Source organism: Leucoraja erinacea, chromosome 28 (genome assembly GCF_028641065.1).
Source record: "Leucoraja erinacea ecotype New England chromosome 28, Leri_hhj_1, whole genome shotgun sequence".
In the NCBI taxonomy this organism is placed as follows: Eukaryota; Metazoa; Chordata; class Chondrichthyes; order Rajiformes; family Rajidae; genus Leucoraja; species Leucoraja erinaceus.
In genome coordinates this window covers 15517178-15644942 of record NC_073404.1, presented here as the reverse complement: position 1 = coordinate 15644942, position 127765 = coordinate 15517178, and the positions used below count along the sequence as shown (strand labels likewise).

At 42.1% G+C, this 127765-nt stretch overlaps 3 protein-coding genes across 5 annotated transcripts; 1 reads left to right on the top strand and 2 right to left on the bottom strand.

Annotated features, from left to right (window-relative positions):
- Positions 1-9284: 9284 nt before the first annotated feature.
- Positions 9285-41678, bottom strand: rffl (ring finger and FYVE-like domain containing E3 ubiquitin protein ligase). 2 transcript variants are annotated; one of them, XM_055657852.1, is made up of 8 exons: positions 41241-41677; positions 37936-37977; positions 24173-24360; positions 16343-16753; positions 15105-15170; positions 12262-12475; positions 12150-12173; positions 9285-10560 (listed from the first exon to the last, which is right to left on the bottom strand). In XM_055657852.1, the coding sequence occupies exons 3-8, from the start codon at positions 24347-24349 to the stop codon at positions 10382-10384; spliced, it is 1071 nt and encodes a 356-aa protein (XP_055513827.1). In that variant the 5' UTR covers positions 24350-24360; positions 37936-37977; positions 41241-41677; the 3' UTR covers positions 9285-10381. The 2 variants fall into 2 exon arrangements, with proteins under 2 accessions (XP_055513827.1, XP_055513828.1); XM_055657853.1 differs by lacking the exon at positions 37936-37977 and having other exon boundaries at positions 41241-41678.
- Positions 41679-41834: 156 nt separating this feature from the next.
- On the top strand, positions 41835-68270 carry rfc2 (replication factor C (activator 1) 2). The gene is made up of 12 exons (XM_055657854.1): positions 41835-42003; positions 43276-43345; positions 51439-51480; positions 52982-53088; positions 56403-56504; positions 56786-56799; positions 57479-57565; positions 59521-59678; positions 62055-62120; positions 63240-63320; positions 64959-65072; positions 66250-68270. Exons 1-12 carry the CDS (start codon positions 41897-41899, stop codon positions 66358-66360), a joined length of 1059 nt encoding a protein of 352 aa, XP_055513829.1. The 5' UTR covers positions 41835-41896; the 3' UTR covers positions 66361-68270.
- Positions 68271-71360: 3090 nt separating this feature from the next.
- LOC129710685 (linker for activation of T-cells family member 2-like) lies at positions 71361-113848 on the bottom strand. 2 transcript variants are annotated; one of them, XM_055657850.1, is made up of 13 exons: positions 113727-113848; positions 97431-97541; positions 88941-88986; positions 87406-87449; positions 85361-85403; positions 85132-85175; positions 82773-82805; positions 81414-81444; positions 79039-79097; positions 74862-74924; positions 74707-74775; positions 73226-73304; positions 71361-72066 (listed from the first exon to the last, which is right to left on the bottom strand). In XM_055657850.1, exons 2-12 carry the CDS (start codon positions 97531-97533, stop codon positions 73228-73230), a joined length of 612 nt encoding a protein of 203 aa, XP_055513825.1. In that variant the 5' UTR covers positions 97534-97541; positions 113727-113848; the 3' UTR covers positions 71361-72066; positions 73226-73227. The 2 variants fall into 2 exon arrangements, with proteins under 2 accessions (XP_055513825.1, XP_055513826.1); XM_055657851.1 differs by lacking the exon at positions 74707-74775 and having other exon boundaries at positions 113727-113780.
- Positions 113849-127765: the final 13917 nt, after the last annotated feature.

Genomic DNA, 127765 nt, shown 5'->3' with positions numbered 1-127765 from the left:
AAGTGCAAACTCCACACAGACAGCATCAGGTCGGAATTGAACCTGGGTTCCTGAAGCTGTGAGGCAGCAGCTCTTCCATCTGTCCCACTTCGTCAGCCACTATGCCATTCTGTAAATACACTGATTCTAGATGCATTGTGGTGATTTTGATTGAAACGTCTCCGAGTTTGTCTGCATTTTTGAAGAGCTGTTTAATATCCGTTTCATATCAGCAATGATTTGATCATTAGCTTTTGTGATGATTTGGGGAATTAATCCCGACTTTCTGGAATCCAGCCTGTCAGATTCTTTGGGTAGTCAAAAGATACAGAGATTCAATAAAGAGAAATAAATAATCTTATTAAATACACATCAGCCCTCTCAATCTTTCCTATCGCAATGTGTAAATCACACAGTACTCGATACTGAGGGTCTGAAGAAAGGTCCCAAGCCAAAATATTGTATGTCCATTTCCCTCCACAGGAAAGGAATGTTTATTGGCAGGTGACAACCTAGAAACCTGCAGGAGGAGGGTGGTCAACTGTACTTGCATTCATGGGATTGGCAGGCCAAACAATAAAGATGTTTGTGGCTCACATACCTGGAAATTGATCAAAATTTAATAACCCAGCATGTCATGAGAAAATTAAGAAGTCCATAAGATGCTGAATGGTATGCTTGCCATCAATCGGGGAAATAAGTACAAGTATCAGGAAATCATTTTATTGCTTCATAACACTTCGGTTAGTTCGTATTTGGAATATTGTGTGTAGCTCTGGTCACCCCATTACAGGAAGGATGTGGAGACTTGAGAGGGTGCATAAGAGGTTTACCAGAATGCTGAGAAAAACATAAATGCTCGAGGATCAGGCAGCATGTGGAGAGGAAATGGACAGGTGACGTTTTGGGTCAGGACCCCAATACAAAAGGAAATTTACATTAGTCAGGAAATGGTTAAGAAAGAACTGCAGATGCTGGAAAAATTGAAAGTAGACAAAAATGCTGGAGAAACTCAGCGGCTGAGGCAGCATCTATGGAGCGATGGAATAGGTGACATTTCGGGTTGAGAACCCTTCTTCAGACTGATGTGGGGGGGGGGGGGGGGGGGGGGGGGGGGGGGGGGGGGGGTGGGGGCGGGGGCGGAAGAAAACCTTCTTCAGTCAGGAAATGGTGTTGGGTATACTGATGGGACTGAAGGTGGATAAATCCCCAGGACCTGATGGTCTGCATCCCAGAGTACTCAAGGAGGTGGATGCAATGGTGATCATTTTTCAATGTCCTATAGATTATGGATCAGTTCCTGTGGATTGGAGGGTAGATAATGTTATCCCACTTTTCAAGGTGGGAGAGACAAAGCAGGGAATTATAGACCAGTTAGCCTGGCGTCGGCAGTGGGGAAGATGCTGGAGTAGATTATCAAAGATGTAATAGCGTCGCATTTTGATAGCAGCAACAGGTTCAGTTCAAGTCAGCATGGATTTACGAAGGGAAATTCATGCTTAACAAATCTTCTGGAATATTTTGAGGATGTAACAAGTAAAATGAGCAAAGGAGAGCCAGTGGATGTAGTGTATCTGGACTTTCTGAAAGCCTTTGATAAGGTCCCACACAGGAGATTAGTGGGCAAAATTAGAGCACATGGTATTCGGTGGAGGGTATTGATATGGTTAGAAAATTGGTTGGTAGACAGGAAACAGAGTAGGGATTAATGGGTCCCTTTCAGACTGGTAGGGAGTGACTCGTGGGGTTCCGGAAGGCTCGGTGCTGGGACCGCAGCTATTTACAATATACATTAATGATTCAGATGAAGGAATTAAAAGTAACATTATCAAATCTGTAGATAACACAAAGCCAGGTGGCAGTGTTAACTGTGAAGAGATGCTATGAGGAATAGAAGAGGAAACTTTATGTAGTAATCACCCGTTTATTAGTAGCAGTATGGGCATGTGATCAGTTCCAGATGCCATTGGATATTAAACATAGAATATCACCCAAATGGCAGCCAATAAATGGCTTTTGCATGCTGTAAAATCCCCTTCCATTTCCATCCACAACGCACATGTGAATGGTCTCCCTTTGCCTTGTCCTATAGTTATTCCACTGTATTCAGGTTTTAGTTTGAAGCAGAGACCTCAAGAGCAAAGTCCTCAGGTCACAAGTGAAGTGTCCTCTGGCACACACATGGCAAAGGATTACCAACAAGAGTTCTCAATCCCCAGTGGTCTAATAAATCTCCTCCTTCCCCTTTTGATCTTTTTATTTATGCTCGGTATGGACTAATTACTTGTTTGAACTAGTCAAATTTATGAAACTTTAACCATGAAGCTCAGGAAGCAATTAATTATTGTTAATCCAAATATGATTCCAATAAATTTGCTGCGTATTTCCCATGGTGTGATGTCCAGAACTATACAGGTATTAATATGGGTATACAGCATTAATAGCTCTAGCACAACCTCTATCATTCCTGTTGCCAAGTTCTCTAGGTATAAAGTTGAATACTTCCCAATCATTATTGCACGCTACTTTATACTTTCTGGTTTGAGCCACACAATGCTGCGTTAGTGCCTCGAAGTTTGGCCAAGAAGTGGCGAGACCAAGCTGAGGCTTGGCGATTGTTTCGCCGAACACCTCCGCTCGGTCCGCAATAACCAACCTGACCTCCCGGTGGCTCAGCACTTCAACTCTCCCTCCCATCCCGTGTCCGACCTCTCTGTCCTGGGTCTCCTCCATGGCCAGAGCGAGCAACACCGGAAATTGGAGGAACAGCACCTCATATTCCGCTTGAGGAGTCTGCATCCTGGGGGGCATGAACATTGAATTCTCCAAATTTTGTTGGCCCTTGCTGTCTCCTCCCCTTCCTCAGCCCTCGGACTGTCTCCTCCCATCCCTCAGGCTCCTCCTCCTCTTTCCTTTCTTCTCCCCTCCCCGAAACGTTGCCTATGTCCTTCGCTCCATAGATGCTGCTGCTGCACCTGCTGAGTTTCTCCAGCATTTTTGTGTTTCTCCAGCATTTCGATTTTCCAGCATCTGCAGTTCCTTCTTAAACAAAAGCCTTGTTTCCTGTTTGACTGCAGATACCACTTATCACCTGTAGAGGTCTCGGCACTGCAAAGTAAACTGGATTAGTGAAAATCTCAACTGAAGCTTCGGTTGCCCTTTCTTCGCTGCAAAGTAATTTTTAGGCGATAATCCTACTCGACAGTTTAGTGGCTCGTCCGGATCATAGCATACATTCGAATGGGACATCTACCATTTGTCATCAGCTTTCCAATTATTGTATATACCAATTTTAAATAACATGCCTAGGATTTATCCCAAGCAGGTCAATAATTTGCTTTCTAATTTATTTTATAACCTCTTATTATGTGGTACCTCAATGCAAACCTTGTCGTAGTCTAGAGATTTCTTAGCCTAATACATTATTATCTCAGAACATTCAATCAAATATGACCAACGTTTTATAAACCAATTCTGGCATTTCAAATTCTGGCATTTCACTGTAATCATATAATTTTCTCCCCTCATATTTCAATAACTGCTCCAAAATAGTTGCTGTACTAAACAAAACGTTTGCTCCTTTCCCTTAAATATTAAAATCACAATGGCCACATTTCAATGTAATTTAACACTTTGAGGCTACATTGATTGCTATGACAGATTATAACTAAAGAATCTCCAATTTACAAACCCAATTTAGATATCTCTGATAAATGCTATCAGGTCCAGGGACCAGATCAGCTTCAGTACTGATTGATTTTCAATTTTTCTTTTTTGCTTGGATTAATTTTAGCGAGTTCTTCACATGATTATTACATTAATACTTTTAATAGAATAAAATGTAAATTTTCCATATGCTCCAGTCTGACAAGTAATTCTTTGTAAAGTCTGCCATCATTTGGCGTGCAAATCAACGCTGCTCTGCAGACCAAATTGCAGTAAAGAAAGGCTAAATCCAACCTGCAAACATTCAACTAACGATCAAAATATGCAGAATTTTATGGCAGATTTATTTTCCTTTGCATTTATTTCTGTTACTTCAATCCACACTATCTTTTGTACTTTGTCATTAGTGATATTTCTCCTCTCTTGCTGACCATTACTGTTTTGTTAAGTAGTTTATAATCTGTGAGAATTAAACATATAAAAATCAGATAATTTATGGTGCTTCACATTCCTGCTTGTTTGCACTCATCTGGCGCTGATGTAAGGCCAATTAACTGATTGTGGACTTCCAGAGGAAGGATGAGGACCCACAATCCTGTTTATATCAACAAGGGTTGTATATATCCACAATGGTGGAGAGAGTCAAAAACTTCAAATTCAAATGCAAAAAGTTGTGAATACTGCCCAGTCCATCACCGGCTCTGACCTCCCCACCTCGAAAGGATTTACCGGATTAGCTGCCTCAAAAAGGCAGTCAGCATAAACAGAGACCCACACCACCCTGGCCACAACTCATTTCATCCCTGCCATCGGGAAAAAGGTACAGGAGCCTGAAAACTGTAATGTCCAGGCTCAGGAACAGCTTCTTCCCTACAGCCATTTGGCTATTAAACACCACACCTCAAATAATCTCTGAACTACATGGACTATTATTGTACTATTTTTGTGTGTGTGTGTGTGTGTGTGTGTGGATTCGGCACACATATATACACACACACACACACATATACACTCCATCAATGTATGCGTGTGTGTGTGTGTGTGTGTGTGTGTGTGTGTGTGTACACATACTTTTTTTCTCGTTTATTATATTGTTTACAGTGTACTAATTTTACATATTCTGTTGTGCAGCTGCAAGTAAGAATGTCATTGTTCTATCAAGGACATATGGCAATATAACACTATTGACTCTCTTGACTAATGTGGGGTCTGATCTCCCTGGCCCTCCACAACCCCTAGTTGGGTGGCAAGAATTTAAGCTATGCCTCTGAAACTTTGAAAATTAATAATCATAATTGATTGATTCTTTATTATCACATGTGACGTCACAGTGAAATTCTTTATTTTGCAAACCGTACAAAAGCACTGAAATGCCGAACATTAAATTAAAGCAAGATAATTTTTTAAATCACTCGCTTTGCCTCATTTCACATGCCCGGAATTAACGTTAAAATGTGTCTGGTCTGTCAGTTTTGGATCAGAAAATTAGATATGTCAGCATAATGCTGGGAAATCCCAGCTGCTGGAAGCCCAATGTGAACTGCTGACACCAAGCCCAGCGAAATTCATCCCATGAATCTAAAATGTCATATGTTGATACACAAGAAAGCTTGGAGTACAGTTCGGTACTGCTTAATAAATCACCCTGTGAATTGCCCAATGGAATTGTCTTTCATTTAATCAATCTTATGGCCCTTGATGCTCTCCAAGGGTCAGCAACAGTGTTCCAATTCCAACCTAAACTCAATTGTGGGGCATGCAGATACAAACAGTAAGAATGCAACACTACTTGCAAATTTAAGCTGCTGTACAATGCTGTCTTGCTGTGGAAAGTGAGTGGAGGAAGTTTATTTGAATGATATCATCCCCTACAGTACAAAGCTGGAGGATTTCTAACACAGACTCCTAACCCCAGTTAAATGAACTGTCTTCGTCATTTATAAAATGATTTTGCATGTTCTTTGCAAGCTCAATACATAAAAATTCCAAATGTATATGTCTTTATTGTTCAAAGAAAATCTAAATCCTGTACATTTTTTCCCCCACGAACTTAAGGTATTATCCACATAATCTATATAAATTTCTAGTTAATAAGAATAAATTATATTGTCCAGTGTAGATAAAATGTCAGATTACTAAAATCCATTAAATCATGTGAATCTTGTCTACTCAGTACTCAGCAGAACTAACCTTCATTTCTCTCCCGCCATGGAAAAACATTAAATGCTCAAAATGAAGATAAATTTGATTACATTGTACTTTTGATAAAGGAAGTTTATTTTTGTCTTACTTTTTTAATTATGCTCATGACTCCGTTATTTCATGAAATAAACAATGCATCCAATGTTATTACATTCAACACCTATTATTGGAAATAATATTTAATAAAAAGAAAAAAAATTTGCTTTAAACATTTTGAAATTATACATTCAATGAGATATGCATTTCACATGTAAATACCTTGATTACCAGTTTAAGGAATGCTACATTTTCTAATTGATTTTTTGAAAATCACATCAGCAATTACATTTTTGTAATAAAACTGCTTTATTGCAAAATTAAGTTGAGTAAAAGTGAACACAAGCACCCAGTTAAAGTTTTGCATTCTTAATCTAGAGAGAAAACTAATCCATATAAGCTTAAGTCTCTTCAGCTTGCATTTTCCCCAATATAACTTTGAAGTTTAAATAGACAGTTTACAGCGGATCCTGAAAACTTTTAAAAGAAAATTGACAGGTAGTCTTTCATGTTTCTGCAATTAGTTTAATTAGACCATTTACAATACGATTTATTCATTCTTAAAAAAAAATGAATTGGAATAAAAAGCGAGCATGAGATATAAACAGGAACGGAGATCTATGCAATGGACAGTACTTAATATTTGTCTATTTTTCCTGAATATATTAGTCAAAATACAAATGGCAATTCAATAAATAATGCCACAAGTATAAAATCACCGCAGGTAACCTGTCAATTTTAAGACCACAAGAGGCAAATATTTCCTTAGACTGCTGAAACAGAATGGTAACATATTTGTGTTGAACGCTGTTACAGCAGAATACCTGGATTCCAGGAAAAACAAAGCTCTGTGGACTGGGATACCAGCTCCACAGCCTAACAGAATGACGCTCAGCATGATTCAAAGATAAAGTCCCTGTTGTTTTTCTAAAAGCCATCGAACTAGTGAAACCACAGGTATGGCCAGATAAATCACGTAAATCAGCTCATATTACATTCTTCTATAAAATGGATAGGGGCTGCAGAATTATACAAATGCAATGTTCCTTTCCCCTATAGTATCTTGGCCTGTGGAATCATCGGGATCTGTTTTACTATAAAAATAGAACTATTCTTCTGCTTCTGCACTATTAGTGAGCACTTGAAAGCAACATCCAAGGCACTTCAGGCAATATGAAATATTCAGAAGTTTAGGAAATGTTGAGAATGAAAAGGGAGAAATGAACATTTCTTCTCTCCTTCAGAAATGTCCTGTCCACTTTCCCCAAGGGTCTGCTTTTGAAAGCAAAGCAGCAGAATCCTTGTCACATCAAAGACACAATTTATTTACAAAAAGGCAGGAGCTGGGGGGAAAAGAAATCTTGACATAATATTTTTTTAAAGATGTGCCAATTTGTAAAAAACAAATCAGAGATAACTAGACTGAAGAACATTGGAGTCGTAGAAAAGGAAGGGGAAAATGACCTGAAAATCCATGGATCAACGAAAAGGATATAATTTTTATCTTCAATTTTCATTTGGAGATTGGTATGATTCAAAAGCCATATTTGTGGAGAAGGCTAAACTGAAAGTACATCTTCAGTAGTCTGTCTATACCCCATGCTTATTTGACAGCTTTTTTTCAACCATAATGCTTTTCCATCTTCTTTTTAAAAAAGCAGATACAATCCAAATGTAAAAAATATAAGCTGATATCAAATAGTATAAAATTAGATAAACCTGCAAATGCAATAATTTGCCCAAATTGTAAAAGGTGACAAAGGCATTCTTCAGTAAGACTGATTTCTATCAAAATAGTTTTTACACAAATCACTTTGCACAAATAAACCAGATGTTAAGTAAAATGGGCCAATCACATTTTGAGATAAATTAACATCCTACTAACATGTCAAATCACAGTTGCCAAATAGGAAAAGCCTTGAGAAAATTCCAACCCTTTTCCAATTATATTAAGAAGCCTTCACTCCAGATATTATACTGCACTCACTTTGGTCCTTTCTCTCAGCAGCATCATGGAGATTTCAACACCATAAAAGGAGAGTGAATTTGATTATTTTGTATATTTGAGAGACTATATTTAGAGAATGATGCTCAGAGCAGCAAACTCTCCACCCCAATGTACCAAGTATATCAAAAATATATGCATTACAGTATTCACTTGATAGGTGGGACAGGCAGAGGAACAGGGTGTGGGGGGGATGCTAGACAGAGAGGTTAGGGATGAAAGAAAATGTAAAGTGGGAAGCCTGAAGATAGATTACAGAATTAATCAGATTAATCACAGAATTATAGGCTAGTTCAAAATAGCACTTATAGCAGAGGAAATGATTATGTTGCACTTCTTCCCAGTAAACAATTTATCATAGAGTATATAATATAAATAGGACATGGCAGAATATCAGTTTCCACCATTTTAGAATAATGGGAGATATTTTGTTACCCAGGTGAAATGCCTCTTGTAGAATATTCTTAATGAGACTAATATACATCTGTTTTTGGTACAGGTGGAATGTGCGGGTGGTATAAATGTCAAATTTTGATACATCTAGGCACTGTGATCATTCAAAAGGTTTGTATAAATGTAAACTCGATAACCAGGACTAACAGCCATGCCTTCATCCAGTTATTGTGTTCAAGATGCAAGTAATACCATCTCAAAACATGAATGGTCAACTTCTGCAGTCAAAAAAACGGTTGAATTAGAGAAAATATTTTAAAGGATGGGATAAATTTAAAGGAAATCGGTCAAAAACACAGCTTTTTCCTGAGAAAGGAGGAAACAGTAGACATATCCATTTAGATGAACAAGAAATTGCACTGCTGCATCACTGGAGAGCACCAGGTACAATGCAATGGTCTAAATATTTAAACAGATTGATTATATTCCAACTATTAATACCTTACATTATTTGCATATTAAAACCCTGACCAGCGAAAAGAAAGTGTATGGATAAGACTACTTGAAGGCACACCATTCTTCAATACAAAGCACAAACATCACATATGATTGTAGAAATGTTCTTTGTGTTATTGGAAGATTTAAAAAGGAAGTTGGTTTAATTTAAATTCAGATGATGATTGTGGTATGAGTGCAAACTGAAGGAAAACAGCATCTGAACAACAAGCTAGAACGAATATGAATATGATTGCAGAATATGACTATGTTCTGAATATGAATATGAGATACGAGTGCTGGCATTGGTCAATCACAATTTCTGTTTTTTGACCTTTAGCCTTCTTAGTAAAGTTAGCTTGTAAACGTTTACCTGCAATATTGCACAGGAGATAAATGCAAATTTAAAGATCAACAGACTGGATTTAAAATGACAAATTGTGTTTACTTTTTAATTTATGCATTTCTACTGATCTTTAGGTATACTACGTGCTTCAAAATAGGAAGATTCTGATTGCACAGAATTGTATAAATGATATGGAACCATGCATCTTTGCGTGGTTTTGTTTTAAAGTTTGAGGTATAATACATTGAAGATGGTGCATCTTATCAACCCAGTATGACATAAATGTATGTGTAATTTAAGCAAAGACTGATTTTGCCTTGCATTTAGGGGTGTGTAGGTTGTAATAGGAATGGTTGCTTGTTACGTAAGTGGCCTTGGATTTAGTCTATGAAATCAGGTAGGTGTGGCACAGCTTAGTTTCAGCTAGAAGCAACAAATCTATCCATATACTTTCATTATAAAATAACATGATGATGTGAACTTTCAATCATCTATCACTTCTTATTCATTTTAAAGCAATTACTTCTTTGCTTTATTATTTTCTCAAGCATAGGCTTCCATTACTTGGAGCTGCACTGCCCCCTTCTACCACCACCCACTCTTACTAACCATTGGCAAAAACTAAACCCACAATTTATAAAGTGTCTTCAGTCTTATGTTAAACTTTGAGTGCTTAGTCCACAGGCACAACATCCTTCAAAAATACTAATTCTCTCCAAAAGAACCTGGTTTAATTTTAATAATCTCTGTTTTTTGTGTCCTGCCTTCAGCAACCTGCACTCATGATCTGTCAACTCACAATTCTTTCATCAAAAGGCACGTAAAACAATGATTACCCGGAGAACTGTCACCTCCCATTTTCAGGATTAGTGACATCCTGAGAGAGCTCAAACAGAATGTCATTCCATGGGGCAGTACAAGCCTCATGGCTTCTAATAACCTTGCTTTACTTTGGGCTTATAATTTTCCTTCCAATCGCATTTCCTTCATTCATTTATACCCTACTTTTTTTTTAAAATAATGCAAGATGTTGAGGCTTAGTAAGTTACCCTTTTAGCAAAGTCAAGGCAAAATGATATTATTATGTAAAACTTTCTGATCAACTAAATGTTGTTTTCAGTGAGTAAAGTAGAAATGTGTTAACTGTCTTACTGGTAGGAAAAGTGAACTGGAAAGTGTTGATCAGTAGGATAGGATCTGGGTTGTGAAAATGCACTTTTCCATTCAATTTGATATGGTTTCATAGTAGCTGTAGTTACTTAAGATCTGAAGACATGCACGGCCCTTATGACAAACTGTCTACAAATTGGGCATTCACTCATGCGCTTTCCACACTTAGTACACGTGACCATATGGCCACACTCAAGTAGCACACAGTCAATTGGAGAGTCCATGCATATTTTACAGAGATTCTCATCAACCGAAGTTCCTGTCCCACCTACACAAAATAAAAGAGCAATCAATAATTATACACCAGAGAGAATACTGGGAAATAAGATTAAAACAAACATAGCTTGTGGGGACAAATAAAAACATATTGATATTGATCAGAGTTCAAAGAATGAGGGGGAAATATTAAAATGTAGTAATTGCTAAAGGGCATAACAGGGTAAAGTTGAAATGTTTCAATGAGTGGAAGGTGTCTTAAACAGGGGTAACTGTGAGATAGGAGCAGATTCCTTGTGAGATAGCAGGGCATTTAAAACTGAGTTACATAAGAATTCATTCTTGCAGAGCTGATGAATCTCTGCTATTTTCTGACCCAGTCAATTGTGATGGCTGAATCAATGCAAGTACTCAAGGAAGAGGTAGTCATTTTTTGAAAGATTAAAGTATTGTGCAATTGGCATGGATGAGTAGAGCTCTGGGGCAGATCACTGAATGGCATGTCAGGCTTGAGGGCCAAGTGACCTATTCGTGTTCCAAAATTTCTAGCGTTCAACAATAAACTGGTTATTGTCCAGAATAAAACATTACAATTTAGTGGTTAAATTCAGAATATCAGTGCGAGGGAATGAAATTCTTATCATTTAAAGGGCCTGTCCCACTTTCACAACCTAATTCACGACCTCTGCCGAGTTTGTCCTTGACTCATACTCGCAGCACGGTCGTCATGAGGTCGCAGGTAGGTTGTAATTCTAGTCGTGGGTATTCGTGGCATCAAGTAGGTCGGGGCGTTTTTTCTAGCATGATGAAAAACGTCCACGAGTAAAAAAAGGTCGTGAATTAGGTCGTGAAAGTGGGACAAGCCCTTTCATATATAGCTCGCAATATTAGCAAACTCAGAACATGCAAAGGGTGACTCATGCTAAGGGTAAAGTCAAATTTTGGACCTCATGAGTTCAGACCCGTACGTTTTGGGTTTTAAATTGGCCAACTTAATGGGATAAAAATCCAATTCTTCCCTACAGTTCCCTGATCCTTAAGTGGAATCGCATGTCTGAATAGAGGGAGAAAGGTCAAGAAGTGAACGGGACAGATGACGTGTTACATCTGCTGCTTTCTGAGGCCCACTAACTCTGCAGCACGTGGTTACACTTTGAATTTTGCTTCAGACTGCTGGCCGTGGTGCAGTAGTTCAGTAATTTAACATCGATTGGTATTCCATATGTACCATCACTCAAATGCCAAAGTGCTTAGAAATGGGAAACTTGCACTGGGACAGCAGTACTATTTTACAAAAGTCAGCCCAAGGACAAATTAGGCAGGTTAGGAGGTTATTTTAGTTAGATTGTGAAATGTTTTAAAATAAACCTGGGTAAAAATACTGAAAATAATCAGTACCAAAGCCCTCATCTGGCTGAATATTGTGCTCCTCGGTAAAATTTGAGCATCAACTGGAAGAAAGTTTTCAAATTGTTACTTCCATTTACCTCCTCCACAATTCTGAGATCTATTTGGACACTTTGGGTTATATTAAAGGGGATGAAGAGTACGCTTTGACAATTTTCTGTGTTCTAAATATGCAATATAATGAATATTTGTATATATTTTTAAAAACTGCAGTGATAATATAAAGAATCTTACCATCTTGTGTTTTAAGTTCAGCAGCTGCAAAAATAAATTAGAATAAAGTTATATCAAACATTGGTATTAAATGCCAATTTTAATTATCTACCTCTGTATAAACCTTTCCTACCATGATTCTGAAGATCTCTTTGTTCATTGTATAATCTTGTCACTCGCTCCATTAACTCCCATTTTTCACAGCACCCTTTGTAATTTACAAAGTTTCGAGCTAGTATTTCTTTTAGCTGGCGTACTGATAGACCTTCAATATCTTCCACACAAGTCAAGTCTGATAAAGATGCTCTATGCCGGCCTGGGGCAATTATCTCCTCTGAATTGACGGACTAGAACAAAGCCAAACCAAGAGAGATTAAAGATAGATGGACATGTAGTATCAATACCTCTAGACACATTTAATCTCATCAGCGTCTCTTCTTCCTGAGGAGACTGAAGAAGGTCCATCTGTCTCCTCAGATCCTGGTGAACTTCTACCGCTGCACCATCGAGAGCATCCTTACCAACTGCATCACAGTATGGTATGGCAACTGCTCTGTCTCCGACCGGAAGGCATTGCAGAGGGTGGGGAAAATTGCCCAACGCATCACCGGTTCCTCCCTCCCCTCCATTGAGTCTGTCCAAAGCAAGCGCTCAGCATCGCCAAGGACTGCTCTCACCCCAACCATGGACTGTTTACCCTCCTACCATCCGGGAGGCGCTACAGGTCTCTCCGTTGCCGAATCAGCAGGTCGAGAAACAGCTTCTTCCCGGCGGCCGCCACTCTACTCAACAACGTACCTCGGTGACTGCCAATCACCACCCCCCCCCCCCCCCCCCCCGGACACTTATTATTATTTATTCAAATCGTTTGCTATGTCGCTCTTCAAGGGAGATGCTAAATGCATTTCGTTGTCTCTGTACTGTACACTGACAATGACAATTAAAATTGAATCTGAATCTGAATCAATTATTCCACGCACTAGTCATAAAAATGTAGCGTGTGTATAATTTTGTACAATAACACACTATAATTTTTACAGCACATTCTCCAAACAAATTTTACACACCTCTCATTTTGGGTAATGAAATTAGTAATAAATGTATTTTTGCCTAAGCTACTTAATCCTTTCCTTCATTACAGAGGGGAACAGACTCAATTTCTGTTAATCTAGTGATTTTGGTCTCAAACATTCATTTAAACAACCACATTCTCATGAAACACCGCATTTGTTTATCCAAATGATACTTTTTGCACAATTTTGTACAGTGGATTGTAAACAACTGGGGAGCAAATAGTACATTTCATAGAGCTGTTGTCTCAGGTGCCGTCTGTGTGGAGTTTGCACGATCTCCCTGTGACTACATGGGTTTACTCCGGGTGCTCCGGATTTCTCCTATATCCCAAAGACCTGCGGGTTTGCAGGTTAATTGAGCTCTGTAAATTGTCCTTGGCAGTATAGTGTGAATTGGTGATCTATGGTTGGCATGGACTCAATACGCCGAAGGGCCTGTGTTTTGCTGTGCATCTCTAAACTAACTGTTCTGGTATTCTCTCCTTTATGAATCCATCATGAAGCAAATGTAAGATGGAGATGAATTTCTTTTGACTTTTGACTCCATACTTAATTATGACCATTATTTTTGTGGTATTGGCCTAGAGCACATGGATATACTGGGGAATTTTGTTGGTTATTGCCAACTGTACATCATAACCGAGTAAGGTAATATCATTGCATGTAGTTGAAACAAAAAAACTGCAATGATGGAGAGTAGACAAAAGAATACAAAGTGTTGGAGTAATTCGGCGGCGGGGTTTGGCAGCATAGCTGGAGAACATGGATGGGTGACGTCGAGACCCTTCTTCAGACTGATTCAGTCTGCTGAATTACTTCAGCACTTTGTGTCTTTTCACCGCAAAACTAGGTGCCGATGCCAGTGGTCTGCCCCAGCGAGCCTTTCATCGGTTCAATTGGCTATTGTTGCAACTAACGTTGCAACCCCTGCTGGCAGTTCTTAGTTCATGATGCTGCCACTGACAACACACACTCGGTCACCGTGGGGCTCCCTCACTTCTCATCTGCTGCCATTTCCTAGCGGCAGCAAGTCGACGACTCCGGGGGAGAAGGAGGAGGCAGCAGCGGTGGAGGGGTTGGAGAGGTCGAATGGACAGAGGGACGGGAGGGGAGCAGCGGAATGGACAAAGCAAAGGAAGAAGCGGCAGCTATAAAGAGGGGAGGAAGCCCCACGGTGACAAGGTGCATCCTGTAGGTGATGGCAGCCAAAAGATAGAGCTGTCCCCAGGGGCTACAACGTGAACCACAACAGCCGTCTGTGTGGTTAGAGAAGACCGGCTCATCCGTTAGAACCAAAGTCCATTGTATAGGGGTCCAATAAATGAGGGTTTACTGTATCATCACCTTTAGAGATAATTTCATCCATGGCAGCACTATGCTCTTTAATATTCAAAAAATGCATTAAAAAATAAAAACCATTCAGTTAAACAGTCAAATTTCAGTGTGCCAATCTGGCAGCTGAAAATTAGATTCAATTAATTTTATTCACCACAGATTTATATCCCAGTGCAATTGGACAGATTTAAAAAAAAATTACATATTCCGCCAAAAAATAAAACATTATGTGAAAGGTAAAAGAGAACTCATAGAACTTGGTACAACATAGCCTTTCACCACTACTCTCTGCCTCCTATAATTTTAACAAAATTATATTAGTTCATCGGAATTGGTACTTTCTGGACTTGCACAAGTATTGTGAAAGCTGTTTAATACTCCCTTATTATGCTCTATGGAATGGAGTTAAATTAATTAAACCACAATAAAAACAAACTAATTTTGTCCAAACATTTATTCAATGAACATTTAATATTACTGATCACATTGGAAAACAAGGTGTTGTTTGTAGAATGCTCGAAATAAAAGAAAACTAAACTATGGAACTAGGGGTAAATATTCAACTCACCTCAGTCTCATCATCATTTTGTGCTGAAGTCTCATTCTGATTTCCTCCACTCACTTCTGTGTTTGCCTGCAAATGCAAACCAGAAAATGGTTCCAGTAATTTAATACTTCACATTCATATTCCAAAACCCAGCAAATAATATTTTTTTTGAATAAAGCTGAAAGGATGTATCATTTAAAAAATAATACAGAAAGGCTGCATAATTTATAATTTGTTCACTACTAACGAGTGATTTTGAATTTCTCTGCAGCTAGTGGCAAAAGCCATTAATAATTCAAAACTAAATTAACCTTGTCCTGTTGTGTCAACTCCCTCATAAGATCTCCTGCTGTAAACATCATATAAACAGTAAATTCTGATTTTCTCCATCAGTCAAAACTCAAATTATGAAAATGTATTTCCTCTTTGCAATTAAAACTGACTTTGGTTTAAGCATGCATTTTCGTTGCTCAGCAAAGTGTTGCATTTAATAGGCAAGTAATGTGATGGTTGTTAGCATCTCAATACTGCTGCGCTTATGAATGCATCAAAAATAACCAAACATCACTAATAGGTTTATTACAAAGGAATTAATGAGGAATCTTTTTACTGTGGACATGTGACCAACAGCATAATTCATTGGAATTTAAATAGGAGCAGGATTAAGCCATGCGCTTCCTTCAAACAGCTCCATCATTCAGTAAGATCGTGGCTAATCTGATCATTAGCCTCAACTCCACATTCCTGTCTGTTCCCCATACTCTTGGACTTGCTCACACAAAAAAAATCTAATGATCATAGCCCTGAATGTAATTAATAATATTCAGCCTAAACAGGAGTGTGTGTGTGTGTGTGTGTGTGTGTGTGTGTGTGTGTGAGTGTGTGTGTGTGTGTGTGGGTGTGTGTGTGTGTGTGTGTGTGTGTGTGTGTGTGTGTGTGTGTGTGGAATGGGGACAGGGAATTCCAAACATTCATGATCCTCTAGAAAAATCCCTCCTTATCTGTCATCAGTGGGCAATCACTTTTCTGAAATTTGCCCCCAGTTTGAGATTCTCCCACTAAGAGAAACAGCTTCTCAGCCTCACCCAGTTTTTTTTTTTTTCAATCAAAAAATTTTAACTTTCTAAAATTATTCAGAAATTCCTATTTCTTGAATCAATATAAAACTAAAGCTCAAAATTGAAGACATCCAAATAAATTTTAATTACATCAACTTGATGTTTCATAGACACTTTTCAGAAATTTATGGAAAAACATACCAGGTTTGGTTCCTGAGAATTTCTTGGGCTATTTGGGTTGGTCGCTCCATACGGTGGGGGAGCATCATGAGAGGTAGATGCTGTTGTCCCTGTGGGTGCATTTGACATAAAGGTCTGTTGTTCAGATATATCCATTCTATAAAGAGGAATATGCACCTGACTAGATGGTGCGGACTGAGGTTGCTGTCCCATTACCAAATCTACCAGATCAGATTTCTCTCGGCACATTTCCATTGAAATTTCATGTAGATGTAGGTAGTCACGCAATTCTTTCACTTTCAGTTTCATCAGTTCTCCCCGGTGGAAGTCGGTGGTGCGAAATCTCTGGCAAGTGTGGCATATTTTAGGGCTATTTTCAGATTGGATTGAACAAGATGTGCAAAAGCTCTTCTTACAATCAACACAGACATGCTGAAAAGAGAGGAAACATTAATGGCAGTGTGCCTCATTTAACACAGTAATTGAATCAATGCAGAGTTCCTTTTTGTGATTATTTTTGTTTTCCTATAAAAAGTATCTATTTTAAAAACACATTTTATTTCCATCACAAATAACAATTGACCTCACATAATTGTTCGCAGTAAGTTAGATCATATTGTGATGTTTTACAAGAATAATTGCGTTTGACATGCAGTTTGCAAGAAATTATTTTGCTTCCTTTTACAGTAGTCTGTATCCGTTTACAGTAACAAAGGTAGGGGAGTGAAATTTAGAGGGCACAGATTCATAGCAAGAGGGGAAAGATTAAAAAAAGCAAGGGCAACTTTTTCTAGTGGGAAGTACAATTACAAAATTTAAAAGACACTTGGACAGGTACATGTATTGGAAAGGCTTTGAGGGATCTGGGCCAGGCACAAATGACTGAGCCAGGCACGGAAAGGAACTAACTCTGTGAGGCGCCTCAGTCGGCCTGGATACCTATTTAGCGCTCCACAGCTTTACGGCTCTATCTACCAGTGCTCCGTCTCTCATAATGGTATATACTTCTATCAAGTCATCGCTGAGCCTGCTTTGCAACAGGGAAATCCTGCCCAGCATCTCTCCCTACAATAGAAGCCCTTCAATCCAGATAATATCCCAGTGAGTCTCAGTTGCATGCTTTCCGGCATATCCACATCCTTCCTTTAGCATGAAGTTAGAAACAAAAAGCTGGTGTAACTTTGGAGGTCAGACAGCATCTCTGGAGAAAAGGAATAGGTGACGTTTTGGGTCGAGACCCTTGTTCATACCAGTTCCTTCCTACATACATCCTTCCTTCAGTGTGATGCCCAAACTCTAATATTCTGTACCTTGAACAATTAAAGCAGGCGTGCTATTTGCATTCTTCATCACCCCATCGATCTGTGTTGCTATTGTTTGAGAACCATGGATTTGCAAACCAGGGTCTTTCTGTTCATTAACATTATTTAGTGTGCTACCGTTTAATGTATATGTACTGCCCCAATTAGACGTCTAAAAATGCACTCTCATTGGGATTAAATTCCATTTGCTAATGCTCTGCCCAATTTCCATCTGATCATTATCACACTGCCGTCTTAGATAATCTTTCTCGTTATTCAGAACATAACCGATTTGTCTCATCTTCAAACTTGTTCATCACACCTGCTACATTCATGCCTAATTCATTCATATATATATATAATATCACGGAGCAAAGATCGCTGTACATCAGTGGCCACAGATATCGAATCAGAAAAGCATCCTTTCACCACTACTCTTTGCCTCCAATCAAGCCAATTTTGAATCCAAAAAGCCAGTTCACCTCTGATCCATGTATCTTAACCTCCGGGTCCAGATTACTGTGTAGGACCTTGTCAAATGTCTTGTTGAAGTCCATTTACGCAACATCTATCACCTTGCCTTCATCAATCTCCATTGTTACCACCTAAAAAACTCACTTTAACGAGACAGGATTTCCCCAGTGATAAGGTTCACTTCTTAATAAACAGACAACTCACAAAAAGGTTAGTTAGACCAACTCAAGCTTTACTGATCATCTGCCGACGGAAGTGACAGGGATGCACCAGTCAAGTAAGCAACAGACACTTGACTTCATTCAATGAACAAAGAATTGCACAATGTTTTATACTGTGTGTTTGTCACTTAGTCACATTCCAAAGATGTTAGTCATGGTCAGAGACACAGTCAATACACATTACCACAGGATGCATCTGAGCTTGAGCTTGTCTCTTGTCAATTAGTAGACACATTTCAAAGGCATCTTATCAGTTGGTACTTTCAAGACAAGACATCTCAAAGGCATAGGTCATTGTCTTAATATACATCACTGATACAAGTCTGGGCTTCTCTCTCTCTCTCTCATCAATTGGTAGACACATTTCAAAGGCATCAGTCATTGTCTCAATACACAGCAACCTGAGGCAAGCCCGGGCTTGTCTCACTCTCTTATCAATCCACTGGAAAAGGCCTGCTTGAGACAAAATATAAGCTATAACCTAGTCCAGGATTCCATTATATATCTTTTATATATTTAAAAGCATTTAACCTTTTCACCAGCACAAAGCTATGTTGACTCACCCTTATCAGTTCCCACCTTTCCAAATGTACATTACTACCTTTCTGAATTTTCTCCATTAATTTCCTTACCAGTGGCAAAAGGCTCACTAGCCTATAGTTCTTATTTATCCCCAACTACTCTTTGAAATAAAATATTGTTAGTTATCCTTTAGTCTTTAGTAGCAAATAAAGATGCAAAAATCTCTGTCAAGTTTCCAGCCCCTTCCATTGTTTTCCTCATACCATTCTTGGATAGATCTGGGGGATTTATCCAATACTTTGTTTCAAGACTTGTACCACCTCACCTTCTTAATACTGACATGCTCTGGCCAATCAATGTGTCCCTGCACTACATATCTTTCTCCTTGGTAAATACAGATGGGAAATACTCATTTAGGACCCCACATCTCTTTGGTCCCCAAAGGGAACTACATACAGAATTACTTTGATCTTATAGATCCTTAGCATGATTTCAGTCTTTTTGATCTTTCCTGGCGATGTTGAAAAGAATGTACCTAAAGATAATTACATGGCATTCTTGATTTATGGTGCCTTTATTTAGATATATAGACAAACTATAGTGTTTTAATGTATATGTACTGGATGCGTAATTCTAACATACCCACCCACAACTATTCCATTGTAAACAATTAGAATTAGCCAGTTAACATTAAAACTCTGCACCAGGTAGCCACCATTCTAATAAGCACGGAGAAATGATTCCTTGCATGAATATCTGGAGTAAATGCTTTAGTTTTGGTTATCCCTTTCCTGTCCTGAGGTACTGAGAATATTGAGCTTGGTTATTTGAATGGAAGCCCATCATTATTATATAAGTATGTACCATAGATGAAGTCAACATGAAAAGTGAAGAAAATGAAAAGGAGAAAGAAAAATCATTGTAGTGAAAAAGAGTTCAGACTTGTATTTATATCGCATCTTTCATAAATTCAACATACTCCAATGCACGTTAAAGCTAATTAATGAGTTCCTGCAATAATGAAATGTGGCAACCAACATACACAAAAGGATCCCTCAACAGCAAAGTGACATTTTTCTCTAGTGGATTGTTTGAGTAATAAATATATGTCAGGAAACCAGGCAGAAATCCTCTATACAATTAGGTCCCTTATGTCCACCTCAGAGGTGCTTGACTTAATGTTGCAACTGAAAGAAGGCACCTTCAAAAATGCAACAGCTCCTCAATACTTCACTAGATTTTGATCAAAGCAAGATATTGGTGGACACATGAATCTGGGAATTTTCTGTTCAGCCTCAGCCTTTTAAGGTAAACGTCTTTCAATCTTTGTCTACAATATAGATTCACAATGTATTCATTAACTTTGGTTATGTCATATTCTCACATTTTTAAACACTGCATACAATATAGCTCATAAATGATCCCAAGCAAACTGACACCATTTTATAAATAGAACTTACAAACGGCATGACGCAAGTAATTTAAAATGGAATTTTTAAAACCGAACTCCAAACTGCAGACTGGAATATCAGGTTTGATCATAAGACACGTTTTACTGAAAGAAGACATGATTCACAGGCGTGTTTGAAAATATTTCATGAGGTATAAATGTTTTCTTAAAGGTCAATAGCTTTGACATTAATCTTAAATGTTTTCAGTGGTTTCACTCAGCATATTAAACAGATACCAGTAACTAGTTTTCACTCAAGATTTAGAAGAATGGAATGCCTCATGTTACTTCTAAGTACAGCTACATGAGTATGGGAAGAAATAATATTTTTTGACAACTAATTGATCAAGCAGATGAAAAGTGTCAGAGATAAAATAATTAATGGATATATGAATAGACCGTATAATTTTAAACAAAGATTGACAACATATTTTTTACACTAGCTAAAGTATTTCCTCAAAAGAATCAAGTTCCTGTTTAAATTATAAAAACGAGTTATTGATATTTTAGTTAGCACTCCAAAGTAAAAATGCTCAGCATTATCCCATTAGTTTAGTAAATGAAAGCATCATGGCAGCCTTTTAGAGAAAAAGCCCCATTGTTCCCCTTTAAATCTTTCATGTCTTACCATAAAAATATACCTTTGTTTATGATATCCTTAGAAGAAACATATTGACTATCTTTTCTATTCCTCTCAATCTTGTATACTTTTCTCAGGTCACCATTCAGTCTTGGCTTCAGCAAGCCCACATGACAGAGAACACTAAACTGCAGGGTAACCAAGCCTGTGTTAGCAGTAGACTCTACTTGCTAATCATCCTATAGCAAGCAAGATAGATCACTCGACAAAAAAGACGTAGTACGGTCATGAGCAGAATCATGGGTAATTTTCGGCCCCATTTCAGTAACCGGCTTCCGTCTCTGCACCAAAGATTCCATAGCGGAGCAAAGATAACTAGTGCGGAGACGGAAGCCGGTTACGGAAACATCTTCTTAAAAATAAAAGTTCTTTGGTAAAATTCTTCACCTCATTTTCAGAATTATAATTTATTAACACAAACTGTTCCCCCGCAACGTTGATTACACTGAGAGTCGGGTCACTGAAATGGATGGAAAAAAGGCCCACGTTCCGCTCCGTTGCGTACTGCACGTCAGCCCATTGCATTTAGTAGTAGTCCATCTTACTCCGCTATAGGATCTTTGTACTCTACAGCAGTACGATCTTGATAAGATGTGCAAATGAGGAGAAAATTTGCAAGTTTTCATCTTTGTTGCCTCATATACAATTTCCTAGTAGGGCAATGTAATCAATTTAGGGGTATTGAAGTCCCTTCATCTGTCAAGGAAGTCGCATATTGGCACAGGACTTTGGTGAGGACGCATTTGGAGTATCATGTGCAGTTCTGGATCAACTTTAAGGAGAGATTTGACAAACTTAGATTGTTTTCTCTTGGATGTCGGAGTCTGAGGGGAAACCCGATAGAAGTATATTAAATGATGAGAGGAAAAGATAGGGTACACAGCGAGAACCTATTTCCCCCAGGGTGAAAATGTCACGGTGCTAGTGGCATTAAGAGGCTTTTGCATATGCACATACAATGCCCTCCATAATGTTTGGGACAAAGACCCATCATTTATTTATTTGGCTCTGTACGCCATAATTTGAGATTGGTAATAGAAAAAAAAAAGAAAAAAAAAAAATCACATGTGGTTAAAGTGCACATTGTCAGATTTTATTAAAGGGTATTCTTATACATTTTGGTTTCACCGTGTAGAAATTACAGAAGTGATTTTATACATAGTCCCCCCGTTTCAGGGCATCATAATGTTTGGGACACATGGCTTCACAGGTGTTTGTAATAGCTCAGGTGTGTTTAAATGCCTCCTTAAGGTAGGTATAAGAGAGGTCTCAGCACATAGTCTTTCCTCAGTCTTTCCATCACCTTTAGAAACTTTTATTGCTGTTTATCAACACGAGGATCAAAGTTGTGCCAATGAAAGTCAAAGAAGCCATTATGAGACTGAGAAACAAGAATAAAACTGTTAGAGACATCAGCCAAACCTTAGGCTTACCAAAATCAACTGTTTGGAACATCATTAAGAAAGAGAGCACTAGTGAGTTTACCAATCACAAAGGGACTGGCAGGCCAAGGAAGACCTCCACAGCTGATGACAGAATTCAAATCAAGTCAACTCGAGTCGTCAACTCTATAATCAAGAAAAATCCCATAAACACCTGTCCGACAGATCAGAAACACTAAAGCGTCAGGTGTGGATTTGTCAATGACCACTGCCCGCAGAAGACTTAATAAACATAAATGCAGAGGATACACTGCAAGATGCAAACCATTGGTTAGCTGCAAAAATAGGATGCCCAGATTACAGTTTGCCAAGAAGTACTTAAAAGAGCAACCACAGTTCTGGAAAAAGGTCTTGTGGACAGATGAGACAAGGATTAACTTATATCAGAGTGATGGCAAGAGCAAAGTATGGAGGAGAGAAGGAACTTCCCAAGATCCAAAGCATACACCAGGGAGATGCAACGAGACCTGGGTGTCATGGTACACCAGTCATTGAAAGTAGGCATGCAGGTGCAGCAGGCAGTGAAGAAAGCGAATGGTATGTTAGCATTCATAGCAAAGGGATTTGAGTATAGGAGCAGGGAGGTTCTACTGCAGTTGTCTTGGTGAGACCACACCTGGAGTATTGCGTACAGTTTTGGTCTCCTAATCTGAGGAAATACATTCTTGCCATAGAGGGAGTACAGAGCAGGTTCACCAGACTGATTCCTGGGATATCAGGACTTTCATATGAAGAAAGACTGGATAGACTTGGCTTGTACTCGTTAGAATTTAGAAGATTGAGGGGGGATCTTATAGAAACTTACAAAATTCTTAAGGGGTTGGACAGGCTAGATGCTGGAAGATTGTTCCCAATGTTGAGGAAGTCTAGAACAAGGGGTCACAGTTTAAGGATAAGGGGGAAATCTTTTATGACTGAGATGAGAAAAACATTTTTCACACAGAGAGTGGTGAATCTCTGGAATTTTCTGCCACAGAAGGTAGTTCAGGCCAGTTCATTGGCTATATTTAAGAGGGAGTTAAATGTGGCCCTTGTGGCTAAAGGGATCAGGGGGTATGGAGAGAAGGCAGGTACAGGGTACGGAGTTGGATGATCAGCCATTATCATATTGAATGACGGTGCAGGCTCGAAGGGCCGAATGGCCTACTCCTGCACCTATTTTCTATGTTTCTATCTGTGAAACACGATGGTGGGGTTGTTATGGCCTGGGCATGTATGACTGCTGAAGGTACTGGCTCACTTATCTTCATTAATGATACAACTGCTGACAGTTGTAGCATAATGAATTCTGATGTGTATAGACGCATCCCATCTGCTAAAGTTCAAACAAATGCCTGAAAACTCATTGGCCGATGGTTCATTCTACAGCAAGACAATGATCCCAAACATACTGCTGAAGCAACAAAGGAGTTTTTCAAAGTTAAAAAATGGTCACTTCTTGCGTGGCCAAGTCAATCACCCTATCTGAACCCAATTTAGCAGCCTTTTATATGCTGAAGAGAAAACTGAAGGGGACTAGCCCCCAAAACAAGCATAAGCTAAAGATGGCTGCAATACAGGCCTATTACAAATCTCAAATTGTGGAATACAGAGGCAAATAAATAAATAATGGGTCTTTATCCCAAACATTATGGAGGGCACAGTAGATATGCAGGGAAAGGAGGGATATGGATCTATATAGACAGAGGAGGTCAGTTTAACTTGGCACCATGTTAGGTGTGGACATTTTGGGCTGGAGGGCCAATTCTTGTGTAATACTGCTCAATGTGATTTTAATCTCCATCTTACAATATGTACTTACCTTCCGTGAGGCATTTTCAAACTGAGAACCGCACGCTCTACATGTGTTTTCCAATCCACATGGAGGTGACTGAGAATTGTAGCCCGCGTTAGTGTACGCCTGCCTTCTAGGAGTGTATTCAGGTTCATCCATCGTCTGGTTGTCCACGCAGAACCAGTTGCAGCAGGAGGCCCACATTGCAGTGCCGTCTGCAGCAATGACAGAAGAGCGTTTACTCCATATACATAATACATTCAACCACACATTCAAAAATCATTTATGTTATTGAGTATCTTCACCAAAGTGAGCATTTATTGCCCATCAAATTTGCCCTCAAGATGGAATTGAGCTGCCTTTGAGTTTCTTGAAGATAGAGCTGATGAACTGAGTATAGGGAGTTCCAACATTTTGATCCAGTGATAGTCACAGAATAGTCAATCTGGTTCCAAGTCAAAGTGGTGCATGACTTGGAGAGAACTTGGAGCAGGATTTCACACCTGTCTGCTGTCTTGTCCTTCTAGGTAATAAGGGCTGAGGGCTTGGCAGGTGCTTGGAGGGTATTGGGAAGTGGAGGGTTTATAAAGACTATTTTGGGCTCCAAGTTATATAGATTTGGCAATTTCAGCACAGCAAAATGTTAGTGGAAAGTGATTGGACACTTCCTTTTCTGACACCCATATGGCATCAATGTTACTTTTCATTTCCTAGCCCAAATCTGATCTTGCTGCAGGAGCCAACTGATTGTTTAATTACATAAGGAGCTCCGAATCCTTCAACACTGTCATGCTAACATTCTCACTCTGATCTTATAATGAAGGGAAGGTCATGAATATAGATGCCTACAATAGTGAGCCGTAGGAAATTCTTGCAGCTTTAGCCAGAGCTGCATGACTGACCTCTGACAATCAACATCTTTCTTGTCAGGGACACCATAAATATTTACCTTTGATTTCAATTCTACTTGGGGTGCTTGATATCAAAGTAACCTTTATGTGATATTTGGAATTCAAATATTTGACCCACATTTGGACATCAGATAAAAAGTCAGACTTGCTTTCTATAAATTGAGTGTCAAATATCCTATGCACAAGTTCAAACGGCTTTTAGGGACACTGACGATCAGTCATCAACAAATCTTTGTGGGATCTTGCTGGGTAAAATTTGCCTGCCTTGTTATTGCAACAGTAACTACATTTCAAAACTATTCTGAAAAACTGTTCAGTCTGAAGGGTCCTGAAACCAAATGTTCTCCAGAGATACTGCCTGACCCACCAACTCCAGCACTGGTATCTTTTTTTTTCAAAATAATTTCACTTGATACAAAGTACTTAAGGATGTCCCGAAAATATGTTTAAGAAGGAACTGCAGATGCTGGAAAATCGAAGGTACACAATAAAGCTGGAGAAACTCAGCGGGTGTAGCAGCATATATGGAGCAAAGGAAAAAGGCAACAGTCTGAAGAGGGTTTCGGCCCGAAACGTTGCCTTTTTTGGATCAAGGTTGTAAATTAGACCAACAAGATTCGTACCGGCCAAACCAAACTGGAACACGAGGAGCTGGTCATCAGGTGCTGTTTGACACGTGATGATACGAGTTCCCTTCACTGCTCATGATGAGTAGGTAATTGGATGGATTGGAGTGTACTGCTTTTTGTCGAAAGGCAAATCTCGATGATTCCCAGATTTGTTAGGTTTGCAAGTGTTGTTGCTGAAATGGAACAGCCTTAGCCAAAAGCATTGTTCTGGGATACAAGTCTTTAGCACTGAAGCCAGGCTGCTGTCTGGCTTATTTGCTCCATCTACTGCACCCAGTCATTTCTTGACAGCACAATGATTAAATTAACTGAACCATCTAGTATCATTTTCAGCCAAAATACCAAATATTTGATCTGCAGAAGGATGCTGGTGTAAATTAAACAGTTAGTATTTCTGGCTGAAAATGGTAGTATATGGTTCAGTCCTTTCTTTTGCACTCATATCGCAGGTTCCTCAATCCGAGGGTGACATATCCATTCACTGAGTGTGGTAGCACTGCTGAGCTTTGATCCAATCCAGTGGAGTGGGATCACTCAGCACTGCCGGAGTGTGCTTTTTCTCCAGCTTAGAATACATTTGCCCTTTGATGTAGCCTCACCAGGTTGGCACATTACCTACACCTGGTATTGTTCGGGATTCGTTCTTTTATTCTTTGTTGAACCGTAAACACAAGAGAAAAATTATACTATATTCCTTCATGTTACAAACTGTAATATAATCCTGCTGCTTATAGCCATGGCCTTTCATTGATTCCCAGTTTTATGCTGTTTAATCAGTTTTCAACCTATCCTAATTTGCATGGAGGTGGTTGCTGCAAATATTATGGATCACCAGGACAGGCAGCATATCTGGATAGAAGGAATGGGTGATGTTTCGGGTCGAGACCCTTCTTCAGACTGGCCTCGACCCCAAACGTCACCCATTCCCTCTATCCAGAGATGCTGCCTGTCCCGTTCAGTTACTCCAGCATTTTGTGTCTATCTTCGGTTTAAACCAGCATCTGCAGTTCCTTCCTACACAGTAGCCTTCTTCTCCACCTCCATTGTCCAATGGTCAGTGACCAGAGAGCTGATCTATGGTAAGTTGATTGGTGAAGGGAAGTAGTTGATTTTCCCTTCATGCTGTGACCCTCGCTATTCATGACCCAGAGATTCTGCAAGACCTGCTGATTTACTACAGCACTTTGGTATTTTTCTTTGTAAACCAGTAACTGCAGTTTCATGCATCTCTCTTGATTGATCAATAGAGAGGACAATCAGCAGATTTATTTGCCCATGTTTAACCCACACCAAGAAGGTATAACAAAAGGGCAGCAATTTTCTTCCCTGCAAGGATTCGGTGAAACAGTTGTGTCATGATAATCAGATAACTCTGAGTTACAACAGTATTTTAATTTTAGGCATAATTAAATAAATTAAGTGATAAAATGAGATTGGAGGTCACTTTTGGATTATTAATATTGTCCACCATAATCACAATAATACTTTATTAGCTAAGTATGTTTTGCAACATGAGGAATTTCATTTGCCAAGTCAGTCATACAAGTAGAATTGTAATGTATTAAATGTAAAAAAGCTGCACTTTATACATTCAACTATTTTGATAGTGTACTTGTCACAAGAACCAGAATCAGATGGGTTTCAACTTCATAACTCTACATGAAATGTCACATTTGATTTTCTAGTTTTTTAATTATTTACTGCTGCATACATTTCTATTATGCAAAAAAAAATCCAACCGTGACATAACGTATTCAAAACAAGTAACAAAGATAAACATCAGGTAATAATTCTAGGGGGAAAACGAGTACTGATTAGTAAACACAGAAGGAAGACTAAAACAGCCATAAAAATGTACCCAAGAGGCATTACATTTCGTATGACTGAATTCAGGAGAATGCATGTGAATCTCTAGACAACATTAAGATGTTATGCCTCCATTTTCATAGAAGTCTGCAATTCTACTTATTCACTCTGCAATTCTACTTATTCAGATGTAAACCTGGAACAATTCATAATTTGTTCCAATGCTAGAACATAATAACTCTAGATGCAACAACTAGGCCATAAAAGACCTGTAAACAAAAAAGATCATGCAAGGTTTCCATTAATACCAAGTGGAATTTATTTTCCATTTCCAGCAGAAATAACAAGCTGATTTTTTATTTAAGACTTGGCATATTTAACAGCCTGGTCTTTTTATATTCAGCTATGGAATATTGAATACATTGCAAATATTGTGGAATATTGTTATTGGCAAAGTATCATACATCCATATTTGTCCACAAGAAGGTGATTTTGGGTGCTACTTTTGAAGAAGCTATGATAAACTACTGCAATTGATCTTGAAGATGATCCTCACACTTTAGCCACAGACAACCAGTGGGAAAAGGAGTGAATATTTAAGGAAGCGAATGGTCTAATTGCTTCAGGGTGATATCAAGTTTTGAAACCGATTGGGATTACACTTATCTAGGCAAGTGAACAATATTCAATTACGCCGCTGCTGTTATCAGGCAACTAAATCGTCCTCTTTACCAGCTCAAGTGCAGTCCTGATCTCCCCACATCCACATCATTGGAAACCTTTGAACTATTTTCCAATCGGTCTTCATCTTACACTAAATGTATGTACCCGTTATACTTTATCTGTAAACTGTGGATGGCTTGATTGTAATCAATCATAATTTTTTCCGTGCAGGGTAGCATACAAGACAAAGCTTTTCACTGTACCTTGGTGACAATAATAAACATTATTATTGCACAGGTGACAATAAAAAAACAAAACTATTTCTGACTTGTACCTTGCAGGTGGTGGAAAGATTGTAGGCAGACTGAAGATGAGTCACTAGCTGCAAGATAACCAGCTTCTAATCTCACACATATACAATATCCATAAAGCAGTTAACTACAAAATTGTTCAAAACCGAATAAAACAAATCTAATTTCCATTTTACTGTTTGATTGAATAAGCCAAGTGATATCACATTTTTGATATCATCTTTCTGATATCAAACAACACCTGACTTACTTTACCAGGCCAAGAAAAATATAATCACACAGAGTAGAAGAATTTATTAATAGATGAAGCTGCTGAAGGAAATAGATCAAGAAGAACTTAAGCAGGCATTAATTACATGACAGATAGAAATAAGATATATAGACAAAATAAGAAAGACAAAGCTCCTGAGGAATAAAACGGACACAAGTTATCTGTGCTTTAATTTGTAGATAATCTGTTATGATTTTTTAATAAACCATTGGAAGGTAACCCTTTATGGTACAATATGTTGAGAAGGGATTCCCAAAATGACTAACTCTCAACTACAGAGATCCTATTTAAGAGGTGTGCTTTTCAGAGTAGCAAAGCAAAGATTTTTTTTAAATCCAGTAAAGTATGATAATTTTGTGAACTGATTAGATACATTATATTTACTTATTATTGTTACATAATGAGATACAGCGCAGTTTTGTTTTACTTGCCGTCCAGGCAAACTATGATAGGTATATCAGGTATTGTGAAAGTGAAAATAAACAGAATTCAGCTACAAAGTGCAGATAAAAACAAGTGCAAGGGGTGCAATAGGCAGATTGGAAGATCAGAATTCATCCTCAGCATATGCAGTCTGTTCAAGTAGGATAACAGTGGGGAAGAAGCTGTTCTTGAATCTGATGACGCATGATTTCAAGCTTTTATATCTTCTGCCCAACAGGAGAGGGTAGAAGTGAAAACACCAAAGGAGTGAACAGTCATTAATTATATTGGCTGCTTTTTCAAGGCAGCATGGAGTTGATGGGGGGGGGGGGGGGGGCAAAGGATGGTAGAGGCTGGTTAGTGTGATGGTCTTGCGTTTATAAATCCCTGCAATTTCTTGCGGCCATGAGCAGAACGGTAGCCATCCAAGCTGCGAAAACAGTCGGATAGGATGCTTTATGTAGGAAGGAACTGAAGATGCTGGTTTAAACTGAAGGTAGACAATGCTGGAGTAACTAAGCGGGACAGGCAGCATCAAGGATAGGAAGTTTTGTCGGGTGCATCTGTAAAAATTGTTGAATCACTGGAGACATGCAACATTTCCTTAGCTTTCTTAGGCAGTAGAAGTGGTGTGCTTTCATAGCCATAGCATCAACTAATGCAAATTACTAGTGATATTTACACCTAGGAAGTTGACTTTAATTACAGAATCTGAAAAAATTGTCTACCTAATTGCTATAATTTAATCTTTATAAGCAGCAATGTGTCAAATTTAAGCCAGTACATCACACCATTGCAATCAAACTGGGATTTCCTTTAGTAATACATCAAGTAATTTCATATTTTTGACATGAACCAACTGTGGGAAAAAAAAAATCACCTGGTATCAATCCCAACATCTGTTAATTGTTTTGCAGTTGTGCACTTATCTCCATTTAACTGTTTAATTTTAATTAGAAACATTTCAGATTAGCTCTTTTCAAATCAATTGCTACCTCGCATACTTCTATAAAGTCACTCTCCAAAAAACTTGCTTTTCATGTTTTCACGTCAATCCCATGCTTTATTTTCACACTGATCACTCGCATGAGATCAGGATTGTAGCTGAATGAACACGTTGTCACGTGACAAATCACAGTGAAATTCCTTGCTTGTATACCCAAGGTATAAGGGTGCTGACAAAGTTACAAAGTATACACAGTATCCGCGCCAGGTCCGCCTTTGTTCTCCCCTTACCCCTTCTCGGCAGTCCCCCCCCACGCCAGGTCCTCCAGTCCATTGTGCTCCCCCTCAATCACGGCAGTTCCCCCACACCAGGTCCTCCATTGCTCTTCCCCCTCCCTCACGGCAGTCCCCACATGCCGGGTCCTCCGTCGTTCCTTCCCTAGGCAGCGGCAGCCTCACTCCACGTTGTCCGTCCTCGTCCGTAAGTCGGCACCATCATCGATCGCCGCACAGAACTCTCCACTATCACTGCCAGGTCCTTTCCGGGTGCCTTCGTAGTGCAGACGCAGCTCCAGAGCATCCAATATTTATGTAACTCATTTCCTAACAACTAACAAGCTGCAGACGTAGAAAGCAGTGTCAAGTTCAAAAAGTACTTGGAAGTTTACTTCAAGAGCTGTAGGGTTACTGAGTCATAATTGAACTATGGCAGTTGATAGTTATTTTTCTGGTGGCAGAGCTCGTAGAACTGTTGTCTCAGTACCAGCGACCTGGGTTCTATTTGTGTGGGGCTTAGACAATGTCTACCGTAGCATCAACTTGTTTTCATGTTCATAAATGCATCACTCTAGTGATCATACATCATTAAGAACAATGCATCATGTTGACAGCATGTATCAAACAAATTGAAAACTAAAAGGGTAAATCTCCAAACTAATTTAGAAGTTCTAAAGCATGTTACACATTTTAATACAATTACAATGCCCAGATATCTCTTCAACAATAGACCTGGATGTGATAACCAAAATTAATATCCAAATAATAATACAACATTTATGGAAACATTTGGATCGTGAGATTTTTTTTTTTTGATCGTTTACCTATTTACAGAATTCTACCTAGCTCCGAATCTTCAACATGCAGTATTTTAGACATCCGTGTTAAGCGTATTAAATACTATGCAAGAGATGTAGGTTAGATTCAGGAGGTGATTCCATCAAAGCTGCATTAAAATTAACCTTAATAAGTGCTTAGCATTTCTTACCCAGATTCCACCACTTCATTATCCAAAAGATCTTTCACGTTAAAGTACATTTAAACAGAGGACTCATCAAATTTCTGAATCTCAAACAAGTATCACAATCCCATATGATTGTATAATACATAAGAAAAAAAAGTGGTTTATTTATTATAATCAATCATTTCGATTTCTGTTTTTTGATACATTAAAAAGATTTAAACAATGTTCTATTTAAACAGCAATAATAGCCGAATAGGATGCTTGTGGAGAATGGGGATTCCAGAAATCAATTCTCAATGCTGAAGGCGCTACAATAGGTAGCTACCCAAAAATGTAATTAAAGGGCAAGACACGGTGTTCACTAACATCATACATACAATTTAACGCAATTTAGGGCGAAAACAAAACAAGTTATCTTAATTGAATATTAAATGGAGATACAAATTGAGATTATAGTCTGCCAATAGCAGGCAACAATTTAAGATTGAATATGCAATCATACTGCACAATGGCAGTTTAAAAACAAGTGAAATTATCAAGGAGCATGCTTATAAAAGAGATTGAGAATGATATGGCATTAGAGACTATTATACCCTGGTTTTGAAAGGAGGGCCAAGGTGAGAATACAACTGAGAGCAGCTGAAAAAAAATGAAGGGACTAATAATGGTTAACTATTTGCAAATTTTCAAAACTTGTTACATACAGAAGCATTAATAACCTTTGTGAAGAAAGGATATTAGAGTCTTGGAAATGACTGGCTCAAATTCATTACGATTACGATTAAATATAAAATATTTAGAAAGTCTTTTTCATCACAAGCTGCACCTCAGCTGAACCAGACTTCACGCTGGAGTGGACAGAAATTAATGGGAAACTGTCCAACGTATGATGTCTATAGTCCAGAAGCAAGGCCAACCACCGGAGTTGAGCAGCTGTAAGAAGACAAGCCAAGAGACACGAGACATTTATTGTCACATGCAATAATTGGTATAGTGAAATTAGTGGTCACCATACAGCCATAAGAATTTAAAAAAAACACAGAACAAGATAGTCTTTAACACAAATATCCCCACACAGCGGAATCAAAGTTTCCCACTGAGGGAAGGCACCAACGTTCAGTCATCCTCCTCTGTTGTTCTGTACGCAGATATGCAGGTATTTTCACAGAGCTTCGAGCTCCAAGTCATCATTGCCTCTTTCACTGAAGCATTCAAGAGGATGGGCCTTACCATCACTACTTGCATGAGAGAAGTCCTCTATCAGCGTGTTCCAACACGGTCCCTCCTTCGTTGATGACGCAAGGCTAGATGGTGGAAAATATGGACCGCACCTTACCTCTCAGCAATGGCAGGAAGATGGATGATGAGATGCACTATCATCTTCAGTGCACCAACACAGCAAAGGGTTACCGAGGAGAAGGCTGTTTAAAATTCAAGAACTTGAATCTGGCACAAAAGTCGTGTTTGAGTAAGTGGGCGAAAAGTTGGCAAATGGAATTTAATGTAGGAAAATGTGAAGTAACCCGTGCCTGCCTTCTCCCCATATCCCTTGATTCCCACTAGCCCCTAGAGCTCTATCTAACTTTTAAATTAATCCAGTGAATTTCCCTCTACTGCCTTCAATGGCAGAGAACTCCACAAATTCACAACTCTCTGGATGAAAAAGTTTTTTCTCATCTCGGTTTTAAATGGCCTACAAATGGCCTTTATTCTTAGACTGTGGCCCCTGGTTCTGGACTCCCCCAACATTGCGAACATTTTTCCTGCATCTAGCTTGTCCAGTCCTTTTATAATTTTATACGTTAGTATAAGTACTTCTCATACTTCTAAAATCTTTTCTCATATGACAGCCCTGCCATCTCGGGGATTAACCTTGTGAACCTACGCTGCACTGCCTCAATAGCAAGGATGTCCTTCCTCAAATTAGGAGACCAAAACTGCACACAATACTCCAGGTGTGGTCTCACCAGGGCCCTGTACAACTGCAGAAGGACCTACACTCAAATCCTCTCGTTATGAAGGCCATCATGCTATTAGGTTTCTTCACTGCCTGCTGTACCTGCATATTTACTTTCAGTGACTGGTGTACAAGGACAGTCAGGTCTCGTTGCATTTCCCCTTTTCCTAATCTGACACCACTGAGATAATAATCTTCCCCCTTGTTCTTTCCTCCAAAGTGGATAACCTCACATTTATCTACATTATACTGCATCTGCCCACTCACTTAACCTGTCCAACTCACCCTGCAACCTCCTAGCATCCTCTTCACAGTTCACACTGCCACCCAGCTTTGTGGCATCTGCAAATCTGGCTAGTGTTACTTATAATTCCATCATCTAAATCATTTATATTGTAAATAGTTGTGGCCCCAACACCGAGCCTTGCGGTACACCGAGCCTTGCAGTACTCCACTCGCCACTGCCTGCCATTCTGACAGGGACCCCTTTATTCATACTCTGTTTCCTATCTGCCAACCAATTCTCCATGTCAATATCCTACCCCCAATACCATGTGCTCTAATTTTGTCCACTAATCTCCTGTGTGGGACCTTATCAAAGGCTTTCCAAAAGACCAGATACACTACATCCACTGGCTCTCCTTCATCCATTTTACTTGTCACATCTCAAAAAATTCCAGAAGATTAGTCAAGCAGGATTTCCCCTTCATGTGCACTTTAACCACATGTGATTTTGTTCTATTACAAATCTTAAATTGTGGCGTACAGAGGCAAATAAACAAATGATGGGTCTTTGTCACAAACATTATGGAGGGCACTTTATGTCTTTGAAGTCCAAAAAGCAACAGCCATCACCATCCTGTGATGCATATTCGCAGTTTCTTATTAACATTACTACTGCTTGTTTGAACAACTGTGTTCCGAACTCCATACACACATAACAGTTGCAGTATTCTCATAATCACTGTTATAGAAACATCGAAAATAGGTGGAGTAGGCCACTCGGCCCTTCGAGCCTACACCGCCATTCAATAGGATCATGTCTGATCTTGTCCAACCCACCCCTGATCAGTCAGTATCCTCGTCCATAGATGCTGCTGCACTTCTGTGTCCATCCATACCCCCTGATTACCTGCTTGTGTTTGAACAAATGTGTTAGCCACAAGGGCAACATCTAACTCGGCCCTTCGAGCCCTCTTAAGGATATAGCCAAATGAACGGGTCCAATAAACATCTCAACTCCCCCTCCCACTCCGACTCCGACCTCTCTGTCCTGGGTCTCCTCCATGGCCACAGCGAGCAGCACCGGAAATTGGAGGAACAGCACCTCATATTCCGTATGGGGCGTCTGCACCCCGGGGGCATGAACATCGACTTCTCCCAATTCTGTTAGTCCGTGATGTCAGCTCCCTGATGTCTCCTCCCACCCTCCAGACTTCCGGCTCTCCTCCTTTTCCCTTTCTTAGTCACCACCCACCCCCACCCCTGATCAGTCTGAAACTACCTTCTGTGGCAGAGAGTTCCAGAGATTCACCACTCTGTGTGTGAAAAATGTTTTTCTCATCTCGGTCCTAAAGGATTTCCCCTCTATCCTCAAACTGTGACCCCTTGTCCTGGACTTTGCCAACATCGGGAACAATCTTCCTGCATCTAGCCTGTCCAACCCCTTAAGAATTTTGTAAGTTTCTATAAAATCCCCCCTCAATCTCCTAAATTCTAGCGAGTACAAGCCGATTTATTGTTACAATAAAAATTCAACACGATTTGTTTTTGAACAAATCCATGGTGGCTTTCTTGTATTATCGCATTCTTGACCAACTGAGGTTTGCCTGGATTTAAGTTTCTTGCAGCAAACCACTAGTCTAAAGCAGATTGGAAAATTATGGTACTGCCCTCATAATTCCCTCCCTCTGCAACCTAGGAAATAGTGATGTTTATTTTATGGCTAGCCTTTCCTAAACTTTTCTTTGATTTTTAGTCCATCCAGTGCCTCGGCTACCTTTTCTTTAAAAGTAAACTTTGGAGGTACTTATTCACTAATCTTTAGTTTGGATATGCCAAGACCACGCAGTTCAATATTTCATCACATCCTTGGTTTAAACATGGACCAAGAAACTGAATTCCAGAAAGGAGGGAGGTGAGGGTAACTAACCCAGATTTTGAGGCAGTATTAACCCTACTATGGTGTTAATGAGCTCTGGAAAAACAAATTTATGGACTAAAAGAGAAAAACATCCAAGTCATAAGTTGTACAAAGGATAATGCATGTGATTGCTAAAGCGAGATCAGCTCAGTCCTAAGGTATCACTGCAGAAGTTCCTCACGGTAATGTTCTGGGCTCAACCTCCTTTCAAAGATCTTCCTTCCATTACAAGGTCAGATGTGGGGATGTTTGCATAACTTTCAATTTCATTTTCACTTCTCAACAAATTAATTTATGGCCACATGCTGCAAGATCTAGACATAATTCCGATACGGTCTAGTATCAGACAATTAACAACTGGGCCACAGAATAAGCAGATAAGGATCAGAAACTTAAATTAACCTGCCAGACAAATACCATGAATACAAGAGGTCCGAAAGAGGGTATCCTGCAGTGATTGATGCCTCAAAGTCTTTCATGTCCTACAAGTCAGCCTACTTCTAACTCATCGGGTACAACATAATATGCTTCCCTTGCAGTCTAACTAACACTCTGAGCATTTATTATCTCCATCAAGCTCCCACTTTAACTGCAGTGTGTACGATATACAAAATGCAACAGTTACTTTCTCAAGCTACTTCAACTGCACCATGGACAATGACTGTAGCAAGTACTCTAGGACATCACCAATTTCCCTTCTGGATCTCAATCCTGGAACCCTACCCAATAGCAATAATGCATTATCTTAATCTTACTTTTTTTCCCTTGTGGACCAGTTGTATGTTTGCAAATACTTGCACTTCGTCTGCTTCATTTTCCTCACCATTTTATCCACAGAACTCTCGCTTTTTGTTGCCTTATTTATCCCAGTCGTGCAAATGCATCCAAATGAAATCTCTACTGATTATTTGATTACAGTTTTGTTTGGCAGTTTTGATTATAATTGACGTTGGTAATATATTTTTAAAGAAACAAGCTTTTCTCCAATGTTTGCTCCATGTCACAGATTTCTCCAACTTGAACTTATTCAGTCCATTCGTTGATCTAGGCTCCTTTGAGAAATATAGAAACAGAGAACTGCAAATGACAGCTTACAAAAAAGCTGGAGGTGCGTGTCCAAGCGGGGCAGAGGGGAGAGAAGGGGCAGTGAAAATAAAGGGGGCAGCTATTAGTTACCTAAAATTGGAGAATTCAATGTTCATATTGTTGGGAATACGAATACTGTTCCTCCGGGTTGTGCGTGGCCTCACTCTGGCAATGGAGGCAGCCCAGGACAGAAAGGTCGGCATGGGAATGGGATTCAGAGCCTCCTTGGTCTCGTTTGGCCTCTTTCTGACATGGGCCTCCCATTCTGTTAAATGTAACTTTAGCTATGGATAAATCCTGAAGGCAATTCAGCTTGGGATACGAGCCATTGGCATGTGTCAGGCCAATGTCCTGAAGTGAAAATGTCGTTTACCAAGAGGCATGACTGAATGGTGATATTTTCACTTCAGGACAACGTCATATGACTGAAAGGCATTGCACAAATCTTCCATAATTAAGCATAGTCAGGGCAGATGGTAGCGCTCTTACTTAAAGAGTTAGAAGGTTGTGGGTTCATACTCTAATCCAAATTCAAACATATAATTCAATTTGAATTTCCAATGCACTAAATCAAGTCAAATCAAGGTATGATCTACCTGTCCGGCCAATTGCTAAGAATTCCATGGCACAGTTTAGAGTAGGGAATTCCTCTTGCGTTCTCCCAAAATGTATTTCTCAACAAACATCACTTAATTCATTAAATCGCATACATGTGCAAATCAGATGCTGCATCGAACTACATGTGATCACTTACAAAGTAAGCACTTTGAGATACAAATAAAGTGTTTATTTTTCAAAAATGTTGCATTAACACATTATGAAATGAACCAACGTGATAGAAAATTGTAAGCAATTTTCTTATCATTAATTTCTGGGTTTGTCCAGATTCAAGCCTGGTTTGCACAAAACAAGCCATTTTATTAGTGGCAAGTCCAAGATTTAATAAACATTCTCAAGTTTATAAAACAACTTGTAGAATGATCAGTTGATTTTTCTAATATAATAATGAAGTATTTCAACACATGGGCATTCAGTGCATATCATTTTTCATACTTGCTTTAACAAGACTTTTATATGTAATGCATAAAAGAGATCCATACCATATGATAGAACCAAACAATGCTTTGTTGTGCATTCATTCAGCCATCCTAATTTGAAACCCTAACCTGGATTTATATTACCCTCAGGAATTTACAGTAGCTACATGTTGACTGCCTTCATAAAATTCTCAAGATTTCTGAAATTGAAGAGGCATTAGTCTTCTAGCTCTGGCTACAGAATACACAAGAGATATTCACATAATTATCTGTATAATCTCAGAAAGTGAAGGCTGCATTGGGCACATTTACCTGCTTCAACAATTAATCTACTTTGATGAGGACCAGAGCAGGCAGCACACACTCACCTGAATTGGCAGCAGTCTTCACCTCACCTTTGGGAGAGTGATCTGTAATTACACACCACAATAACACTACTTAATAATAAAAAATGCTATTACTATCTATTTCAATTTATCTCGATAAGTACAGTCTTACAACCCTGGCTTCTCAACTAAAACAGATGGAAACTACATAAATATCAAACTATATTTGCAAGCAAATTATTGGATTTTCATTTTAAAATGTACACGTCATATTCATTGTAAGCACTGCCATTTGAAATAAAGGTCAGGGGTTGCTGAAATCTGTGAACATTGTCCAACAAAAAGTCAAGAATGGAGACTCCTTAAAAAAACTCTCAAATTGTCACATATTGTTTTCAATCCATCAAGCTCTTTGGCCATATTTAAACCTGTCGTTCCCTGCTCAAATCAATATCTCTTTTGAGCCAGTTTGTGTTTTTATATATAGTTCAAAGCTTTTTAAATGCCCTGCTTTCGGCTTAACCTTAAAATGCTCAGAAATGTTAAGAACAGAATGCTCAATTTCCTAGTTGGCACATAGAATGCAAAATTAATCAAAATTAATATTCAAATTTTCTGAAATATCTGAATGTTAGAAATAGTTTTGGAATTTAAAAGTACACAGTACTTACTGATGCAAATATTCTTCAATTTAATACAAAATAGTTCATGATTATTTTTTCTTTAAGATCAGCAACCACATGGTATAATTAATGAATTAGCAAATTGCAATGGAAATTTTTAAACAGTGCTGGTGTAACCCATTGGGTCAGGCAGCATCTCTGGATAACATAGGTCGGCGAGATTTTGTATCAGGACCCTCTGTTGGCAGTTTAAATGTTAATGAAAATGCATTGGCCAAAAACAAAGAACACTGCAAACAAGGAGGAAGTTTGTAGGGAGGACAAAGTTTGCAAGAATAGCAATTGTATTCACATAGGTGCTATTAGTTCATTGTTAAGCCACAATGTATTCATAGACATGGAAATACAGATGGTTACATATTGATACCTAGAGAAGTAAAGATTTAACATGGAGAACTACAGCAGATACACAGCTGAAAATGATATGGCAAGAGGCTTCGGAAGTCCATTAACTGTCAGAGGAGTGGAAAATTTTGGGTGCATATTCACATGGAAATGGTTAGAGACTAGTAGATGAATAATAGAGATTTTCAAAACCTGACAGAAACTTCAGATTTATTGCAACTGAATGAATCCTTCAAAATCATAGGTGTTTACCATAAATACTGTTATAAAGTTATTCACAACTTGTGTATCTATAAAATTGCACTGGCTGCCAGCATTTTGTTTTAAAAATGGATTACAGTGTATGTGAATACAATTGCTATTCTTGCAAACTTTGTCTTCCCTACAAGCTTCCTCCTTGCTCGCAGTGTTCTTTGTTTTTGGCAAATGCTTCATTAGAAGCAATTGGGAGCAAACCACATCTTTTTGCGGACTTCTGCTACCCATCCCATTTTCAATTGAGTCCCAAGACTTTTCTATCTTCCACGATCTCCCGAACATTTATATTTTTCCTAATGTACATGCCACCCGACATGTGAGTTTACAGGCATTAATTTGAAGGTCAGGAACATCATAATATCCACATGTGTCCAAAAAAAAAAAAAATCAAGAAAACCTCGCCTGGTCACAAGCCAAAATAGTAAGTGGCACTTAAAAATAAACCAATAAATGAAAACTTCCACTGGACACCAATTACAATATTTCTGCCACTGCCTGTCAAAATCAGTAATCAAGATTCAACCGTGTACCATACTACCTGTACTTCAAAGATTAAAGCAAAGATAGCAAGACCCAGAGAAAATGTTGACCTTCACCAGTTGAAAAGGAAACGCTAACAAACGATCACAAAATTAGAGTCATACAGCATGAAATTAGGCCCTTTGGCCCACTTGCACACACCAGCCAACATATCCCAGTTACACTAGTCCCATCTGCCTGCGTTTGGCCCATATACCTCCAAACCGGCCCTATCCATGGACCTGAAATTAACACGGGTATTTTGGAAAAAAAACATTCAGATCTAGAGTATAGAACTATTTGCCATTCATTTATTTCAAAGCAGATATAAAACCGGCAATTCCATACATAGTCTGTTGTTTACAGGCAAAACCACAGACTACCTTGCTATTCCTTATGAACAAAAAGGACAGAGGAAATACTCTTTCCAATCAATTCCAAGAAAGGATGCCAGGTAAGTCAAAGAGGAAGAAACCAACCGTACTTGGGTATTAGCTTAAAAGGGAGCACAAGAGAAGAATGCATTTTGATGTGACCAGTTAGAACGATCAGTGCAATGTTTTTTTTAATGAAAATGAAATAAATATAAGATTTTTAGAATGAAGCAATTTAATTTGTTTCTTGGCCTTATCTTGGAGTAATTCAATGTATCTACCTATGGACTGAAGCATTGATTAAGGCAAATACAAGATCCACAAAATCTTGTTTATGTAACAGGCCATCTCATTGTTACATTCCCCTGGTGATGTTATTGTATTTATAGACATTGAACTGCAAAAATAAACCACCCATTGTAACAACTGTTAGTTGAAATAAACGTGACAAAACATCCAAAACAACTTCAAAATGAAAACTGGTCAAATCAATAAACAAGAACTCTTGCATCAGAAACATTATACAATATTTTCACTAAACCTACTTTATGTTACAAATTTTAAACACACATGCAGAAGGTAAAACTTGTTGTTAAAATCCATTAGTATTCAATATATAGACTACTTTCCTCAGGCTTCAGTGTAGCTAAACCAGACAAAATGAAATCTTTCACATTTGTAGTTTGTAAAACACCCATGGTCAATTAGGATTTACTGCCAACCATTGTTAGAACTATACAGGAGAATATGATTGTTCCAAAAATCCTAAGGGGTTTTGTCCTTCAGCTGTATACCTTTAACTATTCTGGCAGCTACTATCCTTCAGCATTTTTGTAACAATCATATTTTCCTACATACTTCCAGCTACGGTTCACTAGATATTCAAGAAATCAGATATCACTGAACACTACTCTTCTGTACCGGAAGAGTAACAAAAATGTCAACACCAATCATATATGTTTATTTAAACAAAACGCACAACAGGTTAACAAATAATTCAAGTTGTAGTAAGGAGAAGGCGTCGGTGGATTAAGTTGAAATGTGTGTTTAAAAGTATGGTTGGCATTTGGTAAATATGTTTGAGGCAGACCCAGCGCAGTTTCGCTTCCTTGTGTGGTAACGTACACCATTCCCAACATACACACACCGGTGTCAGCAACTTCCTTACCTACGCGACTAGCCCGTGTTCCTTTTCCAAAACTTTTCCTTACTTCGTTTCATCAGCAGCTCCGTACTACGTTGGACATGCGATGGTTGTAAATGGGAAGAGAAGTGGTGGGCTGGCGGATGGCGAAGAGAACACACAGAACAGAAGCAGCACCAAAACAATGGGGGAGGAGGGGAAAGTGACGAGCCCGCACCCAGTGACCCGCTCAACCTTCCGCCTCGGCTTCCAACCGACACCGCGCGCCCCGCCCGCGAGCGAGCGTGACGATCAACGCGGTGCGCGCGCGCGTCGGGCTAGGCTCCCTGCCCTCCCCCTGGCGCTGGAGGACCATCCCGAACACAGTGAACGCGGGGATGCTCTTGGCGCAGTGTTGATGTATCGTTGGCAAAAACCATCCGCGCAAACCGCGCCCCCTTAACGGAGGACTAACCCGGCGATTCGACGCCTTCCGACGTTAGGTGAGAACACGCGGCACGGCATTTCCGGTTGATCGTACATTTGGTTGATATGTTTTGAATAGTTTAACTTCAGTTCAAATGCAAAATCGTGTTACGCGTCCCCCCTCCCCCGCAATCTGTTGGCACTGACAGCTGTCAGTGACGCGGGGACGGCGCCCAGCGTGCTGACGTAAGGCACGTTGCGCGGGAACTGTCGACATGGAGACGGCGAGCGGCGCGGACCCGGAGCCGGCAGAGTCTGAGGGGCCGAGCGGCAGTGCGGCGGGACCGAGCGCACCAGCTGCGCCCACGTACGAGCTACCCTGGTGAGCGGCGGCGTCCCTCGGGCACGATCTCAGCATCGTGGGTTACCGTTGTAACGGGAGTCGAGCAGCCGCCATTGTATTTGAACAGCAAGATCCCACAGGGTAGCAGCATGAGAAGGAGCTGATTATTATTGTCGTGGGATTATAAAGCAGGGATTATTATACAGCAGGGAAACAGGCTCTTCGGCCTAACTTGTCCATGCCGACCAAGATGTTCAGCTAGTATCACTTGCCCACTTGGATCATGGATATACGTTTGACCCATATCCATCTAAAACATTTTCTATGTCTCAAGAAGAATCCTGATCCAAACGTAATTTACCCATGCTTTCCAGAGATGCGGCCAGATCCGCAGTTACTTCAGCACTTTGTGTCTTTTTTTCCCTATCTGTTGTAGTTGGGAATCCTTACGAGATTAACTGCCGTATATCAGGTGATCAGGTCAGTGTGGGGTCTGCAGGCTCTGCCACAAACCAGGCCTCTTGGACCAGATGGACTACACCTAAACAAAGAGACTTAGTACAATCTCTAATGAAGTAGAGTTTTGAATGGCATGTTTATTGTAGGTGGAAAATGGGATGGAGATACAAGAGACTGTAGATGCTGAAATACTGAGCAAAATACAATGCTGGAGGTACTGGGCAAGTCAGGCATCTGTAGGTTCTGTTTGGGATCCTTCTTCAGACTGATGGAGTAGTGGTGGAGAAAGATGGAAAAAAGATGGAATGGGTCAAAAGCCGGGCCGTTGTTAGGGGATACAGATGAGGGACTATGATTGACAGATGGGTGGAGATAGTCTTACTGAATGGCACAGCAGGCTGAAGAGTCCCAAATGGTCTTGTCATGCTCCTAATTCATGGCAGCTTTGCCAGCAGAGTTGGTGAGAGACAAATTTTTACTGGTGTTCAGATGAAGGTGATGCTGCTGGCGAATCCAAGATTCGTAGAATGTGACATTAAAGACTTTTCTAAAACAGTTAAATTAATACTTTAAAAACTAGAGGTTAAATTATAACATAAAACTTCCCCAGTTGCAACCTTTTCTATGGTATACTGTTTTAAACTTTTGGCACGTGTTGCATTTTGCTTTATATTAACATTCCTATAATACCATTTCAAACATTGTCAAGTCCTTTTATTAATTCAACGTGTATTTCTCCCTTGCTCTACAAATCTTTTCATTTAAACATTTTAAAGCAAGTTGATGAAATACAAACTTATCAGGATGTCAAAACTTGGATTCTAAAGTACAATAATTTTTTTTGCTAAACAGGGTTGAGAAGTACAGACCTTTGAAACTGAACGAAGTTGTCGGGAATGAAGAAACAGTCAGTCGACTGGAGGTAATTTTCTAGCATTTTTCCGCAACATTGTTTGCAAGCACAAAGATCTTTTCTCGGTTGGTCGGTTGGAGGATGTGGACCTAGATATCAAAAGCACACAGTAAAATTAGGAAGGAGGTTTTGCTGTGAAATTATGAGAACGTTAAGGCAAAATTGAAAAGCAGAATCACAAAGGTGATGATATCCAGGTTATTACTTGAGCCAGGTACAAATCAGTTGAGGTCAAATCGGAATGGAGAAGCAAGTGCTTAGAGGAAGATTGGCATGGAAAAAATAGCTTCTCATTCATGGAACGCTCGCACCAAAACATTTGGAAAGAGAGCTGGTGTTCGGCTGGATTTCTTTGAACTATGCTGGTACCAGAGACCTGGAAAATTGCCTAATTAGGGTTATGGACAATTAAGGAGTGTTGGATTCAAATGATGGGATGTTTAATGAGCAGTGAAAGAGCAGTGGCACAGCGTAGCGAATGAACCAGAATAGTAAAAATTGAATGAAATCAAATTATAAGGCATTTGTTACAAAGATAGATGAGTTAATGGCACAAATAAAATTGAATTAATTTCATGTAATAGTTATTGTAGAGTTATCATTTCAAAGAGATTAGAAAGATGAACTTGGTCTGGATTATTTGACATTCCCAAACAATGTTAACTGGAACACATTGCTGCGGCCAGTGATGGAGGCAGATACAATAGTGGCATTTAAGAGATTTGGATAGGCACAAGAACGTGCAGGGATGGAGGGGTATGGAATATGTGCAGGCAGATAAGAGTTGATGCTGACATCATGTTTGGCACAGATATTGGGGGCCAAAGTACTATCCTGTTCTCAGCTCTATGTTCTAATGGGAAGGAAGTGGTGGATTGTGTTATTAAACAAGAAGGACATCGTATCAATGTGCTGATGAGTTGTGATTGTAGACGCAGTGGCTCATGTGTAGAATTGATTTTAGTTGTAAATAATGCATTACTGCAAAAAAGAAGACACAGGCCCTCAAGGCATTTCCAAATGATAGATTAAAGCATAAATAGAATATATTGAAGGCATAAGGAAACGATAATTATTGAGTGATTTTCAACTTGCACATTGATTGGACTAACCAAACAAGGGGACTGTGCAATGCATCAGGGAGCCAGGGATTATTTTTTGGAGCGATAGGTTTCAGACCCCCTCCTCCCCGAACAGACTGTTTTAAATTTTGAATGAAAGATACAGCTTGGAAACGGGCAATTGGCCATTGAATCCACATTGTGCACCAATCACCCATTCTCGTTTGTTCTCTGTTACCCTACTTTCACATCCACTCCACGCCAGGGGAAATTTACAGGGGCACGTCTTTGGGTGTCGGAGGAAACTGAAGCACCCGGAGGGAACACAGATCACAAGGAGAACGTCCAAACTCCACACAGACAGCACTCGAGGTTAGGGTTGTACCAAGGACTCTGGCGCTGTGAGGCAGCAGTTTTACCAATTGCTCCACTGTGCCCTCGAATGAGAAGGAGATCTTGTAGATAAGGATACTCCAGGGCGTTGTGATCACAACATTCCAGATTTAATTTCAGAGTGAACAGTCCTGATATAAGACTTGAATCCTCAAGCTAAATAAGGACATTTACAAAGGTATGAAGGAAGAATTGATCGTGGAGATGTAGAAAGGTATTGCCAGATATTCAACAAATTATTTTATAAAAATCTGCAGACATTTATCTCAATCAAAAAGAGGGACATGAAAAAGACGAACTATCTGTGATTAAAAATGAGGTCAAGGCAATATTAAATTAAAAAAAAACATGTACCAAGTGGGAAACAAGTTACTTAGCTTAACATGTTGGGAAAAGCTTACTGCAGGCAAACCATATGAACATGGTTTTATGAAAGGGAAATAATTGCATAAATGTGTTGGAGTTCTTCAAGGGTAGAGAGGAACCTGCAAATGTCACGTATTTGGGATTTCCAAAAGGCATTTGAGAATGTGCCAAGTGCAGTAGAACATTATAAAGTATTGGGGGAATTCCTAACATGGATTAAAGTTTTAGAGGACATAAAACAACGAGAGATGGAATAAATAGGTCATTTTCAGACTGGAAAGAAACATCTACGGTGAAACTCCAAAAATTACAGTGCCCTCCATAATGTTTGAGACCAAGACCTATAATTTATTCATTTGGCTTCACAGTCTTGTAATTGTTCAGGTGTCTTTAATTGCCTCCTTAATGCAGATACAAGAGCGTTCTCAGCATCTAGTCTTTCCTGTAGTCTTTTCATCACCTTTGGAAACTTTTATTGCTGTTTATCAACATGAGGACCAAAGTTGTGCCAATGAAAGTCAAAGAAGCTATTGCGAGACTGAGAAACAAAAATAAAACTGTTAGAGACATCAGCCAAACATTAGGCTTACAAAAATCAACTGTTTGGGACATCATTAAGAAGAAAGAGAGCACTGGTGAGCTTACTAATCGCAAAGGGACTGGTAGGCCAAGGAAGACCTCCACAGCTGATGACAGAATTCTCCCTATAATAAAGAAAAATCCCCAAGCACCTGTCTGACAGGTCAGAAACACTCTTCAGGAGTCAGGTTTGGATTTGTCAATGACCAGTTTCCACAGAAGAGTTCATGAACAGAAATACAGAGGCTACACTGCAAGATGCAAACCACTGATTAGCCGTAAAAATAGGATGGCCAGGTTACAGTTTGCCGAGAAGTACTTAAAAGAGCAACCACAAGTTCTGGAAAAAGGTCTTGTGGACAGATGAGACGAAGATTACTTATATCAGTGATGGTAAGAGCAAAATATGGAGGAGAGAAGGAACTGCCCAGGATCCAAAGCTAAAGTGTATAGACACATCCTATCTGCTCTAGTTCAAACAAATGCCTCAAAACTTATTGGCCGGCCATTCATTCTGCAGCAAGACAATGATCCCAAACATACTGCCACAACAACAAAGGAGTTTTTCAAAGCTAAAAAATGGTCAATTCTTGAGTGGCCAAGTCAATCATCCGATCTGAACGCAATTGAGCATGACATTTATATGCTGAAGAGAAAACTGAAGGGGACTAGCCCCCAAAACAAGCATAAGCTAAAGATGGCTGAAATACAGGCCTGGCAGAACATCGCCAGAGAAGACACCCAGCAACTGGTGATGTCCATGAAGTGCAGGCTTCAAGCAGACATTGCATGCAAAGGATATGCAACAATTTTTGGAGTTCAACCATGTGGTCTTTAAATATTTGTCATTGCATCTCCATTGTTGACCCTTTAAGTATAATTTGCCAGTCTATTCCAGCCAATTCCTGTCTCATACCTTCAAGTTCAGGACCCTAGTCTCTGAATTAACTGTATCACTCTCCATCCTAATGCAGAATTCCTTAAGTATCTTGAGGAAGTGATTGATGAAAGTACTAAAACACCATTTAAGGAACATTTGGATAGCTACATGGATCGGAAAGGCTTAGAACATAGAACAGTACAACACCAGCCCTTTGGCCCACAATGTCCGCAGAGGGATATGGATCAAACAGGCAAATGGAAATTGCTTAGATGTGCATCATGGTCACATGGATGAATTGGACTGAAGGTACTGTTTCCATGCTGTATGACTATAACAAGCTTGTTATCAAGATTTAGGTCTGCAGAATGAAAGTGGTTGTCATGGATTAGATTGGCTAAGTAATAGTAAACAGCATGACAGTAAGAATTGTTTTTCTACTGTAAAAAACTCCCCCTTTTCCAGTGGAGTTCCCCAGGGAAAGTTACAAAAAAACATTGCTTTTCTATATTGTATACTAATGACTTTGACATAACATACCAATAAACATTCCATTATCAGTAAACTAATAATCAATAATACTTCGACATTGGGTATTTTTAAAGCGGAGATTGATACTTGGATAAAGAGCAGATGACATTTAATGGTAAAAATGGTCTAATATTTTTTGTAAGTCGAACAAGGCCAGACTATAAACCAAAGTGCATATGTCTAAAGGGTGTAATCAAAGATCTGGGGGTATATTTGCATAGTTTGTTGAATATGGTAGAACAGGCTGAGAGAACCCTTACCAAGTATGTGACATCACACACTTTATAAACAGGTATGGAGTAGTACAATAGGAAGGCATTTATGATCCTATATATCTAATGAGAAGGATCCTAGGAGAAAGTTGAATCATCTAGTTAATAAAGGAGGTCAAGAAAAATATTAGACACAAAGTGCTGGAGTAACTCGGTAGGTCAGGGAGCAACTTGGTGATGTTTTGGGTCGGGTGTTCTTAAGACTGATGGTGGTGGGGGGAAGAAAATTGGAAGAGAGGAGGGGCAGGCTTAACTGAAGTCGCTGGCGAGTGTTGCGAGGTCAAACAATAGGAAATTAGTAAATTTAAAAGTAAATGGATGGTGATTTACAGGGTAAATTAATCTAGGCCTGCCTCATTCTATGATAGAAGCTGAAACATGCCACATTTAAGAAATGTCTTAGCATGTATGTGGGAAATATGACAAGCAAAGTTTTGAATTATTTTACAGGCCAATCCCTCCTAACAGCTGTTTGTGTAAGGGAAATACACTTGGGGAGTGGGGGGGGGGGCACTTTACTCTCTCAGAATTTATTTGAATGAAAAAGTAAACACAGTAAACACAAAATCAATGTTTTTGAAACTAATTTCTTGACATACCTGCAGATGATGTGCCTTCGTCTTAAGAAAAATCATTAGATCAACCATTTTCTAGGAACACAACCCTCCCCAGGAAGTCATCTGTATTGTAAATAACAAGAACTTATTTTCTGTGTGTCTATTGGAATGTCTCTGGAGATATTTTGATATCTCCCACAAACTTCCCTCTGTAAAGAGACAAAAGGACTTGGATCCTCTTAGAACTCTGTCAAGACAAATTGTGCTTGAGCTCTATTTCTTTATATAGAACATTGTACAGCACATGAACAGGCTCTTGAGTCCACAATGTTTGCCAAACATTATGCCAAAATATATTTTATGTTTGTTGCAGAGATGAAGCTTCCACTATGGGGTTAGAAGTTTGAGCTTCACTGATGTTCTGAAACCATCTACAAGACCTATCTGAATAGGACAAGATGGATTGTTGGAGAATGAACAATGAACTGAGTGGGAATGGGAAAGATGGAATTAACTAATTTTGATCAACCATCAAAGTAGGAATGAAGCAGGCATCAAATAACCATACTGACATTTTTCCTGGCTTAATTTAATGACATTTTCCAAATGGTCAAGCAGATAGAGTGCAGGATCATGTAAACAAAAAACAAGAGTCTTCCCTTTCAATTGTTGAAGAGCAATTTGTCAACCTGGACTTGTACAATGCAAAGCGTGGAGACATGTTGATTCTGCAATTACATATTGGTTCAAAGGTACTTTATTGTCACATGTAAGACATACAGTGAAATTCATTTGCGTATGCAGTTCAGTACACGTATCACTATACATAAGCACTTGCATTGATCGAGATTTCCATTGCCAGAGCTTCAACACCATCTTTACACAGAATCGCATTGCACTCCTTCTTGTTTGGCCTTTGTTTTTTTGATACCAGTTCTTGTTCTTCAGAAAGTTAATGATTGGTAGGATGTAATAATGACTGGTTGTAAAACAAATGTAATAGAGAATGGTTGAGGATATTTAAAGATCTGCTCACTGAGAAGGTGGCATGCTAAGACATGGGAAAATTAGCAAAGATAATGAATGTCAGTGATGAATGTTACAACTGAGAAAAGAGAAGTTTCATTTTGTGCTGATCACTGCTTTAGTTGTAGTATATGCCATCCTTTTTTACCAACACAATACATTATTTTCTTGACATAGAAAGAGGCAGCACCATTTAAATGGGTACCATCGTAGCTGAGCACCCCAACACTAGTCAGAGTTAGCTCTACTAGACAAAAAAATGTGTTTTATTTGTAGGTAAATCTGTTCAGGGTTCTTTGCATCTGGATTGTCTTTCAAACAATTTAGTTTCTTTCATCGGTATCCAGGCCTTGTTTCATGTGCATTGATACAATATCCTCTGGAAAATGTGAACATTTGAAGTTATAGTTGAGGGGCTGTTTTAACGCATTTTACTCCACCCTAATGGCAGTGGGCGGATAGTTAAATAAAGTTGAAGAAGCTTGAAGTTTCTTTGGCAGAAGCTGAAAGTGAAGCAAGTGATGCAATCTATGCAATTTTTCACAGCAGCACCAATTACTTTATGGACCTCAAATATGTGGAATTGCATTGTATTCTTGTCTCTTGGGAACAAACGTAGTACTGAATTTAACGACCTTTTGATTATCATCTACTAATTATGTTCTGTATTTCTAATTATTCTCATTTGTGTGAAAAATAATTGTTTTGAGATGCCAGAACCTTTAGATGCAAAATCTGTATTCCCAAAGTCAGGCCAGATAATTGCTTTTGCTGTGTAAGCGGAATGTGTAAAGATCTGCTGACAGCAAGTTCTGGTTGTGTAGAGAAGTATTGGCTAGATGTAGTGCAATAGTGGTGCATTCTGCACTTTCATGCCTGAACTCTGCAATGTGGAATTGCAGCACTGCATCCAACTTTTTTTTTCAGTAGGATGGATTGGTGTTTCCATTACATGTGATTCTGAGGGGCAGTGTGTACTTTGTTCCTGGCCATAAGACATAGGAACAGAATTAGGCCATTTAGCCTATAGATTCAATTACGGCTGATCTATTTTTCCCCCTCAACCCCATTCTCTTGCCTTCTCCCCATAAACTTTGATGCCCTTAGTAATCAAGGACCTATCAATCTCCGCTTTAAAAATACCCAATGTCTTGGCCTCCACAGCCTTCTGTGGTAATGAATTCCACAGATTCACCGCCCTCTTGCTTAAGAGATTTCTCTTCTCCATTTTAAAGGTGTCCTTTTATTTTGAAACTGTGCCCTCTGACTCTAGACTCTCCCATCTACCTACAAAGCAACTTTCAAGCAATCCTGCACTCCTTGATTGCACTGTTCTAAACACTCCCAATGGGCACATCATTCATTGAGTAGGTCCAGCCCATGTTGAACTTACCAAAATTCCATCAACCTTGCCTCAGCCCACCTCCCCAACCGATCAAGATCCTGCCGCAATTTCTTTTGTCCCCATTGCTACTTCTCCAGCCTCTTTTTCCACTGGTCCAATATCCAGTCTTGCCTGTCTTTTACTCTTTGTAAATCTGAAAAAACGTTTAGTATCCTCTTTTATATTATTAGCTGGCTTACCTTCACATTTCATCTTTTCTCCCTGTAATGCCTTTTTAGTTGCCTAGTGCCACCAATGGTTTACGGATCCAGCAGTGCCTTATTAAAATGAAGGAGTTTGCTGACCTTAAATAAAGATTTGTTTTACTTTCACCCAGATATTTGTGAATCTGTGGAATTCTCTGCCACAGAGGGCAATGGAGGCCATTCACTGGATGTATTCTAGAGAGAGTTCGATATAGCTCTTGGGGCTAATGGAATCAAGGGATATGGGGAGAAAGCAGGAACAGGGTACTGATTTTAGCCATGATCATATTGAATGGAGGTGCTGGCCCGAAGGGCCGAATGGCCTAACCCCGCACCTGTTTTCTATGTTTATTTTAAAGGGCATTCACTTTATTTTTAATTTTGTACATTCGCTTTTATTATTTTTAATTATTTCATCTTTTTTCAGCTTTTTCTATTTGTTTCTGTTCATACGTACTTGGACACGATGGAAAAAGGTCTTCCTGCAGTGTGAGGGCAGGACCTTGATGTCTGCTGTTTCTGACCTCATTACAGCTTGCGTTTTGCTGTGCCCCAATTGTGTGAGTGTGACTAGCACAATCATGGGCATTCTGTAAGAGGCAGCTCAGTCCAAAATCAACCTTTTATTTTATTTGGGACTACATGTTTTTGGAACTAGATGCCAAGTTTGATGAAAGTCTTCACTCAGCAGTGACATTTTGAATTTTTGGCTTGCTAGGCATTGCTAGTTTAACATCCCATCACCATATATTTGGAAGTGTTTGATCATGCAAAATAGTTAATGGTTGAATTGTTAATAAATGTAGTCGAGGTCAATTAAGTAATTCAATTGCATAATTTTTTACAGGTCTTCGCAAGAGAAGGAAATGTACCAAACATCATTATTGCAGTGAGTTTTCATCATCTATTTTATTTTCTTCCTTGAATGTGTGATTATATTGCAATTATTTTGTTCATCAGAAAAAAGTGATGACCAAGCAAAGCTGTTTTGTTCATAATTCATCCGAATCAATAATTCAGAGTAATTATGTGTGATGCTTTGATAGGAAAAGAAACTCTGCATCGACGTAATTTGCTTATTACATCCATTGTTGTATGCTTACACCTTTGCCACACCTTTGTATTTATTGTTCCTGCTTTTGGATTTCTGAAGTGCTGATTGACCATGGTTATTTCATAGGGTGAAATTCACAAGCAATGGTTTCACTGGTTCTTATGGGATAGATAAGAACGGCTGCTGTTTTGACATTCATCACATTCCTATTGATTAAGAACAAGAATGGCCTACTCCTGCACCTATTTTCTATGTCTATGTTTCTATGTTAAGAACAAACGGTTATGCAAATTTTACTAGTAGCCAAATTACCCATATTGGAGGGGCCATTGATATTGACTTAGTAACTAGATTGTGTCACCGATTTAAGAACTTAGAAACCATCTTTCTCCCCAAGCATATAGACTTCTCTTGATAATCTAAAGCATTTATTTATATTTAACTAAAATGTTTGATCTCCAATGTTGTGAAATCAATTGATAACATTGATGGAAAACCATTGTTGACTTTTCTGCTATTTTATTTTTTATTGGGTAAAGATCTTAAGCCTCTAATATCTTTAGTGTGTTGTCATTGGCCAATTAAACGAAAATGTTGGAAATCTCACTTTGCCCGTTAGCAGTGAGACGAATTACCCACATTTGTGCAGAAAATAAGCATTGGGGAAAGCTGGTTTATGGAAATAAATTTCATTTTTTATACAGCAGGAGACATTTAGTAGTATGTTTACTTTGCATCACTTGGACAAGTCTGTACTAATTGATTTGTTAGTAGTTTTTCTATCTAATAAAACATATGGTTTGAATTTTTATTTGTTCACTGGATGTGGATGTTACTGGCTAGGTGAACATTTATTACCCTTGCTAAATTACCCTTGAACTGAGTGGCCAGCCAGGCTAGTTGAGGTAGTTATTAATCCGCAGTGATAGTGGTTGCAGAATCTCTTTTGAACCAGGCAAATTTAGTTGATTTCCTTTTGATTAGATATTATGAATTAGAGTTTTTCATTGGTCAGTAATATATTTACTGTTATTAGCTGTTTACTTCAGATCTATCACCTTTCCTGGCTACTACAGAATTTAAACTTGTAAATCAATTATTGGACCAAGCCCCTACAGTGACATGTCACCAACTTGAGCACTATGCTGCCATCATCTAAATCATGACCACGTTTATCTTGCAACTAACATTTTTAACTGACATTTGCAACTAACATTTTAATATAGATTAAGAGAAGTAGCTGTTGCTGAATGTGCTTTCTCTTGTTTTTCTAAGTAAACTGCTTCATTTCTTACTTGCATTCAGTTGTTAATCATTTATATGTATCTTTATCCAGGGCCCTCCTGGGACTGGAAAAACAACCAGCATCTTGTGCTTGGCTCGGGCACTTTTGGGTCCTGCATTAAAGGATGCTGTTCTTGAACTCAATGCTTCAAATGACCGGTGAGATTCCTGTTTTTTTTTTAAATATTGGACGATGTCCACTGCTGACAGTAAATCAGATCAGGCAGGTACTCATACCCATCTGACTGAGACCACAGAGCAAAGATGGGGAAAGGAAATTAAATAAAAGACACACTAATGTCTTATCATTAGTTGGCTTTAGCATTCTTGGTAAAAGGGGTAGAAAGTGAAACATGCATTTAAATAGTATGCTCATGACCCCCTCACGGCATACTGAAGTGTTTTATAGCCAATGAAGTGCTGATGAAATGTGGTCACTGCTATAATGAAGGAGATGTAGCAGCCAATTTATGTACAGTAAACCATCACAAGCAAGGCTCTAATACGTCCAAAAATCAAATGCAGAAAATGTTATAAGTATATGCTTGTGTTTCCAGTATAGAAGCACACACCTTGTGCCTCCATCAATTGTTATATTTTTTATTGCCTTTTTCACAACTTACCATCTTTTCAGATGCAGGCACACTGAAATCTGGTTTTATACTATTTAATTTGCTAAAAGATGAATCAATAAAGATCGAATGCATTTTATCAACAGATATTTTGCTGATGCCTTGTGTATTTATAACTGCGACAAAATCATACAAATGTTGTTAATTAACTAGTCTCAAAAGCAGCTGGCCTTTGGAAGGTGTTATGAAGAGAAATCAAAGGAAGCATTTTTAATAAGGAGCATTAACGTTGTTTGGAAAGTTTCAATCTGTGGTCTAGATTGGCTGCTCACTAGTCTGTGTTAATTCCTCATCTTACTTTGTTGTGGTTAGTCGGATGGTTGGTACAATGACAATGGCGTTGTACTGCCAAAATCAACCTTAAATGTGGAAACAAAATATATTCAAAACAAAGCTTTTCTTGTGCAACTAATGTCTCTTGTGTTCAACATTTACATTTGAAATGAACGATGGGTTTTCAACTCTGAACAAGTACATTCTGTGCATTTATGCTGCGGTGGGTAGCAATGAAATCAACTTATTTAGCTGCTCTGAAACACTCTCACAATGTGTAATGAAGAGAGTGGTACTGCTGGTGGTGCTGAAGTCTCAGCTCCAGTGACTTGAGCTCACTTTTGACCACTGGTGCTGTTTTACTGTCTCTGGAGTTTGCACATTATCTTTGTGACTGTGAGGTTCCCCTGGATGCACCTGTTTCCTCGCACATCTCAAAGAAGTGCTGGTTGGTTAATTGGCTATTGCAAAAAGAGTGTAGGAGGCTGGTGGAAGAATCAGAGGTCTCAATGGACGTGTGAAAATAAATAGATTTGGGAAATTAATGGAGGGATGGATGGGATTTGGGGGGATTTCTCCAAGAGCTTGAATATCTAAATGAACTGAATGGCATCGACCAATATAGAAAACATTGCAAAATATAATATTTGTGCCAACCATTTCACTTGCTGATGTGATAGACATTTGATATTTTGCAACGGTGAAAATACCAATCTCATTTTTGTAAGACTATTCCTCCGTCTCCGCCACACCTGCGCCCAGGATGAGGTGATCAATACCAGGGCGTCGGAGGTCCTCATTCTTTATGAAACGGGGGTTCCTCTCATCCATTATAGATGAGGCTCTCACTATGGTCTCCTCGATATCCCACAGCTTTGCTCTTGCTCCCCCTCCCCCCATTTGTAACAAGGACAGAGTCCCCCTTGTCCTCACCTTCCACCCCATCAGCTGTCGCATACAGCATATAATCCTCCAACATTTTCGTCACCTCCAACGGGATCCCACTACTGGCCACATCTTCCCATCTCCACCCCTTTCTGCTTTCCGCAGAAACCGTTCCCTCTGCAACTGCCTGGTAAACTCGTCCCTTCCCACCCAAACCACACCCTCCCCAGGTACTTTCACCTGCAACCGCAGGAGATGCAACACCTGTCCCTTTACCTCCCCCCTCGACTTCATCCACCCTTTCTAGGTGAGGCAGAGGTTCACTTGCACCTCCAACCTCATCTACTGTATCCACTGTTCCAGGTTCAACTTCTCTACATCGGCGAGACCAAGTGCAGGCTCTGCGATCGTTTTGCTGAACACCTCCGCTCAGTCCGTCATAACCTACCTGATCTCCTGATGGCTCAGCACTTCAACTCCCACTCTCATACCCAATCTGACCTTTCTGTCCTGAGCCTCCTCCATTGTCAGAGTGAGGCCCAATATAATTTGGAGGAACAGCACCTCATATTTCGCTTGGGTAGTTTACACCCCAGCGGTATGAACATTGACCAGATAGCCCTTGCTTTCCCTCTCCATCCCCTCCCCCTTCCCAGTTCTCCCACGAGTCTTACTGTCTTGGACCACATTCTATCTTTGCCCCGCCCCCTCCCCTGACATCAGTCTGAAGAATGGTCTCAACCGGAAAAGACACCCATTACTTCTCTCCGGAGATGTTGCCTGACTCGGTGAGTTACTCCAGCATTTTGTGTCCATCTTCGATTTAAACCAGCATCTGCAGTTGTTTCCAACACCTCTCATTTTTGCATACTGGTGACGCATTCGAACAACAAGAAGCATAACTAGATAAAGTACTTTGTGTGGTGTTGCCTGGAATGTTGGCAGAGTTAATCTACATTTTACAAATGCTACTGTCCAATCTTTTATGGCTAGAAAATAAGTTGGTTATCGTTTTATTTGGTATCTCATCGGAAAGATGGTACTTAAACAATGCAGCAGAGCTGCACTGAATTGTCAGCCTAGATTGCCTATTTGGCAGTAGTGGCTTGAACTTGAACAATTTTGACACCAACCAAAAATTATACAGTGACATATTGCTGACATTCTAGTATTGAATGGGCATTCATCCGTACAAACACAATTGAGTCAGGAAAAGCTTTTTGATTTTATCAACACTGGATAGTGTAATCTTATGACCTGCCCTCTAAGTGTGGTTAATATTTTTTCCAGAGAAAGCTATAAAAATCAGAAAATGTTAGCGATTGTTCAGATCCCCTGTACCAACTGTAAATCAATGCAATAAAATTCAGGAAAAAGATCTGATATTTTAAGAGGTGATCTTCACTAAAGAATTTGTTTGTGACCTCTTGTTTCAGAGGACTAACATGTTTATCATATTCACTGGTTATCTGTTCCAGAGGATACAATCTCAGAAAAGCTACCTTTGTTGAACATGTGAATTTTAGCGTTTTTGTAAAGCAGCTTCCTTTACTTAGCAAAATTTGAGATTGGATCTTTTATCTTGCTAAATGCTTGTAATTGTTTTTGATTGTTCATGTTAAATACATTTCAAATACTTGATATGTGATGACTTAACGTAATTATGACTTGCATTTATTACAGAGGTATTGATGTGGTTAGAAACAAAATTAAAATGTTTGCCCAGCAGAAGGTTACGTTACCAAAAGGTCGTCACAAGATCATCATCCTGGATGAAGCAGACAGGTGGGAGAATTAATGTATTTAATGGAAAATGCTATGACTTGCTTTGTGGTATAAATGAGGCACCAGCCATACCTGGGCATGGAAATTGGAGTCATGTTCTTAATGCTCTTACAATTGTGTTTATGACAGCATTAAAAGCCTTGATGAGTTAAGTAAAAATAAATGTAAAAAACTGGGGTTAGAAAGTAATCCTGCAATGCTAGTCATAGTTCTTGACACTTTGAAGATACCTTGTTTACGTCATTGGGATGAAGTGGTCACCACGGTGGTACAGTAGTTAGTCTTACTGCTGGCAGTACAACCATTATTAATAGCAAAGTAAATGTGCTTTGAGTGCAGCAAACATCAGCATATTTAAATAAATCTCATTTGAATAACCAGTGCTGTATCTGGACACTAATGGGCCTGGCCCACTTAGGCGACTGCAGGAGACTATGCTGTCGCCACATGGTCGCCGCATGTTCGCGGGTGGTTGCCGGGTAGTCGCCTTCATGGTTGTGAGGAGTTCCCGCATTCTGGGAACCAGTCGAGGCCTCATTCTGGTCGACGCTAACTTTTCAACATGTTGTGGTACATGTTTCAACATGTTGAAAAATTAGCGCCGACCAGAATGAAGCCGCCATGGAGAGTAACGAGAATTCTCGTGCCATAGGTGTAGTGGTGGTGGGTTGCCAGGAGATTTGAGGGTTGTCGTAGGTTCTCGTAGATTGTTGCCGGTGCTGACCGGTGAACTTCATTGGCTCATTGGGGAAAAAAGACGTAAACATGTAGTTTTCAGAACCAAGGATAACCGATCGGTAATGTTAAATGTCCGCCGAGCTTCACAGCCGTGTATCTCTGGCTTCTTAAAAGTTGTCTCCACTCCTTCTCCCCACTTCTTGCGGATAGGCAGGAACTGAATATGGGGTGAGGGGAATATATTCATGCTATGTTAAGTTCTCTGTATGATTTGCAGTATGACAGATGGAGGACAGCCCAACAAGCCCTAAGGAGGACAATGGAGATTTTCTCTAAAACCACACGTTTTGCACTGGCATGCAATGCTTCAGATAAAATCATAGGTAGGTTTGTAAATGGAATTATGTTACTAAATGCATTTCCAGGAGAAATTAAATTGGTTATTACTGTGTTTCTGGATATATTGCCCATTTTTTAATGGTAATAATTTCATTTAGTTTTAATCATGGATTTTAAAAAGCAATGTTATGTCCTCACCAGTTTATATATTTATTATATAAAAGTAAGTCAGTCAGCAGAGTATTGTGATATGGATGAAAAGGTAAGTTGAAAAGCAGGTTCTGTTCTGGGCTGTGGGCTTGTCCTCTGGTGGATTGAAGGCCCATTGGATTAGCTTGCCCACCTGTCTTTACCTGGGCATTTTTTTTCTTCTTGCATTTAACAAGAAATTAGTAGTTTTAAGTAATTCCTTTAAATCTGATGGCAACAATGTAGGATGTCTAAATTATACAAGTGTATCCACTTCTAGAGCTGATCTTATAATTTATTCAGCTGTGTCACCTGGCTTATTTTTAGTCACTCACTATTTCCTGAACTAGATACTCACCACCACAAGGTGAATCAGTCCAGCATTTCTTTTCGTAGAATGTTCAGATTGGATCCTAGCCATTGGTAGACGATAGCCAAAGTAGACGGTGGACAAAGTGAGCGTGAAGAATTTGTTTTGTTTTTTTAACAGTGAGAAAAGTGAAAGAGGGTGCCTTTACCAGTTGACATATAATTAAACAATTATTTTAAAAGTCCATTTCCCCCCCCCCCCCCTTTTATATTTGTATCATGCTAATCCTATGCAACACAATGTATTTAGTACTTGGAGTCATAGAGCTGTACAGCACGGAATCAGGGTCTACGGCCATCACGTCCATGACGACCAAGTTAGCATACTGGGCAAGTTGCATTTGCCTGTATTTGGTCCGTAGCCCTCTAAACCCTTGATAGCCATGTGTTTGTTCAAAGTCTTTTAAAAGTCATAATTGTATGTGCTTCTGTGGCTTCCTCTACATCTCATTCCAGATATGGATTACCCTTTGAATGAAAACGTTGCCTATGAAGTCCCTCTTAAATCTCTTTCCTTTCACCTTAGGTCTATGCCCTCTAGTTTTAGAATTATCTACCCTGGGGGGAAAAGACTTTGAGTATTCAAGCCATCCTTTATCTATGCCCCTCATTATATTGTGCACCTCAATAAAGTCACCCTCAGCCTCCTATGCTCCAAGGAAAAATATCCACGCCTGTCCAACCTCTCCCTATAACTCAAGCCTGCAAGCCCAGGTAACATCTTGGTTCATTTCTTTTGCACCTTTTCCAATTTATCAGCATCCTTCCGATAGCTGCATGATCAAAACTGCGCACAATACCCAAGTATGGTTTCACCTACGACTTATACAGCTGCATCGTGGCGTTGTACTGTTTTGTACTCGATACCCTTCTCGAAGGCAAGCATGCCAAACGCCTTCTTCACCACACTATCCATTTTACCCATGCTTCCAGATTTCTCTGTTCTTCAAAGGTCTCCAGGGTGCTCACATTTACTGTGCAAGTCCGGCCCTGGTTTAACATACCAAAGAACAACATCTAACACTCACTTGAATGTGGTTAATTGTGTGGAGATGAATCATCACACAAATGTTATTTTATCTTAAATTTCTTAAAGATTTGTCTTGTTTTCTTTGCACTGTATTCAGTTTCATTGTGATTGACAACTTGCTAAAATTTAGCATTAAGCTAAGAATACCAATGTGATTACAGAGAATGCTGGTTGATGAGATTCACCAAAAAAAGGCAAATTACTGTATATTCAGTGACAAAAGATTCTTATCGATATGACCAATTCCCTATTGGCCCTGGCCATTCCAACAAATTACCAGCATATTTTTTAAGCTAATGTATGAGGAAAATAAGACCATGCCTTTGCAAGAGTAGATTTAATGCAGTGGATTGGAATAGGATGTGTTGTAATTGGTGATGAGCTTATTTTATTTCTTTGATGTCTTAACAGAACCTATCCAGTCTCGTTGTGCTGTTCTACGTTACACAAAGCTTACTGATGCCCAGGTCCTTACACGACTAATGCAGGTGGTTGAGAAGGAGAATGTCCAATACACAGATGATGGACTAGAAGCTATCATCTTCACAGCACAAGGAGACATGAGACAGGTAAAAGCACAGTTAAATGTGACGTGAGAATGAAGGTGTTGATTGTAAGATCCTATTTAACGATATCAATTAGCAAGGTAGATGTGGTGTGGTTTATTTTAGTTTAGAGAGACGGCACAGAAACAGGCCCTTTGGCTCACCGAGTCCGCTCCGTACACTACCACTATCCTTTGGACTAGGGACAATTTACATTTTTTACCAAAGCCAAATTAACCTACAAACCTACACGTCTTTGGAGTGTGGGAGGAAAACGGAGCACCCGGACAAAACCCACGCGATCACGGGGAATGTACAATCTCCGTACAGACATCACCGATAGTTAGGATCGAACCCGGGTCTCTGGTGCTGTAAACAGCAACTCTATCACTGTGCCACTGTACTGCCCCATATGGTGTTTGTTAAAAGGTATTTGTATAACAAAAGCTATTATTTTTGGACTTAAATAGCTTTTATTATACAAACACCTTTTAACATAGTAAAAGATCCCAATTTACTTTACAGGAATATTAATCAAACAGAATTTAGTACTGTGCTATGTCAGGCATTGGGAGATTTAGTAAATATTGATATGAGCACGGTAGTTTTATATAGCATCTTGAAACAGTGAGTTACGGTGTTGCAGACACATCTAAGGTTGTAATTTCACTGTTACAAGATTAACGATTATAAGATTATGATCTTATAACAAATGTTATAAGATTAACATTGACAAATGTAAGTGAGCATAGGTTCAATAGCCAATAGGTGCAGGAGCAGGCCATTTGGCCCTTCGAGCCAGCGCTGCCTTCTCCCCATATCCCCTGACTCCGCTATTTTTAAGAGCCCTATCTCGCTCTCTCTTGAAAGCATCCAGAGAACCTGCCTCCACCACCCTTTGAGGGAGAGAATTCCACAGACTCACCACTCTCTGTGATAAAAAGTGTTTCTTTGTCTCCGTTCTAAATGGCTTATTCCTTATTCTTAAACTGTGGCCCCTAGTTCTGGACTCCCCCAACATCGGGAACATGTTTCCTGCCTCTAGTGTGTCCAAGCCCTTAACAATCTTATATGTTTCAATGAGATTCCTCTCATTTTTCTAAACTCCAGAGTGTACAAGCCCAGCTGCTCCATTCTCTGGAATCTCTGGTTCACTGGTTCATAGAAACTTAGTCTTTAAATGAAATACCCTGAAGCCTTGTTCATCAAAGCCAGGAACTTCAATTAGGGCAACCTCAAGAGGGTGTTACCAAAATACTATCAACATGTCTTCTGTCCGACCCAAAGCCCAAAAACTCTCGATCACTGGTAAACAACCACACTCGCATGCCTTGTGAAAAATCTGATCATCAAGCTTACACAAGCAGAAACGGAAGTGTGAAGATCCAGAACAGAGAGTCGTATGGGGCTGGTCTGAGAAAACAGATGTGATCCTACATGACTGCTTTGAGTCAGTAAACTAGTCCACATTCTAAGGCTCACGGCCATCCTAAAGAAGTACACCATTGCCGTCGTAGAGAGAGGACTGTATGGCAAATAAATTAATTCTGCACTCATTCCTGGAACATCTGATTAAAAAGAACGCATGTCTACAGCGACTCTTACCCAGTTGCACAGATGCAGCATAGAAAGCATCCTAACAGGATGCATCAAAGTGTTTAAGAGGGAACTGCAGATGCTGGAGAATCGAAGGTTACACAAAAAAGCTGGAGAAACTCAGCGGGTGCAGCAGCAGGATCTATGGAGCGAAGGAAATAGGCAACGTTTCGGGCCGAAACCCTTCTTCAGTCTGAAGAAGGGTTTCGGCCCGAAACGTTGCCTATTTCCTTCGCTCCATAGATGCTGCTGCACCCGCTGAGGATGCATCAAAACTTGGTATGGCACCTACTCTGCGCAAGAATGGCAGCAATATCAGAGTGTTGTGAATGTAGCCTTGTCCATCACATAAACCAGCCTCCCCATTCTCACCACACATAGACTGCATTTATACTACAACCTATCTTGGTAAAGCAGCCAACATAATCAAAGACCACTCACACCTCAGTCATGCACTCTTCTCCCCTCTTCTGTCAGTCAGAAGATACAAATTATGTTCTACACCCTGCTTACTCCATTTTTTGTACTACCTGTATATGGTATGGTATGATTTGTCTGGATAGCATGCAAAACAAAGTTTTTTTACTATCTCATACATGTGACAATAATAAACCAATGCCATTTGAAGATATTTCTCTTTACTTTCTTCCCTAGTTTATTTACCACCAATTGAAATAAGACCTTTGAAGATTGCAATGCATTTTTTTAATGCAGTGAAATATTAAATGAATATCAGAGAAATAACTTGTTGTTGAGCATATGTAAATAGCAGCTAATATGTTATTTATTTATAAAACTTAACAGGCTTTGAACAACTTGCAGTCAACACATTCAGGATTTGAGTTTGTGAACAGTGACAATGTTTTCAAGGTAAGTGCAATAGATTCTTGTAGAAAGAAAGCATAGGATTTGTGCAGCGTCTTTTACATCCCCTGAACTTGCATTTCAACAAATCCCTCATGTCCATTTGTGTTCAGAAATTTATCTTACTCCTTCTGTGGTGCAGATTTCCATAGGTTCACTGTCTTCTGAGTGAAGAAATTTCTTGTAATCTAAGTCCGAAAGATCTTGCCCCATTTTCTTGGTTGTAGATCTGCCCCCAGCTAAGGGCAATATCATTCTTCTCCAGTTAGTCAAGCCTTTTACATTTTTTTGTTTTAATGGGATCTGCCCTCGTTCTTATATTTTCTAACATATATCATAGATCAGTTTAGAAACCAATTGTTCATCGTTTGACAGTCCTTGCATCACAGGAATTGGCCTGGTTAACAATTGTCTCACATTTACAGCAAGTTTATTATTTCTTGGGCACAGAGACCAAAGCTGCAGATAATACTCCAGGTGAGGTCGCGCTAAAGCCCTGCATTGTAGTAAGAGTTTATTCCTTGAATATTCAAAACCTTTTGCAATGAAGCCAACCTACCATTCACCTCCTTCACCTGCATATTTGCTGTCAGCGACTTGGCTTATAAGGACGCTTGGATCCATTTCTGCTTAAATATTTCCCAATCTACTCATGTTTTTCCTATCAATGTGGATGTATCCATGTTATACTACATGCATTTGCCTACTTATTCAATGCTATCTCAAAGGTTTTATTGTCTTCACATTGAAAATAGCTATAACCCAAGCATTAATATTAGAAAATGGACAGACCCATATATTACCTAACTATTTCAAATCAGTTAAATAATTTGATCCATGCCAGTATATTGCCCTAAATCCTATGTGCTTTAATTATGTATTCTACCCACCAACATGGGACTTCATCAAAGAGTTTCTCAATATCAAAATGCATCACAACCAGTGGTTATCCCACTAGCAGAAATATCCCCTCCACATTGGTATAACCAGAGGAGCTTGTATGTTTTGATCAAGCTCCCTCTCAACTGCTAAACAGTAGAGGAATTACAGGAAAAAAAACACCAAAGATATCCAATTTCTTGTTTCTGTTGTTATTTCTTTAAATGCATTGTTTTTTTTCAATAGGTGTGCGATGAACCTCATCCTCTCCTGGTAAAAGAAATGATTCAGCACTGTGTTAATGCAAACATTGATGAAGCATATAAGGTAGGTTGTATGGAGGTTCATTGGCCAAATTCAATCAAATTTAACATGTACCAGTTAGGAGAAAGGATAACGATGGTAAGGGAATTGAATGACCAAAGGGGTTGTAAATTTGGTCAAAAAGTAAAAGGAAGCATTTGTAAGGTTTATAAAAATGAAATCAAATACAACCTTTGAGGAATATAAAGGTCTGAAGAAGGGATTCGGCCCGAAACGTTGCCTATTTCCTTTGCTCCATAGATGCTGCTGCACCCGCTGAGTTTCTCCAGCATTTTTGTGTACCTTCGATCCAGCATCTGCAGTTCCTTCAGGAATATAAAGGTGGCAGGAAAGAACTCGAGGCAATTAAAAGAGCCAAAGGGGGCCATGAAATATAATTGGAGAAATGTCCCAAGGCTTTTTATAGGTACATTTAAAACATGAGGGTAACCAGGGAGAAGATAGGCCTGTTCAAAGATGAAGGCGGGAATTTATGTTTGGAGAAAATGTAGGTGAAGTTCTAAACAAGTACTTTGCTTCTGCATTCATCATAGAGAAGGACGATAGTGAGATAGAACATAAAATATCGATCAGTGAGAGGAATACTAATATGCTAGGGCAGTTTGAGATCAAGGAGGAAGTGGTATGGGGCTCTTGAAGAACATTAAGTTAGATAAATCCCTTGGGCCTGATGGAATCTATCCCAGTTTATTGAGTAGGATATAGTTCAGCTGCGGAATCAATGGACTGGTGCTAAAAAAAGCCGTATGGTGTGCATCCCTTCATAGGCTGAGGCATTGAATATCAATTGGGAAGCCATGGTGCATCATTATAGGACTTTGGTTAGGCCACATTTGAAGTTTTACATGCAGTTCTAGTTGACCCATCACAGGAAGGATGTGGGCCTTATGAGAGGGCGCAGAAGAGTTTACCACAATGCTGCCTGGATAAGAAGGTATTAGCTAAAAGGAGAGATGGGACAAATTTGGAGTGTTTTCTCTGGAACATCGGAGGATGAAGGGAAGCCTGATAGAAGTAGATATAATTATGAGGGACTTAGATAAAGTAGACAGTCAGAACCATTTTTCCACAGGGTGGAAACGTCAAAGACTAGTAGGAATTGCTTTAAGATCAGAGAAGTGGTGCCTGTGGTGGTGGTGGTGGTGGGGGGGGGGGGGGAAGGCAGATAAAATAGTGCCATTTACAAGGCTTTTATTTCACAAAAAATAATTTGACAAGGAGCAGTCATCTCCAGTCTGAACATTACAACGACTGCTCAACCAGTTCGCTACTCCTTAATTTCTCTTCCCATCTCATGTCCTCAACTCACTGTCAACTCACTGTCATTGATTTGTCTGTATGGCACCCACCTCTTTCCTCTTAAATTACTGTTATCAGCCCCTCAAAAAAAGCACTGTGAGTTCTCTGTACTTATCTCTCTTTAATCTTTTGCTTGTTTTAAAGTCTCCAAAATATTGTCACTGTCCTCGCTATATAGTATTCCCTCTGTTCACACTGCAAGTAAGTTTTTATGTTAATCTATTTCTTTATTTAGCCATCTAAGAAATTTCTGTTTTATCCCCTGTGATTACTGGCATTACACAATTGAGTGTTTTATTAGTCTTTCCTGATAAACTCTATATCTTTTATTGTCATTCTTAGGTTGTTGCTCATCTTTGGAAATTGGGCTATTCACCTGAGGACATCATTGGCAACATTTTCAGAGTCTGTAAAACGTTCCAGATGCAGGAGTACCTGAAACTGGAATTTATAAAGGTAAAAAGTGTTCAAGTGTTAAACCCAGGTTTTCCAGTTGGAAATACTTTAAAATAAGTGGTAACCATTGATTTTTAAGATAATAAACCTGAGGAAAATCACTGTGTATTGGTGATCTTGACTTGTTAAATTGTAATCTTGGCAGGAGTTTTGGGATTTGACTACACGCCAAAACTTGAGCACATAGTAAGGTGCACAATGTTTTAGGAACTGTGTTGGAGCAGTGGTTACATTGCTAGACCATTAATCCTGAGGTCTGGATTATGAATCCAGAGTTATGAGTGCAAATCCCATCATGACGGCTCCAGTATTTAAGTTTTATTTTAAGAAGGCAGAGCTACACAAAGCTGCAGCAGTGACATAATATGCCAAAACTCCTAAATTCACTAATCTCCTGCAGGAAAGGAAACTTGCCATCTTTACCCAGTCTGACCTTCTTGTGAGTCCAGGCCCATCCATGTGGCTATCTTTTAACTGTCCTCTAAAATGGCCAACAAACCTCTCAGATTAGGGACAATTAGGAATGGACACAAGGAGAACATGCAATTTCTACACAGATACCGATCGTGGTCAGAATTGATCCCAGGTCTTTGACACCGTGAGACAGTGATTTTCCCTATGCCAGTGAGTGGCTATGACCCCACTTTTACCTTCTTTTAAAACTGAAGCAAAAACCTTCGAATTATTTTAGCTGGTAAGAGTTTTTACCTCATAAATGGCACAATGTTCATTTCCCATTAGTTGATTTGCCAATCATTTTGCATATTTGTTTTTGACTGTGACTTTTCACACTGTTTCTAGTAGCTTGCATATTTTTTTTCCCTTCTCCCCAATATGTGTAAATCTCCTTCGATTAAAATATATTTTTGGAGCACGTTTTTCATTTATCTACAAATTTTCAATGTAGCACATCTAAACTATGATTTAATCTCTTCTGACTTCAATGCCTATTGAAAACAGATAAAAGCGGTTCCAGTTTGTTACAAAAATTGTAATGCCTAATTAGAAACCAAAAAAAAAAAATCAATGGAGATTGGCCTTTGCAACTAAAATGTAACTAGCTAGCTGACAAATGAATGAAGAAACCAGAAACTGCAGATGCTGGTTCAGGCAGCATTCAAATGAATGATAATTTTAAAATAAATAACAATGTAAATACTCCTTTTTCTTCCTGTAGGAGATTGGATACACTCACATGAGGATTGCAGAAGGAGTGAATTCCTTGCTACAAATGGCTGGGTTACTCGCTCGACTTTGTCAAAAGACTGCAGCTCCACCTGCAAGTTGATCCATGAGTCATAATCTCCAGGTTGCTTTTGTTTATAAAGGCTTGTATGTGAAATGAATGCATACTGTCATTAGATGCACATGATCACTCTTCATGTATTTTCAGCATTGTGTAGATCATCAGCTCGTAGCTTTTTCTGGAACTTTAAAAAAAAACTTTAATAAATGGAACAATCAATACTCACCAAATTGGTCACGTTGATTTTGGAAACATTTTCAGACCAAGGTACTACTTGGCATTCATTTTTGCAAAATGTTTGAAGATCGCTAATTTTTCTACTTGAGACAGTGGTTGCAGTTTGCAGCATGGATCATTTTAGCACTGCAGTCTTGATGTTTCAACATAGATAGGATCTGCATTTGTGGGTTAAGGCATAGAAGATGTACATCAGAGTGTATTGGTTTTAAAGGTCATGTGAGCCTCAGTAGTCGCGCTGCAGTCTGCAAATAATGCTCACGTTAGCACAAGCTTGGAAGTCGAGCTTACTGAAGCGGACAAGAGGATGGGCCTTGCAGTCAATCTGGAAGGTAATGGGCTTCAAACAACTTGCCCCTGTGGTGTTGCACTGCCATCTGACAATAAAGATTCATGATATTACCTAAGAATACATGCACCACTTTCCATATTACAGGATGTCAAGATCTCAACACTGGTACAAAAGTTATGGACTACCATGTAGCATTGATCCTGGCCCTTATAAATGCTTCAGAGCCTCAAGGTGCTGGAGAGACACAGCAAATTCACAAGAGGAATGAGTGACCAGTGTCCGTGTTCTATCCCAGGCATTCAGGTCCTCGATACACTTGGTGACTACACCACTAAGACCATATTGTTTGCATGACTAACACCAAAATCTCAAAACGGGCTCTGTACTCCAAGCACCATAATGAGAAGAGATTATCATTTGGTCAGAACACCGGAATCAAGAGAAAGAGTTCAAAATCCCTGCTGATTCCTGGGAAATACTGGTTTCTGACCACTCGAAGGGAAGAAGGAGCATTCAGGATTGTGTGGAGAACCCCTCGGCCGTGCATCAGGAGAACGCAGTAACCAAGAATAAACAGCAGCTGTGCACCAATGGGTCATCTAACGACCCATCCACCTGCCTTACCAGGCACCTCTTGCCCCATCTGTGGAAGTGCCTACAGTTTTTAATCAACTACCTTTAAACTTACAAAACTGGAGTAGAAGCACATCATCATTGATCCCAAACACAGCCCAAATGGAGGAGTATTTAATCTGCATGCATTCATTTCCATTGCGGTAATAGAGAAGCCACAAAATGTGGATATGAAACAATGGAACTGCGTTGAGTCCAGTTTTAATAGAAGATCCTGGGGGGGTGGAAGATTGCAACCTTCACGTGGTCCGCCCTGTTTCGACGAATGCAATCAACCCGGCGTGCACAATCAAATAAGATCAAATAGAACAAGTTGTCCTACAACTTTAGGCTGTGCACGCCATACGCAAGAAGAAGAAGAAGGAGATCCTGGCCTATTTCATGAGTGGTTTCTAATCTGTTAGATCGGAACCCTTTCACGTCTTAACCTAAGCCTATTTCTTGGTTGAGTGCTTAAAATTTTGATTTCTTGGCTAATAAGATTTATTGCAGACAATTGCTTATGACTATTTCTTTACCAATCCAGCTATTTATGAAATTAAGTTCATGATTTAGGGTAATTAACAATGACTTGGCAGATTTCCACATATCATTGCTTTTGTTTACTTCTAAAGACCTGATTTCAATTACAGCTTGAAAAAGGCCTCTTGTGTAATTCAGTGCCTCTTGAGACCTCTTAAATTCCTGGCAAATCTGCATGCTCGATTGCATGTCTTCACAGTCATGACCAATCTCTGTGGAAATAAGCACGTGCTGATGGGTCCTTTAACCAGTAAATATGTTAAAGATGTTCTCTGTACTGTCATAATATTCATTATTCACATACTCACGGGATTTACGGGTATTTCTTTTAACATGTCTGTCGACACGAGCAGATGTACAAATCTGGAGAAAAGCAGCCAATCTGGGATGAATGTGGAAAACATGCACAAACGCATGCAATAATGAAAATTAAAAATAAGATGGACACTGGAAACCTAAAAGATACATAGAAAATGGCTGAAACATTCACAACGTCAGGCAGCGTTGGTAGAAAGAGAAACAGTTAATATCTTCGATTAAAGAAGATGGTAGGCAGTGCGACTCTCGTCAACAGCGGCCTCTGCAGCCCGTCTGCGTTTTTATTATTTTTTGTCTATGTTTTTTATGTAGTTTTTGTTATTTTTTGTTGGGGTGTGTGTGTAGGGGGGTGGGGGGGGGAACATAAATCTCTCCCTGCACGGGAGTCCCGACCTTTTCTTTGTCGGGTCTCCGTTGTTGTTGGGGCTGCAACGAGGAGCGGCCTCCAACAGGAAGACCGGGGGCTCTGGTGCCGACGACTCGCCTCACCGTCGCGGAGCTGGCCGAGTCCGGAGTGGGTGGAGCGGTGGTGGAGCGCTGCTGCGGCCCGACCTCCGGAGATTCGGAGGCTGCAACTGCGGGTCTGGCGGACGGCGGCACCGGGAGCCCGCGGGTCAATGGAGGGAGACCGCTTTTCAGGGCTCCCGCAACAGCGACTTCTCCCGCCCGAGTTGCGGGGTCGAAGAGCTCCTGGAGCGGGGCCTTACAGCACCGCCCCGCGCGGCTTGGAATGGCCGCGGGACTCTGCGAGCGCACGCCGGGGGCTCTAACATCAAGAACCCGGTGTGCGACCTTGCATCACCCGGCGTGGCTTTAATGGCCGCGGGACAATCGCCATCGCCAGCCGGGGGCTTTGACTTTGACTCTGACATGGGGGGGGGGGAGTGCAGTGGAGAGATAAGTTTTTTGGCCTTCCATCACAGCAATGTGATGGATGTTTATGTAAATTATGTTGTGTCTTGGGTCTATTTGTTTGTAATGTATGGCTGCAGAAACGTCATTTCGTTTGGACCTCAAGGGGTCCAAATGACAAATAAATTGAATTGAAGAACTGCGGAAACAAGAAATTAAGTTAGAAGAGGGTGGAGGGATTTCCATGACAGCGACAGCCACACTCAATTTGAGCAGCCACACTCTAATGCTGTGGTGAAGAAAAGAATTACAGCCTCCTGCAATCCAAATAGTGTGTGCCATATATTGTACCTGAAAGATCTGTTCCAAGATCACTGTACTCATAGAAACATAGAAAAATAGGTGCAGTAGGCCATTCGGCTCTTCGAGCCAGCACCGCCATCCAATATGATCATGGCTGATCACCTAAAATCAGTACCCCGTTCCTGCTTTTTCCCCATGTCCCTTGGTTCCTTCAGCCCTAAGAGCTAAATCTAAGCCTGTCTTGAAACACTCCCCCAAACTGACTGCTTAAGTAAAAATCTAATGGAAACTAGGGATGCTGAAAGTAGGAAATAAAATCAGAAAAAGCTGGGAATTCGCAGCAGATCAGGCAGCATTTTTGGAAAACAAAACCGGGGTCGGGACCAAAACTGCAAATAGAAATTGGAAAAGAGGAAACTGATCAGTTTTCGGTGGAAGTAAAGGTGATGGAAAGATGGGTAGAATAAAGGTTGTATTGCCGACAGAGAGAAACTAATGTGTTAATCTAGCAGGTGCATATTATGCTGATTTGTGCAAGTTAGACAATAGACAATAGGTGCAGGAGTCGGCCATTCGGCCCTTTCAATGTGATCATGCCTGATCATCCCCAATCAGTACCCCGTTCCTGCCTTCTCCCCATATCCCCTGACTCCGCTATATTTAAGAGCCCTATCTTGCTTTCTCTTGAAAGTATCCAGAGAACCGGCCTCCACCGCCTTCTGAGGCAGAGAATTCCATAGACCCACAACTCTCTGTGTGAAAAAGTGTTTCCTCATCTCTGTTCTAAATGGCTTACCCCTTATTCTTAAACTGTGGCCCCTGGTTCTGGACTCCCCCAACATCAGGAGCATGTTTCTTGCCTCTAGTGTGTCCAAACCCTTAATAATCTTACATGTTTCAACAAGGTATCCTCTCATCCTTCTAAATTCCAGAGTATACAAGCCCAGCCACTCCATTCTCTCAGCATATGACAGTCCGACCATCCCGGGAATTAACCGCGTGAACTGGTGCACTCCCTCAATAGCAAGAATGTCCTTCCTCAAATTAGTTATGTGTTGTGATATCAGGACTGCGGGACATGGCTTGCATCTATAATGGGCTACAAAGTAAAGACGGTCAGTACTGCTGACAAACAATGGAACCCTCCCCGACAAGCTCAATGCATTTCATGCTCGCTTTCGACAGGAAGTCAGTGGATTCATGTCATCCGCCCCCGCAGCCTCTTCCCGCGAGTGAACACACAGAAAGCATCCGGCCCGGATGTCATCCACGTCCGCATCCTCAGGACCTGTGCGGACCAGCTGGCAGGTGTATTCACAGACATCTCTAACCTCTATTCCGTTCTGATGTTCCCACCTTATTTCAGAAGACCAATGTCATTCCTGTGCCAAAGAAAAGCAAGACAGCGTGCCTTAATTTCAACTGTTCTGTGGCTCTGACATCCACCATCATGGAGTTCTTTGAGCAGTTTGGCATGGCGCATATTAACTCCAGACAGCCTTCATCCACCGCAGTTCGCCGACCTACACAACAGGTACAAGCCAGTCACTATTTACTGGGCCTTACACTCATCGCTGGAACATCTGGTCAACAAGGACACTTACATCAGACTCTTTTTAACTGTAGCTCCACCTTCAACATAATCCAACCAAACCCGTCTCCAAATTCCATAGATGACAGGCAGAAGTGGCCAGTTCTGATATAGATGGAAAGAAGCTTTACGTACCCAAAGTTAGCTCCTTGAGTGTCAAAGCAACATCATAAATTTGAAAGGTAGACCATCCATTTAACCCACCCCACGAATAGACCACCACCAAGTCATCCAAACAGGAAAATATCTTGATGTATAGTTTGAAGTTGTGAACAAAGATTAACATGACAAGGGTTCGATAAAAACATAGATTTTTTTACTGGTCTATAATAGCTTAAAATATCATTCGAATTACATGAACCATGAATTGCAGATGATTGTGGAGAACAAAGGATTATACTGATGTATCGAATGACTTGCTACAAAGCATAGTTTAACACAAAATTGAAATCATTTTATCAGCAACGCTTTGGCATTCAGAAACTAAATCTTTTGAAAGTTTGGTTTCGAATGTACATAAATGTTAAACTTGACAATAGATACAATAATTTAAAATACTATAATAACAACCTGAAACAGAAAAATGACTCGTCTTTTGGAGCAACCACAATATGAATGGACTATCTTCCTAAATGTTTTCTTTATTAGTAATTCATGTGATTTGGATGCGGTCTCGGACAACTGAATGGTACACAGAAGGTACAGACAGACAGCACTGAAATCTTCCAGTTTGGAGGAAACCATTTTATATCAGTTTGGCTGGGAAACTGTGTGAATAGGATTATCTTGCAGCAATAAATTAATGGAAACCTGGCAGCTACACGTCTGTGACATTTGAGACTTGAAAGTATTCTTAGCAGAATTAAAACACACAAAAGAGTTCTGTATTGAGTAGTTGTAAGGAGTTCTCCAGAGGTTTGCAGAATAGCTTTCTACTCAAATGGTTCAGCTGAATTCATAGGACAATAGTTGTCATCTGTGGAATACCGTTTGTTCATGTCTGCAGAAGGAAATAATGTGGTTAATTGTTCAGGGGTGTATCAACTTGCTCATTTATAAACATGCTTATTTCAAATTAATAATTACTAAACTCTAAATACAGTATAACTGATAATCTGGCACCTTTGGGACCTTGGGTAGTGCTGGATTTTCTGGACCAGTGATATTACTCTTAAATCGCAGACACTTATTTCATTTAATTATGAATTTTCTAATGAACGCAGTGAGCTTTAAGGGAGTGTGAAATAGAATCTGGCGAGCTTGAGCTTGCAATGTTTGCCTTGTTAAAGCAAGCTTAAACCTACGATCAGGATTAACTACAGCTCTGACTTCAAACCAAAGGTTTATGCTTTGGTATTCTCTCATTAACCTTGCCGGTTTCTCCATCTCTCAGTCAGGACTTGGCTTGTCAGTCGTTTGGCCTATTCCTGGCATTTCTTTTAGAAAGCTAATAAAAATCTGTGGATGCCGGAAATCTGAATTTTTATTTACAAAAAATGTCATAAATACTCAGTATGTCAGGCAGAGTGGAACAGGCAGCTAGAATCTCCTGTGGCTGAATATTTTTTTTCCTGATGCTTCTGAAGTGGCTTGCAGAATTTCTACATTATAGATACTATCATAGAAAATTATACAGTGCTATAATAACACATTGTCGGTGCCCTTTTACTGTATTGAATCAGGAAGTCATTGTTGAACTCTGAGCTGGTATCTCAGATTTAATATAAAACTATCAGAAATCTCTAATGTCTCCTCTTTCAGACACTGACAATGCGCACAGTCTTCTGGTGTTTCAGTGCAGCTTGATTTTGTTCAGTTTCCTGAAGTGAGGCTCCAAAATACTGCAGATCTTTTGTACTGTACTGAATATCAGAAGTACATGCAGTCTTTACCACATTTCATATTTTCTTACAACAAAGGAGGCTGTTTGGCCATCAAGTCTATGTCTGCTTTCAGGGATATGGGCCAAATGCAAGCACATTGGACTAGCTTAGATGGGGCATCTAGGATGGGTTGTGCGAAAGAGCATATTGGTGGAAAAGGGAGCACGACAAACATCACCTTGTGGGCCAGGTGCTGAACTATCCAGACTTTCAAATGGTCAAATATGGATCATCAGTGTTTTACACATTTAGTTACATTCTGAGCAACGTTCCCACCTTTACAGAGATGGGCAAGGGATTGCGTTGACGTAATCCGGCTCTTCGTCATCTTCATCATCATTTTCACCTGACGTTTCTGAAAGTTAAGTAAATCATGTTGTGTGGTTTGTTGATAATTTAATTTAGCGTGAAAACGGCCACGACGGTCTACTGAGTCCACACCGTAAATCGATCACCCGTTTATACTAGTTCTATGTTACCCTGCTCTCTCATCCACTCCCTACACACTAGGGATAACTTACAGAGATCAATTAACCTGCAAACTAGCATGTATTTGGCATGTGGGAGGAAACCAGAGCACCCGGAGAAAATCCACACAGTCATAGGGAGAACATGCAAACTCCACATAGACAACACCAGAAGTCAGGATCTGACCCAGGTCTCTTGCTGTAGGGCATCAGCTTCCCCCAGCTGCACCAGTGTGCAATTTTGTGCACATCCTTCCATTGATACTATTCTTAATATAAACAAATTCTTGGATATCATCTGAGTCGGGGGGGTCTATGACGAGTATATTGTTGGCAGCAGACCATTCATCATGTGGATCTGTCCAAGCATTACTCAGCTGAATGGTTAATTCATCAACTTTCCTCTTCTCCCAGTTCTTTAATACTCCTTCCAGAAAGAAAAATCATAAATACTATCAAACTGAAGCACAATACTTAGAGCAATGGGCAAGATACAGTGCAGAATATAGTTCTCAGCATTCTAGCACATCAGTTCCATAGACACAGTCCAATTTCTACAATGGGGTGGAGATAAATTGGGTAGTACCCTAGCTCATGTATGGACCATTCAGAAGCCTGAAAAGAGAGGGAAAGAAGCTATTCCTGAGTTTGGTTTGAGAAGCTTCAAGGTTTTCTACCTTCTGCTGGACAGGAATGGGGATAAGGTGAATGACCGAGGTGGGAGAAGTCTTTGACTATGCTGGCTGCTTCCTGTCCGAGGTAGAATGAAATGTAGATGGAGTCAACAGTGGGAGGTCTAGTCTGTGTGATGGACTGGGCTGCATCTACAACTCTGCAATTTCTGGTCGGAGCTGGTCCCAAACCAAGCTGTGGTGCAACCCAACAGTGTGCTTCCTATGGGTCATCAGTAACAGTATGCTTTCAGTAGTACATACCAGCTCTCCCACTCTTTCTAAGCTGAGCACTAATGTCCATCAGTGTTCTTGAGAAGCTCTCCAGAGCTCTCTCCCATTTAATCTCCCTTCTCAGTGGTGGGAGGGGAGGGGGAGACTGAATTGTGCAATCTGTCTCCCTTTAGAACCTTTCCAGTGAACAGCTCTCCAATGTCCTTTCCCTAAAAGAGCAAATTGCTTTCTCTTAATTCCTGATCTGTCCGCGGCCAGTGAATCAGTTTGTTTAATGTCCATGGAGTCCATTGAGGTTACGTGGCATGGTCCACTGTTTCAAGCTGCTGCTACTAATTCTGCAAATGCTGCCGTTTTACATGTCGCCCACAAACACTGTCCTTACCTTCAGGTTTCTCCTGAGACTTCCACTTCACAGCATATTCACAATTCTCATAGCTTCCTGCAGACACTACTACAATAAGAAATAGCATAGCTGTAAGCAGATATCCTGAATGTATCAAATGCTGAATATTCACAGGAACTGCATCATACACCTACCAGATGTCTGGCTTGCGACTTTATTGATCTGCACGTTTTCATACGAATTTGAATCATCATCATCTTCAAACAAAATGAAAACAAGCATACATTATAAACGTTTCACAGCAATCTGAAAATTTTACTAGTCTTTAACAACCATGGTGGTGATGATGCAGTGATTAGCCCCAAGCTAATAATCCAAGGAATTTGTTTTCAAATCCCACAATGACAGCTGTGGTAATTAAAATTAATTAATACTTTGAAATGAAAGAAAATGAGTCATTGGTAATGATGACTACAAAGCAAAACTACCAGGTAATTGTAAAAACCCATCTGGTTCACTAATCTTTCATCCTTGCCCTCCTAAAAGTGATTCCAGACCTAAAAAAATGCAGGTGACCTTTCGTGTCAATTGGGGACAGCTAATGAATGCTATCCTTGAAAGTGATGCCCATGATTCTGCAAAAATGATGAAATAAACTGTAAAAAACACATCAGCACCAATGTTCAGAATGATCAAAGTTGTTTGCAATATCAAGTAAAATGCATGGCAGCTCTTTTCCTTTTTGTGTCTGAGAACAATCTTAAACCTGTTCCACTGTTTCTTGGCCTCATGGTGAGATGTGGATTATTAGCATAGGCCGATAGTTGTGCCCACAGCCGCTGCCTTGTATCAACAAACCGGAGTGGGTTTGGTCTTCTTGAAACTCGGTAGAATCCTGAATTGGTAAATTGCCAAATGTTCACCAGTTGGCAAGATGCTTGCATTTAGCAGTCACCAGTTGTTAAAGCAACTGCTGATGGGGCTCTGCGTAGGCCTGGGCCTTTCCAAATGAAACTTGAGCTCTGCCCACAAACAAGTTTGAAAGTTGCTGAACCCGCTCTCCCAGTGCTTACTGATGCTCAATGCTACCAAAGGGATTGTTTGTTGGAATGTAAATTATGATCTTTTTAAGTCAAAGATAATAAAAAATTAAATCTGTTCGAAGTAATAGTTCGAAACCCAGGAAACAATCAAAATTTAATATCAAAACCATCAGAGTACATTTTACATTCCACATCCATTTCTCTCCACTGAAGGTGATGAGAGTGCTAGACTTGTTCTGGTGAGACCTGATGTCGGATCCACAAGTAGCTTCCCATGTCCACGTGCTACAGATTGTGTAGAAAGAAGTCCTCTTGCTGTGTCCCATCACCGACATGGTATCCCTGGAGTGACCAATAGCTCAGCAGAATTTTGGGAATTCTGCCTTAGCTTGAAAGTCTACACAGATGGGTGTGACCCATGTGATCCAGCCGTCAAATCCAACAGGGAAGCACATTCCCAGCATAGTGTGGAAAATCAGTGCTGAACGTGTGTTATTCAGGCACAAGTCTGTAGGGATCATTCAATTTAATTGGGAAAAACAATTGCAGACAGGTGTAACAAACAATCTGGTAGACAAAATGGGTGGAGCAGAAATGCAGGGGGGGAGGGGGGAGGAAGGAAAGGAATGGGAGTCAGATGGAGGGTTTGGACCCATAAAGTGGACCACTCCTTTCCCCACAGATGCTATTCTCCTCGACAGCCACTTACTTCATTTGCTCGGGTGGCATTCCCTCTGCACTCTCCTGGATAGAAATGCCCCAGTTCCACACTACCTCCTGCACAATGCCACAGCAAGACTATAAGGTTTGTAGGGATTTGGGCCAAATGTAGGTAAGTGGAACTACGTGGTTTATACGGGGCATCTTGGTCGGCACATGCAAGTTGAGCCGAAGGGCCTGTTTCTCTGCTCTATGACTAAAGGGATTGGAGAGAAGACATTGCTTGGTCCCAATCTCCATCGGAGTGATCTGCTGTTGACCTGACGATTCAAATCTCAGCTTCCTTGTCAATATGTGGCATACATTGCGTTGGGGCACATTTCTGAGAGCTACCAAACTGTGAGGATGGATGGCATATGGAGAATCAAACAATGGCTTGTGTAATGATTGACACTGCCTCTGCATTTCTGTTGTGCTTGCTAGGTGATGAAGATTGTCCATTGACAATCTAGATGGACAGAATCCACACTACAGTTTGACCACTGGATGAGGTGTTGAGGAAGATCCCTGTGGCAGACAGTGTCCCTCTGGAGTTACCACAGTCAGGCGACTTCTTTCTTGATGGGGGTTAGGACTGTAGCTTCCCTGAGATCCCCTGGCAAACTCATATCTTCCCAGGTGAGGGAGAATGGGTCACAGATTTCTACCAGCAATATTCTCTTTGATTTTAGTACCAGAGTGGGTTTTCATTTTCTCCAGAGGCCTTCATCTCCCTTAAGTTGTTGGTCTTTTCACTTCTTTGCCGGGCTGCAGTGGTGGCGAGTATTGTTGTGGAGGGAATCAAGGCCACTTCAAGACCAGCAAGAATTTCATTGTCCTATCTGGGACACATGACAATAAACTCTCTTGAATCTTGAATCACTTGGGTCATTAAGGTGCTTCTTCCATTGTGCACTGACTGCCTCATGAGCTGGCTCGGTGTGCTGAGCTCGCCATCTAATGGCAGGACACGGTAAATCATCGAGCGGGGATGACTGACAGATGTGTGGGGCATTTTGGTGTTCACATCTCAGTTAGGAAACATCAAAACTTGAGAATTCCCCGAAAATTCTGTGCGTTGTAAAATGTTTGCAGTATCAATCATTACCTGTTTAAATTACAACAAAAACTCCCAGAGTTGCACTGAATGTCAGAAACGTTGCTACCTGTGCTTGGATTTATACTGGGAACTTTCTGATACATTCTCACCACCACTGGTTGCTCAAAGCAAAGAAAACAACACTCATGATGTTATTTTAGAATCCAGCAGCCATGTCTTGGAAGCACATGTGTAACTTGAAGGAGCACGCCACTGCACAAACTACCCACCACCTGCCCTTCCTGCCACATCTGTAGAAAGGTCAACAGGCTCATCAGCTGCCTCAGAACTGGCAAGACCATCGTGGAAAGAAATCGCCCTCAAACCTGAGGAACTTCCTAAGATGATAGTGATGGTGGTGGTGGTGGTAAAGATGGTGATGATATAGGTGCCCTCACAGTGAACGATTATCTGCCCACAAACCAGTCCGGACAGTGTCCATTTGGTACAAGAACACAAGAAAATAGCAGTGAGAATAAGCCACTCGGCCACTCCTGCCTGCCCTGCCAGTCGAGATGTTCACAACTGGTCTAATCCCTGATCATTACCCCTCTCTCCTTAGTCCAGAGCCATTGAAACTAATTGAAGCTGCTTCAGCTGCTGCCTTGGATATAAAACATAAAATGTAGCATGTAACTTTAATCAGACGCCATGCTGTGGATCAGAACCTCTCCACCACTCTCTGGAGAGTGTCCAAGGCTCAGGAGAATTTGACCCATGGCTCAACCTCAGACTGGCCAGCTTCTAACTGAAGTAAAACAAAATTGGTTTGAGCAAGCACTGGGAATTGAGATAGTTTGTTTGGTTGTTTGTTTGTTTGTCTTTTTGCACAAAGTCCGCGAGCAGTGCCACTTTTCATTTCACTGCACATCTCGTATGTGTATGTGACGAATAAGCTTGACTTGACTTATGGGACCAAGAGTCAAACTAGCACTGATCATATGGACACGAGTTAAACTGTCAAAGATCAACAGCAAGGGCCCAACATTTCTGGGAAAGTTGCAGACAATGATCCAGTGTGTTCCACTTCCTCATCTTGCCAAAGCTCTTTCCGTCTTATTATGTAAACCGTTTGCAGTGTTTCTCAACAGTTCTACCACAGCCTTGTTTCAGCGTGAGCTGTCTCAAGGACAGAGTTGTTCCAGAACTCAACTTCTCACAGGTTTACAGAATGGGGAACTTTCCTGGCATTAGACCAAACCTGCTTTTAGACAGTGTAATGCCCCTGTCCCATTTAGGAAACCTGAACGGAAACCTCTGGAGACTTTGCGCCCCACCCAAGGTTTCCGCGCAGTTCCCGGAGGTTGCAGGTGGTTGCCGGAGGTTGCAGGTAGTGGAAGCAGGTAGGGAGACTGACAAAAACCTCCGGGAACCGCACGGAAACCTTGGATGGGGCACAAATTCTCCAGAGGTTTCCATTCAGGTTTCCAAAGTGGGACAGGGGCATAAATCTTTCACAAAGTCTTATAGCTGTCAATATAATGCAATACTTACGCAACTGGATTAAACAAATGCCATTATGCAACTTACCATCAGCAGATTTGATGTATTCACTGGGTGTACAATAATAGTCTGCAGACAACGGGTTTCTGTCAGAAACAATGCAAGATTGCAATTAAACATAACCATCCCATAATATTTAGTTGCTGTGGACAAGTGGAAGGGCAGCACACTGCAGAGCTGCAGCTTCACAGCTCCAGTAACCTGGGTTCAATCCTGACCTTGGGAACTTTCTGTGTGGAGTTTGTGTGTTCACCCTGTGGTTTCCTCTGGGTGCTCCGTTTTCCTCCCACATCCCAGATACTGGGTTGAGCTACTGTAGAGCACCCAGTGTTTTGTGAAGCTGATGCCAGAAAAGAGGTTGGTGCACACGTTATTTGCAAGTTTGGTGAATAAGGTTTTTAAGAAGGAACTGCAGATGCTGGAAAATCGAAGGTACACAAAAATGGTGGAGAAACTCAGCGGGTGCAGCGGCATCCATGGAGCGAAGGAGATAGGCAACGTTTTGGGCCGAAACCCTTCTTCAGACTGATAGGGGGTGGGGGGAGGCGGGGAGAAGAAAGGAAAAAGGAGGAGGAGGAGCCCGAGGGCTGAGGTAGGAAGGTGAGGAGACAGCAAGGGTTAACAGAATTGTGAGAAATCACCTGGATGCAGACTCCCCAAGCGGAAGCAAATGTGGCTGTGGTATCGAGTCTGGGTAAGGATGTGGTCGTAGAGTTGGAGGGAAGGGGGAAGCACAGAGGGGGAGCAGTTAGAGAGAAGATTGTGAAACTGTCTCCGGAGGGAGGAGGAGAACTTCTGCAAATTGTTGTGTAAGGCAAATGGTAAGTTTGTGTCCCTTTCACCAGGATTTCAGTTAGAACACAGGTAGTTTTACTTCAAATTTTTAGCAGCTTTCTGAGACGATACCTGAAGTAGTGTGCGCAGTCTTGTTTATCTTACTTAAGAACAAATATATCTGCCGCTGAGATAATGCTGCAAAAATTTACATGGTTGGTCAGGGGGTAGAGTTACTGCCCAAGGGGAAGACTGTGAGAATATTCTTTAGTGTTTAGCTCTTGATCTCATTGAAGCTTATAAAATTCTTTCAGGGGTTGACAGGGTGGCTCTTTTCCCTGGTTGAGGAATCTAGACCAAGGTGAGAGCCTCAGAATAAGGGGTCAGTTATTCAAGAGTGGGAGAAGGAGAAATGCCTTCACGCAGAGGGTGGTGAATCTGCAGAATTCTACACTCCACAGGGCTATGGAGGCACATTCACAAAGTTCAATAGGTTTCTAGATGTTAGGAGGTTGGAGGAAAGTGCAGGATGATGGCCCTGAGTGAGATCAACTGATGAATGGTGGCTCAAGCTCAAAACGCAGATGACCACCTATTATTATATCTAATATTCTGATGTTTTAATGGGTAGCTGACAAATGTGGATTTAAGTTCAGACGATATCTAATTGAAAGGTTAACAGTCTATTCTGATCCCTATGCACCTCCACCATCTCCTTTTTCTGTTGAGTCCAGCGAGGGAAGGAGTGGATGTTAGCACAAAACCTTGGGCAAGGAGATTTATCCAATCCTACTTCTCCCACTGCATCCGTGTAAACAATGTCAACTTCTGCGTCATCTTTCACTGCCTTTCTGGCTGCAAGATGGGTGGGAACCCCGCAGACACTCTTCTTCGAAGCACATCACACCAGCCTGGTTCAACAGATAGCTCGGTTCCCTGAGCCCAGCGCACTTTAGACCTTGGACAATGAACTGAGCACAAGATCTGTCCGGCTACGGACAGTTTTGAGATCTCGTTAAGAATATGAAAAGCAAAGTGGTGGCATCAGTCATCAAAAATTGGAACCGGGGGGGGGGGGGGGGGGGGGGGGGGGGGGGGGGGGGGGGGGGGAGAAACACCCTCACTGGTTCTTAGAAGAGGATTTCTGCAATAGAGTTTGCAAAATGAGGTCCCTTATAAATAAAATTGTTCTCTGGATTTCCTACTTCTCCATTGTACGGGAAAACATTAAGGAGTCCACTATCCAACCAGTCGGAAATTCCCACGGTCAGCATCTGGTTCACCAGGTTATGGTACTGCGCTCCTGACCATTCACGGTGGCTTTGTTCACAGCTACTCTTGAAATTAACTGGGCTCTCTGGGAAGTTCGATGCGATACCACATAACTAAAAATAATCAAAATTCCCATTATTTCCCTAATATTGGGTAATTTTGTGAATAACATCAATTAGTCCTGAAATTCTGCTCATCCAGCATCAAAGAGCAGTGCACGCTGAATTATTAGAGTTTTACTGTGAATGTTGCAGAAACCCAGGGTCTGCCCCTGCTCTCAGCTCCATTGGTACGATTGAGGGAATACTGACCACATTCAATGAAGAGGGAGCAAGATGAAACAAATTGTGACTTACATATAGTCCTGGTCCAGTCGATGGTTGTTTTCTGCAAAGTAAAGATTTTGTTACGTTACTTGAGTGATTTCTGCAAAAGACACACTCAACTTGGACGGCCAATTCAAGAACAGGCAAAATTGGATAGGAAAGAAAGGTCTGACGAAGGGTCTTGACCCGAAACATTACCCATTTCTTCTCTCCAGAGATGCTGCTTGACCTGCTGAGTTACTCCAGCATTTTGTGTCTACCAGGCAAAATTGGATGTGTTGTGGAGGCAATGGCAGAGGGCAGACCTTTGTTGAAGTTCACCCTCCGAATACCATTGAAACCAGTAAATTTTAGACATTGATTTTCTTGATGTTTGTCCTCTAAATACCATAATGAATCTGGCATTCTGATACCAGAATGATGTATGAAGTGAATAACTAAATTAATATGTACACTTTGAGTCATTGATTATAAACACATAAAAACAGTTCCAAATAGTCAGAAGCATTGTACTAAAGAATGAATCGTTCACAGTGATGCCAGACACCATGAACCATCTCTGCGCCATCTCCAGGCTCCCCATGGAGAGGAGTGGAGCAGTAACTTGGCACATTTGCCGCCAGCCATTCAGCCCGTCAGTTCACCCAGCTGACCGCTGGCAGTTCAGCGCATTCTCAACACAGACTGAGGGGTTGCTGACTTGAAGAGGTCCATATAACCAAGATTCCACAATCCAATACTTATGGCCACCATTCAGGTTCCTCAGGCATGACCAAAAATGTACCAGGCAATGCTGGCTCTCTCAAAGCATCTAAGAAGAACGTCTTCATGATTCTATCCTTAATTAGGAAATGTAATAACTTTTTGCAACAAAAATGATATCGTGGTCTGTAAACATCCGTTTCCTTTCGCAAATAATGGAAATGACATGTGCAATTAGTAATCGGCAGTCGTTACACCGGCAATCTTTGTCTTATTAGAAGCGTGGTGGTTCCTAGAAAACTGCCTGTAACATCACACAACGCATAGCCGTATCATCTGTATATGTGTCAAAGAATGTGAGCAGAAAAAATATTGTGTTTATTTATTTATTTATACCATACAAATTTTGTGAGAGTGAATTTCATGCCCATTTACTGGATAGAGATTTGGATGGATTTCCGTGACCCAAACAGCTGTAACCTGTACTTGCCTGTAATCTGTACTTCCCCCATTCCACACGTATTACCATCTCTTATAACCAAACTGCTGGTCTGATGAAGGGTCCCTCATCTGAAACATTAATTGTTTCTCTCTCTGCAGATACCGCCTGACCTGCTGAATATTTCCAGATTTATTTATTTTTAATTTCAGATTTCCAACATTTGCAAAGTTTTCATTTTTACTTACCAATATTTACGTTCATATAACTTGGTTGAATATCTGTTGGTAAAAAGAGGAGAGTTTAAGATTGGTTGCAGTACGTGTTAATACATCACATTCCCTGCCGCAAGAATCCCTCCTGGAGGAGCTGTCCTTGCTACTGCACTGTCCTGTGGACAATGGCTGCCCTCCAACTACTCACTCTGCACATTGAACCTTACGACCAACATGGGTGGCAATTCAACAATGCGTGCCATCACAGCCACAGTAAACGTAGGTCGGGTTCTTGCAGGTCACAACCATACGTGGGATTTCAAAGATGTTGTAAAATAAATAGCTCTTGAGTATTATAGGCTTTATTGGGTCAGGAGACCCCTCAGTCTATTCCCATAGATTAAACTGAGGTCAGCTTTCGACTTACCTGCCTTCTATCAATGGACAGTATGGCCAAGCATTTGCATGGGAAGGAATCAATCAAGTAATGTTGGGTGAATAAATGGACAGCACCATTTGGTGGGCCATATGACCAGATGATTCTGCATCCAGTTTATCATTCTAATAAATCCATGCTGCCTTCATACGTTATAGGAGCAAAATTGGGCCATTCGGCCCATTAAGTCTACTCCGTCATTCAATCAAGGCAGATCTATCTTTCCCTCTCAACCCCATTCTCCTGCATTCGCCCCATGGCCCCTGACACCCATATTTGCCTCATGTTTGGCCTCCAGGATACTCGCTGATTATTCCAACCAAAGCCTTGCAAACCTGTTCTCCAGATCCCAAGATGTAAAGGCCTGTGTTCACTCAGTGTGCTCCTGCCCATAAAATGTCGGTGACCCATGTACATAGACCCTCACGTTTCAGCAGATCTCAGGTTTCATCATTTAGAAAGTCCTTTGTTCTGTCCGTTTCACATTCAAGTTTAAACCGTAAATTTTGTACAGATTGAAATCTCTCTGTAATAGTTTTGTCTACTCAGTTAATTTATTAATACCTCTGAAACATAATGTTTCCATCCACACAGTTGGGCAACATTTCTGTCTAGTCATCTGATGCGGTGAAGAGCTGTATCCAACACAAATCCTCAATTACATCATTAGCTTGGTCTTACTGATTTGAGCACCTGCCTGTACTGCCTAAAATTCGTTTCCTGCCACTCAAAAAATGTCCCATTTAATGGATCAATTCCCATCTCCATTGAGGGACTTTATAAAATACCTTCTAGAGGTCCATATAACTAGCATCCATCAATATTCCACAGTCTAATACTTCTGGCAACCATTCAGGCTTCTCAGGCATGCCCACATATTTACCAGTCCATGCTGGCTCCCTCCCATCAACTAAGAAGAATGGCTTCATCATTCCGTGCTTAATCAGAAAATGTTAATAACTTTTTGCAACAAAAAATAACAACTGGTCGGCAAACTCCTGTTTTCTTTTTCTCATCTTTCTTAAATAATTAAATTAAATTTTAATTTTCTAATCTGCAGAAATGGGTCCAGAATATAAAGAACTTGTTTGAAAGGAATGATAGTCTTCTCTGACTTTTCAAAGATTATGATTGCTCTTCCTGAGAGCTCAAAGCCATGGCCAGGAGGCAGAGAAAGAGGGTAAGAAATGGGAACAACATGGCAAAGAATACATGCATCAGTCAAGTCGAGCTCATTGTTATGTGCACAAACACAATGAGGTAAAGGTACAGTGAAAATGTCGCTCACAGCAGCATCACAGGCACATAGACAATACACAAACACAAATTATACATACATTACACATAAACTCTGCAAGACTGTGAATAGAAAGATTGTGCAAATAAAACAATACATAAATGCAAAACACTATTAGAAAACCAGTCCATGGTAGTGCAAGATGTGATCCATAGTGTTCCATTACCAAGGTGGGGATTAGGATTGTGCAGGTCACTTCAAGAACCTGATAGATGCAGGAAAGTAGCTGTTCCTGGTGTGGGACCTCACAGTTCCGTACCCCCTGCCCAACAGTAGCAGCTAGAAAAGGCACGACCCAGATGTCGGGAATCCTTGATGATAGATGCCACCTTTTGGAGACAGTGCCTCATGTAGATGATTTAGATGGTGAGGAGGGCTGTACATTTGATGGGAAATTAAATTGAGAGTAAGCAAGGTAATCAGAAACAAAAAATACAATAATAATAACTGAAAGAAAGAAATTATAGGTTATATAATAAAGCAAGCTTGAGGATAGAGGAGAGAAATAAATTAGCAGTATGACAGAAAAAATATGTATTCAAAAGACAAGCAGGGACAAGGAGACAGGAGTGGGTATATTAAATTTTCATTATTTGAGTAGATGAACGAGAATGATCAGATGCCTATTAAAGAGGTTCAGCAACTGTTTCAATACCAACCCTGGCAATCAGGTGAAATTACAACATTTGTGGCAGGCTCATTCCTGAAAGAGATGAGAAACACTTTAATTAGAATTAATAGGCTTCCTTCCTGCAATTTACAGAATCTTAAACCCATGCACACTTAACATGTCACATCTGTCCAGTGGGAGTGGGGGGGAGGTGGGGTGGGAGAATTGTTTAAGGTTTTTTTCACATAATCAATCAAATTTTATGTGATGTTTCTTACTCAGTCTCTGGTTCCGGACTTGGTTTTTGCCCTGATCGTGACACTGGAAAAAAGTAAAGACGACAATTTACCGCATTTTTACTTAATTAAAAAAGCTACAAATTGGGTGCATTGTATGATATCCACTTTACTAATTCAATTTGGAGACACAAGGAACTGCAAATGCTGGTTTACAAAAATAGATACAAAGTGTTGTAGTATCTCAGTGGGTCAACCAGTATCTCTGGAGAACATGAATAGGTGATGTTTCAGGTCAGGACCCTTGTTCGGATCTAATTTTATTTATTGGTTTATTGTTGTCACATGTACCCAGAAACAGTGAAGCGCTTAGTTTTGCATGCTATCCAGGCATATTATATCATACATGAGTACTATGGGTAGGGCAAAAAGGAAAGTGTGCAGAATATTGTGTTGCAGCCACAGAGAAAGTGCAGCTATATTTAAAAAATGCAAGGGCCCCAATGAGGTAGATTGAGACTACATTCTTAGCAAATAAGTGATCCATTCAAGAGTATGATAACAGCAGGGAAGAAGCTGCTCTTGTATCTGGTGACACATGCTTTCAAACTAATGTATCTTCTGCTTAATAGGAGAGGAGTGAAGAAAGAATGACTGGGCTGGGAGTGCTCTTTGATTGTGTTTCATTCACACGAGGCAGCTCCCCCCCCCCCCCCCCCCCCCCCCCCTCCCCCCTTTCCCTTCCCCCGATCACATTGTGACTAGTCACACCTATTCCCCACCCAAATTTTGTCTCTGACCATCGCATTTAGTTTCATTAATAAGATTTATCCCACTTTGCTAGGTTATTCTCGGTTCTCTCACAGATTACTCAAAAGTCCGCCCTTGTGTGTATAACCAATGCATGGAACAACATGAATAATGAAAACATTGCCTTTCAGAGACTGGAGAAATGGGTAGGATGAGACAGACGAACGTCAATTGGAAACTGAGATGAGTTTACATGGGCATGGTGATATGAATGAAATAATAGAAAGGTCTTTCAGCAAAAAAAAGAGCAGGAAATGCACACAATAATTTTTTTGGAGGTGACAAGATAGATTTAAAAGATCATCACGATTATTGACATTTATAAGGGCAGTCAGTATATATCAATGCAGGAAACGATGGTAAAGCTTCCTGTAATACAGGTTGGGCCCTGTCTAGAGTATAGTGCTTATTTCGAGGCAGCACACTTTGTCAAGGTTTGTAAAGTTTTAGAGAAGCTTCAAGAGAGATCTACTGGATTGATGTTCATGGTTGTTTATATGGAGGAACTAGAGAAGCTCGGCTTGTATCTACTTAGGTTAGAAGAGGCTGAGAGAAAATTTCAGAGATAAATAAGCAAATAAAGCAGACGAGTTTCTGGTGAATATTTAATGTGATGGGTAGAAGAACATGGGAATCTAAAGGGCCTGTCCCACGAGCATGCGACTCCATGCGGCAAGCGCGACCTAACGTGGTCGCTTGAGCCGTACGGCCTCGTGGGGCCGGTCCCACTTCGATCGCCGGAGCCTCCTGGAGTTGTGCGGAGCTGGTCCCGACATCGCGCGGAGCTCCGAAAAACTGACCGTGTTCAAAAATTCCGTGCGGCACCGGCCTGCCGGCTCGCAGCGTCTTGACGCCATTCGTCACGCACGAACTTCCCGCGGACTTTGCTCGAACTTCACGTCACTCACTCGACCTCCGCGCGGCCCCCGCTTCCGGTTTGGTCGGGCTCGCCGCATGCAGGCGCATGCTGGTGGGACCGGCCCTGTACGGAGATCACTCGACCTCCGCGCGGCCTCCACTTCCGGTTTAGTCGCGCTTGCCGCAAACAGGGTTGCATGCTCGTGGGACAGGCCCTTAAGGAATCCCAACGATCTGGGACACACCACCGAAGAAGATGTGGATAATCAGGTTCAATGTTAACCCTCAAAATCAGAAAATAGCATGTGGATCTTTGAGTAAAGAGCAGTAGTCATAAATTATGTATCTCCAAAGAACTAATACGGGTAACTAGAGGCCAAATAATGTTTATGTTCTTTAGGACTCTATATGTCATTTACCTGTATATGACCTCACAACTTCAAACCCTTTCTTCTCATCATTCCTGAAAAAAGAAAGTGGATGTTTACTTGTTTGAATTCTGAACATTGCTGGTGGCTTAATTCATATGTTTAATCCTCATGAATCCAACCTCTGTTCCAAAATTATTCACAAGCTCATAAGTGATGGGAGTAGAATTAGGTCACGACCCATCAAGTCTACTCCGCCATTCACCTAACTCTCTAGATTCAGTCTGAAGAAGGTTCTCCACCCGAAACGTTACCCATTCCTTCCTCTTGAGATGCTGCTTGTCCTGGTGAGTTACTCCAGTATTTTGTGTATATTTTCAGTTTAAACCAACATCTGCAGTTCCTTCATGGTAACCAGAATTGAAAAGGCACAGACTGTCACATCGACTCCTCCCCACCAAGCTGCAGAGGGTGCTATAAATGCTGCTGGACAAGCCATGTAAACGAGGTGATGTTGCAGCAGGTCAGAGGCTGGGCTTTGTGCCATGAATATCTCCCCTCCCCTTGACAGCTAGTGCAGATTTGACAACAGTCAAAAGAGGCTTCACACTATGCTAAGCAGTGCAAACCACTCAAGAGGCACCAGAGTTTAGAGGTACAGAGGCCCTTTCGCTGACCTAGTCCACACCGACCAATGATCACCTGCACACTAGTTCTATGTTTTCCCAGTTTTGCATTCGACACACTTGTGGCAATTTATAGAAGCCAATTAACCTACAAACTTGCACATCTTTGGAATGTGGGAGGAAACCGGAGCACCTGGAGAAAACCCATGAGGTCTCCGGAAGAACGCACAAACTCCATATAGGCAGCACCTGTACTCAGAATCATACATTGATTTCTGGCGCTGTAAGGCAACAACTCAACTGCTACACTACTGTGCCGCCCACTACTTCCTTGAGTTTAAGCATCCACGGTCAGGCAGCAACTGAACGGGGAGAAATTAATATTTCATTTGCTCTTTCCAGTTCTGATAAAAGATGATTCAGAATGAAACATTCACTCTGTTCCTCTCTCCACAGCAGATGCCTCACCTGCCAAGTACTTCCTACAAAAACACACACAAAGTGCTGGAGTAACGCAGCGGGTCAGGCAGCATTTCTGGAGAACATAGACAAGCAACATTTCTGGTCGGGGCTGTTCTTCAGATTCTTCCCCTTATTTACCATTCAATGAAGTACTTGCTACGTTTTGGGTTTATATCTAACTGATTAATAATGTATCAATCTCATCAAAACATACTGCACAACATAATTACTGATCAATATTATGTCAACTTCAGTCTTGCATATCAATCGCTCCCTCATCAATTTGGTGCATTCTATCAATATGTCAGTTTTAGATTGGATGCAATATATTAATCCCTTACTTATCAAATGTGTGAATTTCATTGGAGGGTTCAATAACTTAATGATCCAGAGTTAATGATCAGTTGTGTGGCTGTTTCAGCCAGTGCCCTTGTGTTAGCTGGGACACACTTGCTTTCCACCAATGCCCAACACATCGCCCTGTTACCCCCTACTTACATCTGAACACTTTGCGTTTTTCTCCTGGTCTCTTCTCTGATTATAGCTGTGAATGCAAACAATACATGTTAGACAAAGCTATGATGTGAAGAGTCAACTTTGTAAAGTTGCATCAGGTTGAGACAGCTACTGGTAATTTCATTTCATGTTTAATACAGTGAGATGCTTCCCAAGTTCAACAAATATTTGACACAGCCACAAGGACATGCTGAAAAAAACAATTCCATAGAACCAACTGGTGGAAACTGATAACAATGCATACTGAGATGCAAGAAACTGCAGATGCTGGCATCTTGAGCACAACACAAAATGGTGGAGGAACTATGTCAGGTCAGGCAGCATCTCTGGAGGAAATGGACAGCTGATGTTTCAGGTCAGGACTCAGCATCAGTCTGAAGAAGGATCCCGACCAGAAACAGCATCTTTCGATTACCTCCACAGATGCTGCCTGAGCCGCTGAGTTCCTCCTACAGTTTGGTTTTTATTTACATAGCAGGAAATTGAGTGTTTGACCTGCACTAATCAGAATGAAATGTCTCCACATTTCTCTCAAGGCAGACGGACTTGTAGGCCGAGATGGCCTGTTTCCGTGCTGTAATTGTTATATGGTTATTAAAGTTATATGGTTAATCAGTTCTAAAACTCCAAACCAACAATCAATATGTGGGCAAAAGTTAAAATAAATAATTCTTAAAGATTTAATTTCTAATAAGTGAACAACACTGTGAAGAATAAATGACTGATTAACTTCTAACCATAATCATTGATAACTAACTAGGTGCACGTGAACTTTTCCAGTGGTTTGACGAAGTTTGGATTCTGTGTCACACTGCTGTGGACAAATGAAGACTTGTCTCTAGGAGGTGAAGAATGATTACGGTCACGGTAAAATCCAACATATGAAACCTGATGCTTTAGGTGCAGTTCTACCTTGTAGGTGGTTTTGCCGTAAGATTTTTTTGAACTTGGAGTCATAGAGTGCACAGAGGCAAGCCGTTCGGCCCACTGAATCCACGCAAACCATTAAGCATCCATTTAAATCAATCCTATTTTATTCTCCCAACATTTCCATTAACCACAGTGGCAAATCACCTTCCATCCCAAGGGTCAGCCATGATAATAGAGCTGCAGAAATGGCCTGGGGCAGTTCAAAACCATCAGAAATGTTGGCTTGCACCTTTGGCCAAGGATGTGGAGGTGTGTGTGTGTGCAGAGGAGCAGAAGTAGAACATTTGATGGTGGTGAAATTCTACAATGGTTTCATCTAACAGGATGTGAAGAAAGACTTGCTCCAGCTGCAGCGGTTACTGCTGTTTGGTGGTCAGGTCTGACTGCTAACCCTGTGTAAACTGAATGCAACAGTCTGCATGAGGATTCCCCTGGCACACTGAGCGATTTGAAAGCGTTACAAGAAAGCGGTGAGCTATCATGTCTCACAATCGCTTCTTCACACGTCAGTCCTGGGCCCTCCCTCCCACGAGTCCTGGACCTCTTCAGTTCACCTGCCCTTCCACTGCCTGCTTGGAGATTGTACCAGTGGTCCTTAATTCCCCAATCTTCTGCCCGGCCTGGAAATAAAGTCATAGAGTGATACAGTGTGGAAACAGGCCCTTCGGCTCAACTTGTCCCAACTACACTAGCCCCACCTGCCTGCATTTCGTCCATATCCCTCCATACTTGTCCTATCCATGTACTTGTCTGTTTCTTAAACGTTGGGATAGTCCCAGCCTCAACTACCTCCTCTGACAGCTTGTTCCATACTCCCTTTTACCATTCACCCTTTCCCATCTTTTCCAAACTTAGTTATGCATTCCTGCCACCACTTCAACATCTTGTTGGGTCTCGATCTTTCATCCGCTTCATTTTAAACCATGCAATGCACATTTAGTTGAGTTTAGAGATTCAGCACAGAAACAGGCCCTTCGGCCCACGCCGACCAGTGATCCCCACGCACTGCACTACCCTATACACGAGGGACAATTTACAATTTTGTTTTCACGAAAGCCAAATTAACCTACAAACCTGGACGTCTTTGGAGTGCGAGAGGAAACAGGAGCACCCGGAGAAAACCCACACGGTGACAGGGAGAAGGTAAAATTCCCTACAGACAGCACCCATAGTCAGGATCGAACCTGGGTCTCTGGCGCTGTAAGGCAGCAACTCTACCACTGCGCCACCGTGCTGCCCGCCACATCTGAGAGCAGCTGGTCGCCAAGCTCTGGGAAATGCTCCACATGCTTTATTTGTGTGCATGAAACTGACAACTCGTGGTCAATCCACACCATATGCTGATCTCAAGCAGCAAATGCTTTTGGGGGGAGGGGGGGGCTGCTGTCTTGGCCCACGCAGTTTCACGTGTCCGGACCCACAGGAATGTGGTTATCTCAACTGGTTTCTGAACTGAACGAGCACGCCTACAGAATTCAAAGGCAACTGAGGGTGGACGTCGTGAGTGACTCCCCCATTACTACCAATGAATAACAAACCTTGAATTAAAACAGAAGATGCTGCCAACAGTCAGCATATGCGGAAGGAGAAACACAGTTGTTGACTCAGGTCAAAGCCTCTTCACTCGATGTCCTCTGCCCATAGGTTGCTCAATTATCAAATGAAAATCTGGCAAATCTGGTCTTGACCTGAAACGTTAACCCTGTTTTTAAAAGCTTTTTAAAAGACATTCTGCAGTTTGGTTAGATTGTCCTCAGTTCAGGCCAAGCCTTGAAACAACTCTAGGAAGGCTGGAGTTACTCTTATAGAGTGGAGATACTGGGCAGAATGTCCTCCTTCACCATGGTGGTCATTCCATGCATCTCTAAATAGTCCACACCCCTGTATGTTGGTCCAGTAGTTTCACCACAGTGCAGGAGTAGATGAGGTCAGCCCCCGTGTCCTAATGTTTGAAATAAATTCCTAAACGTGTAATTAATATTGCCAATGAGAGCCGATCAAATTTGAAATCAAATTAAAATCAATTGAAATCAATCAATTGAAATCAATCAAATTGAGATAAATTTGAAATCAATGCTCTGAAAGAGATTGGACTCTGGAAAAGTTCATGTTGAAAGCCCCTCAAGTGCCAAATGCAACTTCCTGGAATGTTTACCAGAATCATTGTCATTGATGGTCTGATGTTACGGGAACCACAGATTACTAATGAGGAAGCATACCGCTTACCACAGCCCAACAGCATACATGGTATGGTATAGTAATCCATGTGAAAGCTCGAATTGTAGAAACAAGGAAGTGCAGATGCTGGTTAATACACAAAAGGATAGGTCTGAAAAAGTGTCTCGACCAGAAATGTCACCCATCCATGTTCTCCAGAGATGCTGCCTGTCCTACCGAGTTACTCCAGCACGTTGTGTCCTTTTGTGAAAGATTAACTCGCTAGTTTATGCACGGAACACAGAGGCAATGCCACGGCAGCTAACAGTTATCAGTATCTACAGTGAAAGAAATCGGCTTATCTGACCAGAAACAGCAGAGTTTCATTGTCACTGATTGGGGTTTGTGATACACATGATACCTGTGGAGAATCTGGGTCAGATTGGATGACAGTCTGAGGAGGCTGTGTATGTGCTGAACATCACCCAAGCTAGCGATCAGCAAGATGGGGGAGAGAAGGGGACCCTGACCCCACCCCTTTTCAGCAGATAATCCTTCACTGCAATCCATACTACATTTCACCTACACATGCGTTCTCATAGTTTCTTGTGCCATAAGAGGAGGTCATTTGGCCCACTGGGTTGATGAAGGAACTGCAGATGCTGGAAAATCGAAGGTAGACAAAATTGCTGGAGAAACTCAGCGGGTGCAGCAGCATCTATGGAGCGAAGGAAATAGGCAACGTTTCAGGCCTTCTTCAGACTGATGTAGGATGGGGGGGGGGGGGGGGGGGGGGGGGGGGGGGGGGGGGGGGGGGGGGGGGAAGAAGGGAAGAAAGGAGAAAGGAAGAGAAGGAGCCAGAGGGCTGAGGGAGAGCTGAGAAGGGGAAGAGACAGCAAGGGCTACCGGAAATTGGAGAAGTCAATGTTTGACTTCTAGGGTGACTTCTAGTCGCTAGGGTGCAAACTACCCAAGCGGAATATGAGTTGCTGCTCCTCCAATTTCCGGTGGTGCTCACTCTGGCCATGGAAGAGGCCCAGGACAGAAAGGTCGGATTCGGAATGGGAGGGGGAGTTGAAGTGCTGAGCCACAGGGAGATCAGGTTGGTTAATGCGGACCGAGCGGAGGTGTTCGGCGAAACGATCGCCAAGCCTAAGCTTGGTCTCACCGATGCAGATCAGCTGACATCTAGAGCAGCGGATGCAATAGATGAGGTTGGAGGAGATGCAGGTAAACCTCTGTCGCACCTGGAACGACTGCTTGGGTCCTTGAATGGAGTCGAGGGGGGAGGTAAAGCAACAAGTGTAGCATCTCTTGCGGTTGCAAGGGAAAGTGCCCGGGAAGGGGGTGGTACGGGAGGGAAGGGAAGAATTGACCAGGGAGTTACGGAGGGAGCGGTCTTTGCGGAAGGCAGATATGGGGGGGATGGGAAGATGTGGCAAGTGGTGGGGTCACGTTGGAGGTGGCGGAAATGACGGAGGATTACTCGTTGTATGTGACAGCTGGTGGGGTGAAAGGTGAGGACTAGGGGGACTCTGCCCTTGTTATTAATGGGGGGATGGGGAGAGAGAGAGCAGTGTTACGGGGTATGGATGAGACCCTGGTGCGAGCCTCATCTATAGTAGGGGAGGGGAACCCCCGTTCCCTGAAGAATGAGGACATTTCCGATGCCCTGGTGTGGAACACCTCATCCTGGGAGCAGATGCTGCGTAGACGGAGGAATTGGGAGTAGGGGATGGAGTCCTTACAGGAAGCAGGGTGGGAAGAAGTGTAGTCCAGATAGCCATGGGAGTCAGTGGGTTTATAGTGGATGTCGGTCAGAAGTCTATCACCTGCGATGGAGATAGTGAGGTCAAGAAATGGTAGGGAAGTGTCGGAAATGGTCCAGGTGTATTTGAGTGCCGGATGGAAGTTAGTGGTGAAGCGGATGAAGTCAGTCAGTTGTGTGTGGGTGCAGGAGGTAGCACCAATGCAGTCATCGATGTAGTGGAGGTAGAGGTTGGGGATGGGGCCCTGGTACGTATTGAACAAGGATTGTTTGACATACCCTACAAAGCGGCAGGCATAGCTGGGGCCCATGCGCGTGCCCATACCTACGCCATGTATTTGGAGGAAATGGGAGGAGTCAAACAAAGCCCACTGGGTCCATGCCAGGCTCAGAGCAATCCAATTCCCCCTCTTACGTCCCTGCAATCTATTCACTCAAGCACCCATCACTTCCTCCAGATTGTACCACTCATCTACACACCAGAGACATAACACAATGGCTGATTTGATGCCATTGACGTCAGAGGTTATGGGGAGAAGGCAGGAGAAAGGGGTTAGGAGGGAGATATAAATCAGACATGATTGAATGGCGGAGTAGCCTTGATGGGCCGAAAGACCTAATTCTGCTCCTATCACTTATGATCTTTTAATCTTTGGAAGAAGATTTGGAGGAAGCCCAAATGGTTGTAAGGAGAGCATGCAAACACCACACAGACTGCACCCGAGGTAAGCATTGAACCCGGGTCACTAGAGCCATGCGGCAGCAGCTCTGCCCAAAATACTGCTGGGTTTTGTGACCTTGTTCCTTGTTGCATCCCCTCCAACTACTGCCCACTGAGTGCATGAGTAAATCTCACCCTGCAACTATTACCTCACACGGACAAATTCCATTTCCCAACAACTACCCCATTGGGTGTATCATCAAATCCTTCCCCCAACAATTACCGCATTGAGTGCATCACCAAATTCCACCCCCCAATAACTGCCTCACTGAGTGCATTAGCACATTCTACGCCCTAACAATTGCCTCGCTAAGTCACAGTAAATTAACTGGGGATAGACACTACAGAATTTGTTATCTCATTAGACCACTGTGAGTCCTGCTAAGCCCTGTAACTATGCTTCATAAAAGGTGGCTCTGAACTATTTGAGGTCTTACTTGGGTATAAAAGGTCTTTCTGCAATGTTAAGTGTTTGGTACATTAAGCACTGCCAGACAGAGCACGCGGGAGGCACCCTCACCAACAGTTTGAGCTGGTGCTGTCCACGGGCACCCTGGGGGATTTCCGGGACTGCTGGCCACTGCTGTGGTTTGAATAAATCCTCGACAAGGATTGTAACATAGTTGTATTCAGGCACGGAAATCGCTATCAAAATATGGAGGGAACCGGAAGACAGGGGGGACACAATTTCTTGGCGGCCCTGCAAGCGCGCGCACACACACGCACGCACGCGCGGCTTCGGAGGCTCAATCCAGCGCTAAATGCAGCTCAACTCTGCCTGTCTCGCCGGGTTAACCTACAGCCCTGCCTGGACTGACGGGACACCAGCGCTGTTTCTGCACACTGACTGTAAGCCTGGGCCATATTTCCCGCAAGTCCAGGCAGGGCTGTAGGCTAACCTGGCGGGATATACAGAGTTGAGCTGGGTTTAGCGCTGCTTGTCTGCGCTGGCTGTGGGCCTTGTGGCACCGCGCCCGTCTGACTCTCAACGTCTCTGACCACCCTCTGGGGGGGTTGGGGGGGCTCTCGGGTGGGGACGAGACAGCGCAGGAGAACCGGGATCAATCCTGGCTGCGGATGAGGCTCAGGTCTGTGCCGAGAGTGTTTTGGCACGTCTCCCTCCTCCAATCATCGTGCTGAATTATCATGTTCCGCCCCCATTGCCTGCTGACCGACGTCTCTCTCATCCAATCAGCGCCCTCGATCAGCAGTCCCATCCCCACTGACTCACGGAAAGCGGAGATTTCACCGGTTTTTAAAATCCGGATTACATAAAATGGGGGGGAGGTACAGTCCCCCACCTCTCAAAATAGGGGGGGACGTGTCCCACCTGCCCCTCCGGAATTTCCGCCCCTGGTTGTATTGTAGTTTATTTAGTATATTTGTTTGTCTTGTATTATGGTGGTGGGTTCTGTTTTGTTTTATTATATTGCAAATATTAATTTTAATAATTGAATACATTTTTTGATTAAAAAAAACCAAAAGAAAACAGTGTGAGCTGGAGGAATGAACGAGACGCTCTTAATAGTTGACGAATTTTGGAATGCACTGCAACTTCTTATCTTCCTTCCCTTCTCCCCAACGACATTAACGTTGGGCAGAGGAGTGGGTGGTGCTCACGCAGTTTCACAGGAACATTTTTGATACACTTCAAACGTTTCCTAACTCTTGATGACACTAAACTCGGCGTCTGCAGAGACCTGCAAAAAACTATCTATTTCTGAAAGTTTAGTTACATGTCTACATTTTGTCGAACCCCATGAACTTTCAGAGAAAAACCCCTGCAAATAGCCCGTGGCTGTGTCATTTCACTTTGCATCCTGTATTCGTTTTAGACTTGAAGAAGGTGGCAAGATTTTACTGCAGAAGTATCATTCACAAGATAAATTTATAAATAAATAAATAAATAAATAACATTTATTAGAAGAGCACAAAATACCTCTCGACAAAAATACTAAGGTGCATTTTGGAACTGCTCAGAACAAGGAGTACAGTTCACTTTCACAATTCTGATTCAACTTTGCATCCTGTGTTAGAAATGAATGTTAGTGACTTGCTTGTGGCAGTTCAGTTAATTTGTCAAAGATATTGGGTCTTAGAATGTTGATATCGATAAGTGTTTCAATTAAGTTACACCAGATACCACAATGTTTTTTTAATGCAAATAGCATTATGTTCAATGTTTTCTTTACAATGCTGAACTCTAGCTAACATATGTCCAGTGGGGCGGCACAGTGGTGCAGTGGTAGAGTTGCTGCCTTACAGTACCGGAGACCCTGATTCGATCGTGACTATGGGTGCTGTCTGTACGGAGAATGTACGTTCTCCCTATGACTGCGTGGGTTTTTCCCAGGTGCTACGGTTTCCTCCCGCACTCCAAGTAGGTTAATTGGCTTCGGTAAAAATTGTAAATTGTTCCTAGTGTGTAGGATAGTGCTAGTGTACAGGTAATTGCTGGTCGGCGTGGACTCCATGGGCTGAAGGGCCTGCTTCCGTGCTGTATCTCTCTGTGTCGTCTGTGTGGAGTTTGCACTGTCCCCGTATATGTGCATGGATTTATTCCACATCTTAAAAACGTGCGGGTTGGTAGTTTAATTGGTCACTGTAAGTGCCCTCTAATATGTGTGTGGGTGGGTGGTAGAATCTGGGGGGGAGTAGATGGAAATGTGGAGAGAATAAAAAATGGGATTAAAGTAGGATTTGTATGAATGGGTGTCTGATATTCACTGAAGACTTGGTGAGCTGAAGGGACTGTTTCCGTGTGGCTTCCATGTGTCGCTATGACTATGATGATAAACACACTCCAATATATGAAACACCACCAGGGCTTTAGAAATTCCCCGATAAACGTAACGTACACCACATGCTTTCAAGTGAAGATAAAATGGCAACTTACTGCGACTCCTAGATTTTCTACATCTCATGCAGAGCAATACAAGGGTCCCAAGTGGAAGACTGAAGAGGATGGAGAGCACGGCCCACCATAGCTGAGGGTACATCCCTCTACCTGGAGTTCAAAAGACAGAAGCACTTTAATGGAGTACTGTTGCTGTGAACACTCAGTGTCACCATGTTCCTACAGTGACTAAACCATTGATTAGGGCAGGAAGATTGCTAAGACGCCAGTTTTGCCCACATCACAATTACAGATGAGAATGCCCATTAGTAACTCTTAATTCACAAAGACCCCTATCTTTTTGATGAATCCCACTGACTCTTTAAATGGTACCAGATTTTCACTTCTCAGCTCCTCCCAGATTTTGATTGCAGGCATTATCATTTCTACGCGGCAACTTACTTCGCTGGTCAGAATTACATTTACATTTTACACGCACAGCTCTGGATAATCAATTTCTGGATGTCTCCTTTCAGGCTCAAGATTGCAAACTTTCCTCATCTTCTTGATTCCAAGGAGCAGGCTCCTTAATCCTCCAGGACTATTATAATTTTCTTTGAGACTTTGGAAATGGTGCAGATTGATCAACCTTGTCAATGAACATTTTATCTGCTTTGTTAGCTGCTGCCCTTTACGGATGCGACGTCAAGGCCCTTTTACTTTCACGATGCTTAGTTCAGCATGAATGCCACCCACTCAAAAAGCTGCATACCCTATTGCATTCTTTCTCCTTCCCCAACCGCACCCACTTATGCCCTTGGCCTCCCTGGTGACCCACACCAAGCCATTAATGCCTTGACTCAAGTCTCCATACTCCTAGTTTGCTGTCTTTGCCATTTGTCATCTGCATTTAAACTCTTTACATTTCACAATGTGCACTTGCTTTTTCTACAATGTGGTTCAATGCCTGCGGATTTTAAAAACAAACATAAATAGCTTAAAATCAAACGCACCAAGTGTTGCAGAATTATAAAAATGATGGCCAATAAGTTCAATTAAAAATAAAATCAACTTTTAAAGTGGAATCAGTGATCTGAGACATATGCGAGAATTCGTCATATCACCCTAACAATCAGTCACACAATGCTTGAAAAAAAGAACTGCAGATGCTGGTTAATTCACAAAAATAGACAAAGTGCTGGAGTAACTGAGCAGGGCAGGCACCATCTCTGGAGCACCTTTCGGGTCTCGACCTTTCTTCAGACTGAAGAAGTCTCGACCCGAAATGTCACCGATCCATGTTCTTCAGAAATTCAATCACACAATGTTGTGCATTACTGTGACATCCACCATGCGTAGACATTTGGAGAGAATGCTGGATCCAGCTGTGCCTGGAAAAGCCATCAGTGGCCACTCACAGGATAATAATGTCTCCCCAATCCAATGCATGTCAGGTGAACCACTGTCTTTGTTTTCTGACCCTTATTATCAAATTACACGTTCCCATGTGACTCAACTCCACCCCACCCCAACAAGTCAATGGCATTGCCGACCCGAAACCAAGCACAATGGTGCCCACTGCCTGATCCCGGGTTCCCGAGGCCCAGGTCTCATCATCCAACCTGGGCATCTGCTTGTGCCATCCCTGAGGCCATCAATAGAGACATGTGTCTCCAATCCCACAGCAAGCATCATTACTTAACACACCATTGGCCTACCTGGTGATGTGGATAGTGTCACGCTGTACATAATTGGATGCATTAGAATTTCTAGGGCAGTAAGTCTAAAAGTCTACAATCCACGTTAATGGAATATGCATAAGTTCAGGACTTCTGCATAACCAATACAGCTTCCCATTGTATCCAGGGTCAACAAGCCTATGTTCCATCCATCACTTGGATGTGGCACCACCACCTTGGCTGCAGATTCAGGAACAAGCTCATCACGGCTTCTTTGACAAAACCTTCCAAACCCAGGCTTTCAAACCAAGAGCTAAAATGCACAAAGACACCACCATCTCTAAATTCTCTAAGCCATACACCTTCTTGATGTGGGACCATAGCCACCATTCATTCACAGTCATTGGAACAAAACACTGAAATTTCCTATTGCTCAACATTGACCTGTACATGGTCAGTACACAGTTCATTACATGGACTGCTGTGGTACAGAAGGAAGATCATCTCTCCCTCAAGGAGGGCACGGTGGTGCAGCGGTGGATTAGCTGCCTTACAGCGCAAGAAGCTCTGGAGACTCAGGTTCGATCCTGACTATGGGTGCTGTCTGTAAGGAGTTTGAACGCTCTACCTGTAACTTCATGGGTTTTCGCCGAGATCTTCGGTTTCCTCCTACACTCAAAGAAATATAAGTTTGTAGGTAAATTCGCTTGGAATAAGAGGAAATTGGCCTTAGAGTGTGTAGAGTGGTGTTAATGTGTAGGGATCGCTGGTCGGTGCGGACCTGTGGGGCAAAGGGCCTGTTTCTATGCGATATCTCTAAACTAACCTTAACCAAGAGTAACGAGAGGTTAAATAATTGAAAACCTCGAAGAGCACCGTCAATGTTCCAAGGAAGGATTAATTTGGGTATTTGACCTCTGGAGCCCAGCCTACCATTAGGGTCGATAATGTCAATTTTTACTAATTACCCCGCCTTTGTTCCACATTGAAATCTGATTTTAAATTCTGGACATCTCTTTAATCTTCTCGGTATTAAAAAGGGTTGCAGTGCTCGTGGACTGAGGTCCTCGCAAACTGCCCCACCAATGAAGCACTTTTTCCTTTTGGTTCACTGTTGGTAAGCTGTCTGTGCAGAGTACGATCCCTCCAGCAGGAATGTGATGGATGCAAGAAACAGCCTGACGATACCATGAGAGAAATCTCTTAGGGCGAGCATCAGGGATGACTCCCCTGCTCTCAGAAACATAATATTTTCAACAGTTTAAAGTTGGCTTCACATCCGGGGACATTATGGTTTCTCTCAGCAAGCCGAGGCCAACATCGTCTGTTTTAAAGACCGATGTCAAATGATGCATGGAATTGTGAGGTAATTAATTCTGGGAGAGTTGAAAAGCATAGGAAAATATTGACCACATGAGCAAGCCTTCAAAAGGGGTAAAAAAAAGACAGAGACTCAGACACACAAATTACTACATGAGAACCAGTTGATGAAAAACAAGCAATGTGTAAGAATGATTTCAGCCCAAACCTGCCTGTTGAGGCAGAATGGGATTGTGTCTCTAGTGAGAAATCAAACTTGGCTGGCACCTGTGTTACAGTAATATCATTACTTTAACATTTATAAATAAAAGCATCAAATACAAAAGCAGAGACAAGCCTACACAAATTGTTAGCCAGACTGCAGCTGAAAAACAGTTCAGATTGAAGTGACTCATTGAGATGTCACCAGCAGTGAGAGGCGTCAGTTGTGAGAGAAACCAAAGGAACTGGTGTTCTTCACCTCGTAGGGGAGTTAAAAGGGGAACGTTTTAATCACAGCACACAGAGAGACCACTATAAACAGTGGTGGAACAAAATGCTAAGTGGCTTTTAAGAGATAAGTGTTTAAATACGAGTAAAGGAAAACATTAAAAAGCGAGATATCTTTCAAAACCCAATCTATGTGAACAGGGGAATATGGTCACCATTACAGGTTTTGTTACATATAATTGATATCAAATAATGTTATCCTTTGTTGCAACAACGCTACACACTATCTAATTAACCCTGCATTGACAATATTCATTGTCATTCACTGACAACATTCCATTTTAATGTCCAATCCAATTTTGCAAACTTAAGAACAAATCACGCAAGTACGTATTGATGGCGCTGAGGGAGACAGCACATTTAGTTTAACATGCTTGTGTACATTTCCTAGAATCGCAAGGTATTTTTTGAATCTCGCAAAGGGCACAAACTCTTCCACCACATGAGCCATGGCCTGTGTCATCAGCTCCAGGCATTGAGCGATATCAACAGACCGTGTTTTATCCACCTCACCAAGGAATCGATGTGCCATGGCAACAACATCATGTGTCCAGTCCAAATATTGCCTCCATCACATGAGTGGGGTCAGATTTGACCAGCCAACATTTCCCAGGTCAATTATGTCTCCATGATCCAATCACAATCTTTCCACCACGCTCGACAAAAACAGAGTGGCACGGTGGCGCAGCTGGTAGTGCTGCTATCTCACATCGCCAGAGACCCAGGTTCGATCCTGACCTCAGGGGCAGTCTGCATGTTCTCCTTGTGACCGTGTGGGTTTTCTCTGGGTGCTCAGCTTCCCTCCCACATCCCAAAGACATGCAGGTTTGTAGGCTAATCGACCACTGCAAATTGCCTCTAATGTGTAGGGAGTGGATATGAAAGTGGGATAACATAAAACGTGTGAACGGATGAGCAATGGTTAGTGTGGAGTCCGTGGGCTGAAGGGCCTGTTTCCAAGTTGTATCTCTAGCCTAAACTAAACCCACTTGACCAGCTGAATCTTGCCCTCTTCTGGACTACCGTGACTTTTATCTCTCATCGCCTCACAGATAGGCCATTAGTAAATTCGAGACTGTTTTGATTTCACAGAAATACTGATGATGTCAATCCACTCAGAAAATGTAACATCATATTAGCCAGTGATGTGCAGCCAGGTGACAGACTCACAATTTCTGTTATGTGATGGCGGAAATTAAAAATTATTTTCTTGCGAAGGTGGAAGCTGAGCAGATTTATCACCCATGTGTCCATCAAGCTCAATCTGCTCACATTGTGCCTTGCATTACTCTTGCACCAGTGAGTGAGGGGGGCAAATGCCGAGGGTGCCTGAAGAGAAGTGGGTAGTGGAGAAAACAAACCCAGAGCAGGGCGAGCCATCTACGCCACTTATCTGACTCAATTCATTCATCCCACCACTCATCTCTCCCCCCCTCCCCCTTCCCCTCCCCCTCCCCCCCCCCCTCCGTGACCATGATGATGAAGTCAGTTTGTTGGGATGGCAATGAAGGAGGTGAAAGGTCATGTGGTGAAACCTCCCAGAGTTGCTGATCCAACTTGTAACACCTTTGTTAATCTATGATACATGTCCATGAGTTAATCTGCTTTATAGATCTATTTGTACATCAGCCATACTGGATGGATCCCGTGTTGAACCTACACAGGAGCAGGCTGTGGTCCATGGTTACCCACTAGTCCATGTCACCCTCTGGTCCAAGTCATCCACTGGGCCGTGCCAGTGGAAATCAGCCCTATCAATCCTTTCCTCCCCTGCTTTCTTGTACAAACGTATACTCTCTCACCTATGCCCATCAACTCTGTTTTGATTGTTGTTCTGCCACTTATCTATGCAGTCGGGGTAATGTACAGCAGCCGTTAAAATTCCAACTTGCCCAGCTTTGGGATGTGGAAGGAATTTGGAAACTCCAAACGCCCACAGGGCAAACACGCAAACTCCACACAGCCAGCACCTGTGTGGAGTTTGCAGCACCTGTGAGGCAGCAGCACCTACTGCTGTACCGCAACAACCTGCAAGAGAACTTTCACCTCAGATATTGAAAGTTATTTTTAAAGACCTGTGCTTTGAAGACACTGTAGCAGGAACATATTTTGGTCAATGACAAAAGAGGCTTTCCCCTGAGTGCAAAAGGAACTGGAAGTCACATGTACAATATTTTCAAACCTGTCAAACCTCCTACAACTTCACTAAATAATTGCGTTGAAAACACACTTTGGAAACCAGCCAGTGTAAGCAAGTAAAACTGCAGAAATCTGCAACAAAAAATACAAAATGCAGGCTGGCTTAACTGCCAAAGTTCTTCCAGCATTTTCTGCTTCTGTTTAAAAGCAAACCATTTGCTCAGCTACACTGCAATATGCTTAACTTGCTATCAATTTCAATCAATTTTTCATAGCACAATTATTCTGACTATTGCCCCATTTAATAAATATTGGGGTTTGGATTAATGGCAACATATAACTTAAAGACCAACAAGAGCACCCTCTCTATTATCAAGGCAATCTAGCGCTAAAGGCAGTATCATACACATCAAGAGTGCCCATGGAACAATTTTTCCTTTTGTGGGACAGTGTTCAAATTCTTACAAATGGAAAAATAACAGTTTAGGATGCACAGCCTTCATTTTTGCTCGGATTCGGAGAACGACATGAGGGTGGCAGGGCAGAAACTCGGGTTTAATCCTAAGCACGAGTGCTGACTGTGTGGCATGTGTACGTTCTCCCTGTAGGTTTTCACCAGGTGCTCTGGTTTCCTCCCACATTCCAGGTTTGTAAGTTAATTGGCTTTGGTAAAAAAATTGTAAATTGCCCCTGGTGTGCAGATATTTGTGAGTGTACGGGGTAATCGTTGATCGTCACAGGCTCGGCAGGTGGAAGGGCCTGTTTCTGCGCTGTATCTCCAAACTAAACCATACTACATTTAAGAACTTTGATCTCAGTCAGAATAAGCAAAACCATCTTAAAATTTTAGCTTCAATATTTCCAAGTGAAATCAGAAAACTTTCCTTTCTCACAAAGGCGAGTGTAAATCTGCTTGTAAAACTGCAATGTTGGGTAGATCAGTTCTGACCCAGTCACTTGGCATAAGGGATGAGGTAACTTCAAAGGATTTCAAAAATAATTAATAGAATTACATAGCATGGGATGACACTATGTGGCCTGCTACACCTGGCCTAGTTATTTGAAGTCTATTAGTTTCTGTTTCTTATGCAAATTTGTTCTCTTTGTGTCTTCGAGTCATATACAGCACGGAAACAGGCCCCTCAGCCCAATCTGTCCATGCTGATCAAGTAGTCACATCTACACTAGTTCATTACCTTTTGACTCCATTTGCCTGCATTTCACCCATATCCCTCTAAACCTTTTCTATCCATGTAGCTTTTAAATGCTGTTATAGCATCTGCCTCAACTACCTCCTCTGGTAGCATGTTCCATATACCTACCACCCTCAGATTCCCTCTTTAAACCTTTGTCCTCTGGTTCTTGAATCCCTAACCTGGGTGAAAGACTCTGCGTTTGTATATCATTTCTACTTCAACGAGTTGATCAATTCTCTTTGGAAGTTGCCATTGGGTCTGTTTCTTTCCGGGCAGTACAATTCAGATCACAGCAGCCTGAGATCTCTTCATCTCTAAACTACATGGTTTTTGTTTACAGAACCTTCCAGTTTATCTGTCTGTTCTATCAACACCCCCTCACTCTTCAATCTCCTCTGTCAAATCTGCACAATCTAGTCTATAATGCAGGGAAAATAATCCCAATTCCTCTAGTCTTCATTTAACGGGAGATATTAGAGCTCCATAAATATCTCCTCTATTTCCCAGAGAGCAATTCAAGTCAAGAGTCAAGAGTGTGTTATTGTCATGTGTCCCAGATAGGACAATGAAATTCTTGCTTGCTGCAGCACAAAAGAATATGTAAACATAATACAGAACGGGAGATAAAAGTTCAGTTTGTCTATAGACCGTAGACCTTATTTATACACAATAAATAAACAGACAAAGTGGAATAGTAATAACAGACAGTTATTGTTCAGAGCTTGTTTGATGTTGTGTTTAATAGCCTGATGGCTGTGGGGAAGAGAACCTGTCCAGGGGTTTGACTTGCTGTCCTCGTTTGGCCCAACTCCAATAATGCATACGTGTTTTTCCATTGGGAGCTCTTTTATAGATCACTGGTTCCTTTGTTTAATGGTGGTCACTCCTCACTTTCTGCCCCACATCAACCCACTCCAAACACAGCTTTAGGTGTTCTTTCAATTTGCTTTCTTTTCCATTCTGTAACACCTATGAATCATTCCAGTTAAGTATTTGAAGAGTTTTATAAATAACTATGTGTGACCACCCTGATCCTTCACTTCAGACTGTTGTTTAATGAAATGATGACTAACCTGCAGCTCATCTCTATTTAACATGCGGTGAAGAACATACAACAGTACACCAGGCCTTTCGGCCCACAATGACAGTGTTGATGCATGATGCCTTTAAACTAACCTTCTCTGCCTGCAAGTGCAAGTGATCCACATCCCTCCATATCAATGGGCCTATCGAAAAGCTTCTTGAAATGCCTCTATCGTATCTGCCTCTATCGTATCTGCCTGCACCACTGTAAGCTAGTTCCAGGCACCCACCACTCTCTATGTAAAAAAATGTTTCCCCTATCTATACATCTTATTATTTTATATACTTCTAGTCAAGTCTCCACTCAGCCTCTGACACCCCAGAGAAAATAATCCACGTTTGTCCAACCTTGGTGCTAAAACCCTATACTCCAGGCAGCATTCTGGTAAGTCTCATCTGCACCCTCTCCAAAGCCTCTTCATCATTCCTGTAATGGGGCGATCAATACGGCACATAAGATAAGATAAGATAAGATAAGATAAGATAAGATTCAATTTATTTGTCATTTGGACCCTTTGAGGTCCAAACGAAATGCCGTTTCTGCAGCCATACATTACAAACAAATAGACCCAAGACACAACATAATTTACATAAACATCCATCACATCGCTGTGATGGAAGGCCAAAAAAACTTATCTCTCCACTGCACTCTCCCCCCCCCCCCGATGTCAGAGTCAAAGTCAAAGCCCCGGCTGGCGATGGCGATTGTCCCGCGGCCATTAAAGCCACGCCAGGTGGTGCAAGGTCACACACCGGGGTTCTTCATTATACTCCATATGTGGCCTAACTAAAACCCCTATAAAGCTGCCACATGACTATTATATTAAATGCCCCGACTGATAAAAAGTAACCATACCATACACATTCTTTAACATTCTATCTACTTATGCTGCCATTTTTAAGGATCTATGGACCAGGACCCCATGATCTCTCTGTACAACAATGCTATTGAGGGTCTTGCCATTAACTGTATACATTCCCCTTGCAATTGGCATAGTGCTGCAGAAGTAGAGCTGCTGCCTCACAGCGCCCGAGACCCCGGTTTGATCCTGAATCCAGGAGCTGCCTGCGTGGAATTTGCGTGTTCTCCCTGTGACCGCGAGGGTTTTCATCGGGTGCTCCAGTTTCCTCTCACATTTCAAACGCGTGCAGGTTTGTAGGTTAATTTGCTTCTGTAAATTGCCCCTAGTGCATAGGAAGTGGATGCGAAAATGTGGGATAACATAGAACTAGTGCGAACGGGTGATCGATGGTAGGTGGGCCGAAGGGTCTGTTTCCTCTCCGTATCTCTACACTAAACTAAACTAGACTAAACTAATCCATGATACACAAAAAAGCTGGAGAAACTCAGCGGGTGCAGCAGCATCTATGGAGCGAAGGAAATAGGCAACGTTTCGGCACGAAACGTTGCCTATTTCCTTCGCTCCATAGATGCTGCTGCACCCGCTGAGTTTCTCCAGCTTTTTTGTGTACCTTCGATTTTCCAGCATCTGCAGTTCCTTCTTAATAACTAAACCAATCCATGTTTATCTGCCCTTTCTCCGTAAACATTTCCTCATCGTTTTTCAAAATAGCGAGAGAGTTTGAGGAAGAAGGTGGAGGAAGTTATAAACTTAATAATCAGATGAAAAAGAAACAAAGTAATCGTCAATAATCCAGCCAAGTGATGGGGAAAAATCTTTACACTCAGGACAGTTTCGGGATCTGAAACCGTTCTGAAAACATGACGGAAGCAGCGTCCTTAAATACAAGAAACGTGGAATTTTTTTCCGTATGGAACAGCGAGGACGGGGATCCAAACAATGGTCCCATTTGTTCTAAATGTTTCACTGAACACATCAATAAATTCAGCAGAGTCAGTCCCATGGTTTCTCAAAAAACCCATGGGGAAAAACAGGGCGGCACGGTGGCATAGTGGTAGAGCTGCTGCCTTACAGCACCAGAGACCCGGGTTCAATCCTGACTGCAGGTGCTTGTCTGTACAGAGTTTGCACGTTCTTCCCGTGACCTGCGCAAGTTTACTCCGAGATCTTTGGTTTCCTCCTACCCTCCAAAGACGTCCAGGTTTGTAAAATAATTGGCTTGGTATGAATGTAAAATTGTAATAAATTGTCCCTGGTGTGTGTAGAGTAGTGTTAATGTGCGAGGATCACTGATCGGTGTGGATTCGGTGGGTACAAAGAACCTGTTTCCGCACTGTGTCTCTGAACTGAACTAAATTAAACCATGACAATGTACTGGTAAACCCAGCACAGTGAAGTCAATCAGTAAATACCAGCAACTTACCACAGGAAGTCAGACACCCTTCTGAAATGTACTGAGAACCCAACACTGCAGTAAAGAAAACCCTTCCCTAAAACATTCTCAATGTAATGACAAAAATTATGAAATAAACCTCTCATTGCACTTCACCTAACATGAAGATGCAATATAATTATACAGGTTGTACCCCACGCTCTGTCCTTATGTGGACCGAGTGGAGAAGCTGGGCTGCTCTATTCGGCACAGAAGGGAGTGCCTGGAGATTCGACAGAGGTAATTAAAATCTTAAAGGGTTGCCCAATGTAGATGGGTCAAGAGCTAGATACAGAATGAACCCGATTCAGACAAGTGACACGAGGAACTTATTTTTCTCACAAATGCGTAGTAGATGTCTTGAGCAAGGATAGTTGTGAGCACAGATTCAATTACGTTCAGAAGAGAACAGGATAAATATCTAAAAGGATAGAATTTGTAGAGCTATGGGCACGATCGTGGGAGTGGGTTGTTGATGTGTGGTCCCAGTGGAGAACAGACAGGTCTAATGGTCGTTGTGGATGCTGTGACCATGCAGGTTCCTGTACTTACAAAATACCTGTTCCCCGCAGGAAGAGAGCAGTGAAACAACAGCGGTAAACCAGTGAAGTACATCGAGTTGGAATGCAGAGCGGTCGTGAAACTGGGAAAATGGTGGTGGAAGCAGATACAATTGTGTCATTCAAGAAATTTTTATACAGGCAAATGGATATGCAGGAATCACGGGTCACGTCCATGTCCATGGGGGGGTCACGGTGAGGTGGAGTGGTGGGAGTTTTGGGTTTTGCAGCAAAGGAGGGGAATAGCGATGTAGGTGATGGTGGGGCTGCACTTGAAGAAGAAGGTGCAGTGGCAGAGCTCAATGAACAATGAGACGTGGAAGTGGGGAAACAGAGAGAGACAAGGAAGAGTCAGTGGGGCGGCATGGAAGGAGGGGTACTGGTGAAGGCAGAGGAAAATGCAGTGGAGGAGAGAAGGAAGGGAAGGAAGAGAAGGGAAGGAAGGGAAGAGGGAGGTGGATTGATGGGTACTAAGATGCCGGGGAAGGGGAAAGATGGAGTAAATGGGAGATAAGTTCAGCGAGGAACAAGAACAAGAATTATTTATGCCCCCATGATGTCCCACCCGCCAGCCCTTTCCTCCACATCCACCATTTCCGTACCCGACTTTTAAGGGAGTGATTGCTACGGGTGAGAGATTGGTTTGCAGCCACAGTGCCAAATGGAAAATTATCTGTACTCTCAGTTTAAGTAGTTATCAGCTCGCAGATTTGCAAGCAATGAGACAACGTGAGGTCTTGCAAAATGGCAGGGTTTTTACGAACTTCACAACGCATTAATTAACTTGCAGGGCGAGAGGCCAAGATGAAAAGAATAAACCCAGTCAGCAGCTCAGTTTGCATTGTGGAAATGTTCATGTGGCTGGGGTGGAGATGGGTTGGAAGGGGTTTGACTCCAGTATGTGTTGTGCTCTGTGGCTGGGGAGTGACACATGCAGTTTATCCTATGGTGTTCATATTGGTTCCTGTTCAAGGGTTTGATGACATTTGGGATAGAGATGATAAACCATGTGGTAAACACTAGCCTGCCTTCCTTTCTAGAACTTGCGGGAGTTTAGAAGGATGAGGCGGGACCTCATTGAAAACTTACCAGATAGTGAAAGGCTTCGATTGAATGGAAGTGGGGAGGATGTTTCCACTTGTGGGAGACTCTAGGACTAGAGGTCATAGTCTCAGAATTAAAGGGCGTTCCTTTACGAAGGAGATGAGGAGGAATTTCTTTAGTCAGAGGGAGGCGAATGTGTGTAATTCTTTGCCAGAACAAGCTGTGGAGGTCAAGTCAGTGGATAATTTTTAAAGCAGAGATAGATAGATTCTTGATTAGTACGGGTGTCAGGGGTTATGGGGAGAAGGCAGGAGAATGGGGTTGGGAAGGAGAGATAGATCAGCCATGATTGAATGGCGGAGCAGACTTGATGGGCCGAATGGTCTAATTCTGCTCCTATTACTTGTGACCTTATGGCCTAACTTTACAGCAATAATGGTTCAAAACCCAGTCGGGGTCTTAAAATCAGATGTTTCAAAACTAACTTGAACAATTGCAAACTAATCACCACATATTTGAATACCATCTGTTCTCTGGCCACAACTGACGGGACCTGCATCCAACATGAACTTGACACGATATGTCATGTTTGTACACCTCCTTCCACGCCTTCATAACACAAACACACACACCTCCAGTTTTAAACACTACAGCATCATATATCCTAATATTTTTAAATGGTGAATGTTAGTGTTCAGAGAGACCTCAAATACGTCTCCTTGTAGAGAGATCACCATAAGTTAATCGCTGGTTTGGAGTATTGTGTGCAGTTCTGGTCACCCCTTTACAGGAAAGATGGGGAGGATTTAGGGAAGGTCCAGGATGTTGTCTAGATTAGAGGGTGTTAACAAGAAGAGAGGGTAGACAAAATGCTGGAGTAACTCAGCGGGACAGGCAGCATCTCTGGAGAGAAGGAATGGGTGACGTTTTGGGTCAAGACCCTTCTTCAGTCTTTAACCATAAAGAGAGGTTGGACAAACTTGGATTGTTTTCACTGGAACATCGGAGGCTGAAAGGAGACCTGATCGAAGTATATAAAATTATGAGAGCATAGATAGGGTAGGTTATCAGAACCTTTTTCCCAGGCTGGAAACTTCTAAGACTAGAAGGCATAGTTTTAAGGTTGGACATGGAAAGTTTAAAGAAGATGTGCGAAGCAAGTCTTTTGTTACAGAGAGTGGTGGGTGACGGGAACGTTCTGCCAGGGTGGTGGTGGAAACAGGTAAGACAGTGGCATTAAAGAATCATTTATATAGGGAAATGGATAAGCAGGAATCACGTTGGATCATGTCCATGCATAAACTATTAGTTTCATTTGGCATCATGTTTTAGTTTAATTTAGAGATACAGCATGGAAGCAGGCCCTTCGACCCGCCGAGTCCACACGATCATTTGTTCACTCTCGTTATATGTTATCCCTACCTTTTTATCCACACCCGATACATTCGGAGCAATTTACAGAGGTCAATTAACCTACAGATCCGTACCTCTTTGGATTATGGGAGGAAGCCGGAACACTGGGAGGAAACCCATGCAGTCACGGGGAGAACGTGCAAACTCCGTACAGACAACACCCGTCGTCAGGATCGAACTTGGGTCTCTGGCGCTGTGAGGCAGCAGCTCTACCAGCTGTAGCAATGCAGAGACATTGTGGGCAGAGGGGCCCGAGCAATCAGGAAGACAACTGATCCGTTGATCTTTATTGCAAGAGGAGAGGACAGGCAGCACAGTCACGCAGTGGTAGAATTGCTGCCTTACAGCGCCAGAGACCCAGGTTCAATCCTGACGACGGGTGAGCTCTGTATGGAATTTGTACATTCTTCCTGTGACTACGTGGGTTTTCTCTGGGTGCTCCGGTTTCCTCCCACATCTCCAAAGGCACACAGGTTTGTAGGTTAATTGGCTTCCACAAAATTGCAAATTGTCCCTAGTGTGTAGGATAGTGTTAGTGTACGGGGGATCGCTTGTTGGTGCAGAAATGGTGGGCCAAAGGGCCTGTTTCCATGCTGTATCTCTAAAGTCTAAAGTAACGGATTCAAAGAGTGCAGACATCAAGCTTCAATTATAAAGGGACTGTACCTGGAATTGTGTGCACTTGTCTGTACTCCCTACTTAAGCAACAATACAGTTGCAACTGAGATAGTGTCTTGAAGGTTCACCAGATTGTTTCCTGAGTTTGGGGGAGATGCATCGTACTTGAAGATAGTAATCAGACTGGGCCATTAATCTAGAGTCGATGTGATCATATTGAAACAGACAAAATTCTTACAGGGCCTGACAGAGTAGATGGAGACATTTTGTTTCTGGAGTGGGCGCTGGGACGCAGTCCAGAGTAAACGGTCGGCTATTCACGACAGACATGAGAAGAGATTTCTTCACTCGGAGACCAAAGAATTCCTGGAATTCTCTACCGGAGGGATGTGGAGGCTCAGTCACCAAGTATCTCGAGATTGATTATTTGAATATCAAGTGGATCATAGGCCTGAAGTGCTGAGGTGTAAGATCAGTTGTGATCTCTCTGACTGATCGGAGCAGGCATGCAGGCCCGATAAGCCTTCTGTTGCCTCCACCTTTGTTCTTAATTAAAACGTATGAGAAACAGAAGATAAAAGGCAAAAACTGAACTCTCTGAATTAACAAGGGAAAGGTTTCAAGGGAGACAGTGAGCCCAACGCAGGCAACTGGGACTATTGCTCCGGTTACAAAACGTGGTTGGCATGAACGGTTTGTTCTGAAGGACATGTTTCCGTGCTGTATGACCCTATGATTGCCTTGTAAGCTGCAGTGACTGAGAGCCAGAGGTAATGGACTGTAGCTCTGACAGCTGAGGCTCCCCAGTGCCTTGGTCTCATTAACTGCCTGAAGGGACCTTGTTTCAGACCTGGGCTGGTATCCACAGCTGGACAGCCACTGGGTTCGGGTCTACAGAGCAAGATGTAACATCGTGGGCTGGGGCAGTGACAGGGGCAGGGGCAGGAGTGGCCTGCTCACTCTTCCCCTGGCTGCACCACTGCAGACCAGCTACCCCTGATCACCTGGCCATCAACTCTCCAGTCCTGATGCAAGGTTTGGCCACCAAACGTCCACCATCCCTCTGCCTCCAGACCCACTGAGCTCCCCCAGCAGCTTGTTTCATCGTACCCCTGGTCCTTTTTAAATATTGTTCTAAGATTGTATAAATCCCCCTAATTTAGGAGATTAGTTTAACCTGGTGTCATGTTGGGATGGACATTGTGGGTCAAAGGGCATGTTCCTGTGCTGCATCAGTCTGACCCAAAACATCACCTATCCATGTTCTCCAAGGATGCTGCCTGACGGGCTGAGTTACTCCAGCACCTTGGGTCTATTTGTTTGTAAACCGGCATCTGCAATTCCTACTGTTCCTGTTCTGTACTGTTCCATATTCTAATCAAAACGTCCACAATCTACACTGGAGTGTCCTGTGGGGTTACAGTCCAGCTCCTTTATCATGTATCTCTATACACTGTAAATGGGTCGATTGTAACCGATCTGCTGACTGAATGGCACGCAACAAAAGTTTTTCACTGTACCTCGGCACACATGACACTAAACTAACTTAACTCCAGAGGAGCTCCCTGTTTGACGGAGGAGGCACATGAGACTGCAGATGCTGGAATCTGGAGCAACAAACAAAAAACCGGGAGAGCGAGTGGAGGAACACAGCGGGTCAGGCAGCATCTGTGGAGGGAGAGCAGGGGGGCAGGGACCTGGTTCCTCTCAGCCGCCAACCTGCCGACATCAGACAGATCACTACACTCCCCGCCAACTCAAGTCCACTTGACTTGCATTAATAATTCGCTAAAGTATATTTTCAAAAGTTTCAAGCGCTTGTCCCCGCATTAAAGTTTGGCGTAAAACCACACACAGTGCTGGAGGGGGTCAGCGGGTCAGGAAGCATCCGTGGAGGAGATGGATGGGGTCGGGACCCTCGTTCAGATTTTAAAAGCTCGGCATGATGATAGTCTGTTTGAACGCAGCGACTTCCCTGCAGCGGGTCTGGGACCAGAGCCCGGGGATGGTACAAGTGGCCGGTCCCCGGGGCTGGTGTAGGTGGCCGGTCCCCGGGGCTGGTACAAGTGGCCGGTCCCCGGGACAGGTACAAGTGACCGGTCCCTGGGGCTGGTACAGGTGGCCGGTCCCCGGGGCTGGTACAAGTGGCCGGTCCCAGGGCTACGTACAAGTGGCCGGTCCCCGGGGCTGGTGTAGGTGGTCGGTCCCCGGGGCTGGTGTAGGTGGCCGGTCCCCGGGGCTGGTACAAGTGGCCGGTCCCCGGGGCTGGTACAAGTGGCCGGTCCCCGGGGCTGGTGTAGGTGGCCGGTCCCCGGGGCTGGTACAAGTGGCCGGTCCCCGGGGCTGGTACAAGTGGCCGGTCCCCGGGGCTACGTACAAGTGGCCGGTCCCCGGGGCTGGTGTAGGTGGCCGGTCCCCGGGGCTGGTACAAGTGGCCGGTCCCCGGGGCTACGTACAAGTGGCCGGTCCCCGGGGCTACGTACAAGTGGCCGGTCCCTGGGGCTACGTACAAGTCCTTACCTGCAGCTTCAGGGGTTCCTCCCGCGCCCGCTCATCCTGCCCGACCTCGGCGACACAGACGGGCCCGGAGGGGAGGGGAGGGAGGGAGGGGAGTGAGTTGCATTCTCGCTGCAGTTTCCGCTGCTTAGTCGAAGCCGCGGCGCCACATCCGCTCCTCTGAGCTGAGACTGAGCGTCGAGCGGTCCCTCGGGGGCAGTGAGGCTCCGGCCGGGGGTGGAGAGACCTGGAGAGACCTCCGACAGGGAATGATTTGTGCCCACTCACCTTTCCCACTCCTCCCAGCCAGACCCAAGCGCCCCTGCTCTTTATTAAACTCCACCTGTCTGAAGAAGTCTCTCACTCCACAGATGCTGCACGACCCGCTGAGCAGCTCCAGCACTTTACTATTTTGCTCAACATTCCAGCATCTGCAGTTCCTTGTGTCTCCTCTTTTTGTTTATCCTCTTCGGTTCCGATGCCCAGCCGCTCCCGCTGAAAGACTTGCGCCCTCCAAGTACTTTTTTACATTTAAAAATTGGCTTAATTCATCATAAATATACAACTGACATGCAAAGAAAGCAGCACCTTCTTGATATTTACATATATGTCTGTAGTGTTATATAGGGTTATGTGGTGTTTTTGTAATGTTATTTATTTGTAGTGTAGAAACATGGAACAGCAGATGCTGGTTTGCAAAAATAGACACAAAGTGCTGGAGTAACTCGGGCAGCATCTCGATGGAAACATGGACAGGTGAGGTTGCTGGGCGGGGACCCTTATTCAGAACTAATTTATAGTGTTTGCTCATTTTATGTACAAGGCACCAATGTCTCTGTGGATAGGACACACTTTGAGTGTTTGAGAGACCATTACGCAGGAGCCAACCCCTAGGGCCCAGTGTCAGCAACAACTTAGTTGCAACCAAACTGTGATGCAACTCGACAGTAAGGTTTTTTTGCGATGCATCTATGGAAGTTTTGTAAGAGTCGTTGGAAAGTTGCCCAATTTACACCGTCTCCTAAAGAAGTAGAAGTGTTGGTGTTCCACTTCTATTTCTGACCCATTGACATTGATTGGAGAAAGTACTTTACCATGCTCCCTGAAGTCGTTAACTAGCTCCAAGGTTACAAAGCTCTCTGTCTCATAGAAACATAGAAACATAGAAATTAGGTGCAGGAGTAGGCCATTCGGCCCTTCGAGCCTGCACCGCCATTCAATATGATCATGGCTGATCATCCAACTCAGTACGTACCTGCCTTCTCTCCATACCCTCTGATCCCCTTGGCCACAAGGGCCACATCTAACTCCCTCTTAAATATAGCCAATGAACTGGCCTCAACTACCCTCTGTGGCAGAGAGTTCCAGAGATTCACCACTCTCTGTGTGAAAAAAAGTTCTCCTCATCTCGGTTCTAAAGGATTTCCCCCTTATCCTTAAGCTGTGACCCCTTGTCCTGGACTTCCCCAACATCGGGAACAATCTTCCTGCATCTAGCCTGTCCAACCCCTTAAGAATTTTGTAAGTTTCTATAAGATCCCCTCTCAATCTCCTAAATTCTAGAGAGTATAAACCAAGTCTATCCAGTCTTTCTTCATAAGACAGTCCTGACATCCCAGGAATCAGTCTGGTGCACCTTCTCTGCACTCCCTCTATGGCAATAATGTCCTTCCTCAGATTTGGAGACCAAAACTGCACGCAATACTCCAGGTGTGGTCTCACCAAGACCCTGTACAACTGCAGTAGAACCTCCCTGCTCCTATACTCAAATCCTCTTGCTATGAAAGCCAACATACCATTTGCTTTCTTTACTGCCTGCTGCACATGCATGCCTACCTTCAATGACTGGTGTACCATGACACCCAGGTCTCGCTGTATCTCCCCCTTTCCCAATCGGGGGAGATACCCGCGGGTATGTAGATTGAAGTCACCCATTATAACTGCTTTGCCTTTGTCACAAGCATTTCTAATTTCCTGTTTGATACCATCTCCAACTTCACTACTACTGTTAGGTGGCCTGTACACAACACCCACCAGCGTTTTCTGCCCCTTATTGGTTCGCAGCTCTACCCATACCGATTCCACATCCTCCATACTAATGTCCTTCCTTTCCATTGCGTTAATCTCCTCTCTAACCAGCAACACTACCCCACCTCCTTTTCCTTTCTCTCTATCCCTCCTGAATATTGAATATCCCTGGATGTTCAGCTCCCAGCCTTGGTCACCCTGGAGCCATGTCTCCGTGATCCCAACTATATCATAATCATTAATGGCTATCTGCACGTTCAACTCATCCACCTTATTACGAATACTCCTTGCATTGAGACACAAAGCCTTCAGGCTTGTTTTTACAACGCTCTTACCCCTTATACAATTATGTTGAAAAGTGGCCCTTTTTGATTTTTGCCCTGGTTTTGGCTGCCTGCCACTTTTACTTTTCACCTTGCTACCTATTGCTTCTACCTTCATTTTACACCCCCCTGCCCCTCTGCTCTTGTACCCATCCCCCTGCCACATTAGTTTAAATCCTCCCCGACAGCACTAGCAAACACTCCCCCAAGGACATTGGTTCCATTCCAGCCCAGGTGCAGACCGTCCTGTTTGTACTGGTCCCACCTCCCCCAGAACTGGTTCCAATGCCCTAAAAATTTGAATCCCTCCCCATTGCACCATTTTTCAAGCCACGTATTCATCTGCAATATCCTCCTATTTCTGCTCTGACTGGCCCGTGGTACTGGTAGTAATCCAGAGATTATTACCTTTGAGGTCCTACTTTTAAACTTATCTCCTAGCTCCCTAAATTCACCCTGTAGGACCTCATCCCTTTTTTTACCTATATCGTTGGTGCCAATATGCACCACGACAACTGGCTGTTCACCCTCCCCCTCCAGAATGTTCTGCAGCCGTTCAGTGACATCCCTGACCCTTGCACCAGGGAGGCAACATACCATCCTGGAGTCTCTTTTGCGGCCGCAGAAACGCCTATCTATTCCCCTGACAATTGAATCCCCTATTACTATTGCCCTTCCACTCTTTTTCCCCCCCTCATGTGCCGCAGAGCCACCCATGGTGCCATGAACTTGGCTGCTGCTGCATTCCCCTGATGAGCAAACTCCCTCAACAGTTTCCAAAATGGTATACCTGTTTAGGAGGGAGATGACCGCAGGGGACTCCTGCACTACCTGCCTACTGCTTTGCTGACTATTGGCCACCCGTTCCCCTTCTGTCCTCTTACCTTTTACCTGCGGTGTGACCAACTCACTGTACGTGCTGTCCACGACTTTCTCAGCGTCGTGGATGCTCCAGTATGAATCCAAACGCAGCTCCAATCGTTCAATGCGGTCTGCCAGGAGCTGCAGCTGTACACATTTCCTGCAAACATAGTCACCAGGGACACCGGCCATATCCCTGATCTCCCACATGTTGCAGGCTGAGCAAACCACGGGGCCAATCTCCTTTCAGTACTCCTTTCAGTACTCTATCAGCACTGAAAGTCTCCTTTCAGTACTCTATCTCATCATTGCTCGAGATCCAGCCCCCCACTCTCGTGGTCTGCAAACTTCTCACTTAGGTAACCTGAACGGAAACCTTTGGAGACATTGCGCTCCACCCAAGGTTACCGTGCGGTTCCCGGAGGTTGCAGGCGGTTGCTGGAGGTTGCAGGTAGTGGAAGCAGGTAGGCAGGTACGGACAAAAACCTCCAGGAACCGCACGGAAACCTTGGGTGGGGCGCAAAGTCTCCAGAGGTTTCCGTTCAGGTTTCCTAAGTGGGACAGGGGGTGCAGCAGAGTTCAAGCTGAGGGCCGCATTGAAGGTGCAGGGGGACGATCACTGTCTAGGGACCCCTTCTGCTAGACATTGAGGGGCTGCATCTGATGGGGAACATCCCTCAAACCAAGGATGGGATATCACCCAGGAACAACATCAGTGGCAAGGGTGTTTGTGCAAAGACAGGTACAAACACTACTGAGTATGTCAAGGTAATATTGAAGGTACGGCACAAAGAATGTATTAAGAATGTTGCAGAGTTTTAGCTTTGTATATATTTGTATTACAAATACAGCTTATTCATGCAAAAAAAAAAGTCCCTCAGCAATACTCCTGCAGGCACCAGTCTTCCTCTGTGAACACCCTCAATTTCCCTCCATTCAGGTTATTTACAATAAGCCCCTTGTTCCTGAGGCAGAGTTCCAGATCAGCATTGTTCTTTACATAGCACCAAGCTTTGGACATCACTTCTAACTCAAGGTTATTTCTCTTTTTTTTCCAAAAAATTATTAAAAATAATATTTACAATACAATAAAACACAACAGAACCCACTACCATAATACAAGACAAACACATATACTAACTAAAGTACTATACAACTATGTTACAATCCTTGTCAAGGATGCATTCAACCTCCTGCTGTGCCCAGCGGTCCCGGAAATCCCCCCGAGCGCCCGTGGACAGGGCATAGTCCCTCTCTAGTACCACCCGGGCGTGGACGTAAACCCGGAAAAGGGGCAGGCAGCTGTCTCGGGCAGAGCCCTCTTCCACGGGCGCCATGACTCGGTGATGGCCAGCTTGGCCAGGCCCAGGAGCAACCCAACCAGGACATCTGCCCTACCCTCTCCCCTACACACAGGGTGTCCAAAGATGAGGATGGTTGGTGAGAAATGCAGCCAGAAGGCAAGGAGCAGCCCCTTTAGATAATGGACCAGGGGCAGCAGCCTCACACACTCCAAAAGTGGCAGGCGGCTGGCGAGAATGTGAACCGTGAGAGAAACAGGTTGCAGGGGACTCCTTGGGGCAGTTCTCTCCACCCCAGGTCCCCGATGTAGAGGGGGAGAAGGATATTCCTCCTTGGGTTAACAAACAATTACTCAGTAACCAACCTTCATGAAGCATTTAATTATCTTAGAGTCTGAGCTAAATTATGCCGCAGGAGGTCATTCAGCATTCCATCTATCACAGTTGAAATAGAAGCACTCGGGCTCACCCACCTCCCAGCTCTGGGTTTACAGTTCTGCTGGTCACGGCACTTTATCTACATTCCCCAGTCTGGTGTGACTGTGGGGAGGGATTCTGCCTCAAACACCCTGTCAGGCAGCGAGTTCTTCACCCCGACCTCGCACTGAATAAATAAGCTTTCTTCCTCACCCCTCTAATTATTCTCCCCGTTACTTTAAACCTGTGTTTAAGTTTTTAACCTCTCTGCCTAGAGAATTAGACCAATATATTCACTCCAGACAAGCCCCCACTAACATTATACACCTCCATTAGGTATTCCACTGAAATGTTGCACCATTCTGCTGTTTTGAACTCATCATGGTATTTATTGTTACATTTGCCATTCCTATATATTTTTCTCTGTTAACTTTATATGAGCAAGAAATTCCATTGTACTCTAATTTGTATGGAAATATATTAAACTACAGGCAGAAGAAACTTCAGAATGTTGGAAGCAAGCAAAAAAACAATGTTGGAGGATCAGGCAGGTCAGGCAGCATCCATAGAAAGATGGGCAGTCAATGTTTTGGGTCGAGATCCCTCTTCAGACTGAAGAAGCAGGGGAAAGAAAGTTGGGAAAGAAAGATGGGGTGGGACAAAGGCTGTCACGTGATAGATGGATATGGGTAAGGGGGTGGTTAATTGGAAAATGGGCAAACCAGAAGAATAGCATCTCGTATTCCGCCTGGTTGGAAGATGGGTGAAGGCTAGAAATGAAAAGGAGACAAAAGGATTTCAGCTAAGGATAGAAGAAGAGGGAAATGTAAAGTTGGAGGGAGGAATATGGGTGGAAGGAAACAGGGGAAGAGGGGAGGTAAAAGGGAAGTAGGGAACGCAGGGATGAAAGATGAGTGTAATGGAAGAGGATAAAAGAGCAGGGTGGCCAGGGAGGTGGGAAATGGTGAGGGAAATGTATGCACATGGGGGTTTGGCAAGAGAAAATGGGGGGTGGAGGTAGAGGGTTATTAGTTAAAATTGGAGAATTCAGTGTTTATATTGTCAGCTTGTAGTCTAACCAGGCGGAATACGAGATGATATTCTTCTGGTTTGAGTGAGGCCTCCCTCTGACAATGAAGGTGGTCAAGGACAGAAAGGCCAGTGTGCAATGAGACATTTGCATTAAAACACTGATGACATTTAAATAAGTGTTTTATTGGCTGTAAAGATTCTTAGATGTTGTGACAGGCACTAAATTAATGCAAGTCTTTTACATTTCCACAGAAGCAGCCAGGCAAACTTCAATATCTTTGCCTGACTTGCCTCTTAAAGATGTCCTGATTAATTTACATTGCCAGCGCTTGGTTTGTTCAGGTTTGAATCAGCAATATTCAATTAATGAATCGTGGAAAGGTGAGCAAAATGTGAAAAAGAATCTTCAGCCTCAAGAATTCCACGAGCACAATCATTTTAATTTGGGAATGAAATAAACATATGTAGTTCTTTTGCAGTCAATGCCTGAATTATATGGAATCTTGGCCCACGGAGTAACATAAGAAAGGAGTGCACTCTGTCCATTGACGACACCAGATCTTGCAGAGACACTTCAGAGTGTCATCTCTGAGCACTTGTCCCAGTTCCTTATCTAACCCGCAGCATGTGAAGAAATTAAATTGTCTCATTCATGACTTCTGACAGAGCAGATAATGAGAATAATGTTTTCATTGGTGTGAAGATAAGTAACTTGAAAACACAATTTCATGTTAATCGGCGAAATAATTGGAGGTTAGATACAAAGATTTTGATGCCATTGTTGTGGTGTGCAATGCGGTGCCTAAAGTGCAATGGAAGAACATTCAATTGTATCTTTCAGGAGGAAATTCAGGAAATACTTGAGGGGAAGAAACATTTCACCTCAATCTTTGAACGTTTGAGAAGATGTGAATCCTAAAGTGGCTCCAGATGGCTACGGGAGAATTTATAAACCGAGGTCGAGTTTTGAAAACCGCTCTATGGTCTTTACAGAGAATGAGTTTATCTGAAAGTAGTCACCATCATTTTGTAACAAGGACAGGATGTGATAATGTTGTTTGATAAGGGGCGCTGACCACATCTACAGGCAGAGGATTTCTAACATTGCAAGGGTGAATACATAACCTGCAGCCTGTCCAGGCCCTGACTGTAAAGAAACACATTTTCAGCAGTTTCCCTTTTCACTCAGGCTTGCAGCATCTGCATCCCGTACATCTCCAGGCAGCCTTCTGGAGGGTCTCAAGTAAGTTTTGTGAAACAACCTCAACCATGTTAGATAAATCAACAATTTTAGCATGTGCCAGGTTGTGAGGAGGAGGTAAATGCAGATTCTCCATGCCCTGTGGCAGTGGTGCCCGAAATGTTTTGGTGAATTGCCCAATCGACAATCCAAACCACTCCAGTGGACAACCAGCAAAAAATATGCTTCCAATCTGATACAGAGTGTACAGGGTGCTGGTTGCCTTCAGATGATGGCTGGCCACATTGTGACCCTTGATATGGCTGTTTGAAACACCAAGATGTGCACACTCCTGTTATAGTAGCACTCTCTAGATGGGCTGAATGCCCTCATGGTAAGTAGCTCCTTCCATTAAACAACCTTCCAGAAAACTGGCTGAATTTTACAAATAGTGAGCATACTGCTAAGAAGTGAAGTCATGGCAATCTGAATTCTTTGTCAGAGTCATACCAATCCCAAGTATAGGAGGCCAACCCTGATCTTCCCAATGGTAGAATAATTAAACTCAATAACAGGATATACAGGACAACCTCAATAACAGGATCATATCTCTGCTGAACATCTTAAGTATGAAAGTATGAGGATAGCTCCTCTCCTTGCTATTTGTTTTACTGGCTTTATGATTCATGGCTTGTTACCAGACTCAATGTTGTCTGTCCTGTTAGTGCCGGTCATTAAGGACAAAGCTGCATTTCCATTCAGTGCTGGCTGGCAAATTGCCCCTTTTGCTCATTGAGATATCGAGCCCTATAGCACAGAAACAGGCTCTTCAGCCCGCAGAGTCGCTGCTGGCCATCAAGCACCTGCTGACAATAATCCTATTTTATCCTCTCCATATTCCCATCAACAACCCCACCCCTCATCTCCAGATTTTACAACTCATTTAAATTAGGGGCAATTTATAATGGCTGAGTCTGTGAAGCCCATATCCCTTCAATGAATAAAAACATCATACAACCCAATGGACTCTTTTTGCCTCCTGTCTGACTGGAGCCTACTAATGTAAGCATCATGCAACACCTCTGAGTAGATATGTCTATTTCTGAATAGGTGCTTTGCAGGGATAGAAACTATGATACACAATGGCCCCCACTAGTCCTAGCCTCTTCAACTTTAGAGTCTTCTTGTTCCTCCCCCTCGTTGTGGACACCGGGGGCACTGCTGAGCCACTTCCTGCCAAGCCTGCTATGGTGATGACAGAACCAAGGTAGCTCTCAGGCACTGAGTGCGGGAAGTGGAACATGCCCAGAGCACATTTCAGACAAGAAAAGTTTTGACTGGGGAGGAAGTAATATCGAAGGAGGAAATGATACTTGCACACCAGGGAGGTTCTGAGCCTGTTCTCGTCTGTAAAGGACTGAACTGGCCAATGTCCATGTGCAGGATATGGACCAGTCTGTGACAGAGAAAGTCCTTCTTCTGCCTCTTGGGACAGACAGTGGTGCCGCTCACCCTGGGCCTGAAGCACGAGAAGGCAATTTAGGGAAGTGGAAGCCATAATTGATCCAATGCATCTCATTGTTCTGTCTGTGAGTGTTGGGGGAGATGCGGGCCTGCAGTGCAAAAGGAGGGAGTGTGCCTTGTTGTCGGAGAATTTGGGTAAGAGGGAAGAAAACAGGGAATATGTCCGGCTGCCAATGTCAGGAATCAAGAGTGTTTAATTGTCATAGGCACCGGGATAGGAAATTATTACTTACTGTAGCTTTACAGGCACATGCAACAACATAACAAAACACTTACAATATATAATAATACAATAAATGATCAGTAATTGTGAAAACAGAAGGTCGGCACGGTGGCGCAGCATTAGAGTTGCTACCTTACAGCATTTGCAGCGCCGGAGATCGGGTTCCATCTAGACTACGGGTGCTGCCTGAACAGAGTTTGTACATTCTCCCTGTGACCTGCATGAGTTCTCTCTGAGATCTTCGATTTCCTCCCACAGTCCAAAGACATACAAAGACAAGCCGTACGTTAATTGGCTTGGTAAATGTAAAAATTGTCCCAAGTGTGTGTAGGATAGTGTTACTATGCGGGGATCGCAGGTCGGCGCGGACCCAGTGGGCCAAAGGGCCTGTTTCCGTGCTGTATCTCTGAACTGAACTGAAGAAGCACATAGTAGTGCAATCTTATACAACGTCCATTGGAGTTTGTTGCTAAGATCCAGTTGAGGTTAGGATTGTGGAGTGGTTCAAGATCCTGATGGTGATGGAAAGTAGTTCTTGAGGTCATTGTGTTCAGGCTCCTCTATCTTCAGTTTAGTTTAGTTTAGTTTATTGTCACGTGTACTGAGGTACAGTGAAAAGCCTTTATTGCATTTCAAGCAGTCAGCGGAAAGGCAATACATGAATACAATTGAGCTATTTATAGTATAGAGATACATGATAAGGGAATAACGTTTAGTGCAAGGTAAAGCCAGTAAAGTCCAATCAAAGATAATCCGAGGGTGCCCAAGATAGTAGTTCAGGACAGCTCTCTGGTTGTGGTAGGATGATTCAGTTGCATGATACCAGCTGGGAAGAAACTGTCCCTGAATCGGGAGGTGTGCTTTTTCACACATCTATATCTTTTGCCCGATGGGAGAAGGGAGAAGAGGGAGTGGCCAGGATGCGACTCATACTAGATGATGCTGCTGGCCTTGCTGAGGCAGTGTGAGGCACTTCTTCCTGATAGTAGCAGCAAGATGAGAGCGTGGCCAGGTTGATGTGGATCTTTGATGATATTAGCTGCCTCCTTGAGGCACCACTACCCATAGATCCCTTAAGTGATGGGGAGGTAAATACCAATGATTCTCCGAGCAATGTCACCATTCATTGCATGTTCCTTCATCCATGGGCATTCAAGTTACCAAACCAGATCACGGTGCAACCAGTCAGTGTTGTATCTACTGTTAACCTAGAGAGGTTTGACAAGCTATTCGGTGACATGCCAAATCTCCTCAAACTGTCTGAGGAGGAAGAGGCATTGTTGAGCTTTCTTTGACTGCATCAATATGCTGGGCGCAGGACCCATCATCAGGGATGGTGATTGACGCCCAGGAACCTGAACAATTGCGATTTGATTCTCTCGTATTTCATGGCAGCGTTGAGCTGTATCTGGTATTGGATTATAGAGAACAGAACAGGGGACTGAGCACACCCTGTGCTGATGGTCAATGAGGAGAAAGAGTGTCCTATTATGACACAATATCTGTGTCCCACTGTCTGGCTGCCAATGTCTGTGCCTCACTCTCTGTCCAATGGTTCAAAGGATACTATACAACGTTCAACGTGTTATAGAGCATACCATGTCGTCAATCAATTCAGTGCAGGGCCTGTCTGTGCTTCACTGTTAATCCCTGGATCTGTCTTCAGCAGGTATAAGAACTCAGGATCATTATGGAAATCCAATGATTATCATCAGATGCAAGTTTAAATGTGTGCTTTCAAAAATCCACACAGTGTTTCTCACAAAATCATTGAATTCTATCATTCAGAAGGAAGCCATTCAGTTAGTTGTGCCAATTTCCTTAAGAGTTCACCACAACATTAAGTTTCTCTGCTGCTTTTCTTTAAAAAAGACAATTATTCACCTAAATTTAAAACTGATTTTATCCAGATGTTATGTGGCAGCAGTGTGGGACAAGTAGGTAGGGCTGCTGCCTCATTGTTCCAGTGCTGCGGGTTCAATCCAGACATTGGGTGCTATCTGTGTGGAGTTTGTACGTCCTGTTTGTGACCACATGGGTTTCTTCCCGGGTACTCTGGTTTCTTCCCACAATCCCAAAGACAATAAATGAGTGGTAGAATTTGGGATGCGGTAAATAGGTATGTGGGAAGAATAAAAGATGGGATTTGTATAGGATTAGTGTAAATGGATGCTGTATAGTTGCTGCAAACTTGGTGGGCTGCAGGGCCTGTTTCCATGCCTTGTGCCTCCATAACTTGCAACTCTGCACAAAGTTCTAGTTGCATGTGAGGGGGCGTCTGATCTTGGTTTCAGCCACCATGCACAAAGTCTGTGAATTTATAAAACTGCAGCAACCTCGACCAGGTTTGTTTGAGGTCGTGGCAAGAATGGTGAACGGATTAGTGCAATTTTTCACCGGGTACTGTATTATCAAAATGTCCAATGGCTACGTGCTGCGGGCCAGGAAGAAAAAGACAGGAGCGATTCATCAGGGAAGTGAAAACAATGCAGTCATTTCCAGTGCAACAATACCTCATGAATGGCAGTAATGCTGAACACTACTGTGACACGTAGAATAGAAAATAGAGTACTGGGTATCCTGGAAACCTGCAGAAAGTTTAATGTCTAGAGACAGTCATTGTCAGTAAATAGGTTTGATGTTTCAGGTAGATGACATATCATCATAGAGTCGTGCTGTCTTACAGTGCGGAAACAGGCCCTTTGGCCCAACTTGCCCACACCGGCCAACATGCCCAATCTACACTAGTCCCACATGCTTGTGTTTGGCCCATATCCCACTAATCCTGCCCTATCCATGCACCTGTTTAAATGTTTCTTAAACGTTGCGATAGTACCTGCCTCAACTACCTCCTCTGGCAGCTCGTTCCATACACTCACCACTCTTTGTGAAATAGTTGCCCCTCAGATTCCTATTAAATCTTTCCCCCCTCACCTTAAACCTATGTTGTCTGGTTCTCGATTCACACTATTCTGGGCAAGGGACTGTGTGCGTCTACCCGATTTATTCCTCTCATGATTTTGTACACCTCTATAAGATCATCCCTCAACCTCCTGCGCTACAAAGAATAACGTCCTAGCCTACTCAACTTCTAGCTTAGGCTCAGAAGCTAAGTGTTTGTTTCTCTCTTCACGGGCACTGCCTGAACTTGAGTCTCTTTTTGCTCAGGAGGAAAAATTATTATTTTCAAATCCAGGAGCCCTAAAAACCCGGAGGATTCTGCCTGAACTGCAAGTCAGTCACAGAAGGTTACAACAGCAGCTCTCTTGACCAACCTGCAGAATTCTATAGTTAGAACCTGAACTGTTACTCGGAGACTAATCAGCAGACAATCTACAGGTGCGGGGTGTCGACTGCCTTTCCCACTAAGAAGATCATAACCACAGCTACTTGCTTATGTTTTGTGCTAGAGGAGAGTATCTGTATTGATGGGGGAGGGGGAGAGTCAACCTTTAAGGGGGAGGGGAGAGAGTCATTGTAGACTGGTTGAGGGGAGTCACCATTGACCGAGGTGGGAAGAGAGTCAGCTTTAACTGGGAGAGAGTCTGCATTGACTGGGGGAAGAGGAGAGGCTCAGCATTGACTAGTGGAGAGTCAGCATTGATGGGGAGAGTCACGACCAGCGCACGCTGCCCTCGGGACGGCTGCTATGGAGAGGAGGCGGTTGTCCACCTCTTTGTAGAGTGTGGATTTGCAAAACGAGTCTCGAGAGGTTTGCAAGGGTCCCTGTCACGATTTATTCTGAACAGCTCTGTCACAGAGGACTCTGTGATTTACGGACTGTTCCCAGGGACACATTCAGAGACTGACAACTCTCTGCAATTTCTTGAGGTCTTAGGCAGAACAGTTGCCAAACCAAGATGATGAATCCAGATAGGATGCTTTCTATGGTGTCCGCCAAGGTGTGTCACGATGGAATAAAAATGATGGAGAAACTCACTTTGACCTGAAATGTTAACAGTTTCTCTCTTTACAGATAGCACCCGACCTGCTGAGTTTTCTTTCTGTTTTTATTTCAGATTTCCAGCATATGCAGTTTGTTTTAAATTGTTATTTGCATCACGACCAAAGTATCCTTGTTAAGCAGATTCCAACATAATTATTTTTAATGAGGGTACATCACTCTGGATCCAGTAACTAGTTACTAACAGTTCTCATCCAAGATGTAACTTATTCTGCTTCAACCAATTTAGCTTTCTAATCAAGCTTTGCAACCCCCTCAACAGGAAGACGTTTGTCTCGTTGAAAACAACCATTAGTGGACCTTCATTAGATTCACGCTAAAGTAATCCTTTAGTTAATGTCAACTGAAAGCATAATGGGCAACAATTAATTCAGTTAAAGCGGTCTTAGTGCTTTGATGTATTTGTTCTAGATAGCCCTCATCCCTGAAGCAAACAGGATGGCAGGGATTACTGCTGCCTTGTCGACCAGGGGCTGGCTGGTGGTGGTATTGGTTTATTATTGTGTACCAAGATAAAGTAAAACACTTTGTTTTATGTGCAATATATACAAATTATACCATACAGATAGTACAACGTGAAGTGCAGAAAGAAAAAGGAAACAGGGTGCAAAATATAGTGCTGCAGCGACAGAGAAAGTCAGATCCAAAAGTGTAAAGCCACAATGAAGTAGCGTGGAGAGAATGATTTATAGGAAGGAACTGCCGATGCTGGTTTAAACCAAAGATAGACACACGATGTTGGAGTAGCTCAGCGGGACAGGCAGCAACTCTGGATAAAAGGCATGGGTGACGTTTCGGGTTGGGTCCCTTCTTCAGACTGAGTCAGGGGGAGAGAGAGATGCAGAGATAAGGAAGTATAAAGTGTGAAAACAAGACAAAGGGGATGGAGATCAAGGGAAATGTAGAATAGATCATTGTTAGCTAGGAGAAAGTAACAACAAAGCAAACAGATATAAAAATGTAAACAAAGTAGTCAGACCTGTCGGAGAACTGGGAAGGGGGATGATGGTGAGAGATGGAAGGCAAGGGTCACTTGAAGTTAGGGAAGTCAATATTCATATCACCGTGGTGTAAGCTGCACAAGTGAAATATGAGGTGCTGTTTCTCCAATTTGCGCTGGGCTTCACTCTGACAATGGATGCGGCCCAGGACACAAAGGTCAGTGTGTGGGAATGGGAGGGGGAGTTAAAGTATTTAGCAGCCAGGAAAT

Bases quoted from the DNA above. Each gene is read 5' to 3' on its own strand.
- rffl (XM_055657853.1), bottom strand. From the start codon at position 24,349: ATGTGGGCCTCCTGCTGCAACTGGTTCTGCGTGGACAACCAGACGATG. The intron at 16,754-24,172 runs GTAAGTACATAT...CTCTCTTTTCAG, and splicing joins TTGAAAATGCCTCACGGAAG to CATGTCTGTGTTGATTGTAA. The intron at 15,171-16,342 runs GTATGTTTTTCC...TTGCATTTGCAG, and splicing joins ATTCTCAGGAACCAAACCTG to GCAAACACAGAAGTGAGTGG.
- rfc2 (XM_055657854.1), top strand. From the start codon at position 41,897: ATGGAGACGGCGAGCGGCGCGGACCCGGAGCCGGCAGAGTCTGAGGGG. The intron at 51,481-52,981 runs GTGAGTTTTCAT...ATCTTTATCCAG, and splicing joins TACCAAACATCATTATTGCA to GGCCCTCCTGGGACTGGAAA. The intron at 53,089-56,402 runs GTGAGATTCCTG...CATTTATTACAG, and splicing joins CTCAATGCTTCAAATGACCG to AGGTATTGATGTGGTTAGAA.
- LOC129710685 (XM_055657850.1), bottom strand. From the start codon at position 97,533: ATGTACCCTCAGCTATGGTGGGCCGTGCTCTCCATCCTCTTCAGTCTT. The intron at 87,450-88,940 runs GTAAGTAGGGGG...TTCTTTTTTCAG, and splicing joins AAAACGCAAAGTGTTCAGAT to GAATGATGAGAAGAAAGGGT. The intron at 79,098-81,413 runs GTAAGTCACAAT...TGTTTCTGACAG, and splicing joins CGACTGGACCAGGACTATAT to AAACCCGTTGTCTGCAGACT.